The sequence below is a fragment of the Zootoca vivipara genome, chromosome 8 (assembly GCF_963506605.1).
Source record: "Zootoca vivipara chromosome 8, rZooViv1.1, whole genome shotgun sequence".
Taxonomy (NCBI): domain Eukaryota; kingdom Metazoa; phylum Chordata; class Lepidosauria; order Squamata; family Lacertidae; genus Zootoca; species Zootoca vivipara.
Window position 1 is genome coordinate 16,645,408 of NC_083283.1, and position 144,179 is coordinate 16,789,586.

Here is a 144,179-nt window from a genome sequence, read left to right on the forward strand (position 1 = left end):
CACGGCGCTCTGGCTGTGTTGAGAAACACGGCCTTGAAAGGAAACTAAATGGTAGCTACTGTTGCCATTCTTAATTTAAAAGGAATAAGGTGTGAAGGTTATGCATTATATAGCAGATTAAACACAGTTTGGTAGCACATTTACCTTGCATATTAGTCTGCTTTGCCATGAATTAGTATGTGCATTCTGAGAGAATTAAAATTAAATTTCTAATTCGGCTGATGAAGCTAAGCAGGCGACCAGCAGATGTCTTCCAGCTTCGGAAGGGAGGGGGAATTAGAACCATTAGAGGCCATTTAACTTTGATGCTACAAGAGCCACCGAGGTGCAGTGATTAGAGCATTGGACCAGAGCTGCAGAAGAGAGTGCAAGTTCAAATCCTCGTTCTGTCACAAAGCCCACTGCGTCACCTTTGCAGCCTGGCCTACCTCACAAGGTGGTTGTGAGAATAAAAGGCAGCTGGGAGAATGGATGTGTGCCATCCTGAGCTCCTTAGAGAAAAGGTGGAATAATAATAATAATAATAATAATAATAATAATAATAAATTAAAAAGTAATAAGATGAGTATTAGTGAGGCCAAACAGCAGGGGTCCCCAAACTAAGGCCCGGGGGCCTGATGCGACCCAATTGCCTTCTAAATCCGGCCCATGGACGGTCCAGGAATCAGCATGTTTTTACATGAGTAGATGTGTCCTTTTATTTAAAATGCATCTCTGGGTTATTTGTGGGGCATAGGAATTCATATTTTTTTTCCAAAATATAGTCCGGCCCCCCACAAGGTCTGAGGGACAGTGGACCGGCCCCCTGCTGAAAAAGTTTGCTGACTCCTGCCCAAACCAAATGGTATGTTAGTTATGTATTTGTAGAACAGGATTCAACTAATTTGTTGCATGCATGGAATGAAGTCCACCTGTGCAACTGGACTTATCTTGCTCTCCCCTTTCCCCCATAAATCTGTTCTGGAATGTTGGAGGAACCCCCAAAACAGGTTTAGGAGACATATGGGGGTTTGTGGGAAGTTCCATTGTGCAAGCAGACCTCGTTTTGTGAATGCATACCCCACTAAACACTGCGCTGAAGCCTACGCTTTGCTTTTATTTATTTTTTTTTAAATACATTTTATTCCAATTTTCCGAATTCAACAAATTAACAAAACCAATCTTTTATACAAAATCTTATATTCACATCTTTTACCTTGCTCCGCCGAGCTATGACTTCCCCCCCTCCCTTCATGCGGGTTTCTTGTTAATTCCTTTTTTTGCAGTACCTTTTTTAACATATTGGTCAATTCGTAAGGTTTATTTTAATCCTGCGAGAGTTTTTAATGATCTACAGTTTTTCTCCATATAGTCCACATATTTACTCCAGTCCTTTTGAAACCTTGTCTCCCCCTGGTCACGAATCTTGCATGTCAATCTAGCAAGTTCAGCACAGTCCATCATTTTTATCTGCCACTCCACAATTGTAGGTAATTCCTGTAATTTCCATTTTTGGGCTAACAAAGTCCTAGCCGCGGTTGTTGCATACATAAACAGTGTTTGATCTTCTTTTCTAATCTCTCCTCCTATTATTCCTAACAAAAATGCTTCTGGTTTTTTTGGAAAGGTATATCTAAACATCTTTTTCAATTCATTATATAAACTTTCCCAAAATCTTTTAACTTTTTCGCATGTCCACCACATATGATAAAATTCACCATCTTTCTCTTTACATTTCCAGCAACTTTTATCACTCATTCTATACATTTTAGCTAACTTAACTGGAGTTAAATACCATCTGTACATCATCTTATATACATTTTCTTTCAAGGCAGTACATGCTGTAAATCTTAAAGTTTGATTCCATAGTTTCAACCACGCATCATATTCAATATTATGGCCAAATCTTTTGCCCATTTAATCATCACTTCTTTTGTCAACTCATCTTTTGTATACCACTCCAACAACAGATCATACATCTTTGCCAAAAGCTTTGTTTTGCCTTCTAGCACTTCTATTTGAAATTTGGATCTTTTATCCTCAAAACCTATTTTTCTATCTTCTTTAAGCACATCATTTATTTGATGGTATTCTATCCATCCTGTTAACACTCCTTTAATGTCCTCAAAAGGTTTTAAACTCCATCCTTTTTCAGTTTTCGTCAAGATTTCCTCATACGTGGCCCGCCTCTTTTCCATATTTACTTTCTTAACTGTTAATACCTCTGCTGGTGAAACCCACCAGGGTGTTTTAGTCTCTAACAGCCTTTTATTTCTTTCCCACACCTCGTACAGAGATCTTCTTATCACATGATTCGTAAACCCGGTATGTGATTTCTTTTTGTCATAACATAAATATGCATGCCATCCAAATCTATTGTTAAAACCTTCCAAATCTAACAAGTCCGTATTCTCTAGAGTTATCCATTCTTTTATCCAACAGATACAGGACGCTTCATAATAAAGTCTCAAGTCTGGCAGGGCGAATCCACCTCTTTCTTTCTTATCTACCAAAATCTTATGTTTTATTCTAGGTTTTCTCCCCTGCCAGACAAATCTTGATAAAATCTTTTGCCACTCTTGGAATTGCCTCGTACCTTTAACCACAGGTATAGTTTGAAATAGGAATAACATCTTAGGTAATACATTCATCTTTATTGTTGCAATTCTTCCTAAGAATGACATTTTCATATTAGTCCATCTTTCCAGGTCTTTCTTTATTTCCTTCCATACTTGTTCGTAATTATCACTGTAAAGATTAATATTCTTTGCTGTCATCCATATTCCCAAATATTTTACCTTTTTAGCCACGTCGAGTCCATGTTTTAACTGTAATTCCTGTTTTTCTTCTTTCGTCATATTCATTGCCATAACCTTGGTTTTTTGTCTATTTAATTTGAATCCTGCCAATTGACCAAATTTCTCCATTACTTCTATAGCTTCTGCAACACTTTCCTTTGGATTTTCCAATGTTAAAACTAAATCATCTGCGAAGGCTTTCACTTTAAATTGCTTTGCACCTACCTTAATACCTCTAATTGTAGATAGGTCTCTTAATCTGATCAATAATATTTCCAGGACCATGATGAACAATAACGGTGATAAAGGGCAACCCTGTCTAGTTCCTTTTGTGATTTCAAAATATTCTGTTAGGGTGTTATTAATTATCAATCTTGCCTTTTGCTCTGAATAGATCGCCTCGATCCCATTCACGAATGTATTCTTCCCAACCATTGATTCCAAATTCCTCTTCATGAATTGCCAAGATATATTGTCAAAAGCTTTCTCAGCATCTACAAACATCAAGACAGCTGGTTTATCTATCTTGGTCTCCAGATATTCTATTACATCTATTATGTGTCTTACATTATCCTTTAGCTGTCTACCAGGAAGAAAACCAGCCTGATCCTTATGTATTATTTGATTTAAAACTTCTTTCAATCTCTTGGACATTATATCTGCAAAGAGTTTGTAATCATTATTCAATAATGAGATTGGTCTATAATTTTTGACTTCTAAGCCATCCGTATCCGGCTTTGGGATCAATGTTATGTATGCCTCTTTCCATGTATTTGGGATCTTTCCCCCCAACAGAATATCATTCATCATTTCCTCTAAAACTGGAACCAACAGTTCATTCAGTACTTTATAATATTTCACCGTTAAACCATCTGGTCCTGGGGCTTTACCTTGTTTCATTCTCCCTATTGCTTGTTGTAATTCTTGTGTCGTTATCCTGTTATTTAGCTTTTTCCTCTCTTCTTCTGGAATTGGTTTCAATCCATATTTTCCTAGATACTCACTGATCTTCTTCTCATCTTCTTTCTTTTTGCAATACAAATCCTTATAGAATTTTTGAAAGGTTTTCTTAATCTCCTTTGAATCTTCCGTCATTCCTCCCTCTGTTTTAATCTTAGTTATTATGTTCTGATTTTGACGTTTCCTTAACTGCCAAGCCAACAGTTTTCCTGTTTTATTCGCCGATTCGAAATTTCTTTGTCTCATTTGTTTTATTTTCCACTCAATCTCCTGATTGATCAACATGGAGAATTGTGTCTGTAACATCTTTATATTATTCTTTATTTGCTGATTCTCGGGTTTATCAATCAGGTTCTTCTCATTTTCCATGAGACATTTCAAAATTTCTTCTTTCTTCCTTTCTTTCTTTCGTTTCAGAAAACTGTTTTGCTGTATTAGAAAGCCTCTCATCACTGCTTTACTTGCATCCCATACCATATCCAGTCCGGTATCCTTGTATAAATTCCAATGAAAATAGTCTTTCAGGGTCTTTTTAGCTTTCGAGACCACCTCTTTATCATCAAATAAATCTTCGTTCATTCTCCACCTGAAGGACTTTTGGTCTTTGTTTTTCAATTCCATGAATATAGAGTTATGGTCTGACAGTGTACGTGGTATTATCTCTGTTTTACTCACCCTGGGCACTAGTTCCTTGGAGATCCACATGTTATCTATCCTTCCCGAACTCTGATTTGGTTCTGAGAAGAATGTAAATTGTTTAGTTGTAGGGTGCCTCAGTCTCCAAATATCCACTAGACCCAGGTTTTCTACTAGTTCAAAGAAGGATTTTGGTAATTTACCTTCATTCTTCCTTTTCTTGGTCCTATCCAATTCTGGCACTGTCACTCCATTAAAATCGCCCATAAGCATTATCTTTTGATCCATATATTCAGTCAGCCTTTCCTCCAGATTCTTGTAGAATTCAGCTTTATTTTCATTCGGTGCATAGATTCCCACCACTAACATTTTTTCTCCCTCAATCGATATTTGAGCCGCGATTATTCTTCCTTCTTCATCTTTAAAAATCAATTTCGGATCTAATTTCTCCTTTATATACAAGACCACTCCTCTCTTTTTCTTTTCCATAGAACTTATAAACTCTTTACCCAACCTTTTATTTTTAAGAATATAACTATGTTTTTTTGCCACATGTGTTTCCTGAAGACAAATTATATCCAAATTCTTCTTCTTCAAAACATGATCAATTTTATTCCTTTTAATCTTATTATTCAAGCCATTCACGTTCCAGGAATGTATCTTCAATGCCATTTTACTTCCTACTATCAGGAAGAGCAGAAAATTATTTTGCTAAACTTGGTCGGGTTCTTTATTTAAATCCTTATCTTCTTCTTCTTCTTCCTCTCTCTCTGACTCTTGATCTTGGTCTTCTTCCTCTGCCTTTTCTTCTTCTTCCTCTCTTCTCTTTCTCCTCCTTCTTTGTGGTCTTGGGTCTTCTTCCTCTTCCGCTGTTACTTCTGCTAGAACAGCCAGTTCTGGGTCCAACTCTCCCAAAAATTTTTCGTACTTCCTCAAGAATTTTCCGATATCCTGTATACTTGTCAGCACATGTCTCTTCTCCTTATAATGAAACATCATTCCTTCGGGGTATTCCCATCTATGTTGAATTCCATTTCTCTTAAGCAAGGCCACCATTGCTTTATAATTGTCGCGTTTTTTCAAAAATCTTCCTGGTATCTCTTTAAACACAATTATAGGCTTACCACTGATGATTAGCTTGTTGGTGAAACTCAGTCTTAAAATCTCATTTTTCATCTCCATTGTATTGAATATCACCACACAATCACCAGGTGCTTTCCTTGCTTTGGCCTTTGCTGATTTCACCTTAATTCTAAATACATTTACAATTGTCTGACTCACTTCTTCATCTGTTTTTCCCATCCATTTTGCCAATTCAGCAATTATTCTCGATTTGATATCTTCTCCCGTTTCTTCAGGAATACCCCTCAATTTCAGATTCAACTGTCTTTGTTTCATTTCTATCAATGCCAAATTGTCAAGCATTTGTTCATGTGCCTTATCCAGTTTTTTCACTTTGTCTTTCACTTTATCCGTTTCCTTTTTAACCTCTTTTACTTCTTTTTGTGTCTTCTTAATTGAATCTTCCATTGTTTTGGATCTCACTGACAGATCTTTTATCTGAGTCGAAAGCTCTCCCACCGCTCCTTCAATCTTCTTGTCAATCTCTCCCAATTTCTTATCCATTCGCTGTTCACTATGTTTAAATTCATCTTTAATTTTTTGCCATAAAGCTTCTAGATCTTTAACTTCTTCTTGTTTAGAGCCTCTTCTGTCTTTCGGTGTGCTTGCCGGCTTCTTTTCCTCTTTACCTGCCATTTTTATTCAGGAGGGAAACAAAAACAAACAAACAAAAAAAAAAAGCAAAGAAAACGCCCCTTCTCACCACTAGAGGGTACTGCTCAAAATCCCAAGTTCCTGCAATACCCAATTTACCCCCAGATGGCGCTATACTTTGTCCCAACTCCTGAGTATGTATATTCCCTTCTCCACCACTGGGTGGTATACTCTAATTCTCAGTCCTCTTTCAGTACTTTTCCACTCTCAGTACATAGAAGGATTACAGATTGCAATTCCCCTTAACTCAGTCCCTCCTTAATAAGCTCCTTTCCGCTTCTTACTCAATTGAGTTCACCTTTAATTTCAAAGACCTAAAACAAAGAAGCCAAGTCCCGCAACTCTTCAGCCACTTGCAGGCTTAATCCACATATAGAATCCAATGCGACCCAAAAACAAGTTAAAAGCTTCAGCCACTTGCAGGCTTAATCCAATTAGGGATAGTAAGGACCCCAGATCTGCATTTCTAAAGCTGTAAATCCCCCTCTTCAGCCTCTTGATGGCTCAATCCAAGATCGGCCCCCCCTTCAGAGCTCAAAGTTAGTGTAGGAATGCTCTACTCATAATTGTTTTAGAAGTCAGCCTTCTCCTCCCCCTTCTTCAATGCTGCAGCGATATTTAAACAGCTTTCAAACAACTCAAAGCCGATCGTATTTTCTGGGCTAGAGCACAGATAATACACAGTATCTAATTAGGGAGAGTAGAGACCCCAGGTCAACATTTCTAAAGTTGTAAATCCCCCTCTTCAGCCTCTTGATGGCTCAATCCAAGATTGGCCCCCCCTTCAGAGCTCAAAGTTAGGTGTAGGAACAACAACAACAACAACAACAACAACAACAACAACTTTATACCCTGCCCATCTGGCTGGGTTTTCCTAGCCACTCTGGGCGGCTTCCAACAGAATATTAAAATACAATAATCTATTAAACATTAAAAGCTTCCCTAAACAGGGCTGCCTTCAGATGTCTTCTAAAAGTCTGGTAGTTGTTTTTCTCTTTGACATCAGATGGGAGGGCGTTCCACAGGGCGGGTGCCACTACCGAGAATGCCCTCTGCCTGGTTCCCTGTAACTTGGCTTCTCACAATGAGGGAAACACCAGAAGGCCCTCGGCGCTGGACCTCAGTGTCTGGGCAGAACAATGGGGGTGGAGACGCTCCTTCAGGTATACTGGACTGAGGCCGTTTAGGGCTTTAAAGGTCAGCACCAACACTTTGAATTGTGCTCGGAAACATACTGGGAGCCAATGTAGGTCTTTCAAGACCGGTGTTATGTGGTCTCAGCAGCCGCTCCCAGTCACCAGTCTAGCTGCCGCATTCTGGATTAATTGTAGTTTCCGGGTCACCTTCAAAGGTAGCTCCACGTAGGGCGCATTACAGTAGTCCAAGTGAGAGATAACTAGAGCAGGCACCCCCAAACTGCGGCCCTCCAGATGTTTTGGCCTACAACTCCTATGATCCCTAGCTAAGAGGACCAGTGGTCAGGGATGATGGGAATTGTAGTCCAAAACATCTGGAGGGCCGAAGTTTGGGGATGCCTGAACTAGAGCATGCACCACTCTGGTGAGACAGTCTGTGGCCAGGTAGGGTTTTAGCCTGCGTACCAGATGGAGCTGATAAACAGCTGCCCTGGACACAGAATTGACCTGCGCCTCCATGGCCAGCTGTGAGTCCAAAATGACTCCCAGGCTGCGCACCTGGTCCTTCAGGGGCACAGTTACGCCATTCAGTATCCTCTGAATGCCAGTTGTTGGGAACCACAGGAGGGGAGAGAGCAGTTGTGCTCAGGTTCATAGGCATCTGGCTGGCCACTGTGAGCCTTTGGCCTGATCCAGCCGGGCTCTTCTTCGGTTCTTCCGTTATCCACATAAAGTAGGTGTACCTAAGACAGCATATAACTTTTCTGAGATGGTGGCAGGAAGAGATGATGCCTTGCAATGCCCAGGGTATGGTTTGTGCTTTGGGGTATGAAGCGTGCTGGGTTCAGTTCCCAAACAACCTCACACCGCCGGGAGAAAGAACAAGTAGGCTCATAGCTCAGTAGCTCTGCATGTAAAAGGCCCCAGGGTTAATCTCTGGCATCGCCAGGCAGGTAAGATGCATGTCCGAAATTCTGCCTGTCAGCATAGACAACATTGAGCCAGTTGGACTAATGCAGAGGTGTAGTGTATGGGGGGGGGGACAACCCTCCATAACAGGCTCAGCCATTGAGGCCAGAGCTGTGGGACAGCAAACCAAGCTGTGCCCAGGCCCAAAGGGGGGGGGGAAGAGTGCCACCGCCACCACCCACCACAGAGAGGTGAGAGGCTTCATTTGGATGGGGAGGGAGAGAGGCAGGCAGAAGGGCAGCCACATTTTCTGGTGCTGGGGCTCCAGCACACAGCAGCAGTGGGAGGGTTGGTCTAGTAGGCAGGTGGACAGAAGTAATGGACAAGGAGTCTGCTGGAGGCGGGCTCCTTTCTCCCACTGAGTGGGCTCCGCATGCACACCCCAGTGTGTGCCTCCACCCCAGCTGCCCAGTCCAGCAGAGGGGCACAACATTTGCTCCATTCTGGGCCCTGGGAACCCATGCTACACTACTGGACTAATGCCCTGACCCAATATAAGGCAGCGCCCTGTCTTGCTAAAGGAAGAAAACTCAGGACATGCTTCAAATGATGATATGGATGAGGAAGAGGTCTGTACAACAGATATTTTGACCAGGTGATAAGTAGACGTTAATTAGTCAGCTTAAATAATTTGGCACCCCAAAGGCTGGCAACCCCCCCCCTAAATACTAAAAAGAGCCAAGTATATATTTTGCATTGCACAGTTTGAAACACTACCAGCCAGCGTGGCTGTTGTGCAGCAGTTCCAAGAAAGAACTATTAATCATTATCCTTCCAGAAAAAAAAATGCATTTAAAGCCCATCACCAGCAGCCACGCAATATATAAGGCAATGATAGGAAATTGCCTACAGTATAAATCCCAAGGTCTGTTGGTATCATTAAGCTTGTTGAAAATATATACATCTGTTGATGCAACTCTGAAAATGCTTGAGTTAAGCAGATCGGTAGCTGCCTGGTTCCTCAAACTTTTCACAGGTGGTGGGCGGGGGGCTGGGGGCGAGGAGAGACACATTCATTCTCTTTCAACTTTCTTCACTATCTCTTTCAAGTAGGAAAAAATGTAGCTCATCAAAACTTTGTTAGAGTAACTTGTGATTATCAAGTGTAGGGGACACACACACACACACACCTCAGAACTCCACCTGGGTTTGTGGCAGTTTCAAGATTGCTTCAGGTACTGCCAGAAATATCTCTTTAAAGTCCAAGGAGCTGCACAATGGTTATCATGTGTGGTCCGTGGAGAGGGTTGAAATTTGGAAAATGTATGAGAGCCTGGCCAGTTTTGATAATAATAGTAGTGCAACAGAGAGAGATGAATGGATGTTGTAAATAAGAACAAAGGCATCCCATAGGCATTTGGTTGGCCACTGTGAGAACAGGATACAGGACTATTTGGACCACTGGACAGATCCAGAAGGGCCTTCTTATGCTCTTTACGGTATTGCCGTTTTTCACATATATCCGCTTAGATATTGAGCAATGTATAAATATATGAGATTCATTTGCTTTTGCCTGTCCCTCTTCACCCATGACAAGCATATCTTCCCATCATCACCCATGCAACACAAGTTGTTTGTCCAATCACAATTCTTCCTTCTCTGCCCTGCATCACGTGTTATTCATGTAGGTGGTAGTACATGCCTTTTGCCCTATCACATATTTTACATTTACATTTTTTCCTGATTGTGTAAATCATCCTAGTTTGGCGTTCAATATCATCACCACAACCACCAGTGCTATTTTTCCAGAAAAAGAGGTGCCGGAACTGAGTTCTAGTGAGTTCTGGATGAAATAAAGCCTTGACCACCACCACCACCACCCCAACTTTGATATGGAATTATAGAGCTTCCCCGCTCCTCTTCTCTTTATTTCAGTAAAATAGCTCAAGTAGGCAGGCATTCAATGTTTCTGCTGATTTATAAACCTACAGAGTTGCAAGTAAATTAAACCAAAGATAGACACATTTTGGAAGCAGCCATGCGACAATTTATGAAGATACACTGTTATCATTTCAAATGAGACCCCTGCTTTCATTGCAACAGTATCATTAGCACTAACAGTTATTATTGAGGAAATAGAACCAGATGTCTCCCTAATTAGTAATTAGAATTACCTGCACAACGACTCTGAAATTATGTCGTGAAAAGGGGAGAGGAGGTAGGAGATGTGAAATCTACTCCTTATGTTTTCAAATGCATAGCTTTGATTTTATTGATAGCAGGATTATAGGAAGCTGATGAGAAAATCAGAAGAGGTGAGGTGGCAATTGAGGCCAATACTGAGTTCTAGAACAGGATTATTTAGTTGTGTCACATGTCATTTCTTACAGGCATTCCAATCAAGCAATGTGTCTTGAAGATGTTTCTATCATCTTATAGCCAGAACAAGCTCTCTCTCCACATAATCCACGATTAGCTTGGAATTAGCTTCCAGCAGAAGTGGTGGTTGCCCCTTGCTTAGGTGGGCAGATGACATACTGGACAAAAAAAGGAGGGGTAGCTCAGTGGCAGAGCATCTGCTTTGCATGCAGAATGTCCCAGCTTTGACCCCCAGAATCTACAGGTAAGTCTGGGAGAGACCCGAGTCTGAAATTCTGGAGAACTTAGTACAGTGGTACCTCGGTTTATGAACACAATTGGTCCCGGAAGTCTGTTCATAAACTGAAGCATTCATAAACTGAAGCAAACTTTCCCATTGGAAGTAATGGAAAGTGGATTAATCTGTTCCAGACGGTCCGTGGAGTACTTAAACTGAAGCATTCATAAACTGAAGCGAACTTTCCCATTGAAAGTAATGGAAAGTGGATTAATCTGTTCCAGACGGGTCCGCGGAGTACTCAACCTGAAGCGTACTTAACCCGAAGCATGGGTGTAATTGGTTCCGGAAGTCTGTTCATAAACTGAAGCATTCATAAACTGAAGCAAACTTTCCCATTGAAAGTAATGGAAAGTGAATTAATCTGTTCCAGATGGGTCCACGGCGTTCATAAACTGAAAATTCGTAAACCGAGGTGTTCATAAACCGAGGTTCCACTGTATCTAGACAATACTAAGGTAGATGGACCAATAGTCCAATAGTCCAATAGACCAGTTATTTCCCCAACACACTTTGCCAGTCAAGGACTAGATTGGACTTTTGTCCTGTACATACAGGTCAACTATGACAATGCTTATGTTATTGGAGATTGCTTCTTCTCTCCTGTTCTGCTTCTGGGTTTACCATAGACATCTCATTGACTCTTGATCCAGCAAGGCTCTTTTGATGTTTCTGTATTCTTAAAGACTAAAGTGGCAAATCATATGTGGTGACATGGGAGCCATGTCCTTGGGGCTGAGGTTTCTTTGGCTCCCCCCCAAAATATTTAGGCCAGTTCCCCCCAAAGTTGATGGAAATTGCCATTCAAACAGTGTCTGCATGCTGTGTCTTGTGATCGATTATGCAGGGCAGGGCTTACACACCACCCCTCAATATTTTATTGAAGTTGGCACCCCTGCATGGAGATATCTATGATTGCTGGCATTAGATAGATAGATAGATAGATAGATAGATATAGATGATATAGATATAGATATAGATATAGATATAGATATAGATATAGATATAGATATAGATATGGAAAAGGACCTATGGATGGCTGTCCATTCAAAGGCGCATATCTCACTTTTCAGGCCAAGGGAGCCGGCGTTTGGCCACAGACAGCATTTCTGGGTCATGTGGTCAGCATGACCAAACCGCTTCTGGTGCAACACAACACCGTGACAAGGACCAGATCGCACAGAAATGTGTATACCTTCCTGCTGCAGCAGTACCTATTTACCTACTTGCACTGGTGTGCTTTCAAACTGCTAGGTTGGCAGGAGCTGGGACAGAGCAATAGGAGCTCACCCCGTCATGTGGATTTGAACCACCAACCTTCTGATTGGCAAGCCCAAGAAGTCCAGTGGTTTAGACCACTGCGCCACCCACATCCCATGTGTGTGTGTGTGTGTGTGTGTGTGTGTACCATAGATAGACAGGCAGACAGATAGATAGATGATAGATAAATAGATATAGATAGCTGGGGAGGTGGATTGTTTTTAGGAGATGGCAAATCCAGTGTGCCTTCAGTTTACAAGTGTATACTTACGTTTTTGTTTCTCTTCATAGCATGATTTGTTTGTAGTAAGGGATTATGAAAGAAGAAGAGGTGAAGACATGGCTAATTCTGAGATCAAATTATTTAGTTGGGTCGCGTGCCATGTTGTAGTTATTTCATGTTGCAGTTATTGCTGGAGGAGGGGGTGCTTAATCCTTGCCTCCCCCAACTTTCCCAATTTAATGTGCCCACCCGCCTGTTCCTCATACTAATCATAGTTCTCCCATGTTTGTCAATCTATGAGAAAATGCTAGCACGTGCAGCTTACTACAGTCTATCTTTGGGCTCAAGGTTACGTGGGGCATTGGCTTCACTCCTGGCTCAGAGAAAACCATGACAACTTGAGCAAGTCTCACTTCCTCAGTTGTTGTTGTTGTTTAGTCGTTTAGTCGTGTCCGACTCTTCGTGACCCCATGGACCATAGCACGCCAGGCACTCCTGTCTTGCACTGCCTCCCGCAGTTTGGTCAAACTCATGTTCGTAGCTTCGAGAACACTGTCCAACCATCTTGTCCTCTGTCGTCCCCTTCTCCTTGTGCCCTCCATCTTTCCCAGCATCAAGGTCTTTTCCAAGGATTCTTCTCTTCTCATGAGGTGGCCAAAGTATTGGAGCCTCAGCTTCACGATCTGTCCTTCCAGGGAGCACTCAGGGCTGATTTCCTTAAGAATGGATAGGTTTGATCTTCTTGCAGTCCATGGGACTCTCAAGAGTCTCCTCCAGCACCACAATTCAAAAGCATCAATTCTTCGGCGATCAGCCTTCTTTATGGTCCAGCTCTCACTTCCATACATCACTACTGGGAAAACCATAGCTTTAACTATACGGACCTTTGTCGGCAAGGTGATGTCTCTGCTTTTTAAGATGCTGTCTAGGTTTGTCATTGCTTTTCTCCCAAGAAGCAGACGTCTTTTAATTTCGTGACTGCTGTCACCATCTGCAGTGATCAAGGAGCCCAAGAAAGTAAAATCTCTCACTGCCTCCATTTCTTCCCCTTCTATTTGCCAGGAGGTGATGGGACCAGTGGCCATGATCTTGGTTTTTTTGATGTTGAGCTTCAGACCATATTTTGCGCTCTCCTCTTTCACCCTCATTAAAAGGTTCTTTAATTCCTCCTCGCTTTCTGCCATCAAGGTTGTGTCATCTGCATATCTGAGGTTGTTGATATTTCTTCCGGCAATCTTAATTCCGGCTTGGGATTCATCTAGAACTTCCTCAGTTAGGAAGGCATATTCTCTCACAGTATGTCTCTGCACTCAATGATTAGCTTGCCTGTGGGATGTCAAAAAACAGACTCTCTCTTGTGTGTGTTTGAGTTTGAAGCTTATTGTATCCCCTACACTTAAGCTGATTGTCTGTAAGGCTGCATACACACAATACTTTTAAAACACATTCAAAGCACAACCTTTTCCTCAAAGAATTCTGGGCACCACAGTCTACCCCTCATAGAGTTACAGTTCCCAGCAACCCTGAACAAACTACAGTGCCCAGAATTCTGTGAGAGGGAAACAGGTTTTGAATGTACTTTAAAGTGTGTACACAACTTTAAAACCTCTCCATGCCTGCACCCGTCTTAGGACCGGTCAGTTTGTTTGTTTCAGTAATCTTTCAGGGTTAATGCTCCCAAGGTTGGGAAACAAGAATTCATTTGCTCGATTATGCATGGGAGATGTTGGTGCTGGTGGAATTTCTCAGGTGCAAGCAGATCTGTAATGTGAATGGGGAAACGGGTTCTCCAATTATGGAGAGCACACATTGCGGGAGAGGAAATCAGGATGACCTTGTTGTTGCTAGGTAGATTAGAGAAAATGGCCACTGGCATGACTGGGCAATTTGGTGCTGTTGCTGGGGAGAAAAGAGTGTTGCAGTTTGAAATAAGGGACGGCCCCTAGCCTTTAAACCCCCCTGCGGGGCCATATTGGTTTCACTTTTGCCAAGCGCTTTGGATTTCCCGCCCGCCCACCTCTTTTTTGAGGATGCTTTGCATATTGACATTGCTGTGCCTGTCATGGGGTCGCCTGCTTTGGGGCAGGGGCCCGGTAGGAATTTTGCCATCTGGCTGATTGGCTGATTGCCATTTGGTTTTTGTCTACTGCAAAGCAAATAATCACAACTTGTGAGGTTGGCGGTTAGGCATTGGTTAAAATCTGCTGGTAAGAAATTGGCTGGAAGGAGGAGTATGGAAAGAGGAGTTTGGAAAGCCTGAAATTACGCTAAATTGCGGCTGCTTATAGAGGTATTCTGTTAAAGGAATCCTGGGGCTCGAACGGGCCTAACACAGAGCAAATTGAGCCTCGAGGAACATTCGAGGGAGGACAAGAAGGGCCTGGTACCTGGCTCCATCCTCCCGCTGAGAATGTTTACCTACTGACTTCCACAATTGACTAGAGGAAGTCAGTGCAGGATCTGTCCCAGGGCGGGGGACAGATGGGTTAACCAATGCCTAAGCAACCACTCACATTTGATTGTATTTTAATAAAGTTGTGGCCAAAATAATGCCAAAAACCTTAAACTTAAAACATGTGTGTGTGTGTGTGAATTTATTGGGGGGAATCCGGTGACCTCGACACGCAAGTGGTAGAAAAGTGGGGAATGCTAATGGGAAAACCAAGCAGTCCTCTTACCTGTTTGCCTATTCGTAGAGAATGCAGTGTTGGTCCATCATGAATTTTTTAGGCAAGATGGTAGTACTGTATTGCTGCCAATACGTATTCCGGCAGCCCAGCATCCCTGCCACTTGGGCATTAGATAGTTTATCGAGTATGTCACTAGCAACAGCTTTCTGAGTTCTCTATGAAGTTGCCTCAAGAGTTGTTTAAATAAGAAGGGTGGAAAGTGTAATCTGCTAGTGCTAATCCTTTCCCTTTCTGTTCTCCTTTCAGAGCATATTGATGCTGCGTTTCCAAAGGGATACAAGGGTAAACGATGCACCAAATTTTTGTGCTTTAATTTTTAAATAAGCCTGTTAAATCCAGGTGAGATGCCATTAAAAGCTTCATGGGCCAGGATCAGAATTGCTAGTCACACTTCTCTGATCATTTTGTCTCTTCGGGGGTTCTGAATTCATCACTTAAAAATAAATTCTCTAACTAGAAAAGTGCATTTGATTAAAGGATACCAATGTGCATAAATTGACTTAATTAGCTTATTTATCCTTTGAAATTGCTTAAGTGCTTGAAAGGAAGCGTGACTGTGGCTCCAAACTGAAGTAGTAACTGGATTACAAGGGAGGAAAGTTCAGAACACTTCAAAGTTATTTCATATGTATTTATTTATTCAGGGCCGTCGATATGCATGGCACAATGCAGAACAGCATTACACACAAAAAAAATGTAGTTCCTTGCCCCAAGGAGCTAACAGTCTGATATATGCAACAGAGAGAGGTGAGGGAAGATAACAAAGACATGAAAGGAAGTGTCAAAGAATAATAAGAGAAGAATGTGAAAGAAATGCTGATATAGAGCTGTATCGAATGCAGTGCTAGGTTAAAGTCACTTATGTGGCGAGATGTTTTGTGCCAAAATAATAATAATAAAATGTTGTTGACAAGAGAATGCATGAGCAACTTGCTGGCAACTTTGTTGGCCAAAAAATTGCACAAGTTTCTGCTAGTGCAGGGCATAGCTGCCAAGTTATCCCTTTTTTACAGGGTTTTTCCCTTATGCTGAATAGGCTTCCTCGCGAGAAAAGGGAAAACTTGGCAGCTATGGTGCAGGGTCTCAGACACGGCTCTCTCTCTGTCCTAGCTGGAGATGCTGTGGGTTGAGACTGGGGTCTTCTGCAAGCAGACTGTGGTCTCCCGTCTTTGGTTTCCAAACATGTAACAGAACCATCGTGCAGTAAATAAAACAATAATCTTAAGCATGAACAGAAGATGGAGATCTCACCTTTTAGACTGCATTAGTCTGAATCACCTTTTACTTGAAGGCTGATAAATGCTGCTGCGTTACCGGTAAAACTTCAGATTTATAGTCTAGTTCAGAATTGTTGGTTTTAAGGAATGTGGTGGTTCTTACAAGAAGCGTGTTTTGCTTGGCTCAGCTGAAAGAGTAGGGGTTTAAACTACCTCCTGGCATTGTGAGCAAGTGAGATGAATATATTAAGGAGCAGAAGGGAAACCTGAATGAAGAGCTACAATTTCAGTATTTGAACCATCAATCCCTCTTCACAGGGAACTTTGGGAGGAAAATAGAGTTATCCTAACAACCCTCAGTACCATTAACAAACTAAAGCCTCCAGAATTCTTTGGGAGAAGCCATGACTGCAACATTTCTCTGATGAAAATAGGGTCGTCCCATTCCATAATTTTAATTTTACTATTTATACCTCACACATATTACTGGGTTGCCCCAGTCACTCTGAGCAACTTCCAACATATAAAAAAAATGTAATGAAACATTAAACATTTTTATTAAAAAACCTTCCCTATTCAGGATTGTCTTCAGACAGTTCGGTGTGTGTGTGTGTGTGTTGATAATGCCACACCCTGCAACATTTCTTCAATGAAAATAGGGACATCCTAAAGGAAAACTGGGATATTCTGGGATCAAATCAGAAACCGGGACAGGTTCTCTAAATCAGGGACGTCCCTGAAAAATTGGGACATTTGGAGGGTCTGTGACTGTTTAAAGTGGTATCATAGTGCTTTAATGCATGGTTTGAATGTGGCCTTGGTTGGATACAGCCAATAGTCTTCACCATTGTTTAGTCTGTTTCATAATAGCTTTTTAAATATTTATTATTTATTGGACTTGTTTCTATGGCTTCTTTAATTATGGTATATTATCCCCCCCTATTTTTATTGTTGATATGTTTAATGATTTCCCACTCTGTGCTTGAATGTTCATAATAAGCAAACAATTTTAGTAAACCTTCCACCTTTTATGTATGTTTCCATGGAGGTATTAATGCATGCAAACATTTAAATTAATTTTAGTCTCTGGAATGGGTTAGGTTAAAAAGAAGAAGTAAAAAACCAGCAAGATTCCTTTGTTGTTGTTTATTTCAACGAAGCAAACACTGACAGAATGGTTTTAAGTGCACTGTTTGTTTGGTATAGCTAATTCCAAATTATTTTGGGACCCAAGGTCCAGAAATTATCAACATGCCATTTACATAAAAGACAGCTAATAAGCCTTCTGCTCTATTGAGTAAACAAATCTTGTAAATGCTCTATCACTACTTCTCTGAACTCATTTCTCTAAATTTGAAGGCATTGATACAGCAGTTCCTAGCACCCCAGCTGCATTGGACAGAACTATTGAACATCCCAGAATCACTGTCACCATGCTGACTCAACAGTGACTGGAACATCCATGTGAAATGAAGATTCTTTATGGGTTTGGGAACTCGTTCATTATTCATCTCCTCTTGGGCTCTGGGTTCACTTCATCTTAACATGCCATGTCATTTCTACCGGTACATGGTGATAAATTATTGTCTGCAGGAGACAAATCCATTTCTTCTGGGTCATCAACAGTACTTGAACTTTGATCCCCTAGGATGGAAGACAAGCATCTTTATTGATATTGGCGTTCCCCTTTAGAATGGCATGTTGTGGTGAGTTAATCTAAGAGATATAAAAGTAAGAAGGCATTGATAGATACATAATAATGCTAGGGTCAAACTAAATGTGACGCTAATTCTGGGGTATTTTGGACCACAACTCCCATCAGCCCCAGCCAGCATGACCAATGGTGAGGGTTGGTGGGAGTTGCAGTACAGAGTGGAAGAGCTGTTTAATCATTCCCTCCTCTGCCATGGTTCTGAAAAAGACTGGCCCCTTTGCACCTGGGAAGGAAGGTCTCCCAGGGTCATTGATGGTGTCTGCTTCCCCAATATTACTGCACATCTGGAGAGGCACTCATAGTGCAACAAAAGCAGGATGCTTGGCAGGGGGTTGGACTGGATGGCCCTTGTGGTCTCTTCCAACTCTATGACTCTATGAAAGCAAAACAAGACACGCCACCGTGTAACATTTGTTACGTGGAAAGGTACAGCAATCTGTCCACCCAGCCCCAGAACCTTTGCAGGTGCAAGCAGTATTAACAGAGGAATCAAGAATAATTGCTCCCATACCATCAAGGCCACAAATCATCATGGAGGCATCATAAGAAGGGGGTCCTCTATACTACTAGGTTTTAGAGACAAGGAGCTGCACAAATGGAACTCCTCATGTTACGAAAATATTGTCTGAAGTCCCAGATCAAATGGGGGCAAGTTCACATATGGGAATTGTGTTGTTTTGTGTATTGGTTGATTGGTTAAGTCATACTAAAATCATGCTGTTAATTAACTGACTCATATTTGCTCCATATAGAATGGACCTTCCAAATATTTCCCCAGCCAACAGTAGCACTTTTTGTTTTGCTTTCTCTACTGCATGACTTCTGTGCAATAGTAATGTTAGTATTTTATAGAGGTGCATATGATGACACAAAATTCAGTGCACTGGAGAACTGTTCTTTTTGAATTGTGTTTTATTCTCTTTTTCAGTAGCTGTCCATCTCAAATACCAAGTTGGGGGGGGGGAATCTATTCTCATTTGAGGGATCTTTCCTCCCCCTCCCCATGACATTTATCACTTTATAAAAATAGTCACCACTTTCTAATGTGAGTGCTCAGTGATATTTGCTTCATTTATTTCTGTAGCAGGTGGGTTAATATTCAGGACTATTTCTGGTATCTGCCGAGCTGCTGGAGGAGGCTAAGGTGTCAATAAGTATTTCAAAACAGTCAGAAATATAACACGGTGTTTTTGCCAGATAACTGGCTTAAATATTCCTGCACAATGGATAACACAGGCTTTTGACTGGGGGAAAAGAGATGTGTTTCATGTATTTTCTTGCATTTGAATTTTCTAGAGGATTTCCACCCACCCACCTACTGCCCCCCACCCCAGCACCCACACAGACATGCTGCAAGGCATCTAAATCCTTGCTGTGATCCCAGGTAAATAGCTTTCTATCCATTCTGCTCATTGTAGTAACCCTCTCCCTTGACAGATTCAGTCTGGTGGAGGCTTTCAAAAATGGAAATGGAAAATATGTCCTCATTGAGAATGAAAGGGGGGCATTAAGGGAGCTCTCTGCAAGCCATGTTAAATGCATGCCTTCCAATGATTGGTAACACATAATTATACCGAGAGTCCCCTCTTTTCTGAAAACAGGTACTGGTATGTGTCAAACCATTTGTCTACAAACAGCATGCTCTGTGCCCGCTTCGCTGGGTGGATATCTCTGTTTTGATCTCGGTTATGTTCCTTGGCTCCGGATAAAAGAACACATTTCTCATACAAAGAAAGAACAGGTGTCCCTACTTGCCTAGTTATGTGCTTAGCTTAGAAGAAGCCTGTGGTCTTGGAGCCAGAGGTCATCAATTCTATTTTCACCACTGTAGGTGTAAACTGGCCTGACAATCTCTCTTCACAGGCGGACTGAGATCATCGCAAAGGCAGAAGGAGCAGAAGCCTGTTCAAGATATGTAATTTGTTACTATTATTATTTAACCTAAGAACTGCACTGCGTATCTCAAGGGAAAGCGATGCAGGGATTAGCACCTTGGGCCCGGGTCTGTTTTTTCACTCACATTGCCTATGCAGTGGTTTCCCAAGCATCCCTACCCAGGACCACTTGAAAACTGCAGACAGTCTTGGTTTTCCTGCCTGTTGTTGTTTAACAACTGTAATGCACTGTGCTAGATGCTAAAGGATTTAGTTTTCAATTTATGTGTGTGTGTGGATTTCAAATTTTAATTCAACAAGGAGCAATAAAAGTACAATTAAGCATCTATAAATTAAACATCTATTTAAATGTGATGGATGTGCCTGTATTAAACTAAGTTCTCTGATGTTGGGTGTAACATTTGTCAGCCAACAACTCCCTCTCGGAAGCACTCTCTCTTAGCTTTGACTCTCCACTTCTTTCAAGTGCCTCCTCAGACCGTTTTCCTTGCCCAGGCCCTCCCACATCTTGTTGCCAGCTGTGGCTTTATTCCTCTGAGGAAGGCAGATTCTTCTCTCCATGCTCACCTTCTGGATTCCACACACAAGTAGCTGTCATTCCCATCATCCTTCACAGACCTGTAGCTATGCTGTTCTGCAGATTCACTGCCATGGGCCACCTAAAAGAAGCTTGTAGACCACTGCTGCATTTGAGAACCCCTGCTCTAAAGGCTGTGGAATATCCATCACCTTACCTTCCAAGTCCCGGACTGCAGAATCCGGGACCAGCAGCTGTGTGACACCGGAAGTTGCGTCAATGTAACTTCCGGTGTCACTTTGCCCTTCTATGGGCACCAAAAATGGCCACTGCCGGCTTCAAAAGTAGGTTCTACGCATGACCAGAAGTGCGTCGACGCAACTTCCGGTGTCGGCCTGCCCATCTATGGGCACCAAAATGGCCGCTGCCGACACAGGAAGTCGCATCTACGCACTTCTGGTCATGCGTAGATGCGACTTTTGAAGCCGGTGGCGGCCATTTTTTGCGCCCATAGAAGGGCAAATCAGGAAAAAAGGCCGTCGGCAGGAGAAAATAAGGCCGCCAGCAGGAGACGAAGTGATACGGGGGACCACCGGGAAAAGGTAAGTAAAAACGGGGGTTTCCTGGGGAAAATGGGAGACTTGGCAGCTATGTCCATCACTGACATATTGTTCCTAGTGATTTCATCCAAATGTAAGTCCCATTGCTCATACACTACCATAAAACAGGGATGTGGGACCTTTTGCTCTTCAGATGTTGCTAGACTACACATCCCATCACCTGTGACCATTGCCTATGTGGCTCTGGCTGATGGATTTGGAGTAATGGTCTAACAACAAATGTTGGCATCTGTCTGTCTCGGGAGACAATGGAGGTGTGCGTCTTCGGGGGTAAAGTCAAATTGTTGCCATGACTGTAGAGACCGTTATGAGACAGACATGTTTTACGGGGCAGATTTAGTTCTGCTGCAGTGGGTGCCAAGCCTAGGGCGTACAACTATGACATAAAGAATTGAGCAGAACGGAAGGCAAGAGGCAGCAGGCGGGCGCCAAATTTTGCTGAAATTTAAAAGACCAAAGTCTGCCTGTATTTTATTGCAGGTGGGGGCAGATGAAAGTGTTTGGTTTTGCTGCTACAGTTGCACCATGGAGTTTCTTCTCACTCTTCTCCTCCCAGCTGTCATTCCTTCTCTGGTCACAACAAAGGGCACTGATTGTGTCAATCTCAGTTATGTTGGGAGGAAGTCAATGCAGAGCTATGGCAAACATTCTGTTAGCGCAAGCATTTCATCTTGCCCGATGAAACAACCCCCCATCTCCTTCCCTCGTTCACTGTTCTGGGAGTTTCCCTGACCCTCTTTCGAGTCCCTGCAGTGGGGGGCAGGGAATGCACAGGGAGAGGAGAGGATGGGAAGTTATGTTGCACTAACAAGAGCCCTTGTGCTGGCGTCTACTTGTGGGACTCATTAGTTGTGGGTTTTCCCCACTATTTAATTATGGACACAGAGTGCTTTTAATTGGGAATGAAGTGTTGCTGTTGTTGCCCTCCATGCCCAAATCTACGATTGTCAACAAACAAACAAATAATTAAAAACCCCAACTTTGCTAAAATTTGGTTGTGGGGGGAAGGAATTTTTCTACTGGCACCAGTGGGAGATATTCCCCAGCTCTAAGCCTAAGTGCAATGTGTGCATGGGAGAGTTGTGTGTGGGGAGGGAGGATTCAACCTCCCCTTTCCATGCTCTGCATTCCCAATTAAAAGTGCCCTCCCCCCTGCAATTAAAAAGAAGAAAAGCCCCATGAAGGAAATGGGAGCAATGCAATTTGTGCCATGTGTTGTTGGACCCTTAGATTCTTCTGCTTCTGGAACTTGAGCATTTCCTTTAAATAATAGTAATAACAGGTGCTTTAAGCCTTATCCTCCAAACTTAAATTATTAAGTCAGCATTTGAAAACGTTGCAGTTCAACAATCAGTATTGAAAGTTGGCTCATTTGATGGCACTGTTTAATTCTGTGTCCTAAGAGCCAGTGTGGTGTAGTGGTTAAGAACGCTAGACTCATAATCTGGTGAACCGGGTTCACATCTCCGCTCCTTCACATTCAGCGGCTGGGTGACCTTGGGCTGGGTGACCTTGAAGTTTCTCAGCCCCACTCACCTCACAGAGTGTTCGTTGTGGGGGAGGAAGGGAAAGGAGAATGTTAGCGCTTTGAGACTCCTTCGGGTAGTGATAACGTGGGATATCAAATCCAAACTACTCTTCTTCTTCTTCTTCTTCTTCTTCTTCTTCTTCTTCTTCTTCTTCTTCTTCTTCTTCTTCTTCTTCTTCTTCTTCTTCTTCTTCTTCTTCTTCTTCTTCCCAGCTTAACTCTGCAGCTCAAATGTCTGTAATGTAATTGAACTTCTCGTGGCCTTTTCCTTACTTGTGGTCCAATATATTTTCATTTTTGAAGACTACGTTATTCTTCTTTTTTTAAAAAAAATCTTATTAAAGATTTTGATTTGAAAAATGGGACCTAACCTGGTACATAAATACAGCAGGATATATTCAATCCAGTGATCTGTTGTGCACTTGGATTTCATAAATCCAAGTGAATGGTTTATCAGTTCTTCAGCAAATGTAAAACATATATTATTGCTTCTCACCTCATATGCTGAGTCTAAGTCTGATATTTTGAATGTTAAAGCAGCTGGGTATAGCTGTATATAAATTATCTCTGCTTCGGGTGGAATTATTTCAGGGTGGGTTTTTTAAAAATAAATTGGTATGAGGCTTACTTTGAGTTTTTGACTGATCTGTCAAATCAAGAGCTACTGGTCATCTTTAATATCCTGCTTTATAACATCATCATCACCGCCAATATCTTTCTCTTCAGCGCATTCATTCTATATTGTTTCTGAGGCTTCTTTTCCAGATAAAACATCAATCCATGTTCCACAGCCAATATTAGATTGAGGGATGAAAAAAACAACAACCAAAGAAAACCTTCTGTTGACTCTTCTGACCCAACAGTACAATATCTGTGTTTTATTACATCATGATTTTTTGCTGCAGCTCAGAGTCAGGTCTGACAATATTCCAGCAACAGCTGATAGGTGTGTCTCCTACCAAGATTATCTCATTGTAGAAGGTTCAGAATGGGTTGCCCCAATCACTCTGGGTGGCTTCCAACATATATAAAAACATAATAAAACATTATCGTGTCGTTCTGCCCGGACACTGAGGTCCAGCTCCGAGGGCCTTCTGGTGGTTCCCTCGCTACGAGAAGCCAAGTTACAGGGAACCAGGCAGAGGGCCTTCTCGGTAGTGGCACCCACCCTGTGGAATGCCCTCCCACTAGAGGTCAAAGAGAACAACAATTACCAGACCTTTAGAAGGCATCTCAAGGCAGCCCTGTTTAGGGAAGCTTTTAATGTTTGGTGGATTTCTGTATTTTAGTGTTTTGTTGGAAGCAGCCCAGAGTGGCTGGGGGAACCCGGCCAGATGGGCGGGGTATAAATAATAAATTATTATTATTATTATTATTATTATTATTATTATTATTATTATTATTAAAAAAATTTTTTAAAAAAACTTCCCTTTTCAGAGCTGCCTTCAGATGGCTCAGGGGGGCGTATCCTCCATAGAGCTTCAGTATGGTGATGACACCATAGTGTGCGCACGCTCAGAGGATGACCTCCAAACCATCCTAAATATCTTTGCAGAAGCTTACGAAAAGCTTGGCCTATCACTCAACATCCAAAAAACCAAAGTGCTGCACCAACAAGTACAAAATAACCCCTCTGCAGTGCCACAAACCCAACTCAATGGTGTAACGTTGGAAAATGTTGATCACTTCTCCTACCTAGGCAGTTATCTTTCCACAAGGGCCAACATTGATGCCGAAATCCAGCATTGCCTGAGCTCTGCGAGTGTGGTTTCTCCCGATGGAAGTGCAGAGTGTTTGAGGACCGAGACATTCGCAGGGAAACCAAACTGCTTGTTTACAAAGCTATTGTACTGCCAACCTTACTGTATGCTTGTGAAACATGGACCACTTATAAACGCCATCTCCAACTCCTCGAAAGATTCCATCAACGGTGTCTCCAAAAAATTTTACACATCACTTGGGAAGACAAGCAAACTAATATCAGTGTACTGGAAGAAGCATGGTCATGTTGTGCGGATGCCTGATGATCCTCTTCCAAAGCAACTACTCTATTCCGAACTTAAAAATGGAAAGTGTAATGCTGGTGGTTAACAAAAGAGGTTTAAAGACTGTCTCAAGGCAAATCTTTAAAAATGTAGTATAAACACTGACAACTGGGAAACACTGGCCTGCGAGCGCTCCAGTTGGAGAACAGCCTTTACCAAAAGTGTCATGGGCTTTGAAGACACTTGAACTCAGGACACAAGGGGGAAACGTGCTAAGAGGAAGGCACGTTTGGCAAATCCACACTGTGATCAACTCCCAAACAGAAACCAATGTCCCCAATGTGGAAGGACGTGTGGATCCAGAATTGGCCTCCACAGTCACTTACGGACTCACTGTTGAAACTGTGTTTTTATAGAATCATAGAATCATAGAGTTGGAAGAGACCACAAGGGCCATCCAGTCCAACCCCCTGTCAAGCAGGAAACACCATCAAAGCATTCCTGACAGATGGCTGTCAAGCCTCCGCTTAAAGACCTTCAAAGAGGGAAACTCCACCATACTCCTTGGCAGCAAGTCCCACTGTCGAACCTTTTATGGAAGACAATCTTATTCTGCTACGAGTGATCGCCAAAACAGAAAGAAGAAGACTCTCCAATATTTTTCCAATGAAAACAGGACATCCTAAGGAAACGTGGGATATTCCAGGATCAATAAGAAACTGTGACAGCTTCTCTGAATCCAGGACTGTCCCTGGAAAATAGGGACAGTTGGAGCATTCACAACATCAACCCCCCCGGGGGGGAGCAGATTAAAGGGGGCCCCAAGGCCCTGCTAGGGTATTGGGATTTCTCCATGTTGATGCTGGCCTTGGGGTTGAAGAAAAGAAGCAATCAGTGGCAGGAAGTAAGAAGGTAAAAAAGAAGCTGCATCATGGAAGAGAAAGGATATCTTGCATAAGGGGAAGGGCTGTCGCTCCCTTAAAGGCAGAAGGTCCCAGGTTCAATCCTTGTCACCTCCAGGTAGGGTTGGCAATGTTCCCAGACTGACACACTGGAGAGGCGCTGCCAGTCAGCGTAGGGTCAATTCTGAGCTAAACGGTCCAGTGGTCTGTCTTGTTATGAGGCCTATTTTCCTAAGGGCCTCTTAAAACATGCTAGCAATGGATCAATGTCATAGCAGATAGTTGGCATGAGAAACAGACAATGAAGATTTTACAGGAGGCACATGAAAGCAGATGGAAAGAAGAATGAAAGAAGGTGGTGGGCTTCGTGGTGGACAAATCTAAGTACCCACAGTAACATTTTCTTTCCTAGTTACAGGTAGGTAGCCGTGTTGGTCTGCCGTAGTTGAAACAAAATTTAAAAAATCCTTCCGGTAGCACATTAGAGACCAATTATGTTTATCATTGGTATGAGCTTTCATGTGCATGCACACTTCTTCAGATACACTGAAACATAAGTCACCAGACCCTTATATACAGTATAGTGAGAGGGTGTGTGTGTGTGGGGGGGTATTACTCAGAAGGGTGGTGGGAATGGGTGAGTAGCAAAATACTATTTTGATTTCACCCTTTCCATGCAATTGATGTTTTTGCCTGAGGCCATTTTTGCTCTTTGCTTCTTGTAATGATTTTGGGTCAATGGAAATAAATCACTGCATGAGGAGGGGCATAAAAGACAACTTGTAGTATTAGTCAACCATTTGCGCAGCAATCTCAGGTCTAACATCCCCATGTGACCTTCGGTCATGCCAACAAATTATCAATTGCCAAGGAAAGGTTAACCAATGTCCCAAATAAGGGAATGACTCAAAATTGTAAACCCAAGGAAGACCCAGAGCACAATCCTTAACTTTTTTTTTTTTTGGCTTAAGGTCCTCATGTCGTAGTAAGCAGCAGTTCACAGCATCAGACAGCCTATGTTCTCAGAGCCTTGTTTTGAACTCCTCTCTTCCCAGCTGCTTCTGTGGTTTTCAAAGTCATGGTCTGGGAAAGGCTCTCATAACTGAAGGGCATGGCATGGCATGTGGAAAAGCCATTGCCTGATGACCATCAGAAGGTCTCTCTCCCCTCCCTTACCACTGCTCCCTCTTTCCCCCCTGGTAAGCAATAGCCACAGACCTTCCAGAAAACTAGTGTAGTGGCTCTGCCCCACCCAACAAGATGCCCTCTTCTGAACAAGTGTGTGATTGGCTGCTTGACCCTCATTCAGAATCTGTTTTTCTACGTAAATTGCCCCCGTTCCAAAATGTTGCAGCGGTACAGCCAGAAATAAACATGCCGCACAGAGTCTTCCTCATCTATAACCCCCTTTGGATTCCAGAATAATTTCATCACTGACTTTCCTATAAGATTCTAGCCAGAGGATGCATAATGTAGCCCATTGTCAAGAAAATAAGTAGGGTGTTTTTTTTTCTCCCCCAAAGCAAAATGCTTCAGAACTCCTGTTTAGGTGCAGCTGGAATTAGCAACAGATTAGTAGGGGGAAGAAATCTGTAATGGGCACTTGAGGCATTTTTGAGTCCTAGTATTTGCAAAATAATTGCTATGTGTAGATGTAACTGAAGAGGTACGAATCAATAGGAGTATGCAATGCACAGTTCTTTTCCATTTGGTATAGTATGCACTGGCTAAGTAATCATATTTGAAATTAGTATTTTATATTTCCAGTGGGGGAGAAATTAAGCAGCAAACAGAATTCAACTGCATCCGACAAGAGATTTCTCCTTAAGACCGCTCTCCCAAAGTTTATTATCCATTTATTTGCTATAGATTGCCTCACATCCAGAATGGTTCCCAAGGCGGTTTACAGTAAAAACAAATTAAAAACCATTTGTGCAGTTTTGTAAACAGAACCTTATGTAGTCAAGGATGCAAAATAGTTTTATAGTCTTGCAAGGAATGCTAATAAACGCTATTTTATTTTTGATTACTATGCATGCTTATTTAATATGGAATCTTTAAACTGGAGGGTGCTAGGCCTGCCTCTCATGCTTTGTGGATTCTGCTCTGTGAAACACATTTGGTTAGTTAGTTACAGAGAAACCCAATGCAGAAGAAGCAAACTGGTGTAGATTAAGCAGGCATAAAGTTATAGCAGACTCAAACACATTCAGCAACAGGAATTCTGCTGCTGCTGTGCCTAAGCCTGGCAGATGTAAAACAAACCTTTAAAACAGTGTTTTACACCAGGTTGCCAGGTGTAAACAGGATCCAGCCTATGTCCCCCTTTCTGGTCCTAACCCCACTGCACCCCCCAAAAAACACCCCTTTTGGGGACCTACAATGGCCTTGGCTCAGCCAGTTTCGGCTCAGCCAGTTGAGCCCTGGCTGTTACACCAGAGTATACCTTAGGCTGAGCCAGGATTGAAGTTTTTCTAGGTGAACCCATAGCTGCCAAGTATCCCGTATCCGCCGGGAAAACCCCTTTTTTCTTACTGTTTCCCGGCGGTATCCCATTTGGCGATAAATCCCGGCATTCTCCCTTAAATTCGCTTCTTCCCGGCGGCCATTTTTCTGGTGCCGCTTTGCCCTTCTATGGGCACCAGAAAATGGCGACGCCGGCGCCGGAAGTCGCTTCCGCGCATGACCGGAAGTTGCATGACGTGACTTCCGGTGGCGCTTCACCCTTCTATGGGCATCAGAAAATGGCGGCGCCGGCGCCAGAAGTCGCTTTTACGTGTTTCCGGTCATGCGCGGAAGCGACTTCCGGCGCTGGCGCCGCCATTTTCTGATGCCCATAGAAGGGCGAAGCGCCACCGGAAGTTGCGTCACGCAACTTCCGGTCATGCGCGCGCTGCCGATCCCGGATCTTTACGACCCGGACTTGGCAGCTATGGGTGAACCTGGCTGAGCCTCAGACCAGCTGGTTGAGTCAGAGATCTGCTGCATCCTCAGCTGCTTGTCCTGACCAGTCTTTTTTTGAATAATTTTTTTTTACTACTTTTACATAAAGATTATACATACAAAAAAAGAAACAGAAAGAAAAAAGGTTCTCTCGAACCTTCAGACCTCCCTCCCTCCCTGGGTTCCATTTCTAAATTTTTATTCCTGCATCGTTTACTGTAATCTATCTATTATATATCCATCATATCCAAAGTTCATGTTACTTTACAAGTGTCATTGTATTCCTGTCAATGATTTCAGCTGATTGCAGTGGTCTCTCAGATATGTTTAAAAGTTATTCTAGTCTTTCACAAACAAACCAGTCTTTCCTGGTTTCTGATCTTTCCCGTCAGTCTTGCCATTTCAGCATATTCCATCAGCTTGGTCTGCCACTCTTCTCTGGTCGGTCCGTTTTCTTCTTCTTTCCATCTCTGGGCATGTCCTGACCAGTCTTGCCATAGTATTACCCCCTTAGTTAGTTACGATATTTCTGTAGTGCTTTTCAGGTGAGTCTGACAAAGTCGCTTACACAATACCATTAAAAACAACAGGCATAAGATTAAAACTGTATAATGAAACAGCAAAGGCAATTGATTGGGATTTTGAAGGCTAGATCTCCCCTCCCTTTAGGGTCAGGTGCTTCTCAAGTCGCCCTGTGGCAGCATTTTTTTTTTTTTTTGTATTTAAAATACCTTTATTTCGAATAAGGATTTAAAAGTTATTTACATAAGATCTTTCCAAATGTAAACAAACAAATAAAATATATAACAAAATACATCAAACCAAACCAAATTCTCAAAACTGAAATTATACATACCAAAATCATATCTCAAGATGTATTCCACTTCCACGAATAAACAAAACTTCCAACCCTTCACCATCATATCTGGTTTTTGTTGTTGTTGTTGTTGTTGTTGTTGTTGTTGTTGTTGTTGTTGTTGTTGTTATTACCCACAGGTTGGTTTATATCGACTTTATCCTAGAATTCTTCCTCTCTTTTCTTGATTTCACTTTTTTATATTTTACAGATATCGCTCAAGTTCTGCCAATAGAATGTTGTTGTTGCTGTATGTTTTTAAATACTCTCTAAAAATTTTCCATTCTTTGGATATCTTTTGATATTCTATATCCCGCACCCAGCCTGTTAATTTTGCTAGCTGTAAATATTCAATCAACAGGGTTTGCCATTCTGTTATGGTAGGGGGCAGTTTGTCTTTCCATTTCCTTGCAATCAGGATTCTAGCGGCGGTCAAGCTGTACATCATAAGCTTTCTATCTTCCCTTTTAAAGTTATCGGGTAAGATGCCTAGGAGGAATATTACGGGTTGTTTCTTAACGGTTATTTTGAATAGTTTTTTGATTTCATTATAGATCTTATCCCAATAGTCTTTAATTATGTCGCACGTCCACCACATGTGGAAGTACGATCCAGGTTCTTTCCCGCATCTCCAACATTCAGGACTTCTCCCTTTATACATCTTTGCTAACTTCTGTGGGGAGAGGTGCCACCTATATAACATTTTCATGCTATGTTCTCTCAGTGAATAGCACGCTGTAAATTTCAGATCTTTGGTCCACAAGCATTGCCATTGCTCCGTTGTTATGTTATGCCCACAGTCCTGCGCCCATTTAATCATGACCGTTTTGGTCAATTCTTCTTTAGTCTCCCACTCTAGTAGGAGGTCATATATCCCTGAGATATTTTTCTTTCTCTTTATTAATAGTTCTTTTTCAAATCTTGATGTTTCCTTGGCCAATCCATTACTGATATCTACAGCTAATTTTTGGCGCAGCTGAAAGTATTGGAGCCAGTCCGTCATCCTTCCTTTAATGTCCTCGTACTTTTTTAGAATTATCTCTCCATTCTCTATATCTGTAACCTCTCTATATGACGACCAGCTCCAATCCATATTTCTTCGTTTAACAGCAATGGCTTCCGTTGGGCAGGCCCATAATGGAATTTTAGGCTCTAGAATTCCTCTGAACTTAGTCCAGATGTTATACAGGGATTTCCTTATGGTGTGATCTAGAAATCCTCTGTGTGATTTTATTTTCCCGTATAACAAGTATGCGTGCCATCCAAATCTTGTATTATGGCCTTCTAAATCCAATAACTCTCTTTCTTTCAAAACTATCCATTCTCTTATCCATACCAGCCCAGCAGCCGCATGATAGAGTTCCAGATCGGGAAGTGCAAAGCCTCCCCTTTCTCTCTTGTCTATCAACAATTGATGTTTTATCCTTGGTTTTTTCCCGTTCCAGACAAACCTCGCTAGATCTTTCCTCCATTCCTTAAAGCAAATTTTCCCTCCTAATATGGGTATTGTCTGGAACAGGAACATCAACTTCGGTAAGATGTTCATTTTTACCGCGGAGATTCGACCCCATAGAGATAGGTGGAATTTATTCCACATTTCCATATTTTTCTTTATTTCTCTCCAGGTTTTACTATAATTATCTTCCATCAAATTTAAATTATTGTTTGAGATCCAAATTCCTAAGTACTTTACTTTCTTTTTTATTTCCAATTTGGTTATGTCCTCTAATTTCTCTTTTTCCTCCTTATTTAAATTTTTTGTCAACATTTTTGTTTTTTGATAATTTATTCTTAAACCCATCGAGTCTCCGAATTCTCTGATTGCATCTAGGGCTGCTGGTATTCCTACCTCGGGATCCTGTGTTGTAACAATTAGGTCATCGGCAAATGCCCTGACCTTGTAGGAGTTTCTCCCAAGCCTGATTCCTTTTATGTTTTCCTCAGTCCTTGTGAGGAAGAGGCAGGGGCAAAGGAAGGCTAACCGGCACCCGGTGCAGGGTGTCGGGGGGGGCAAACTGCCCGCGGTGCATGTGCGGTGCTGCTACATTCCATGCATGTGCAGTGACGCTACATGCCGCGTATGTGTGGCGCATGCGCCGATGGGCTGTTTGCCGACGGTGCCGCTCAAGTGCCGTACGGATGGCGGCTGGATCCTCTGCTTGCGGCTGCAGCAGTGGTGGGATCCTCTGCTCGCGGCAGTGGCGGGGATCCTCCACTTGCGGCTGCAGTGGGGATTCTCTACACATGGCTGCGGCAGCGCGATGGTGGCGGTTGCCTTCTTGTCACCCTCCTCAGAGATTGCACCCAGGGTGGATCACCCTCCCTGTCCCCTTCCTCCACCACTGGGGAGAGGTAACCTCAGTTGCAACACCAGGAGCAAGAGAGTGGGCAGCGCTCCAGGCTCTTTGGCCTTCTCCCTTTCTGCCATCATTGTTTTGAAGAACAGACAAGGGTGGGGCTCATTTGGGTGCTAGAGTAAAAAGTTCCTTTAAGGCCCAGGGGTGGGGTAGTTAAGGGCGATGGGAATAGTAGCCCTGTGAATTGGGGAAAACTTCAATTCCCATGTATGCTGCGGACCTTGCCCTTTGATTCTCTGTCCTTTCATATTGTCTTTCTGTGAATCAGGGAAGAGGGAGGACAGAATAGTTCTCCAGATGTTGTTAGACTACTCCTCCCATCATGGCTGTGCTGGCTGAAGCTGATAGAATAATAGAATTGTAGAGTTGGAAGGGACCCCAAGGGTCATCTACTCCAACCCCCTGCTAAAGCATCCATGATGGTGCCCAAGAACCTCTGATGGGCACCTGGTTAGGGAATACTGGCATGGAACTATGGAAACCAGCACTGATCAAACACGCTGCTTTTTTTGGCCTCTGAGAAGCCTTCTTCCTGCTTTGCTTTTGGGGGGATATTGACCAAGGAAAGGATGGCCAAAGTTAGCAAAAAGATCATTCTGTGCGGGTGCTGGCTGGGAAAGAGGAAATGCGGACACACAAGTGTGAGCATCTGTGCCATTTGACTTTGTGCTAAACAGCTCCTGACAAAGCCAGAGAAAGAGGAATGTAGAAAGAAAGAGGAAAGCTTTGTTTCTCTCCGGAGAAGTCCTCTCCCCTGGGGCCTATCTGATTGGAGAGGCTGTCTAATTACAATGATTTTTAGTTTGCGCAGCACTTGCGAAAACACAAGCAGTGGATTTAAGTCCCGGGGACTCAATTCATTTTCCTCGAGAGCTAGTAAAGCCACAAATAGGTTTCTTCTGCTATTTACAAAGAAGTCCGACACGTAGGGTCTTTATTGCCCCTTAAGTCATGCAACGGTAATAATCTTTACTGATAATCTAATATGGAAGCATTGCAGCATCTTGTTAAGGTACAATGCATGCAGCGCTTTTCAAAGTTGCCTGGGAATGCCACGGTAAGGTAGCAAACGGTTGACGAGGGAATTGGCTTTAGGTTTTCCAATCACAGTCTAGTTCATTTGGATGGCAGAGAAACTGTAGAACTGCCTTTCACTCTGCTCAGGAATCAGACAGCAGGAATGAAGCCACATTCCATCTAGATATATAAAAATGTAAACCAACCATGTTTGCGTGTCTCCACTTTTCACCGAAACTGCTTGACTGATTGCGTTCAAATTTTGACACAACATCACATGCGAATACGCAAAGGGTCTTATACAGTTTGCTTAGACAGATGTCACACCTGAGGCAGGTAAAAGCCAATTTTAAGGAACTCAACACAGCGCCATCTACTGGCCAATGACTATAATACATGACTCAGACAGTTCCTTTTCCAAGGGTGGAGGCCAAGTTATGGAGATACGGGGGGAGGGGCAACACTCCACAGGGACAACAGAGGGAGGGGTATCCTATCATCCTCCATGGGGAGGTAGTACGGGGGCCCTGACTGGGCCACAGCAATGCGTGGCTGGGTCCCACTAGTATTAGATAAATTCGTGGACTATTAAAACCTCTGAGCGTCTATGTTCTGCTTCCACTGTGAGAGGCAGCATTCCTCAGAATACTGAATTTTGAAAAGAGCAATATAGTGCTTTTGCACTCAAGTCCTGCTTGCAGACTTCTGGCTGGCCACTGTGAGAAACAGGATGCTAGATGAGATGGGTTATTGGGCTGATATAGCAGAAACAGAGCCTTTCGTGTAATTGGCCCAGCCCTGTGAAATGCTCTGCCAATAGAGATTCAGCTTCTGTTTCAACCTTTAAACGCCTGGTGAAAACTTTTCCACCCAGGCTTATTGTTAGCCACGTTTACGATATACTGTAGCAGTTTATACACATAAAAATAGCAAACAAAGAAATAAGCAGCCACCTATCAATTCAAGGATGAAGCATGATGTCACCCTTGTTTTACAAAGCCAGATGGTTAACTTCATAAGCAACAGCAAATGAAGGGAATTGTGTTATTTTCTTTTTTCACAATATGTCTTGATAAATGTGGGTTTGGTTTTTTTTTTTTTTGTATTCCATCTCCTAAACGTGTCCAGTTGGGTGCTGGCAAATTTGCCAGTGTCTCAAATGGTGTTAGCCTCTTCTTTGCTGGCCAAATATGTCAGGCTACATCCCTGCCACACTCTTGTCTTATTACCTGGATCAGGAATGTAGTCCAGCCAAGGTAAATGAGAATTTGTTTTAAGAAGGTCAAAATGTTGATTCCCCCGTACCAATTGCCATCTTTTTTTATTTTTTAAAAGAAAAAAAAATATGGGAAACCAAAGAAGGGGAAAGAACATCAATGAATCCAAGAACAAAGGAGCTTGCTGCTTTAGAGGACTCGCATCAGCCAGCACAGATGAACCGAAATCATTTTGTCACCTTTCCATCATCACCCTTCCATGAGCAGATTGTCTGCCTTAATGAGATACAAATGGGACAGAAGCCAATTTACCTTGGAGTCACCTTCAACAAGCCTTGAACCCACCACGGCCATCTGACAAAAACAAGGTGCCAAAAACTAGAGCTGGGCAAGTTGGTCGGAAAAGAACAAGATCTTTATATGTAGCCAACAAAGTAGGTCGTCACTTTGTACGGAGCCAGCAAGAAGTACGTTGCCATTGTTCAATGGCAAACTGGTGTCTTCCCATATGGCAGGAACGGGGGAACTAGTAGCTTTCCAGATTTTGTTGGACTCCAACTCCCATTAGTCTCAGCCAATGTGGTTGATGATTAGAGATTATAGCTATATTCAAACAGCATCAGAAGGGGCACAGCTTCCCCATCCCTGGCATATGGGGTAGGTCATAACATACTCAGATAACCTGGAGTCTCAAGAGTTTGATCCTATGTGTGTCTGCTTAGAAATAAGTCCCAATGAGCCCATCCACACTTCTCCTTGTGCCATGCCTAGAAATCACAGGTTTGAGAGGTTTCCCACAAGGTGGCTGTGACTACAATTCCCATAATCTCTAATCATTAGCCATGCTGATGCGACTTGGAGTCCACAACATCTGGTAGGCACTGCGTTGCCTCTCGCTAGATTAGTAGGCCATTCTTGCTGCCCCCAAACCACCACCCCCAGCTTGGGTATTGAATGCAACAGACCTACTGGCCTACTCACGGGCAAGAGACACAAACTGGATTAAAACAATTCCATCCATCCTAAATTCAGAAACAGTAGTTCAACAGAGTGAATTTCTTTCTGAAAATCCTATCAGTAATTTTCTGGTTACTGTAACCCGCTGTGCCTCATAATGAAGGTGAAATAATAAGCAGCAAAAGTACAAAGTCCTTGGATGCTGAATAGCGTGCAGGAAGGAACAGAATTTAATGGATGTTCTGAGGCCCGCGAATTCAAACCAAGTGTTCACTGAAGCAGGTACAAGTTGCCTATTTGAAATAGCCCATTTGTTTCAGCTCCACACCTGCACTTACAGGGCCTCAAAGGTCAGACTTTTGAATGCTCATAATATTTGGTTCTGAAGTCTCTGTGTTAGCACCTAACTAAAACTGTGTATTTTCAGTCTTTCTCAGAAATCAAGTCTCTTTTTATTTAAGCGCTCAGTTTGAATATTTTGGCCTGGCAACCTAAAGAGATATTTGGTATTAGCAACACATTGCTTTGTGTTCTTTTGAGAACCAAGAGCTTATTGAACTGTATTTTTAGTTTAAGTCTAGAAATAAATAAATAAGGCCAAATTACTCGCAATTCTATACCATCACCGAAAACAAGAAACCATCTGAGAGAATAATTTGCTTCGTGACACTGCTTCAAGAGGTAGCTAATACTTTGTGATCATATTGAAGTGCTTCACAGAGAAGCTATGACTCACCTAAGTAGTGGGGTGTTTTTTAACAGAATATCTCAATTCTCTCCCCCCCCCCAAACAGACATGAGGATGTGGGAAGAAAGGAAAATGGAAATGTTGTCAGGGTGTTTAACCATTTCAACCGTGAGCAACAATCAACAGCAGCAAATGTGACAGGGATAAATGGAGACCAGTTATAACATTCACTTTCGTGTACTGAAAATGACTGCTCCTGTTAACTGTTGGAGTGTGGCCATTTAGATTTCTAGGAGGAAGGGGTGGGACAGACCGTGCAGTGCAATGATGGACTAGGCCAGGTTCAAATCCCTGCTCAGCCATGAAGCTGACTGGGTAACCTTTAGCCAGTCTCTCAGCCTAACCAATCTCAGGGTTGTTGCAAGGATAAAGCAGGGAAGTGTGTATGCCACCATGAGCTCCTTCAAGGAAAGGTGGGATATAAATGTATTAAATAAAACATACAGTGGTGCCTCGCAAGACGAAATTAATTCATTCCGCAAGTTGCTTCGTCTAGCGATAATTTCGTCTTGCGAAGCGCGGGTTGCCGCGGCAAAAAAAAGCCAAAAAACTTCGTCTTGCGAAGCGCGGCCATAGAAAACTTTGTCTTGCGAGTCACCAAAAACATCGCAAGACGCTTTCGTCTAGCGAGTTTTTCGTTGCGCAAGGCATTCGTCTTGTGAGGTACCACTGTATTTCTGATTTTACGTGTGGTGCTTACCAGGTTTTAGTAGTTTTGTCTATTACCTATTTATTATTGTTGCAGACACACAGGTCAGCTCCATGGCATCTGTTCTTCAGAAGATGCAGTCTACATACTGTAGATGGGTAGGCAAACTAAGGCCCAGGGGCTGGATCTGGCCCAATTAAATCCAGCCCGCGGACAGTCCGGGAATCAGCGTGTTTTTACATGAGTAGAATGTGTCCTTTTGTTTAAAATGCATCTCTGGGTTATTTGTGGGGCATAGGAATTCGTTCTCTCCCCCCCCCCCCTGCAAAGTATAGTCCAGCCTCCCACAAGGTCTGAGGGAGAGTGAACTGGACCCCTGCTGTACTACTTTCCTCCCCATTGAAGTAAATGACAGCCATTATTTTGAACTGGCTGCCAAAATGATACTCCTAGTTGGAAGTCCCACTGCACTATTGGTATTCCTTGTGCTAATGGGATGGGTTAGCAGACCAGGATATCTGAGAGATCATTTTACTCCTTATATACTCCCTATATACCTGCCCCTTCCCTGTCGTATTCTATGGAGGCTCTCCTTGCGATACAACATGCATCAGGTGCTTGCTCCATGGTGTCAGGCTTGAGGAATCCTCTCCCCGCCCCCCCCCCGGCCCATGGCACCAAGAGACAGGGAAGAAACAAGGAAGTTCTTACCAGGGCCGGCTCTAGGGGGTAGGCTGGGTGGTGCGGGGTGTCAGGGCGCCGGGCCAGCAGGGGGCGCCGTGCTGTGCACGGTGCCTACACACCAGGGTGGGGGCGCCGGAGCGATCTCCGCACCACGGCGCCAGGGCGCCTGTCATGCTTGAGACAGCCCTGGTTCTTACCTATAATTTATTCAGTCATCACGACCAAAGACAAAGAATTCTGGTCATAGTGGTTTGCTGCCACTATGGGATCCCTTCGTCACTAAACAGAGGATCCTCCATTCGTGGCTGCAGTCGCAAACAGAATATCCTGGCACCATCCGTACGGCACTGGAGTGCCGTCGCCTGCAAACCGCTATTTACGGCGCATGTGTGGCGTTGTTACATACAGCACATGCGCTGTACGTAGCGACACTGCACATGCGCCATACATAGCAGTTTGCTGCACCGGGTGTCACAACGCCGTCGCTCGCCCCTGCTCTGGACTCTTTGTTCTAGCACCCTTAACAAACGCTGCGTTTGGGGAGAAGGGGGGTCAGTTGTGCTGTCCAGTGACATGTCAGCTAGCTGCTCTGCCTCCCTCCCTCCTCCTCCTAACACAGCATAATTCTGCTGTTCGCCTGTCTCTGAGCTGTTATTTTCCTCAAAGCCCTCCTGTAATTCAAGACTGCCTTCCTCCTCTCTGGAAGCTACAGGATGGTGGGGGGAGAGAGACCTCCACCATTCCTCCTCTTCAGTCTGGTCCCTGACACATGGTGGCTCAGACCAGGTTGTTCAGCTCAGAGGCCTTATGGGACACACCACCCGTTGAAGTTAATAAATTTAATACTAATATAGTCATACCTCGGTTTAAGTACGCCTCAGTTTGAGTATTTTCAGTTTAAGTACTCCACGGACCCATCTGGAACGGATTAACCCACTTTCCATTACTTTCAATGGGAAAGTTCGCTTCAGGTTAAGTGCGCTTCAGGTTAAGTACAGACTTCCGGAACCAATTGTGTTTGTAAACCGAGGTACCACTGTAGACATACGTTGTGCACATTTCATGGGAAGCTAAACGCTTTTTAATTTTTATAGGCTTTCCTGGAAGGATGAATTGACTCATGGGCAGTTTTTCATTTCTTTTCTTTTTTTGAAAAATGTTTCATCTGCTCTTACTTGTTTTTTTTTGTTTTTTTCATTGTTTTTTATACCAATATGGTGGGACTCAGGTGGCACTGTGTGTTAAACCACAGAGCCTAGGGCTTGCTGATCAGAAGGTCGGCGGTTCGAATCCCTGTGACGGGGTGAGCTCCCGTTGCTTGGTCCCAGCTCCTGCCAACCTAGCAGTTCGAAAGCACGTCAAAGTGCAAGTAGGTAAATAGGAACCGCTACAGCGGGAAGGTAAACGGCGTTTCCATGTGCTGCTCTGGTTTGCCAGAAGCAGCTTTGTCATGCTGGCCACATGACCTGGAAGCTATACGCCGGCTCCCTCGGCCAATAATGCGAGATGAGCGCGCAACCCCAGAGTCGGTCACGACTGGACCTAATGGTCAGGGGTCCCTTTACCTTTACCAATATGGTATTTTGTAATGCTGAGTTGTTTGTATATGTTCCAGATTAAAAAATAAATAAATAAATAAATAAATAAATAAATAAATAAATAAATAGAGATATTGAATAACATAAGAACATAGGAACATCCGGTCCAGCTGGATCAAGCCATAGGCCCACCTAGTCCAGAAATCCTGTTTTCACAACATCCAAATCAGATGCTGTATTGTTTTAATATTCAATTGGGAGCTGCACAGAGTGGTTGGGGAGACTCGGCCAGATGGGCGGGGTATAAATAAGAAATGATGATGATGATGCTGCTGATGATGATGATGCAAGTGCTCTCTCCCTTTGGGATTGTCAGCAAGTGATATTCAGATGCCTACTGCCTTTGACAATGGAAGCAGAATGTAGCCAGCATGGATGTGCTAATGAAATAAATAGCTGCACTCAAGGATGCTGAGAGGGTGAGAGATCAAAACCTCCTCCCACACCTCTGATACTCACAGTGCTGGCAAGAATGCATTTCTGTGTCCCCCCTGCAATAGTCCACAACCCCTCCTCCCATTGTGCAGTCATTAATGACTGGTCCTTTTGCTAAGAGATTGCACAACATCCATATCCGAAGCAGCTCAGCTTGAAAGTTGTAGATTCTGTACAAACCTTGAAATTAGTATTTATAACAAATTACATAATTGCCCTAATGCATCATCATCCTAAGAGAATGTGTTCAAGTAAAAGCGTTGCATTTTCAAAATGTAGCTTGCTTCAGCTCAAATTCCGGAGCTGCTTATTTTGCAGTGAAAATGATAGCATGTCCTTGAACATGTGGAAGTGTCTTTGTTGAGAATGTTGTCTCCTGGGATACAACAGAGACTACTTAACATTTTTTTTTTTACTACGAAGCTGGATGCTCTCCTGACCCACGAATGCAGGAAAATGCTGTGGTACTAGTGATCTGGAAGTTCATTTGAATGGGGAACTGCCTGTGATTTATGCATTAGACACTTTATGCATAACAGAATACATACCAGTAAGTACTGCAAAGCCTAAAGTGGCATTTTATCCTCACTGTGGCACCTAACCTGTTGCACCTTTCGAGTAGATCTGCCCCTGAAAGTCTTTTTTTAAAAAATGTTGCACACCTCAATAAACTTGCATATGATTTTAGGGTCATGCAAAACACACGCCTCACAATAAATTTATTGAAACATGGAAGTTATCTATACATTTCCGGACTGACAAAATAACAAGACAATAACAGCTTCTTTCCTCTACATAACATCCCCTGTATTTTGTGGTTATTTAAATACTTAATGGTAATTATCTGGTTATTTCTGTATGATGAAACTAGGATTGTCCTTTGAACCAAGTCTATGTTAACATTCATTGTCGTTTTGCTATCTTTATACCTGACACATTTCATTGACATCCCCATTGTGGTTAAGTTTTTTCAAATTTGCTAATAAAAACATTACGAAACAAAGCGTTTCTATTTTTTTCATGTGGATTGAATTTGTTTAAAGTTTTAATTGTGATATGTTAACTGCCCCAGGATCCTGTTGATGGTCAGTGCGATCCAACGATGTCTACTTAGAAGTAAGTCCTATTGAATTCAGTGGGGTTTACTGCCAGGTAAGTGAGGTTAGAACTGCAGCTTTTATAAACAAATAAGCACGGCTTCCACTTGCCCATCCTGGGCTCGCTGCTGTGCTATTCAATCTCCATTCCATTCATAGCATGAGGAATGAATGCATAAAATGGGGTCCTTGCAGGTGGCAAATAAAACCTGCACTTCTTTTAAGAACGACCTATTTTGCTAATTCTTCTGGAATTTCTGCTAATAGGAAGCAATAGTGGTCTAAATTCTTTGAACAGTTAAGGACTCCTATAGAGCTGTCAGCAGTTAATGATACGGCAATTAGAGCAACAGCAAGGGGAAAATCACCTTTCTTTTCTACTGATTTGGAGTATTGTCACCAAGGGGAATTTAAAAACAGCCTTGCACAAGCACTTTAGGCTCAGACTCCACATTAGCAGAGTCCCACAATTCTTTCCCGTCTTTTTCAAAACCCCATGTTTCATTTTCACTTGCAGTGAAAGCACAGTAAGAGAGGATAGGGTTAAGCCCAGGGGGTCAGCAAACTTTTTCAGCAGAGAGCCGGTCCACTGTCCCTCAGACCTTGTGGGGGGCTGGACTATATTTTGAAAAAATATAATAATGAATGAATTCCTATGCCCCACAAAAAACCCAGAGATGCATTTTAAATAAAAGGACATATTCTACTCATGTAAAAACATGCTGATTCCCAGACCATCCTTTTCCTATCTACTCTACATGTATCTAGTGCAGGGGTGTGACGAAAAGTGTTCCTTCCTTCCTTCCTTCCTTCCTTCCTTCCTTCCTTCCTTCCTTCCTTCCTTCCTTCTTTCCCTGCCGTGAATGCGAGGAAAAGAAGAAACTCCCAAACCCAGTGAAGAGAAGGGGTGTGGAGAGCCCTTGGGTCTATTGCTTAAGGTACCTCAGGAGCAGGAGTGTTAAAGGGGTGGATAACTGAAAGAAAGTATCACCGTATAAAGGAACCAAACCTATAACACAAAAACAACTGAGGATGAATTACAGTGTATGCCTGAAGTAACCTAAGTTTAATTCATTTGTGTTAAATACTATCTTGCCTTAACTAAATCTTTACTGTTTATTTAAAGAAAACCTGTCTGAGACTCCAACTTACTAAATACCCCCTCACAAAGGTCCCCCGCAGGATACTCTGGGCTAGAATTTTAAGAGGAAAGGAAACCTTCAGGTTAAGGGTTGTTCAAAGGTGACGTCTGAGGCCTCGTGAGACTGTGGCAAGCGCACCCAGGAAAAGGATCTGGAAAGTCTTATTAATCTGATTTTGCCTTATTGATACCATTGTGCTTATTGGAAAACTGTTATGTACTGAGCTGAATCCTAGAACAATAGGATTCAGAAACAGCGGGAGCTACCCAATCCAACTCCAGGTGGAAGTGAATCCGCAACCTGATTGGCCTGCTGGAGCAGCCAATCAGGCGGCTGGCAGAAGTGAATCTGCTACCTGATTGGCCTGTAGGAGCAGCCAATCAGGCTGCAGGCAGAAGTCAATCCACAATATAATTGGCCCACAGGTGTAGCCCTGAAGTAGCCAATCACGCAAGGCCCATTGTGTAAATAATGTATATAAGCAGATGGTTTTGGGAAAAGAGCCATTCTTCTTCTCCTCTTCTCCTTGATGACTATGAGCTGAATAAAGAGCATGAAATTCACTCTCGACTCCGAGTACATTTCACTGGCGACGAGGATGGGATCCTGCTGAGCTGACCGCCACCACGCACTGCACCGCAGCACCGCCACCTGCTGCACCGCTGCATCGCACCGTGCATCCAGGCTTCAGCTCCAGGACCCAAGGAACCCAGAATGGCAACCGACAGCAGCTTCTCGCCATTCAAACCAGCATCAGGAGACTGGGAAGGGTACGCCGCCCGTTTCAACTTCCTCCTGCAAGCGAAAGAAGTCACCAACGATGCCATGAAGAGGGCGACATTCTTCAGCGTCTGTGGAGAGGAGACGTTTGAAATCGCCCGGGCTCTCCTTGCACCTAGAGATGTCGCTACCGTCTCTTACAAAACAATAATGGAACGGCTGAAGGAGCACTTCTCACCACAGCCCTCGGTGGTAGCTTGCCGAAATGCCTTCTACGCAAAGCGGCAAGCCCCGGGGGAAACCATAACTGGGTTTGTGACCTCCCTCCGCCAAGCCGCCCGGCTATGCAACTTCTCAGAGTTGGAGAACATGCTTCGTGACCGCCTCGTCGGTGGCCTGAGGGACGAGATGTTGCAACGACGCCTCTACGCCAAAAAAGACCTCACGTTCCAGATTGCTCTGGAGGAAGCCCTGGCAACCGAAGCCGCCGAGAGGTCAACGCAAGAGGCACGACCGGCCCCGCCATCCCAACCGAGGGTCTACCACGAAGACCTCACCGACGAATCCGAATCTGACAGGGAGGAAGTACACCGAGTACAGCGGCGCACTCAAGCAGCACACACACCACAGCAGCCTCGACGAGAAGGAGGGAACTGTGCAAGCTGCGGGGAGAACCACGAGAGGAGGACCTGTCGTTTCCGCAACGCAGAGTGCAGGCAGTGCAGAAAATTGGGACACATCGCCCGGGTGTGTCGGGCTCGACTCACCCGTCGACAAGCATCAGATGACCGACCCAGGAGCCCCAGGTCACACGGCACCATGCACCAAGGCAACTCGACGGAGATCACGGACTACCAGGTATTCCAGTTGCCCCATCCCAGCACAGAGAAAATTTATATAGAGGTACAGATAGAGGGAGCCCCATGCCGCATGGAGCTGGACACGGGTTCAACTCTATCCATAATCTCGGCCCGAACATTAAGGGAACTGTGCCCTAATGGGGGTCCCAAACTAAGGCCGGCCCCATTCACCCTCCGGGACTTCCAGAAACGTAAGGTCCCTACAATGGGGGTGGGGACCTTCAGGGTGCAATATCGAGGGCGAAAGCAACAATTGGACTTGCTGGTAGTTAAGGGCCCCTACGTTAGCTTACTGGGACTGGCATGGTTTGGACCTCTGGGGCTAGCCGTTACCGGGGTGAACCGCACTAGCTTACAAGTGGACGTGGACGCCATATGCAAAGAGTTTCCAGGGGTTTTCGATGGGGCATTGGGACGATATACAGGACCCCCCATTGCCCTACAGCTAGACCCCGCTGTACGACCCATCAGGCACAAGGCCCGCCGGGTCCCGTTCGCCCTGAAACCCCGCATAGACGAGGAATTGGACCGACTCGTGGAGCAAGGAGTGCTGGAGCCGGTGCCCAACGCCCCCTGGGAAACTCCAATTGTCACACCCGTCAAGCCTAACGGTTCGGTCCGCATCTGTGCAGACTACAAATGCACCATAAACAAGGCTCTCACGGCCCATGCATACCCAGTGCCAGTGGTCAGCCATGTCCTCGCCACCCTGGCTGGGTCAAAAATCTTTGGCAAACTGGACTTGGCCCAAGCGTATCAACAGTTGCCTGTGGACGAAGCCACAGCAGAGGCTCAGACGATTGTGACGCACAGAGGGGCATTCAGAGTAAAGCGGCTGCAATTTGGCGTTAGCGTGGCACCAGGCATATTCCAGAATCTAATGGACTCTCTCCTTAAAGGGATTCCTGGCGTCACCCCCTTCTTCGATGATGTACTGATCGCCGGGCCCACACCAGAGGAATTTGAGGACCGCCTCCGCTCCGTCCTGCACCGTTTCCAGACGGCGGGCCTCAAGGTGAAGCGGGAAAAGTGTTTACTGGGAGTGCCGCAGGTGGACTTTCTGGGATTTAAGGTGGACGCAGAAGGGGTCCATCCAACCGGTGACAAGGTACGGGCCATTTGTGAGGCCCCAGCGCCCAAGAGCAAGCCCGAACTTCAGTCATTCTTGGGACTATTGAACTTTTACCATGCCTTTCTTCCGCATAAGGCAGCGGTAGCGGAGCCCCTACACAGACTCCTAGATAAAAGGGCCCCTTGGGTGTGGGGCCAGCGACAAAGGGCCGCATTCCAGGCAGTCAAGGACTTGCTCGTCTCGAACTCGGTCTTGGCACACTTCGACGAGAGGCTGCCAGTGGTGCTGGCATGCGACGCCTCTCCCTATGGCATCGGCGCTGTCCTGGGACACCAACTCCCGGATGGAAGAGAGGTGCCGGTGGCATACTTCTCCCAGACGCTTGCTGCAGCCGAACGAAACTACTCCCAGATTGACAAGGAGGGTCTGGCAATCGTGAAGGGCGTAAAAAAATTCCATGATTTCTTGTACGGGCGGCCCTTTACCATAGTGACTGACCACAAGCCGTTGCTTGGCCTGTTTGCCCCTGAGAAGCAGACCCCCCAAGTGTTGTCTCCACGTGTCCTCAGGTGGTCAATTTTCCTTGCCGGCTACCAGTATGCACTAATCCACCGCCCTGGGAAGGCGATGGGCCACGCAGACGCCCTCAGCAGGCTACCACTACCAGAAACAGGCCCCGACCCAGCGCCTGCGCAAGAGGTTATGACCCTGGAGCTGCTTCCCGACCGACCCATTCAGGCACAAGAAGTTGCGCACCATTCCACAAAAGATAGGGTCATCTCCCGGGTCCTGGACTGGGTGTGGCGAGGATGGCCCAGCAGCAGCCCCGGGCCAGAATTCGCTGGCTACACAAACCGCAAACATGAACTGTCGGCCCACAAGGGGTGCCTGTTATGGGGAAGCAGGGTTGTTGTTCCCCAGCCCCTCCGCAAAAGGGTCCTCACAGCCCTACACGAGACACACCCAGGGGTAGTGAGGATGAAGGCCCTTGCCAGGAGTTATGTGTGGTGGCCGGGGATTGACAGAGAGATAGAGGCCTGGGTCCAACACTGCCAGACCTGCCAAGAATCCCGCCCGGATCCCCCAAGGGCCCCAGTCCAGCCCTGGGAGTCCGCCCGACATCCATGGTCACGCTTGCACGTGGACTTCGCTGGCCCCTTCCAGGGAAAAACATTCTTCATAGTGGTGGATTCCTACACCAAATGGCTGGAGGTCGCACTGGTACCGTCCACTTCTACGGCGGCAGCCATCCGGGTACTACGTAAGCTTTTTGCAACCCACGGGCTCCCTGACACCCTCGTCTCGGACAATGGAACCGCATTCACGTCAGAGGAGTTCCAGACCTTCACAGCGCAGAACGCCATCCGCCACATCCGCTCAGCACCATTCCACCCTGCCACCAATGGCCAAGCGGAGCGCATGGTGCGGACCACCAAGGACAGCCTCCGCCGCATGACACAAGGGGACTGGGAATACCGCCTTGCCGCATTTCTTCTAGCACAGCACAGCACCCCAAGCACAACGACGGGCCGGAGCCCAGCTGAACTACTAATGGGCCGGCGCCTTGCAACTAGACTGGACCGACTTCACCCCGACAGAGCTCAGGATGAGGTAGTGGTGGGGAAAGGCAGGAACCCCCGGACATTTGTGGCCCAGGACGCAGTGTACGCAAAGAATTTTGGGGCAGGCCCAGCATGGGTACCCGCCACAGTCACCAAGGTGACCGGTCCCGTGTCGTACGAGGTACTAACGGAAGGGGGGCAATGTTGGCGCCGCCACTGCGACCAGCTACGGCGACGATTCCCAGGAGGAACCCGGGAGGAGAGCGGGACAGAGGGGTCCCAAGGGGACAGCAGGGCAGTGAGGCCTGTAGAGCGAGAGGGGTGGGCAGGGGAAGCAGAAGCAGTAGGCACAGAGGGGCGCCCCGAGGCTGGAAGGACACCGGAACCAGAGCCACAACCTAGTGGTTCAGTGGCGCCAGACCAGACAGCCCCGGCACAGCCAGCAGCCTCGGAACACGAGCCAGAACCAGAACCCCTGACCAAGGAACACCCCAGGCCACAACGCACACGGAGGCGGCCAGCAGACCTTGGGGACTACGAATGCAACTTCCCGGGCAGGACTGGAACTTAGAGGGGAGGGGTGTTATGTACTGAGCTGAATCCTAGAACAATAGGATTCAGAAACAGCAGGAGCTACCCAATCCAACTCCAGGTGGAAGTGAATCCGCAACCTGATTGGCCTGCTGGAGCAGCCAATCAGGCGGCTGGCAGAAGTGAATCTGCTACCTGATTGGCCTGTAGGAGCAGCCAATCAGGCTGCAGGCAGAAGTCAATCCACAATATAATTGGCCCACAGGTGTAGCCCTGAAGTAGCCAATCACGCAAGGCCCATTGTGTAAATAATGTATATAAGCAGATGGTTTTGGGAAAAGAGCCATTCTTCTTCTCCTCTTCTCCTTGATGACTATGAGCTGAATAAAGAGCATGAAATTCACTCTCGACTCCGAGTACATTTCAAAAACCATACCCTGTGTGTCTCTTGTTTGCTCTGCTGATATTTGCAAGAATATATTTAGCTGTATTTGCGGTCTGCAGCTTAGAGAGGAAGTCACCCATCATAGGCATGCCTGTACCGGTCATGCTTTCCTCACAGGATGTCTGGGAACAAGGGTGTTTTTGCTTGGCCTGCCAAAAGGGGTTTTTTTTGGGTTTGCTTGCTAATGTCATATAAATGCCTAATAGGGTAACTGGGTGAAAGTTTACAGGGAGACCGAGTCGTTACAAAAAAAGCAGAAGGGACGCAGGTGGCGCTGTGGGTTAAACCACAGAGCCTAGGGCTTGCTGATCAGAAGGTCGGCAGTTCAAATCCCTGCGACGGGGTGAGCTCCCGTTGCTCGGTCCCAGCTCCTGCCAACCTAGCAGTTCGAAAGCACGTCAAAGTGCAAGTAGATAAATAGGTATCGCTCTGGTGGGAAGGTAAACGGTGTTTCCGTGCACTGCTCTGGTTTGCCAGAAGCGGTTTAGTCATGCTGGTCATATGACCTGGAAGCTGTATGCCGGCTCCCTCAGCCAATAACGCGAGATGAGAGCTGCAACCCCAAAGTCGGTCACGACTGGACCTAATGGTCAGGGGTCCCTTTACCTTTACCTTATTCTTGCCCATGAGCTTATTGGCTGTTTTTTTTGATGTAATACATGATGTAACACATGAATATGTAATATCTAAAACTACCTATATAAACTCACAGTGGCTCGGGGCTCAGCTTTTGGAAATATCCTCTGAGCCATTGCTTGCTGTTAGCAAACAATAAATTTACTTTCCTTTTCTCTATTGCTGCATTTTGAAGTTTTCATTCAGTCCGAAGAGTCTTGCAACAAGACCTCCAATGCGACTTCTGATTTTTAATGGAAGTCATGTTCGGAGGCCTGACCTCTGAATGTTATCTGGGAGGTCGTGTTGGGGCTCCAGCATGACTTCCGGTTGAAACCGGAAGTCGCGTCAAAGCCCCGTGTTGCGGGTGCTTGGCTTTTTGTGGATGCCCTGGCACCCAGGGCCCCCCTGGATTTTGTGCCTATGATCCAGTCCAACATGTAAGCCAGTGTTTCTCAACCAGTGTGCCTCCAGATGTTTTGGGACTACAACTCCCATCATCCCTAGCTAGCAAGACCAGTGGTCAGGAATGATGGGAGTTGTAGTCCCAAAACATCTGGAGGCACACTGGTTGAGAAACACTGATGTAAGCAGTATGCATGAAAGAGGCAAGTTGAGAAAGATTTCCCCTTGCACTGCTCTGTTCCATTCAGTTAAATATACATTGGTACCCTATGGAGTGTGTTGTTTATTGCAGCACTAATTAAGTGCGCGCCATTCCAAGAAAGTGTTAACTAATGCAAGTAACATCTGCTCACAACTCGCAAATCTGTCCCATCCCATTTTTTATCTTCTCCCTTGTGGGAGATTGCATGTAGGCTATGGTGATTCTATTTGGTAGAGCTGTTTGCTTCAAGTTTTTAAGTGTGTGTGTTTTCCTCTTCTTACTCCTCCTCCTTGGTGCCTTTGTTTTCAGACTCTTTCTCACCTGTCTTCAAGTAGCTAATATGCATGCTCAATGATACTACTGCACCATCCTTTCTTCCTGGGTGCTCAGAAAACAGTGGAACCTCGGTTGTCAAACGTAATCCATTCTGGAAGACCGTTCAACTTCCAAAACGTTCAACAACCAAGGCGCAAAGGGAGAATGTCAGTTTCAATGGTGAAAATAGAAAAACACACTGTGGAAGCCGACTTCCAAGGTGCGTTCGAAAACGGAAGCAATTACTTCTGGGTTTTCAGCGTTCCAAAACAAAACGTCCAGCTTCCGAGACACTCGAAAACTGAGGTTCCACTGTATTAATAAATGTATTCCTGGAACCACCTGACATCGTCAAGCATGAAGGCTTAAAACTCAAGTGTCACATTGTAGATCTAACACAATACATAGATAACATCTCACTAAATTGGTCTCCTTAAGGGAGGATTGGAAGTTAACTAACACAACATTTTAAGTTACAGGTAGGTAGCCGTGTTGGTCTGGATCGAAGTAAAATAAAAAAAATTCCTTCAGTAGCACCTTAAAGACCAACTAAGTTTTTATTTTGGTATGAGCTTTCGTGTGCATGCACACTTCTTCAGATACATTTTAAAAGAGAGAGAAACATTTTAAAAGAGAGAGAAAGAGAAAGAGAAAGAGACTGTTGCAGATCCATCAGCACATAGCTTCAGCCCAACTATCTCTTTGGGAAGCTAAAAATCAGGACCAAAGGAGCCAAGCAGGTATTTATGGGAAGGAGGCTTTCTTTAATTGAGGTTCCTCAACTGAAAAGTCATGTTCCTACCCAAACTCCTTCAAATGCTGAGAGGACCAGCATCAGTGCATGGAGGTTGCTGTGGTGAGGTGGTCAACACAGTGCCTGTAGGGGGGCTGAGGGGCACCCCTGCTCGCCCCACCCTAAAGTTCCCTTTCCTTGCTTTATTCCACACCTGAGCTTCTTGCATTGAGAGGGGTGGTCTGAAGGGGGCTTCTAAACGTATTCAGCTGAATGCTCTTAGACATCACCATGCAATGGAGAACATTGTGTTATCAGGGGTGATTGTTTCTGGGAAGTTTTGAAGCATGGAAATCTGCACACATTTTGAAGCCCCCCCCCAGGTTTTGCCACTCAATGTGGGAAGACTGGGGGTGGAGAGGGTGGGACCAGCATGTTCAGGGATGTTGGGGACATGAGTCACTGTTCTTTCTGATAAATAGAAGACCAGCATTTGATAACTCTCATTCACATTGGGGTTTTTTTTATTTAAAAAAATTAACAATTCTTTGTACTGCTTACTGAGACAACCCCCTTACATATATTTCAGAAATAAGAAAGTCAAGGTGTGAATCTCGTAAAACAATTTTCTAACCCAAGAAACAAAAGCTAGATCCAAAGCAATTTTCACTGAACATACCCTTTTCACCTTCAGGAACGGAGAGGAAATTGTCTTCCTTGGGTTACTTCCAAGACTATTAATTTAATGTAATGTGCAAGAGTGAATATCTCCATTCTTTTGAGTGGCAATTTATATTTCATATAGCTTTGGCATTGTTCAAAAGTGTTTGTAATATCCTGGCAGCCATTGTCTGACTACAGTACCATTATTAAGTCTATTGCCTAACTAATAATCTATTTTTCAGACAGCTTTTAGAGTCATCTATATATTTATTCTCATGGGTCTACGCAGATAAATCTCTGCATCCGGTTTCTCACTTCAGGTAATGGGTTGGCACCTATCACTTCATTGTCCTCATACAAATACTGAAACATGCAAGGCAGGTAAGGTGAAACTGTGGCCCTCCAGATGTTGCTGGACTACAACTCCCATTATCCCTGAACATTGGTCATGATGGCCAGGGCTGATGGGAGCAACATTTGGAGGGCCACAATCTCCCCAATCCTGCTTTGGATGCTGGTGAAATTCTCCTGAGCCAGAAGTAGAAATGAACATTTTTTTTTTTAAAGTGTTTAAAACAAACTTTATTTCTCATCTTTTTAAAAAAATTACAACAAATCCATAAACAAAAAAGAGAATTCAAACTCATAAACAAATTAACAAAACACAACAAAAACAAACAAACAAACAAACAAACAAACAACAATTAATATAATTTACAATCCATCAATAAAATCACTCCAATTAAAATTCCTTCCCAACCCTTTATATATCGCTTTACTTGTAATCTTCCTGGTACTTGCATTACCCTTTTCTTAACCGTTAATTCTCTCTAACTTCCTTAAATTTTACTATTATTTATGTGAATGTAATTTTAACTATAACTATATCCCCATGCAGCTCTAATCCCAACAAATCGCAAGCTCAGTTTTAATTCCTTTATTCCTAAAATACACTTCTACACATTCCCATTCCATTAAAGATTTTTCTTTAGATATATTTCTAATTATTGCTGTCATCCTTGCTAAATTAATGAATTCTATTAACTTCAACTGCCACTCTTGAACCGTGGGTACCTCCTCTTTCTTCCATTTTTGGCCAATTAGAAGTCTTGCCGCTGCACTTGCATAGAGGAAAACATTTTTTTTGTTTTCTGGAATATTCTCGGGTAGCAGACTTAATAAAAAGTACTCTGGTTTCCTTCTGAAGGTGATTCTTATCAATTTTTTCATCTCCTCATATATATCTCTCCAAAATTTATTGATTTTATGACATCCCCACCAGCAGTGAAAATAATCCCCTACCTCCTTACTGCACTTCCAACACATCTTGGATTCATTTTTATAAAATTTCGCTAATTTATTCGGGGTCAAATGCCACCTGTACATTAATTTCATTATATTTTCTTTAATACCCGCACTGGCCGTGAATTTCATTGTTTTTTTCCATAATGTATCCCATTGTGATTTGAGAATTGGCCTTCCCAAATCCTGGGCCCACCTAATCATTACGCATTTCGTATCTTCGTCTTTTAATTCCCATTCTAACAAATATTGGTACATTTTAGATAGAGGTTTTATATTATTGTCAATTATAATTTCTTGCAATTTTGATTTCTCTTTTTTAAATCCTAATTCTTTATGCTCCTTAAATAAACTCTTAATTTGACAGTATTGAAGCCAGCTGGCGCAGGATGTTTTGATTTCTTCATATGATTTTAAAGTTAGTTCCCCATCTTCTTTTTTAATTAAATCTTGGTAAGTCAGCCACCTCTCATTTTTGCCCCTTCCTCCCATCGCGGTCATCTCTAATGGGGAGGCCCACCACGGTGTTTGAGGTTCAATTAGATTCTTGAATTCCTTCCAAATTCCAAAAATTGATTTCTTTATCACATGATCAGAGAAATGTTTAGAATTCCCTTTATTCTCTAATAAGAGGTAGGCATGCCACCCCATTGTATTCCTGAATCCCTCTATTTCTAGGAGCTCTTTATCCTCCAGAGAGATCCACTCTTTGAGCCAACATAGACAAGCCGACGCGTAATAAATTCTTAAATCGGGGACTCCCCATCCACCTCTCTCCTTAACATCTGTCAATAATTTGTATTGGATTCTTGCTTTTTTCCCCAGCCAGATAAAATTGCTCAGATCTTTCCTCCAATTGTCAAAAATTTCTTTCCTCCCAATCACCGGTAGCATTTGAAATAGAAATAAGATTCTCGGCAGTATTGCCATTTTAATAGCGGCTATCCTACCTGAAAATGTCAAATTTAACCCCTTCCATCTTTCTATATCTTTCTTAACTTCTTTCCATAATTTTATATAATTATTTTCGAACAATTCTATATTATTTGCTGTTATTACCACTCCCAAATATTTGATTTTTTTTACTATTTCCCATTCCATTAATCCCTCCAATTCAAGCAATTCATTTTCTCTTATGTTTTTAATTATTACTTTGGTTTTCCGTTCATTAATTTTGAGTCCTGATATCTCTGTAAAGAGATTTAATGTTCTTTTTAATTTTATTATCGAATCCGCCGGATCCTCTAACATTATTATCATATCATCTGCGAAAGCCTTTATTTTGGAAATGGTCCCTTTCACCTTTATACCTTGTATTCCCTTATCCTGTTTTATATCCTCTATTAACCAATCTATTGATAAAATAAATAATAACGGGGATAGGGGGCAGCCCTGTCGGGTCCCTTTTTTGATCTCAAATCTTTCCAATACCTCCCCGTTTAGAATCAATCTGGCATATTGTTTTTTGTAGATTGCCCTAACTCCTTCCATGAATTTCCCATTAAATCCTTTAATTTCTAATACTTTTTCCATATATTCCCATGATAAATTATCAAATGCTTTCTCTAAGTCTAGAAAGATAAAGGCTGCCTTCTTACCTGGAGCCCAATCTAAATATTCTATTAGGTCCAAAAGGGTTCTTACATTTTTAACCATTTTTCTACCTGGCAGGAAGCCTTGTTGGTCTTGTCCGATAAGTCTGTTTAGAATCTTTTTCAATCTATTAGCTAATATATTCGTAAAAATTTTGTAATCTACATTGAGCAAAGATATTGGTCTGAAGTTTCCTACTTGTTTGACCTGTTCCTCCCCCTTCGGGATTAAAGTTATATATGCGTCCCGCCATGATTCAGGGAATATTCCTCTCTCCATAATACCATTTAATAATTTTTGAAGGGTTTTTCCCAGTTCTTCCCGAAAAATTTTATAATGTCGGCTTGACAACCCGTCCGTTCCTGGAGCTTTCCCTATTTTTAATTTTTGGATGGATTCGTATATCTCTTGCATGGTCACCGGCTGTTCCAGCCATTCTTTTTCTTCTTTCGTAATTTGTTTTCCCCCTCTCTTTGTAATAAACTCCTCCAATTTTCTTTTATTGATGTCACCTTTTTCGTATAATTTCTTATAATATCTAACAAAACTTTTTTGTATCTCCTCTGGTTTGCCCAATTTTCTTCCCCCATCCATAACTTCTGTAATTAATCTTTCCTTCTGTTTTTTCCTAAGTTGCCATGCCAATAATTTGCTCACTTTCCCTCCCCACTCAAATGTTTTTTGTTTGGCCCATCTTATTTTGTTTTCAACTTCATATCCCACTTTTACTGATAATTCTTTTTGTAAAATTTTGATTCTCATTATTAGCTCTTCATTCTGAGGATTAACTGCTAATTCTTTCTCCTTTTCTTCTATCTTTCCCATGAGTTCTCTCATGGTCTTTTCTCTCTCTTTTTTAACTATGCTCTTCTGTTGGATGTAGATACCCCTCACAAAGGCCTTTCCCGCGTCCCATATCGTTGTTAGCTCCATCCCCTGTTGTACATTATTTTCAAAGTATTCTTTCAGTAATTTTTTAACTTTATTCACAAAGGCTTCATCATTTAAAATTCTCTCATCTAATCTCCATCTCGTATTCTTATTCCTCTTATGTTCTTTAATTTTGACCGTCACTGAGTTATGGTCAGTTATTGATTTAGGTAGAATCTCACTTTTAACTCCATTTACTAACAATCCTGATGAAACCCAAATCATATCGATTCTGGATGCAGATTTCTTTGCTCCCGAAAAATATGTAAATTTTTTATCCTCTGGATTTTCTTTTCTCCAAACATCCTCTAAACCATAATTATCTATTATATTGAAAAAAGTTTCTGGTAACTTCCCTCTATCCCTCCTCCCCCCATTTGATCGATCTAATTCAGATTTTATAACTCCGTTAAGATCCCCCAACAAAATAATTTCTTCATCTGATATATGTTCCCCCATTTTCATTCCTAATTTCTTAAAGAATTCTTTTTTACATCCATTTGGTGCATATACATTTATGATAATTATGTTTCTATTCAATAATTTCAACCTTATCCCCACCATCCTCCCCTCATCATCGTGGAATATTTTTTCCGCTTTGATGTTTGATTTAACATAAATAATTACTCCTCTTTTCTTTTTCTTATTCAGGGATAGGAATTCTTCCCCCAATCTTTTATTAATCAATACTTTTTCGTGTTCTTTAGACACATGTGTCTCTTGTAAACACATGATATCCCAACCTCCTTTTCTCAATATATGTTCGATCTTATTCCTTTTAAATTTATTATTTAACCCGTTAACATTCCACGAGATGATACTCAAATTAAGATTCATTCTTTATTGTTATTTAAAAAGGATGGATAGGTGAGAAAGGGAAAAAATAATAATAATTTTGATCTAAAATTAAGCTGAGGTGCCCAAAGGAGGTTAAGAAGCGGAAGGGGGGATGAAAGAGGGGGAGGGAACGAAAATAAAGGGGGAAGGAAGAGGAAAAGGGGGAAGAAGAGAAGAGCAATAATAAATTTTGATCTGAAATCTAATAAATTTTGATCCGAAATTAAACTGGAGTGCTTGAAGGAGGTTAAGAGGCGGAGGGGGAAAATGAGGAAAAAAAAAAGGGGGAAGGGAATGAAAATAAAAGGGGAAGGAAAAGGAGAGGGAAAAGAAAAAGAGGGGGAAAGGGGGAAAAGGAGGGTGGGGGGTAAAAAAAAGAAAGGGAGACAAAGAAGGGGAAACAATCAACACAACCTCCTATATCTCCATTCTTGCTATGAGGAATATAAGCCAATTAATTAATTAACAAAATTAGAATAACTGCTTTAAATTTCAATTTTGGAAAATTTGGGAATTTGGAATTAGGATTTATTCAGTCACTTGGTTCTCGTCGTCACGTGCTTCTTCACCCTCTTTGAACAGTTCTTTCTTATGTCTGTTGCAAAATTTCTCTGCGTCTTCCCACGATTTAAATGTTTTTTTCCTCCCTTTGAACACGAAGGTGATTCCATCGGGATACTCCCAAGTATACCACACTCCTTGCTTATTTAGGGCATCTGTTAGCTCTTTATACGCCTGTCTCTTAAGCCGGAATCTTTTGGGTATTTCTTTAAAAATGGCCACTGTCCTTCCTTCGATGGTTAGGTTTTCATGTTTCTTCTTTTGAAGAATTTTGTCTTTAAGAAGCATGGAATTTAAAAAAACCATGCAATCTCCTGGTCCTTTGATGTTTCGTGCTCTGTCTATTCTCACTCTATAAATCTTGTCCACATCCATCAATAGTTCTTCTTCTTTAACTTGCAACCATTCTGCCAGACCCTGGATTATTTTCTCCTCAATTTTCTCATTCGCTGTTTCCGGGACGCCCCTCATCCTGAGAACCAGCTCCTTCTGCTTCATCTCAATCAGCGCCATTTGATCAGCCAAATCTTCTTGCATCTTCCTCAATTTCCGTGTCTCCTCGCCTTCTTTTTCTCTGGATGTCTTTATTTCTTTGAATTCTGTGGTCATTTTCTTAATTGTTTCGTCCTGTTTTGTAACTTTCCCATGTAGATCTTTAACTGTTTTGTCCAGCTCTTTGTGCTTTCCATGTAACTCTTTCATTTGTCCAGTTAGTTCTGCGATCATTTTTGTATTACCTTCAACTTTAGATTCCACAGAGTCCATCTTATCATTTAAATGGACCAATTTTTCATTTAGAGTTCTGCTCATTTCCATAATCAACTCTTTGATGTCTGCCATTGTTTCGTTCTCGTTTGGCGTTGGGTTGGATTGCCTTCTTGCAGGGTTCCCTGCCGTTGTCACCAAGATTCCTTGCTGTTCTTTGGTTTTTCTTATTGGCATATTATTGATTTCTATGTACCTAATCTCTTTATTAGGTTTCTTCTTTAGCTGTAGAGTGTTCTTTCTAGATTTCACCTATTCCCACTGTTCTTACTTATCAATTTTATTTACAGAGTCCCTTATTTGCTCCTTCCCTTGGGAGTCCCTTTTTCACCTTTAGCAACTCATTTCAATCTTTGCAGTTTGTCTTAAGGGCAAGAGTTACTTTATAACTATTATTTCACTCTCAAAGCATCAAAGTAACCATACCATGCACTGCTCTTATTTTGTGGTCTTAGACAGAGAGTTCGTTTGTCTCCTTGTCAGAGTGTTAAGCAGCCCTGGCAGTTTGTAAATAAGTTCGTGATTGAACTCACGGAGCTCTCAGGGTTCGTCTTTTTCTTTCTGCACCGCTAGTTGTCGTTGTAAAGTTTTGTCTCAGGTTTCTTTCTTTCATTCACCTCCTCCTCCTCCACCCCTCCTTATCTTCTCCTTGCGCTGAGACCGGAAAAGAACCCTTTAGAATGACTTGCTTAATTTAAGTCTCCATTTTGGAATGGTTTCACTAATTATTTCATAAGTTGCTTTGGTCTTTCCTTGCTATCGCGCCTCCCTTCCTCACCCCTTCTTAAATTCTTAAGTTCCGCTCCTGGCGCTTCTGCGATTTGACAATTAGATTAGCTCCTATTTTCACGGGGCTTTCTTTTGCAAGTTCCCAGCGATATATTAATGGTTCCTTCGACTTGCTCCTCCGCCCGTGATCACACACTTCAAGTCACAAATAACCTTGTATACACTCACGGTTCGGTGTCCCTGTAGTTTCTTGAGCCGAAGAGCTCTGGTGCTTTCTAGGCGAGCGATTTGAGCGCCTCGACAGCAGATACTTTGTAACCCGACGCTGGCTCCTCTCCGCAGCTCTCACCTCTCTGGGTGCCGCTGCCGAGTTCTGCCGTTCCTGCGTCGTTTTTCTGTCCTTCGACGAGTGACCCGTACCCTCGTCTTTATTCGGGAGGGGTCCTTGGCGCTGACCCCCCTCCTATATTGGTGTTATCCGCTGTTTTATGCTCCGATGTCCACGGAGCTCTCCCCTGATCGCCCGTTCGCTAGCGCACCGTCACCGGAAGTCAGAAATGAACATAATGAACTTATAAAAGCCCATATCAAAATGAGAAGTCAGCTGTTAAAGTCCTTGAGCTCTTCTTTGGCTCAATTCAAGTTTGCTTCCTTGCAGTCTGTGACCTTAGGTATTCCCCCCCTCCTCGAGTTTCCATACAGGAAGTGATGTTAGCTGGGAGGAATACACACAGGACAGCAGGAAGTGAGCATGGTGCCAGTTCAGCTCTCCTCACCTGTGTATCCCCTTTGCTCTTAAAAAGATTAACCTTGCACTCCCTACTTTATTGGTGACTGGGAAAGACGCCAGTTTAAAGAGACAGTTCTGTCCCTGTCACATCAAGTTTGGCCCTTAGCATTAGACAGCAAGCAAAGGAGAAAAACACTAGAGATTCTAATCACAAAAAGGAATTAGGCTACATGAAATTTCAGCCTGTGGTGTTCCCTCTCTCCAAGATGGTAATCCAGGATGACTTATCTCTGATTAGTCACAGCTTCTTGAATGGTTTATTCTTTTTTCCACTTTGTATATTAATGATCTCCATTATCTGAGACATATCTGTTTAGAATTGCCAAATGCTGCAGGCAAATGGGCTTGGACCTTCTGCCCGGAATGCTGTGCTTCTTTCCTTCCTTCCATCTATTAATTATTTTAGTTCTCAGCATCTAAAAGAAAGAATAAATGAGTAAAGTGTTGAACCTGGATTTATCTAAACCAATGGTGCATTATATGCTTATAGTAGGGTCATAAAAAGAGGGGTTCTCAGCTTATGCTCTATGGCTATGCCATGTGTTGTGAAAGCAGAAGCGTTCCCATCATTTTGGCATAATGGCTGTGCTAGCTTTTTGGGGCTGAAGTTGAAACTGCTTGTGTGACTAAGCTTGGGGACATGCCATAGCTCAGTGGAAGGAATGCTTTTTGACTGGTGGAATCCAAGAGGAAGATTACTCCCACATATAGGGTGCCTCTACAGAAAGATAATTTTGGATTTCTAGGCATCCTGATAATCATATATAGGACAGGGAGAAAGCTTTTTCTTCTTCCGGTGCCAAGTGTATGATTATTATTCACCATTTGCATGCTCTAGTTATCTCTCGCTTGGACTACTGTAATGCGCTCTGCGTGGGGCTACCTTTGAAGGTGACCCAGAAACTACAACTAATCCAGAATGCGGCAGCTAGACTGGTGACTGGGAGCGACCGCCGAGACCACATAACACCGGTCCTGAAAGACCTACATTGGCTCCCAGTACGTTTCCGAGCACAATTCAAAGTGTTGGTGCTGACCTTTAAAGCCCTAAATGGCCTCGGTCCAGTATACCTGAAGAAGCGTCTCCACCCCCATCGTTCTGCCCAGACACTGAGGTCCAGTGCCGAGGGCCTTCTGGTGGTTCCCTCGCTACGAGAAGCCAAGTTACAGGGAACCAGGCAGAGGGCCTTCTCGGTAGTGGCACCCGCCCTGTGGAATGCCCTCCCACCAGTGGTCAAAGAGAATAACAATTACCAGACCTTTAGAAGGCATCTTAGGGCAACCCTGTTTAGGGAAGCTTTTAATGTTTGATGGATTTCTGTATTTTAATATTTTGTTGGAAGCCGCCCAGAGTGGCTGGGGGAACCCGACCACATGGGTGGGGTATAAATAATAAATTTTTATTATTATTATTATATTTCTGAATAGATGGGAAAGGGCTGCGGTAGCTGTTTGCTAATCCTTTTGGAGAAAGGTTGTAGGACAGACAGGAAGGTCCCCCTGTTGCAATTAGTCATAAGTTATTGCTCCAGCTTCACCTGCAATGTTCAGTGCTTACAGCTAAATATCTTTACTAACATGTCACAGTATGAATGACTGAAGAATTACTTAGGGATAAATCATCACACCAACTAGAAGAATGGAAAGCGACAATGATTAAATCTAAATTCATCATCTAATGTGTCAGTGGTGTAACTCTGAAGGCAGCTGAATTAGAATAATTCAATATCTCAGTGTAACTTTCCTGCAGCTTTAGCAAATGAGCAGCAACTTTAATGATTTGTAGCTTTCAACTGCATCGTAAATATTTTAACTTTGACATCGTTGTAGGGGAGGTATGTGGTCTATCTATTCCTACCTTACCTGTAAAAATGATTGCACTTAAGTGCATGTCCTCATCAAACCTTTCAACGACCAAGGTTTATTAGCTGATATGAATAAGAGTTTGAGAGGTACTACCCAGCATGGAAGATCCTATTCAAGTGGAGGTTTCAAGTAAGGGCATTCCGAGCAGTGTCATTTCCATGTTTGGGGGGACTTTTGTTAAGATACCTTTTCTCCTTGATTTGGTCCACCTCCTTCTTGTTGCTTCATGGGTTCAAATCCCCATGAAGCTCACTGGGTGACCTTGGGCTAGTCACTGCCACTCAGCCTAAAGCACCTCACAGGGTTTTGGAAGCGATTAAATGAGGAGTAGAACCATGTATACCACCTTGTGCTTCTTGGAGAAAAAGGTGGAATATAAATATTTCCCCTTCTTGGGCAGGGTCCTGGAGTGTATGGTTGCAGGCCAGGATTTTATCTATAAGATAAAATTATTATTATCATTGCATATTTATTTTTACCTCACCTTTTCCCCTGACTCATGGTGGCATACAGATAAAAATGAGAACTGCTAAAAACAAAGAATAATAATAATAATTTAAACAAAACAATTAAATATTGATAGAATTCCATCTCTCTCTCCCCCCTCTCCCTCCCTCCCCCTCTCCCCCTCTCTCCCTCCACACACACATATATCCCACACAAATAATTACAATAAAAACAGCATGGCACTAGCCCTGCTGGTCAATTGTAGTCAATTCCCAAAACCATTGGAACAAAAAAGTCTTCACCTGTTGGCAGAAGGACAACAAGGAGGGAGCCAGTCCAACTTCTCCTGTGAGGTACTTCTGGAGCCTGGGAGCTGATTTTCTGGATCTGAGGGGGGATTTGAACCCTAGCCCCCTGGCAGATGCCAGTAATTTATACATGGACATAAATCTGACATCAGGAATCACAAGACAGAGAAACCAGTAGGAGAACACTTCAGTCTCCCAGGACATTCTATACAAGATCTCAAAGTAGCTGTCTTATTACAAAAGAATTTCAGAAATAGACTGGAAAGAGAAGTTGCTGAATTGCAACTTATTACCAAACTTAAAACCATGGAGCCAGCCATCTCACCCCTTGCTTCTTCCTGTAAGACCAATTGCAGTCGTTAACAGTCCTCCACAGATTTACCACTCCTATCAGCCAATCACCCATTCCCACCACCCTTCTGAGTAATACCCCTCCCCACCCTCTCACTTCATAAGGGTCTGGTGACTTCTGTTTCAGTGTATCTGAAGAAGTGTGCATGCACATGAAAGCTCATACCAATGACAAACTTAGTTGGTCTCTAAGGTGCTACTGGAAGGATTTTTTTTTATTTTACAGCAAGCCACTGCCAGGTTGACCACTCTTTCGGGTCACATAGTAAAATAGCTCCTACTACACCCCCAACCCCCCCACCTCTCTACCAGACTGCTGATTGAGGGCACAATGCAAGGTACGCCACCTTCAATGCCTTCACTGCAACAGAGTAGGCATGATAGTGAGCACTCCACTAGTGTCCTGCTGCATTTGTCTAGACTTTTCCTCCACTTGCCTTCAAACTGTGTCCCCAGCTTGTTTCATTGCCCTGAGCTGTGGTGTAAACCAAAGAGTCTGCCAGACTCTATGAAGTGGAAGAGAGTGCTCAGGGGTGATTATGTCAAGAGCATGGGCATTCTGCAGATTCTACAGATGAGCCGAAGCTTCCGCAGGAGCTCCAGTCATATCAGTCAGAAAATCTGGCAAGTGTGTTGGGTTATTAACATGTTGCTGAAGCTTTCTGCTGCTGGAGAACTGAGGAGAAACCCCAGAAAGTCTCAGGGGTTCGCAGTGGGCCCTCTGCACAGGCCTCGGCCACAACAGATCCCCAGTGTTGCTGACCCCTGATATTGATTCTGGGTCAAAGCTCATGCGTTTAACATCTTTGCCACAACAGCTGATTTCTTCCCCCTTCTTCTATGAAATGCAATCTTTCAACTTCCAGTTGTTCCCACAGCAGCAGCAACAAAAATGAATGCAGTTATAAAATCCTGTGATGTGATTTAATGAGAATTTCAGGGTCCATCTGGAGCTTGCAGAGATCTCTGTGGGTGAAATCTGCAAGTCCCATTTCACACATAAGAAGAGAAGTAGGGAAAGAATAATCAAAACTTTCTCAGTTATCTCCCAGACTCTTGCTAATATATGAAAAACTCTGCCAGAAAAATAGTGAACACTTTTTTGGACCATGAGATCTGGAAAGGGAAATAATATCCCGAAAGGTATCATCTGAGTTGCATGATTTAAAAACAACAGCAAAACATGTTGCTTTTTTAAAACACACACGTACAAAACCCCGAGGGCTGGAATGTTTAATTAGTTAATCAACTAAATATTTAGTTGACTCATCTACAGTGACAAATGTAACCCAAGAGGCCTATTTTGGCTCATGATTTTAGAGCTGAACTACCGGTAGACATGATGCAGTAGATCTATGAATGTATATTGACACATAATTTTCTTTTGGTAAATGCAACTTTGTGTTGCGTGTTCAGACCCAGAGACCTCCCTGCTAATTAAATTCACACTTGACTCAAATTTTGGTTTGGTTTTTGACAGAATTTAGGCCCCAAATTTATTGATTATAGAAAGTGAGTGGTTGCATAGGCTCTGGTTCATTTAGCTCCCTGCACCCTTGCAGGTAGTACTGACCCAGGGCACGAGCATAGGTCAGCCAAGGATAAACACCTGGATAGGCGGAAAGCCGGGAACAGGCTATGTCCACCACCCAAATGTCCCCCTGGACTCAGGCACGGGCACAACCCCCTCTCAAGGGTTGACCAAACCATTTGAGTCCCTGGATTCCTTTAACGGAATACCCTTCACATAGGGATGGCGAGAACATTCTCCCATCCCTATCACCTGAACGAGTCCCTATCCACAACCTTACAAGTTGTGACAATTTGTTACGCAACAGGCAAAACCCAAATGGCAACAGTCAATCAGCCAAGTGGGAAAGATTCCTGCCATGCTCCTGTCCCAACGACAGACGACACACAACGGCATAGCAAGGTCAAGCTCATCAAAGCCCTAAAAGTAGGGAGAGGTTTGCGGGTGTTCCAAATGCACGCACCAAAAGAGGAAGCTCTGGGTCACGTGCATGGGTATATATAGGTCCCTTGATCTGTTTGAGCCCAACATCGAGGGACCTACCAATCGGGTGTTGTGGCTGACCAATCTTACTCACCCACAACACAGGAGGTCGGGCTCCAGGTCTCACCGAAACATGTGCCCTCTTTGAGGGAGGACACGATTGACTATGTTTTCTGCAGGACCCATTATTTTATGCTTGTCTGAAACTAGGGTTGCTCAACAACTTTTCTGCCAATATTTTCATTATTTGAAATATGGCAACCCTACTGAAACTTGCCCATATTTAGAGAATGGTAGTTTGTGTTTATTAAATTTCAAATACTCTCACCCTTCCTTCACTATCTGCACCTCAACATATAATATGGTCATGTTATGAGACTAAAAAATATTTAGTTGACTACATGAAGCTGCTGGGCCCAAACTAGAAAGTAAGTGAAACAGTTGTTGATAATGATGATGATGAAAACCAGCTGTTCTGAGTCAGCAGGGATTGGTTCCTGGGGTCAGCTGACTGAATGCTCAGACAAGCTGGCACTGCAGCCTAGGTGGGAGGCCTTGAAGTACAGAGATCAATTTGCCAGGCTTCCAATGGAAAACAAGCACTTCCTCAAAACGTGTAGGGCTCAGAGGTCTGTGAGGGTTTCATGTGGCTGGCAGACGAAAAAGGAAAATAAAACCTTTCTTTTTAATAAAGGATTATGCCTTTAACATTTTATATGGTATTCCTCCCCCTCATGAAATATTGGAAAGATGAGATGCATCATTGTTTAATATATTGCAAAGGCAGTGGCCATTATGGATCATCACACCCATCAAACACAGAACACAAATATGTTAACATCATAGCTGCCAAGTTATCCCTTTTTTAAAGGGAAACTAGGGGACCGCCTCTCCTGGTATGCCCCGCGGAGGACCTTAAGGTCCACAAATAATAATATTCTGGAGATCCCGAGTCATAAGATGGCTAGATTGGCCTCTACTAGAGCCAGGGCCTTTTCAGTACTGGCCCCAACCTGGTGGAACGCTCTTTCCCAGGAGACCAGGGCCCTGCGGGATTTGTCATCTTTCCGCAGGGCCTGCAAGACAGAGCTGTTCTGCCTGGCCTTTGGGTTAGACTCAGCCTGACCCCTGTGTTTTTCTCCCTCATGGCTTGGATTTATGGCCTACTTGAAATGAGGCTGCACTTTAAATTTTAATACTGTATTTTAATCTGTATTTTAACTAATTGTTTTTATGTTTTATTGTGGTTCTGTTGGTGTCAGCCGCCCTGAGCCCGGTTTTTGACTGGGGAGGGTGGGGTATAAATAAAAATTTATTATTATTATTATTATTATTATTATTATTATTATTATTATGCTGAATAGGCTTCCTCGTGAGAAAAGGGAAAACTTGGCAGCTATGGTTAACATCTTGCAGATAGATCATTGTTTGGCTAAAAAAGATGCACAGAGCAAATGCGTTGATAGCAGCTGAACATGGAGGCCCCCCCCCATGCTTTTAGTCTCAGTAGATGCTACATTTCAGTGTCATGGGGAGGATGCAATATCAATGAATGAAAAATTAACCATGAGGCGGTCAGGCATGCTAAGCTGCACTTAAGGCATATTAAGTAGTTTTTCAGTAAGCAAATCATTGCTGCTTCTGGATTGCAAAGGCAAGTGTGGCGGCAACAAGTGTGGAGGCAGTGTTTCAGATGCTTATTAAAGAATCGGCTGTAATGAAATTTTGTTCGGGACGCTTAAGGCTAGTTGAACTTTTTCTTTAATATAAAGGAATGTTCTTGGAGAACTCACAAGGGAGTGAATTTGTTGGGAATTATTAAAAAGAAGAAGAAGAAGAGATAACAGGAACAAGTATTTATATTTTCTGGATCTAGGATCTTTTAAAGATAAAAAGGTATATGGAGAGATAAAAGGAAGCAATTCTGAAATAAACAATGGGTTAGTTTTGCTAAGGTGGTGCCAGAGATTCATACAAATCCTGAATGAGGTGAGGTAGGATGGCTTGGAAGAATTTTGAACAGAAGAAACCCCTGTACTGCTTCACGGTGCCACAGTGATCTAGCCTTTTTAAAATAATAAAATAAAATAAAAGTTGCAGTAAATGTGAAGGGGTGGAGAGAGAAGCACCTTTATAAAACAAGGACTTATGCCCCCAGCTTAAGGAAAACTCCATTTCCAATCATCTTTCAGGACCAAAAACGTTTCACCTCCATATATGCAGGTAATTGCCCTCATTCCCCACCCCAGCCCCCATTCTCAGTTGCAGGGCCGGTGCTAGGGTTTTTTGCGCCCTAGGCGAGATCACCTTCTGGTGCCCCCCCCCATTTCCCAGAGTTGTTGACTTTTTCAAGAAAAAATAAAAGTGGAATACAAAAATAAAATATAAAAATAAATAAAAATTAAAATAGGAAAAAATTAAAATATAGAAAAAATAAAAAATATAAAAATAAAAAACAGCTGAGAGGCGTGGCAAGGCTCAACAGCTGACAGGCGCAGTGGAGGCAGCCCCAGGCAGCACCGGGGGGCGGGGGGCAGGCTGGCCAGCGCCCCTCCATTTTGGCGCCCTAGGCAGCTGCCTAGTTCGCCTTAATGGACACGCCGGCCCTGCTCAGTTGCCCTATGCTTACCCACAGTGATTTCATCATATTGTGTCCTCTGAGATTACTTAACACTGTTTTCCTTTGCTTATGCAAATATCCATTTTGGGTTAAGAAAATGGTTTAAAAAAATATTTCAGGAATTATTCACATTTTACACAGGGGGAAAAAACATCATGACTTGTCAAATTATATACTTCTCTGTAATTGGGAAGTCACAATTTGTCACAGCTCCTTAGTAGATGTTAATCATAAGTTTGCAGCAGGATTGCAATATTTAATAGATGCTGGGTTCAACCTTTACTCTTCTTACCAACCCTATGGCTGGTATACCCCAAAGGGAGAGTAATTTAGAAACTCTTTGAATAAATACATTTTATCAGTAACCCAGACTGATCAATAAAGTTACACTGAATTACTTTAGCACATGTTTGGATTAAATTGGTAGGAACTAGAAGGCATCTTTACATTTAAATTGTGCTGATTAGCTGGTTTTACCTTAATAACTCTATGACAGTGACTGCCTTATCTTGCCCTTAATTTTAAAATTAATGAAGTAATCATTTATCCTGGTCTCTTTCTGTGTTCTGCCCAATTACTTTAGTGCTGAATGGTACTTTGCATTTTTGCTGGTCCATTAGTCCTCATATCATGCTCTTTCTGGACTTCTCTGCTCCACTAAGGAATAATTACATAGAGACTTTTAGCGTCTTTATAACCTTGGAACATAAATTTCCCCTTTTCAAATAGTTTAACCTGATATATAAATGTCACTTGGCTCACTGACCTGCTTTTCTTTCATCTTGTTTGTTATTTCTCCTTTTCTATTCTAGTTGTCTCAATTTGTCAATGAACCAAATTTTACATAAGGGAATAATCCTGTCATCTCCTTAGCAAAATACTTTAGCTCATCAGACCAGGCCGTTTGGAATAGTGAATAGTCTTCCTTATTCTGGTTGGCTCAAAAGTTTTAATTTTACAGAGTACATCCATTTTGCAATAATGCAAAAGCTTCACTATTCACCCTTTAATTAATAAAAAAATTCCATTGTCTATATCAGTGGTCCTCAACCTTGGGCCTCCAGATGTTTTTGGCCTACAACTCCCATGATCCCTAGCTAGCAGGACCAGTGGTCAGGGATGATGGGAACTGTAGTCTCAAAACATCTGGAGGCCCAAGGTTGAGGACCACTGGTCTATATAAATAAATACATGTTAATGTGTTCATGTTATTCCAGTCCTTCTCTTATATCCTCCCTCTCACCCTGCTATCACAATGGGTGAAATATATTGATTATCACATAGGCCTACCCTCCAACATTTCTCTGATGAAAATAGGGACATCCTATTCCATAACAACAACAATAATGATGATAATTTGCCATAGCCACTCTGGCAGCTTCCAACGTATAAGAAAACATTAAACATTTAAAAACTTTCTTATACAGGGCTGACTTCAGATGTCTTCTAAAGGTTGTGTATTTACTTATCTCTTTGGCTCACAGGTTGCCTAACTTCATAGCTGCCAACATTTCTCCAATGGGACATCCTACCATACCTTCCAACAATTCTCTGATGAAAATAGGGATATCCTAAGGAAAACCGGTACGGCTTCCATAAAACCAAGGACTGTACCTGGAAAATAGGGACACTTAGAGGGTCTGTTACCAGAGCTTTATGTTCTCCATTACTTTTGGGTTGTTGCAGATCCATAAGAAGACTATGTTAATTATCTGAGGTTGTTATTTATCCCAAAATTTAGGGACCCACTTTATGAACTTTGGCACCATCCCTACCAATTGCATTTATTGGATTGATTTCTGTTCCAGAAATGGGACAAATAAGCAAAATTTGGCAATTTTACTCCCGTTTTCTTTCTTTCTTTCTTTCTTTCTTTCTTTCTTTCTTTCTTTCTTTCTTTCTTTCTTTCTTTCTTTCCTTCTTTCTTTCTAATTCTCTGATATACCTACTCAAGGGCTTTAGTGCTTTTGAAAAGCAAATGGTAGCCAAATAGTTAAACGTGGAAGTCAATTTTCTGTGTTTCACCTGTGGGGGCTTTGTGAAATAAATAAGGAAGTAGTAAGTTGTTTGTTAGATGTTTCCTTTAAAGACCAACCTGTTGGACTTATTTAGGTGCTCACAGAAACTCACTGTTTGCTTTTTTAGAGTCTGAATGAAAAACACATTTTAAAGCTAGGAGGCATATGGCCTGAGCATTTTAGTCTGAGCTCTGGCAGGCTGCAGCAGGAGGACACCACTTAAGGGGGCAGGGAAATTAATTCAATTTTATAGGCTCTCCTCTTCTGCCACCAATAAGCTCTCATTTGCTTTACTTTGTCTGAATTCCTTCTAGGCTCATTAGTGTCAATACTTGATGGGAAGATTGAACTTCTGTAGATCAAGGCAAGGCAGCTTCCCTGATCTGCAGAGGCAAAAGGTTAAGTAGATCAAAGGTGACAAGTGGACAAGGATTCTTATTAACATAATCATTAAGTTCCTATATACATGCCATGGCTGTCTCAGTCACAATTGGCTTGCCTTTACACATTTCAAAAGTAGTTATGTGGAAAGCTGGTAGTTGGGAATAAGCAAGTTGCTATGGATACCGATCTACAATGTCTGGCTGCTATTGTTTGGCCATCATAACATCCCACATGAACTTGCCCAGTCACTAGATTACAGCGCCCAACTCTGGACTGCCCGCTCTGAATCCCTGAGGTAAATGGCTACCAAAGCTAGGGCCTGCTGGGTGGTGGCACCTCAGATATTAGAACTCCTTCCCTGTATCAGTCTGCCTGGCAACAGATATGGGGACCATTAGGCACCAGCTGCAAAAAAAGTTCATTTAAATTGATGTTTAGTGGTTCTCAGTGAACCCATGACTTTTTATGTTCTGTTGGAAGCCACCCAGAGTGGCTGGGGCAACCCAGTCAAATCGGTGGAGTATTATTACTATTATTATTATTATTAGGTGTGAAGCTGAGGCTCCAATACTTTGGCCACCTCATGAGAAGAGAAGAATCCTTGGAAAAGACCCTGATGTTGGGAAAGATTGAGGGCACTAGGAGAAGGGGAAGACAGAGGACAAGATGGTTGGACAGTGTTCTCGAAGCTACGAACATGAGTTTGACCAAACTACGGGAGGCAGTGCAAGACAGGAGTGCCTGGCGTGCTATGGTCCATGGGGTCACGAAGAGTCGGACACGACTAAACGACTAAACAACAACAAAAAGGTGTGAATGATTCTGTTGCCACTTAAAAAAATATTTTACTGCTTCCTTTTGCTTCCTTTATTCTTGGTTGACTTTAAACACGTGCCGCAAAGCACATTGGGAGTTCTGTACTAAAATCAAACATTGTAAAGAAACAAAAAGAGGCTTTTATCATTTGTCTGCTTTACAATTTTACCCTTATAGTGGCTTGACATATACCATATATGCAAATTCCCAAATTCATTTTTTTTACTTTTACATATGGATTGCAAACAGGAAAATATGAAATAGGAACAGTTAATTCAGGAGACTAATGGGGAGACACATCAATTTATCACTGAGAGGAAGTCTAACAATAACTAGGGGCTGTGTGTCACACTTCACAGTGGCAAGATCTGGGGTTGTATTCAAAGGAGCATGAAGGAGATTGTTCCTTCAGTGTAGTGGATTATTCCAGATGGGATACACTCACTTTTCTGTCTGCATGCTATTCTAGGCTTCCAAAGCAGATTTGGAGATGCCATGTGGGAATCATTCACAAGGGAGAGATGACTTCTCAGTAGCTTTAAATGTCTCCTTTCATGCAGATGGGGCAACTGGAGACAGAGATGGTGATTGTACCCCGCTGCAGAAAATATTAATGGGTCTTCAACCCTCCGCAACCCAGGACTACTACATATCAGCTTTTATATTCCAGTTTTGAACCAGCAGCCACCCTCAGCAGTCCCTAATATTCCTGCAGCGAACCTGAAGCAGGGTTCTGTCTTCATGAAGACAATTCTCAAAATCTTCCAGTCACTGTTCCAACTGGAAGCTGGGAGGTGATGATGAAATGCCTTTTAAATGATCTGTCATCCTGCTCATGGCTGCTTTCCTTTTAACATCGATTTTTCCTTCCTCAAGCCCAAGCCCCTGATACTTTATGCCTGCTGCCAGTAAGAATAAACTACCACCCACTTTGTTCATGACAGCCGAAATCAACATTAAGTGCAAAGGGGCTGAATATAGGATAACAGATCCCTTTCAAAGCTCCTTTACTTTATTTCCAGGCTGCTGCTGCTGGAGCAATTGGAACTAATTGACATCCTTGTTGGCAGCCTATGGGCCGAACACAGAAGGGAAGGATGAAATAGGCATGAAATCTAAACAAAGTGCCCATTGGAAACAGCCTTTCCAGCCAGAGTTAAATCTCACTGATGGAGCAATGGGGAGAAGCCACTTACTCTTCCTCCTAATCCCCATAATTCTCATTTATACAGTAAGTTAGTTCCTACACACACACTAATCCCTATAACCATTTGTACAGTAAGTTAGTTCCTACACACACCCAAACCTTCTATAACCTCTATTGAGACAAGTAAGAGGTATTATCACAGTTCAAGGACACATTCTATCCAGGCAAAAACATGAAAGGAGGGGGTGGGCGTGGCATGTGAAAGGGGTGTGGCCTGCAGAGAGCACTGAGAGTCAGATTGAGAAGTTTGGAGGGCTGCATTTGCCCCTCATTGGGAGCTTAGGCTCTCCATTCCTGGTCTACAGAGATGTGAGAAAAGAGGCGGCTATGGTACAAAGCTGTAGATGTGAGGAAAGAAGTTGCTACAGCACAGAGCTGTAGTACTCCCATGCTTTCCTTTCTCCTTAGAACAGGAGTGTGATTCCTTTTGAATCACTGTCAAATGTGCACCTAACCCAACCTATTGGTCATTCCAGCAGAAAGCAAGTTGTGGTTTATAAAATAACTAGTCATGAAGCCCGTTAAATTAACGGGTGCTAGAACAGACCTGTCGCTCTAGCAACCTCGGGGACATGCACAGAGCTGACATTGCTCGCCCGCCACCACTTGTAACGTCCGCTGCCGCTTAGAAGTAAGACCACGCGAGAAGTAAACGGCCTCGCGAGTGCGCCTGCGTGGAGACAGAGCTCGCGCGCGAGTCCGGGGCTATCTCGCGCGTCCTCTGGATTCTCTCACGAGAGCTGCTCCAAACGCCAAGAGGCTGAGCTCCCTTACGCGCCAGCCAACGCGCTCCGTCTCTGCGCTCCAAGTCCCAACGGCTGTCCGTGGGGCACATGCGCAGTAGCGCAATCCCACGGACACAGGGACTGGACACAGAGACACTTGGACTTTATTATAGAGGATGATGCAGTTATCATGAGATGGGTTGAGATTTTATAAAGAAAAAATGTAGTTTGTTGTCATGGTGACTTTATATCATCTTGATGCCCTCAATAATTTTCACACCAAAGTATTTTGTAAGAACTAGTTTACCATTGAATGTTATTATGGAACCAATAATGATTTATTGGTACTCAACTAATAGTCTTACTGCTTTTGTAAAATCCGAGAATATCACTTCTGCCACATAACAAATAACTTCATGTTCTGCCTACCTGTAGTGACTAATGAGATTTCTTAGAAATGTTGACAAATGCTCTTTGATCTCCATACAAAGCCTCTGCGGTTTATCCACATTATTTATTAGTCAGAAGCAAAGAAGTTAACAGATTCAGGTATTGTGGCCAGAGGCCGCGGTGAAACGAATCCTTTGTAGAACATCTATGCTGGTAGCCCTCACAACATTCTTTAGTATTGATGCTGACAAAATTCTCCTGATTCAGGCTTGGAAACAAACTCTGAGACTCTTGAAAAGCTAGCCTCAAGTGAGAGGCGAGTTTGTAAAGCTTTGAAGTTTTCTAGCCCAATAAAAAATCATGGCTCCTCCTCCAGCCAATTCCCCAGTTTCAAAACTCACCCCCACTTCTCTTTCAAGTAGGGGAGGCAGCGGAAGTAGCTGCAATAGTGCGGAAAGAGAAGAAACAGAATGCCCCCCCCATCCCTCTCTTTTTCATCACCATGCTACTCAGAGCATCAAAGCACAAAAGCTTAAGGGATCATGAGTATAGAGCTCCTGGGAGAACTACATCTCCCTTGATTCCTTAGGCTTTGGCGCCCTAAGAACATAAGTACATAAGAGAGCATTGCTGGATTTGGTCAAAGGCCATCAGGTCAAAGCATCCTGTTCCTACAGTGACCAACCAGTTGCCCATGGGAAGCCCACAAACAGGATATGAGCACAATAATCCTCTCCCTACAACTGGTATATGTCCTCTGACATTGGAGGCAGAGTTTAGCCACTGCTCATTAAGGCCCTGGGAGTGGTCATCAGAAAATACGGGTCATCAGTAGGGTGATGGTACCCAGCTTTATTTTCTCTGTAATGTCTGAGTCCACAGAGGCTATGCAAGGCCTAGTAATGGACTCGGTGGTCCATTCAGGCTGGATGAGGGCCAATAAACCAGAACATATGCATGAGGAGGAGGAGAGGGAGAGAAAGTCCTGTTGCACAAGTGGAAGTTGTTCTGCTTGAGCAGATGTTTAGTGCCTTTTTCATTTTATTACATTTATATCCCACTTTTCTTCCACCATGTAAGGTGGTCCAGGGTGATCTTCCATCCAGTCATTGATGAGACATAGATCTGCTTAATTTTAGCAGTTGATGGCCTCAGGTGCCTTCAGACCATTCTTTTGAAAGATCTCTGACCATTCTTTGAGCTATTATGAGCTGAGCCTAGTTCAGTTTGCCCATCTCTGTTGTTTGACTGTGGTTTATTATATGCAAAGAAATGCTTCCTTAGAATAATGACCATTGTGGTACAGAAGGTAGGTGTTCTTTCATCTGTGTTGGCATGGCGCTGTAGACAGAAGGGTCAGGACAGCCAACGACAACAATATACAAGGGAAGCAGGCATTCTTCTGCATATAATCACACACAAGACACAAACACACAAGCATGTTGAGGCAGCATAGCTTTGTAAAGAAAATGGTGTTGTTGAGGCCCATTTCTATAAATATTGATTCAGAAGCAATTGTCCCTCAATTTACTAGGAGTAAATCCCAAGGTAAGCATGTATGAGATTGCAGTAGTCTGTTAAAAGCTTGTTTTGTATTGTTAAATAATCCTTTTCATTGCCAATCAAAATAGTTTCCAGCTTTAGAAAGCCTCAGTGCCTCTGTTATTCAACTGTAATTGGCTAGAACATCCCATGTGTTTTTTATTGTCTGAAATCTAGCACTGAATACAATGTTGTTCTGAATACCCATTAAATGTAATTGTTTAACTGTAATGATCTTGGTGTCAGCTACTTGGATTAATGAAGTCTTTCAGACTGCATTAACGCGGGACAATTTAACAACTAATTTCATATTCACTATATAAAACCATTTCTATCTTTAAAAAGCAGATGTGTGCGCGCGTGCGAGTGTGCAGGCTTTCTGTGACATTCAAAAGAAAGCAAGTTCAATCTGAAAAGCACCAAGAACCAGAACTCTAATTCAATAATAAAATGAATGTTATTCTTCCCTTGGTAGTTCACCAGCTGGTTCCTCCCACCATTCCTGTGTGCCCATCCAGCCCATGACAATGGGTAAATGCCACTGCTTTCTCCACTAAAATAGTGAATGTATGTGTAAGGCATTTGGGAAATGGAGAGAGTTATCTTGGCATTCCTATTTAGCATGGGTGTTGTGAAAAGCAAAATAAATGGTGTTCATCCCATGTGAATATCCAAAGAGCATATCAGAGCATGTGAAGAGCATGCTAGTTTGGGACTTACATGGAGGTGCCATTTGTGTGAATTATTAGAGTGGGATATATGCAGCAGTCATCCTGGTTTTTGTGACCTGGTGGTGCTTGAAGAAATGTAACCAGGATGTCACAGAACCAGTCATTTGTCCCCACTGCTGCCTCCATAGAAGTTTAGGCCAGCCATGAATCCAGAAGCAGCCTTGCGTTGTCCCCAGGTAATTGTTTCAGGGCAACCGCATGTTTGAACTTGCTCTGTGACTCTTGGTTGATCCGTGTTTGTGGCCGAAACCATACAATTGTCTTCAATGACTTCTACCGCGATGCTATTAAAGAAGCACTTTAAGCACATAATCAACAGAACTGGCAATACTATCTGATAACCAGGTTGAGTATTGGATTTACTCGTGTAAAGCACCATGACTTGCATGATTTCTCTCTCTCTGTAAATTGTCCTGTCATCTCCCTGCATGATCTACTTTTCAGTTTATAGCTGCCAACGAGACCTTCCATTTTTGAATCTAAGATACTGCCTTATACTGAGTCAGAACATTGGTCCATTTAGCTCAGCACTGCCAACACAGACTGGCAGCAGCATTCTAGGGTTTCAGGCAGCAGCTTCTCCCATTCCTACCTGGAGATGCCAGGGATTGGACATCCTACATGCAAAGCAGATTCTCTATCCCTTAGCTATGGCATCTCGGTAACCTATTTGCCCCTAATTTTCTATCTATATCTTATGGGGTTGTGTTGTTTTTTAAAACTCAGTTCCTGGTAGAGTGAGATGAAGGAAATCTAGTGTTTTCAGCAGGGGGAGCAGACAGCAGCTTATCCTTAAGCACTTTCTGTAAATGTTCTGTGATGGCTGCCTGAAGCATGACATGCTGATTGGGGGGTGTCTACAATTTAGAACTTGTTTTACATTTCTAGGGCACAGAGTTACCTTCTGTTATCTATATTATATGAGATTTTGGTGGTACTTTCTGCAAAGGAACAGTAGCCTGTAAGTAGCAATAAGTCTCCCTCCCTCCCTCCCTCCCTCCCTCTCTCTTGTATTTTGTCATCCAGTCCTGCGTAGCACACAGGAGAAAGATTGTGAAAGGGGTTATTAATTCCCACCTACCACCCACACAACCACCCACCTGCCATATTGATAAAACATTTATTGAGCCTTGCTTTGAAATTCAAGCCAAGTTTTGCACCATTCCATTCCAAGGCCTTTGGGGGGGGGGTTGCCCCCCATGCATAGAGGAAAAAAATGTCCTTTGCTTTGTGATAACTGATCTGTGACAAAATCTACAGAATAATCTACAGGGAAGCCTATTTGTATAAGCCTCATTGAAAAGAATGAGATTTCTATGAGGACAGCTTTCCTTCATTTCAATGGGCTTGCAGAGAAATATCCTTAGATTGACTCTATCCATCGTTCCTCATGAGATTTCTTTAGGGAATGGGGTCTGTATCACATTAGGCAAGATTCTTATACCAGTATTCACCATGCGACACATGCACAGGCACCTATTGGTTATAAATATACTTGGTAGAAGAGACACAGGTGGTGTTGTGGTCTAAAACCATTGAGCCTCTTGTGCTTGGTGATCAGAAGGTCGGCGGTTCAAATTCCCGCAACGGGATGAGCTCCCATTGCTCTGTCCCAGCTCCTGCCAATCTATCAGTTTGAAAGCACACAAAAAAGTGCAAGTAGATAAATAGCTCTGGCGGGAAGGTAAACGGCGTTTCCGTGCGCTGCTCTGGTTTCGGTCCCAGAAGCTGCTTAGTCATGCTGGCCACATGACCCGGGAAAACTGTCTGTGGACAAACGCCGGCTCCCTCGGCCTGTAAAGCGAGATGAGCGCCGCAACCCCAGAGTTGTTCATGACTGGACTTAACTGTCAGGGGTCCTTTATCTTTACCTTGGTAGAAATCTGTGGTGGTTTCCCACTCCATGTAAACATGGTGAAGTAAATGCATGCATACCCATATACATTATACACGAGTGTGGCTTTGATAGAATCGTAGAGTTGCAGAACTCTCAACTAAAGCATCCATGGCCAGTGGCCATCCAATCTCTGCTTAAAAGCCTCCAAGGAAGGAAAGTCCGCCACCTCCATTCTATTGCTGAACAACCCTTACTGTTGGAAAATTCTTCCCAATGTTTAGCCAGAATCTTTCTTGTAACTTGAAGCCATTGGTTCAAGTCCTACCCTCTGGAGCAGGAGAAAGCAAGCTTGCATATTTTAGGAAATGCATTTGTGTGAGAGGTAGCCTTTTATTTTGAGCTACTGTTTTTCAGTGGAAAGTGGTTCCTCTAAAATGTTAGTATTTTCAAGAAATCATGAAGGTCTGTATGTGAGGGGGAGAGGGTGTTCATTTTATTGAAATGAGTATTTAATGAATTCTTTGACAGATACACTATACATAGTGTTATTTGCCTAAGGAAAATTTCATAACAACTTAGTAGTTCTTTCCCCTTGGTACTTCACTGATGTCTTAGGGAAGCTAGACCTGATATAGAAGCAGATATCATTTTTTACATCTTGCAGCTGAGCTAGGATACATAGGGGAACTGCCTTGTAGCAATTAAGACCATTGATCCATCTAATTCAGTACTATCTACACTGACTGGCAGCAGCTTTCCAGGGTTTCAGGAAAGGGTTTCTCCCAGCTCAAACCTGAAATACCAGGTAGATGTGTATTGGGTTGCAGTGTACATTGTTTGAAGAATTGCGAGTTTCAACTATTTTGCCTCATTCTGCAGGCTTTATCAATGCAGAAAAGAAAACATTAGCCATATTTCACAATGGAGAAAGATCTGAATTTTGAAGAAGGGAAGCAGAAGACTGCAAGGCATCTTTAAAGGCCACACAAACAAAATTATTTGCAGCCAGTCTCTGTTGTGCTGTTCAGCAGGTATAATTTAAGCTCCATTTCAGTTAAAAGACCCCCTGAAGAAACTATGCTTTTGTAAATATAGGTAGGTGAAGAGATTATTAACCTAGTGGCTGCTGTCTCCTCGTTTCCTCCAATAAAGGAAATAAGCTACTTCTTGGGTCCAAGGCTGGTTGCAGTTCAGCACTGCAACAGTTTGAACAGAGGAAAATATTAGTCATTTGAAGAAAGCACCTGAGGAGAGGGCAACAACTGGCCAATGGGGCAATTTCATTGCATGTCGGTGTGTGTTTTCAAAAGAAAAACACATTAGCTGCTGAAAGGAACCCCAGGAGAGAGTAATGGTGGAGAAACAAAGTCATTTATCCTTTGTTAGTCTTTCAAAAGAAAAGAAGAGATATTTGTCATTTAGAAAGTCCAAGAAAAGAGCAACTTTAAGCAGCAGAGCAATTATTTCTTTGTTGTGTGCATGAAGGAGAGAAGAAGAGCCAGCCAGTCAGAAAAATATCAGCAGGCTTTGAATGCATGACCTTCGCTTTATTAATGAGGCCTACATAGATAGTTATAGAGACCAGCCGCAAATAAAATTGAGCATATCCTTTGGGTAGGTCCTGCACTCTACGTCTGACAACAAAATTTCACTCCGAAACAGAGCCATCCTGAGGGATCTTGGAACCAAATGAAAGGGGCAGAAACATGCCCCATAAGTTGTCCTGGAAAACCCACACACACAACAGGACAGCCCATTTTCTCATGAGAGCACAGCAGCCATTTTGGGTGTCCTGATATCAAATTGCATGACATCTTACCCTGGGGTAAAAAATTCTTTTGGGGGTGTCTGCAATCTTGCACAGTGCCACAAAGCATGCATTTTCAGACACCATGTGAGCATGGCCCCTAAAAAAGGGCTTTGGGGCTTCATAATCTCCTGTGGGTCACGTAACTCATGCAGGAGCATGGGCGGGAAAACAAACACCATGGTTTTGGGAGTCAAGATGTTGGAGGCCATGTAGATATTTTGCACCAGAACTGCTGGTTCAGACCAGAGTCCTATCTGGTCCAGCACCCTGCTTTCCATAGTGGCCAATAAGATGCCTATGGGAAGCACAGCAGCAGCTCAGCAGAACTTTCCCACTTACGTTCCCTAGTAACTTGGATTCAAGGGCATAGTGCCTTTGATACTTTAGGTAATATATAGCTAACATGTATTTCCTTCATAGCTGCCAAGTTATCCCTTTTTTACAGGGATTTTCCCTTATGCTGAATAGGCTTCCTCACGAGAAAAGGGAAAACTTGGCAGCTATGATTTCCTTACAGTTAGAATATGGTTCAACTGTACTTGTAATGTGGAATGGTAACTTCAGTTGCATAGGCTCTATGTGTCTGTTCCAGGAAACAGACAAATCTGGAAGACAGGCCCCCTCATAACAGCTATCTAGTTCCATGATGCTGCTGAAGATGGGTCTAACTGCAGGATAGGAGACCACCCAATGTCAATGATAGGGCTGTTAATTTTCCTGGCATTTTGGAGCTTGTGAGCATGGAAAACCTTCAATGCAATATGTTAAACCACTTTTCTTTTTTGGTCAATTGCAGTTGGATCACTGCAATGTGCTCTGTGATAGGGCTACCATTGGGCCTGAGGCTTCAACTGCTTCAGAACATAGCAGCTAGGTGGCTTGCGGGGGTAATGATTCTATGATTCTAACAGTTGCTTGTGAGATTTGCACTAGCTGCCAGTTGGCCCAGTATATATTGGTACTAATAAATAAGGACCAATATAGCTTAGGACCAGACCACCTTACCATAGCTGCCAAGTTTTCCCTTTTCTCGCGAGGAAGCCTATTCAGCATAAGGGGAAATCCCTTTTAAAAAGGGATAACTTGGCAGCTATGCACCTTACCCCTTATGCACTCAGTAGATCACTACTTTAGGGACGTTTTTAATGTCTGATGTTTTATCATGTTTTTAATATTCTGTTGGAAGCCACCCAGCATGGCTGGTGAAACCCAGCCAGATGGGCGGGGTATAAATACTATATTATATTATTATCATTATTATTGCCTCTGCAAGAGCCAACCATCTCTGATGCCTCCATAACATGGAGCAGGACTTTTAGCGTGTTCTGTGGAGTACTATTTCCTCTGCACTTTTTGGAAACAGCTGAAGACATTTTTGTTACCATGGGCTTTCCCAGCTGGATAAATGGGTCTTTTACCACAAGCATCTACTTGTTAGGGTTTTAGTTTTTTTAAATGTATTTGAGGGTTTTTTTAAAAAAATTGAAGTGCAAATACCTCTAGTTACGAACTTAATTCGTTCCAGAGGCCTGTTCTTAACCTGAAACTGTTCTTAACTAGAGGCGTGCTTTCGCTAATGGGGCCTCTTGCTTCCGCTGCGCCGCCAGCACACAATTTCTGTTCTCATCCTGGAGCAGAGTTCTCAACTCGAGGTAACTCTTCCAGGTTAGAGGAGTTTGTAACCTGAAGTGTTTGTAACCTGAGGCGTTTGTAAATCAGGTCCGCCCTCAAAGAGGGCACTTGTTGTGGTGAAACCTGGAGACTGACCACCTGTGTTGTGGGTGGGTAAGATTGGTCAGCCACAACACCCGATTGGTAGGTCCCTCGATGTTGGGTTCAATCTGGCCAGTGGGTCGCAGTCTAAACGGATCAAGGGACTTACATATACCCATGCACGTGACCCAGAGCTTTTTATTTTGGTGTGTGCATTCAGAACACCCGCCCACCTCTCCCTACTTTTAGGGCTTTGTTGCGCTTGACCTTGCTATGCCGTCGTGTGTTGTCTGTCATTGGGACAGGGGCACGGCAGGAATTTTCCCCACTTGGCTGATTCAGTGTTGCCATTTGGGTTTCGCCTGCCATGTAGCAAATCATCACAACTTGTAAGGTTGCGGATAGGGACTGGTTCAGGTGATAGGGATGGGGGAACGCTCTCGCCATCCCTATGTGAAGGGTATTCCGTTAAAGGAATCCAGGGACTCAATGGTTGGGTCAACCCTGAGAGGGGGTTGTGCCCGTGCCTGAGTCCAGGGGGACATCTAGGTGGTGGACATAGCATGTCCCTGGTTTTCCACTATTCCAGGTGTTCACCCTTGGCTGTCCTATGCTGGTGCCCTGGGTCAGCGCTACCTGCAAGGGTGCAGGGAGCTAGTTGAACCAGAGCCTATGCAATCACTCACTTTCTGTAATCAATAAAGTTGTGACCTAAATTCTGCCAAAAACCAAACCAAAATTTGAGTCAAGTGTGAATTTATTTAGGTGGGATGTCTCTGGGTCTGAAATGGGTCTGAACACGCAACTCGAGGTACCACTGTAGCTTTAAGACAGCGGGTTAGAAGGTGATTAATAAACTAAGTGTCATAATGATAACAATGATATATTGATCAGCTTGTGCTTTCCACAATATCCTTTCCGTGTCAGGTGAAGACTTTTTTCATTTTCTCAGACCTTTTAACCAACTTCATGGCTCAGGTTAAATAGGTTTTATCTCTGCTATGGGGTTTCAGGCAGCTGTAGCATTTTATAGATTTGTATTCTAGTTTGTGCTTTATGCATTTTTAATTTATGCATTTGCTTCTGTTTGCTACCCTGGGAACTTCATTGAAGGGTGGGCCATAAATGACCCGAATGAACGAATAAACAAATAAATAACACACGGCTGCTGAACAACATTTGGCTGGCAATAGCTTTCAAAGCCAGCAACAGAATGTGCAAGGCCTATAAAATCAAATCACATAAAAAAGAAAAGAGCTCTGGTGCAGACAGTTTCCAGACACAAAAGCAGCAGTCTCTGCTATAGTGATGCAGAAGGTGCCAAATACCAACTTGCTGTGTGGTGTAGTGGTTAAGAGCGGTAGACTCGTAATCTGGTGAACCGGGTTCGCGTCTCCGCTCCTCCACATGCAGCTGCTGGGTGACCTTGGGCTAGTCACACTTCTCTGAAGTCTCTCAGCCCCACCCACCTCACAGGGTGTTTGTTGTGGGGGAGGAGGGGAAAGGAGATTGTTAGCCGTTTTGAGACTCCTTCGGGTAGTGATAAAGCGGGATATCAAATCCAAACTACTCTTCTTCTTCTTTCTTCTTCTTCTTCTTCTTCTTCTTCTTCTTCTTCTTCTTCTTCTTCTTCTTCTTCTTCTTCTTCTTCTTCTTCTTCTTCTTCTTCTCCTGTGTGTCTTCAAGACCTGCTTCATGCTCTCTGTCTGGCCTATTTCCACCTGTTTTAGGAAGGGAGGTCCCTGACTTGCTCCTGCTGCTCCTGCTGCCCAAGACAGTGGCATTCAAAAATTTATAAAGACAATGTAAAATAACATAAATAGCACAACCACGTGTTGCAAAGTATCAGAAAAGGACTTAGTCCAACATAAATGCAATGTCCACACTCATAAGTCGTGGTTCCTATATCATAGTTCATATAGGGTATCCCTATGGAGACAAATGAAAATGTAAATACTTGAGTTCCACAGAATGAGGTGCTCACCAACGTTCAGGTAGGTGGCAACAATGCGTCTGAACGGTTGCAGGCTGCCACAGCTGATTCTATGAACTGGGTCTCAGGGAAAGAATGTTGCCCTCACAACACCACCTGCTTCTGGTCATAACACCAACAGCCAAGGTCATTCATGCATTGGCTAACAGAACCTTTGCAATAAGTGTAAACACCAGCGTTCCTGTATTATTTGTTGGTTCAAACAGAGCAGGGCAGTTGCTGCATTTGCTGAGCTGGCAGCTTTCTGAGCCATTCTCACACACGGGAGGGAATCAGTCCATAGTAGCTGACAAAAGAGCTACAATGGCTGGTATTTAAATGCTGGGCATGTCACCGTTCGCAGAGAAACAAATGACCGGGCACCTCTGGTGTTGCCTGGAACTGAGGATGTGTGGGGTTCTCTTTGGCTTCTTTTGATTCTTAGCAGAATCTTTTGGCTTATCTTAATTGGTAGCATTTGAAAATGTGTAGTGACCTTTTCCAACAGCCTCTTGTTCATTGGAATCAGCCTGCTTATATCCTCAAAGGATGAAGCTCATACATCTCACTAACTGCTGGATGGCCCAAAGGAGCAGCATGGACAAGCAACTGCAGAAATGCAGGCATCTGCTTTAGGGGTGCTAAGCAGCCGACTCAACAAAAGCTATGTGCACTCCAGAAGAATAGCAATGACAAAGCCTGCTAAGGGAAATCTTTGCATCTCACTTTAATTCCTTCATGAAGACTCTAAGTGGTGTGTTTATGAATAAGGTATGATACTTGGCCTGCAAATTGGTATGTATGCTTGGCTTTCAGGAACGATAGAGAATAATTGTACGTCTTTTGGAAAGGAGCCACCCATAGCCTTTTACATAACTGTTTTGTAGAGCAAAGCTTTTCATGCGATTGAGAAGCGAGTACGCAGGGATCACCTCTGCCTCCCCCCCCGTCTTATTCATTAAAGTGCATATTGTGAATTGATCAAGGTCAAGGATTTTCTTCTGAAAGGATGCCTCCTATATAGCAAGAGTCAAGCCTACCGCCTACAATTCCTTTGTCAAACACACATCAGAATAAATTATTAAACATGTAGTTTGAATACAAATAGCTATAATAATTCCAGAAATACAACCAGATTTCCATTCTGAAAATGGAAGAAATGAGCATGACAACCAGTATTGTGTGATTTTTGATTGATTGACTGCATAATGTTGTAGGTGGTAAAAGATTCATTTAACAGAACCAGATATATATATATACACATCCAATTAATGTTAATTGGCCACCAAGTTGATTATAGTTAGGGGCAGACTTAGCTAGTAGCTTGCAAAGTGAAGTTCTTTGACCATAATTAGGAGGGACTGGCAATACTGCAGGCCTGCAGAAAATGTGATCTACCAAGACGAATGCAGACCATTAGCCACACATAGCAAAAACTACTGCCAGAGTGCATATTACTTTTTCTAAGTTCCCAAAGCATCTCACATGCATTATCTCAGTAACCCTTACGGCAGTCCTGTAAAATAGGTCAGGGTTGTATCATCCATGACTTAAAGATGGGAACTGGGAAAGAGGCTGAAAGATGGTTGCTTGTCTAAGGCTTCTAACGAGGTTGTGGCAAATGTGACATTGGAAGGGGCAGCTATGGTATAAGACTTTTATAAAAATAAAACATACTTTTGCTACACTGTAGAGGATGTTTGCACCTTTGCTGCAACATGTTGCTGATGCTAACAGACCAAAATGTGCAAGTAGCAATGTTGGCCACTCATGGTATACACAGCTTCTGCAAACATTGTCACCTAATGTCCTTTGTGTGCACTTGAGTATACATGGTATACTCCAAAACACATGTGTTGGGGGGTCTTTAACCCCTCCTAGAAGGGACCCAAAAATGAGCATATAGGGGACTCAAATATGTGATTTATTACAAAGGTAGATGGTGGTGGTGATGGTGGGGGGGGGGGTTAAGCATATAGAACTTTTAAAAAATCAAACCAGCAATGATTATGTTAAAACAGAAGAGAAGGCACTGGAGAGTGGATGTGATGAAAGAGAAAGACACGTGGAAGACTGGGGGTTCATCCAGACTTTCTTTTGTGTTGCATTTCTCAGCATAAGTCTACACTTTAAAGCTCTGTGTCCAAGTGGACAACCCCCCCCCTTTCCACTGAATCAGAGCGAACAGCAGTCTGTGGAAATCCCCAGTCACCATTTGTTCCAATTCAGCATTAAAGAGCAGGTTTTCCTGGGGAAAGCGACAGGGTGAAAAAAGAGAAAAGTGCTTGGACAGAGCTTTAAAGCACAGACCAGTGTCTAGAAAGCATGGGGCAAAAGGTAAGTGTAGAGGAGCCCTGAGAAAGAACCAGTAAGGTATGTCAACTAGGCCAAATAAGTGAGAGACTGAGACAGATGAAGGAAAGGCCCTGAATTGTAAATGAGCCAAAGTTAGAGGTGGCACATGAGTGGCATCATCCTCAGAAAACCTACCAGTGGCTACTAGCCACAAAGACAGTGGTCTGCTTCCACTGTCAGAAGCAGAATGCCTCTGGATACCAGTTGTTGGGAATCACAAGTGGAGAGAACACTGATTATGGGCTTCTCATAGACATCTGGTTGGGCACCTTGAGAAAAGGATGCTGGACTGGATGAGCTCTGGGTTACGAGCCTCTAAGTCGGTGTTAGGTCAGTGTTAGGTGCTGGTAATGCCAAGGTTGCAGGTTCGATGCCTGTGTGGGGCAGCTGCATATTCCTGCATTGCGGGTGTGTGTAGACTAGATGATTCCCCAGGGTCCCCTTCCAACTCTATGATTCTATGATTCTGTGATTTTACACCAGGTTGTGTTACCAAACTGAATGGACTTAGTCTTAAGTCTCCCCTTTCTTATTCCAGCCCTACCACTTGCCTGCAATTTTGGGGACTTAGACCAGCATCTGCTCAGCCAACTGAGCTGGGATGAGCAAGCTACACCAATCTATCTTTTGCTGAGACCGGGTTGATAATGTAATGCCAGCTGAGATGGATCTTCCAAATACTTATTTGGCTTCAACACTAAATTATACGATCAAACAAGTTTCAGCATGAATATTGCACATCTCCAGAATGCTATACTTTACAAGGGGACCTTTCTTACCAGTGAAAGTGTGACATTTGTGGGTGAACAGTCAATTCTTTGAGAAGGCCCGAGGCCTCAAACAAATGATATCTGTCACTAAAATGCACATTTGCATCATTTTTGGGTTACTTACTTTATGGTTTGAAACAAGGACTTCAAAGACGCTTCAAGTGGGCAAAAGAAGGCTTTGAAGTTGTCTGGAGGTAATGACTCAAAATTAGCATTTCAAAGGAATTTCATCATTGCAGATAAAATTGAACAATTCCTTCAAACAAGATGATCCAGTCCTTAATTGAATAAGCAGAGAAAGCTCCATGGGATTAGCAGAATCAAGTGGTATAATTTTATTGTTTTCCCAAAGGAGGAATTATGTCATATGGACCAAATATTATTGAGTAATGCTTAGGCGCCGCATAATGTAAGCAGCATCTAATTGTCAGTAGAAACGTGGTCTTATCTCTGAGGATGATGAACACTTGGGCAGGGGGATTCGCAGGCAGAGATAAACATCTTCATAAGCATTTCAAAACTTGTTAAATAAAGCTTAATATGACTGTGCTTCACGATAATGAAGCAAAAAAGACACGTTGAATAAAATAATAAACTCAAGCTTGCAAAATTAACACCATCCAAAGTTAATTTCAAAGCTGGCTCTTCCAGGTAATGCATTATTACCTGAGGCATATGGGCAAGAGAAGATACTATAACCCTGTCTCCATGTACCTTTCCCTATTCCTGAAAAAAATAGTTTATGGAGAGTGTTTTGAGTTTAAAATTACCAGGAACGTTCTTGTTCAGCCAAAAAGAAGACTGTAACACACTCTCGGACTAATTAATAGCACTTCATAATAACTACCACCATTGCAGTCGTCTTGTTCCATAAATATATAGCATAGAAGTAATGGTAGGGGCCCCCCAGGTCCCCTCAATTGTGAGGGTGAGGCTGCACGTGTGCCCCTTTCAAGTTGGCCTCCTTGGTGTTTTTGTTTTATTTTGCCCGGTCCCATTCTTTTTACTATATGGTCCAATTGCAGTGAAAACTATCACACAAATCCGTTAGAAATAAATGTGACAACTTCATCATAACTACTTTGATTTTGATGGGGCTTCCTTTGGATCGGAGCTCACAGGTTTAAAAATGTAAATTAAATCAATCAATAAATCATCTTATGGTTGTACTCATTATTTCTTAAAAAAGGAATCTATCAATGAAAAGTAATCAAGAAAATATATGCATTTTGCCAAGAAGCCAAATCCTATCAGTTCTGTAGCTTGGGAAATGGAATCTACATATTAGCAGAGCTGTGCTCAAGATGGTAAGTGCCATAATGTTATTTTCTGCTTCATGTAGATATTTGTGATTGATAGCACATTTGCAGATGTACTGTTACATTTTTCTATTTTTAAAGACTCCTGTCTGCAAAGAAGTACATTTGGACAGCTAGGACGAACAGAGATGTTTCTTTAAGCAAGTCAGTGATTTGCATCTAATAAGAAAAGGAAAAGGAATTTGTCAAGTGGCATCTTTTAAATTCACTTTACAGGCAAAAAAGAAAATATCATGTGCTGAAAACTGCATAGCTAAGTATATAAGCTTTCCTTTGGAAGATAAGGGCACTCAAAATATCATATTTTTTCTGGTCTACATCATAGTTTCACAACTGATTTCTTTTTATGACAAGATAAATGGATATAAATTGTATATCTCTTTAATCTTTCTTATACTATATCTTTCTTACTTAAGTATCTTTCTTATACTATTTCATAAAAAATCATGTATTTAAATGGCAATATGGACACCTAGCTCATGCAGGGTCATGTTCTAAGGTCAATCCTCAGCATCTTTAATGAAAGGACTGAAATAGCAGAGCACTAAAAGTTATCTACACAAGACCCTATGTATTTAGTGTTTATTCACCCTTGCCTTTCTTCCAATAAGGAACTCAAAAGTATTGTACATGGAGTTCCCAGATGGTCACATTAACTCAACTCATACCTGCTTAGCATCAAGGTGGCTTCATGAAGGACCATTAGGATGGGGAGCCTGTGGGGCCCTTCAGCTATTGGTGCATTACAGCTCCTACCATCTCCAATCGTGGGTCTTGTTGGCTGGAGCTACACCTATGCAACTGTTCTGTGCTGAATAACAAGGCAAACTGGGACGATTCAGGGTGATTTTACCACTTCCTGAGTCAACAAAGAGCTCCAAGTCAGCTCAAGCTTCCCTCATGCAACTTGTTTTTTTGCCTGTATTTTTGTTTTCTCTCTGCTATAGTTCTGTGTTTTTCTGTGTTTCTGCCATGTACGCCAGCAGGTGCTGTGTTTTGGTGTAATGCTTTTTGGACCTCTCGAGCTCCTGTAGTTTGCATGCTGTTGCAGGGAAAGTCTCTTTTTCCATTCCTTATTATATTATATTATGCTTCTTGGGAGAAAAGCAATGACAAACCTAGACAGCATCTTAAAAAGCAGAGACATCACCTTGCCAACAAAGGTCTGTATAGTTAAAGCTATGGTTTTCCCAGTAGTGATGTATGGAAGTGAGAGCTGGACCATAAAGAAGGCTGATCGCCGAAGAATTGATGCTTTTGAATTATGGTGCTGGAGGAGACTCTTGAGAGTCCCATGGACTGCAAGAAGATCAAACCTATCCATTCTGAAGGAAATCAGCCCTGAGTGCTCACTGGAAGGACAGATCCTGAAGCTGAGGCTCCAATACTTTGGCCACCTCATGAGAAGAGAAGAATCCTTGGAAAAGACCCTGATGTTGGGAAAGATTGAGGGCACAAGGAGAAGGGGGCGACAGAGGATGAGATGGTTGGACAGTGTTCTCGAAGCTACCAACATGAGTTTGACCAAACTGCGGGAGGCAGTGGAAGACAGGAGTGCCTGGCGTGCTATCGTCCATGCGGTCATGAAGAGTCGGATTCGACTAAACGACTAAACAACAACAACAATTATACAGTGATAAAGGCCAGTTGTGTTTGAGAGGTCTGCTTCAACACAACCATTTCCCAACTCAGAGTCCATGGGCTTTGAAAGCAGTGAGGCTGACTGAACACTGTCCACATCCCCCCCCCAAAAAAAATATGAAACTAATATGGATCATGGAGTTTTAGTTGGCCTAATAAAGATATTGGCCAAATATGGATTATGTAGGAAAGGGAAGTACATCTAACAAATTATACTGCTGTCATCAAGCACAACTCCAGATATCTCACATAAGGCAGATTTCAGGATCAGTTTCCATGTCCCTTGCAAGTGAGCTTCCAAGTATTGCTGCCTCACAAGTTCCATTGGTTATCTGTGGCATCTGCTTGGCAGCAAAGCTTGGTCAATTGTTTCTGTTTGCTGAATCCTCTTTGCCCCTCTTTGCCCTGTGGCCTCATATTGACGTAACCTTACACAGATAGCATTATGCACCCATGTTTTGATTATTTTAATGCATACTCCAGATAAACGAAACAGCTCGGTGGCTCAGCTGGCTTTAATGGAGTTGCTACAGTTTCAGAGGGTAGTGTTAGCATTTTAGCCGGTCTCAATGTTATCCAGGAATTAGGCTAATTGAAAAAGCCAAATAAAGTTAACAATCAACAATTATCCAATTAAAGCGGGACAAGATCAAATGACTAAATAAGATTAAAGCTCCACTGGCTATTATTAGAGCGACGGCATAATTGAATTGCAATATTCATCCACATCAGAGACTAAAAGTTTCTGGCAGGCAAGCAGGCAGGCTCAGAGCAAGCAGTTGTTCTGCTTCATCACCACCCTTCGTAGAAAGAAGTGTCTGGCCCATTTAAATATGTACTTTGCTTGAAAAAGACAGATTCACCAATATTAATTAGTGAGATTACTCTCTTTCCATTCTCCTGCACCTGAAGCCATATTCTCTCTGTAGCCCACATAAAAATGTTTCTGTTGTCCTTAAGTAGGGATGCAAGAAGATATTGTTTTCCTTTCCACCCTATGCTTGTAATACACAGCACTGGTTCCGTTTCACTGCGTTTCATCTTCTGCCGAAAAGTACCTCATTTTTTGTGCCGTCTGCTGTGGTTAAATTGCGCAACTTGACTCATGCAATTAATGGTGTAAGTTACTTAAATTACATTATCCTTGTGTTATTCAACCCCATTCATTTCAATGGAAAGGAAGTACAGTGTGCAAATGTGAAAAAGTAATGGATTACGATGATGTATTTTTGGTTGCCTGAAAGCAACAGCACTGGATTCCGATCATATTCTCTGAATTGTTTTTTTTATTACGGACTGGGGATGAATAGCCAAACACCAGCAATTTCTGTTCCCATTTCATGTTGTCGTCATCCCTGCATTCTCCAACATTCTCTGTCTTTAGAAAACTTTCTGATGTCTCTAGTCCTAAGCGAACATATCCCAACTGAGTTCAATTGGACTTTCTTCTGAATAGAAGAAATGCATAGGATTGCCACGTACATAAGTGAAGGAACATTTCAGCAACAGAACAAACTGCAAAAATTGGGGAAGCTTCAGGGAAAGATTAGTTGTTGTTTAGTCGTCTTAGTTGTGTTTGACTCTCCATGAGTCCATGAACCAGAGCATGCCTTGGAAACACTCACTTTCTTCTCAAAGCTTCTCCATTTTTATGTTCATGGAGTTTTCTTGGCAAAATACTGGAGTGGTTTGCCAGTTCCTTCTCCAGGTGGATCACATTTAGTCTAAACTCTTGGCTATGACCTGTCCATCTTGGGTGGCCCTGCACGGCATAGCTCATAGCTTCTTCCCCACGACAAGGCAGTGAGCCATGAAGAGGAGGGAAAGATTAGGGTGGCAGAATTGGCTCAAGGCATTGAAGAAAATGATGTCCCCTCCCATTCCATGGCTAGACTTGCAGTTAAATCTAACTTCAACACTGGTGATGGGTTATCATCCTCCATTGCACCTGTGGGGGGGATAGGGGCAACTGGGCAGCTTAGACAGGCTTGTAGGCACCTGTAGCTCTGTTCTCCAAAAACCTGCCATCACTTCCTGTTCCCCCATGTTGCCTTAGGTGGCTGGATTACTTTGCCAACCCACAGAGCTGTTCCAGAGGAGTAAAATGTCTTGACTGGTGAAGGGCATTGGTGCATTTGAAAGCACAGTACAGTCATACCTTGGTTTAAGTACGCCTCAGTTTGAGTATTTTCAGTTTAAGTACTCCGCGGACCTGTCTGGAACGGATTAATCCACTTTCCATTACTTTCAATGGGAAAGTTTGCTTCAAGTTAAGTACGCTTCAGGTTAAGTACGGACTTCCGGAACCAATTACACTCATACCTTGGGTTAAGTACGCTTCAGGTTGAGTACTCCACGGACCCGTCTGGAACAGATTAATCCACTTTCCATTACTTTCAATGGGAAAGTTCGCTTCAGGTTAAGTATGCTTCAGTTTAAGTACTCCACGGACCGTCTGGAATGGATTAATCCACTTTCCATTACTTTCAATGGGAAAGTTCGCTTCAGGTTAAGTACACTTCAGGTTAAGTACAGACTTCTGGAATCAATTGTGTTTGTAAACCGAGGTACCACTGTCGTGTATATGGAAGTTTCTTAACTTAATTCCTGGCCTCTTCTGATTGGATTTAGGACTGCTGTGTGGGACCCTGGAGAGCCAGTCAGTAGATTAAAAGAATCACTTGACTTGGTAAAAGTTAGCTTCCCATGCACCTAAGTAGTAGGTTAATGTGACCCGCAAAGTTTCTGTCTGAGTCATACACACTACAATTGTCATATCTTTATCACAAATGGCACAATCCTCGATATAATTGAAACAACAGAAATAGTTGCCATGGGTACACCCAGACAGTCTCCCCAGAGACCATGACAGGACCAGGTCTGTCAAGATGGTTCTCATATCAGTGAGTGCTTGACTTCAGACTGATCCCAATTGGTAAGATAACCACTTGTTCCTGGTGAGTTGATCATATGAGGCATCTGCTACTTAAGAAGATCAGAATGAGCGAGGATTAACTGCACTCTCAATCAGTTTGTTAACAGTACTGTCTGGGAGTGAAATGAAAGAGACCAAATTAAAGGTGGGATAAATTAAGATAGTTGTGGATTCATTGTAGTATGCTTTTATTGTTATGTATTTATTCTTCCCGAGTTTCTAGAATGCCTATGTACACAAACATCCATATCTCCATCATACTATGTTTGAATATTAGTCCATCTAACTCTGTGCTGTTTACACTGATTGGCAATCACTCTCTAGGGTTCCAGACAGTAGGATTTCTCACCCCTACCTGAGGATGTCAGGAATTGAACCTGGGACCATTTGCACACTGAATATGTACTCAACAACTGAGTCACGGCCCTTTCCCAAATTTGATGAGGTGCCTCATCAATGCAATAAATCAATAAGATCTTAATAAGGTTCCTAAAAGTTGCAAGATCCAGGTTACAGTCCTGAACCGTTGACTTGGAAGCAAGCTTCATTGAAATAATTAGAGGAAAATGATAAGTACAGGAAGTGCATTCAGTATCTGGCACCAAAGACTTATCCTCATTCGCCAGAGGATGTTTTTTTCGGTGTGTGTGCGCACATGTGTGAGTTTGCTCCCTGTTCTGTGTCAAATTTTTAATCTTCCTGATTTACTGAAGCAGACCTAAGATGACAGTCAGATATATTTTCTTTTAAAATAATAGTTTACCTCAGACAAGCAGCACCCAAAAGGACACTTCCTGCTGGCAACCATTCCCTCTTGGTAGACGTACATTGCAGTCACAAACACTCAACTCTATTCTAAGCATATTTGCGTGACAGGAGCCAGGAGAAATCAGTTTTACATAAGGAAGAGAGAAAATAGTATGTTCCCTTACAGGCAAAAGGCATTGAGACAGATCTGCCTGGAAGCAGGGTGGGTGGGAGAGAGAGCCCTTAAAATAATAATGATGGAGGGGGGATTCTTTCCACCTCCTGAACATCTTGCCCTGCATTGGCAATGTCACTAGTCAGCAGGCTAAAGTACTTTAAAGATTTTTTTTAAAGAGGAGGCTGCAGTGAGAAAGGTTTTCACTGAACAACATAGAGGTTAAAGACAAGCGAGTCAACACAGTCCTCCGTTTCTACAGATCCTAATGCAATGGATATATAATTTGTTTCCCCTACATGGTAACCCTGAACGGGGCCAGATGCAAGATTTAGGGGGGAGGGGGGCTGGGCAAAGCGCATTCTTGCAGCAGTCTCTTCTATTGGTGAGCCCTGGTGGCTGGCAGCAGTAATGCCGGGTGGCTGAAACCGAGGCCCCGTCTGACTTCCCCCAAGGAATTGTAGTTTGTTAAGGGTGCTGAGAGTTGTTAGGAGACCCCTATTCCCCTCACAGAGTTCCCAGAGCGGCTTAGCAATCAATCCCTCTTCCCAGGGAACTATGGTAATTGTAGCTCTCTGAGTGAAGCAGAGGACTCCCAAGAACTCTCAGCTCTCTTAAACTACAATCCAGGGGCATAGCAAGGAGGGGGGGGCGATAGGGGTGGTCCGCCCCGGGTTCCACTCTGAGGGTGTGTGACAGTTGGCGCCCCACCCAGCGACTCCCAAGGCGAGCCTCCAGCCTCCCAGTAAAAAGCTGCTTGGCACGGTGTGGCGTGCTGCGCCGAGCAAGCTTTTTACTGGGAGGCTGGAGGCTCGGGAGTTGGGGGCGCCGACTCCAGGGTGGGACCCGCCCACTCCCGCCCACTCCCACCCACTCCCGCCCACTCCCGCCTGCTGTGCCGAGCGAGGCTTTTTAGGCTGGAGGCTCCGTTTCGGCTCCATTTTGAAGTCGTGGGGGCGCACGCGATCCCCCTCTACGTGGCACACATGTGCAGCGGGTTGCTGCGCCTGCATACAACGTAGAGGGGATTGCACCCCCCCCGCGACTTCAAAACAGAGCCTAAACAGAGCATCCAGGCTCCAGGCAGATAGCCCACTGGTGCGGTGGGTACATAAGAAATGCTTCAGTTTAGGCAAGTTGAATCTACAGGTGTTTATGTATGACTTCACATGCGATTTCTGAAGGCAATTTGTAGAGCCATTTGTAGAGCCATCCATAATGTGAAAGCATATCATCAGCTTTTCAGAGCTCCAGGAGAATGTTTATGGCAATTATTTGTCATAATAAGATCCATTATCCCTACATCTTACTAGAATATTGATTAATCACCAAAGGAGAATCCAGTAGCATCAGTGTTGCCCTTGAAATGCAAAGTTGCTGCTTTCAGATTTGGGAAGAACATGCTATGGATATCGAACATTATGAATAGGATTGCTAAAGCACATGAAATTTCTCTTTTATGAAAAGCAATGCAATTTCAGTGGTTTTAACACCATTCCCCATGCCCAGATAAGAGTGTTCAAAAATGCTTTCTAAAATCTAGGTAGGTTGCTTTTTATATTGGATTTAATGATTCACTCTTTTTATTAGAATTCCCATGACCTACTGCTGTGTTGTCAAATTTCAAAGCAAGAATGCATATTATTTAAAGGACAAAAAGCAAAGCATGAAATGATGCTGACTATGTACTGGTTGATACATAGTCAGCAACTGCCCTACTTGCATAACATACTTGCACAACTTGTGCAAATAGGACCATATTCCCCTGCCCACAGCAGCTCTTTATACATACCCAACATTTGCTCTAATCTAGAGTGTAGGTGGACCCTCTGGAGCAGATTGGGGGTGTTGGGGGACTGCAGAGAAGGGAGAAGGATGGGGAAATTCCATTGCATCTGCTAATATGACTTTGGATCTCATCCAATATATCATCATGTTAGAAGCATACCTGCCAAGCCTCCCACAGAAAAATACGGGATCAGCAGCAGCAGTGGCACTGGAAGTTGCACCGGAAGATGGCCGCCGGGCATGCGTAGAAGCTATTTCCGGCACCAGTGGCAACCATTTTCTGGTGCCCATAGATGGGCAAACCAGCACCAGAAAAATGGCTGCCAGCAGGAGTGGATTTAAGGGAGATTTACGTGAGAGGAGCTCAAACGGGAGACCGCCGGGAAATGGTAAGGAAAAACGGGGGTTTCCCGGGGAATACAGGGTACTTGGCAGCTATGGTTAGAAGAGTTTCATCAACTTCCATTTAGCTTCTGGACCCAGTTTTCACAAAGAAAACCACGTTGCCTGGGATATCTCAAAGATTGTTTTCTAGCGCAGGTATCTTACCATTAGCCGAGATAATATTCAGAGGCCCTTCCCAAGGAGACCTTGGAGTAGACAGGTATTTTTTATCCCTGTAGTCGCACCCAAACTCTGGAATGCTCTCCCTAAACATGTTCATCTGATAACTTGATTGCTACATTTTAGATGCCAGGCAAAATCTGTTCAGTTCTCATGGGCTTTTAGTGGTATCTAGGTTTTTGTTTTAACAAGTTTTAGATGCTGTTTATTTTCTGATTTGTGTGTTTTCATTTTTTCTCAGTGTTTTCATTATGTTTTTATGTGGATTTGTAGGCAGTCATGTTTACTAACCTTTTTTGGTTAGTGTCTCCCATAAGGCTTTGTTGTTGTTTTGTTGTTGTTGTTGTTGTTGTTGTTGCTGCTGCTGCTGCTAAAAACCATATGTGTTGATTTGACCCAACTCTTGATTTCTTATGCGTTATGGAAAGAAAATCTGAGAATCAGATCCCTTCTTTCCAATTTGGTGGAAGGTCTTCTTTAAATGGAGCAAAAGTTTCCACAATTCGGTGTCCTGAAAAAAATGTAATTGCTACACTGATGACTCTGAAGAAGTCCTTTACACGATAGCTTTAGAACAATCTGATTAAAGACTGGGCATTGAGCTAAGACTTTATCTATTACTTTAGGTAGCTACTGCATCTTCCTAAATCACCTATAGATTTGAATGATGACTGCACATATCGCTGATGGGGAAGGGGGAAAAAATACCCCTCTATAATTTGGCAGCCATTCCTAATGATGAATTTTTATAATTTTCACACTCTACCTAAAAGATAAATTAATCATTTAAATAGCACCCTTCATGTGAACATCTTAGAGTGCTTTCCCAAAGTTAAAACCATATAAACGTGAAGTCAAAAGAAGCAAAAAGAAAAGCAAGTGTTCAGTGCTCATAAAAGTCAAAGGAAACAGGATTGAATTAGAACAAATGTAGGATGTGATGACTGGCAAGAAACATTGGCTCATACGAAATAATCTGGAGAAGTGAATTTTGCTGGGAAGATGGAGAAAGCCTTTGAAATCCCCATGAAACTTTACTGAAACAAGAGACTTTTCACAATCAGTATAAGCTTCTATAGCCTTGGAGAGGGTTCTACAACCATCACCACAGCATCCTCTCCCAGGTGATTCTTGTTTATTTATTTTATTTAGAAAAAGAAAAGCATAAGCAGGTAGAACTAAGGCTAATCTAGCTCTGTAACTGTGTCAACATTTATATAATAGAAACAGGTCATTCCGTGTGTTATTTTATTGGTGTTGTTGGTATTGGTTTTTGTACTTGTCCAAAATACATTAATAATATAATATATTAATCTCTTAGGAATATAAATCTATTATTAATATTTATTTTAAGTATAGATAACTAAATGACGTGTCTGAATAGGTTTTCTGAAATAAAAGGTTTTAGGTTGGGGACTAAGGGGACACAATCCTATGGCAAGATCTGTGATGGTGATTCTTGGCTCAACCATTGCTAAGCTCCCAACCCCAGCTCAGCTGTTGATACACTGGTGTAACTGCCTCATCCCAGCTCAGTGGAGGCTCAGTCATCTTTAAGTTCCCCAAAGGGGTGTGGCATGGGCAGGGCAGTGTGAGTGTGCATGTGCGTGTGTGCTATAGGCTGGATCCTAAGACCATTCAACTCAGTTATGTGATCTGGCAACCCAGCATAGAATATTAATGTTATGAGTTGCAAGGGGTGGTGGTGGTGGTGGTGTAGGCTGTATGCAGAGACCCTTCTAATCCCTGGACCCTGTGAACTGTAAAATATAAGCAAGGCCAGCTTCCTGAACTTAATTCAGCTTTGGTTCGCCCTGCAATTATGGGAACTACTTTAAGGTGTGGATCAGGTATTTCTGAACTAATTCAGGGAACTTTCTTGAACTGAACTAGTTCTTTCCAAGCAGTGGCATATATACAACCCCTGCTGGTATCGGAGCTGAAAGTGGTAGCAGCATATTGCTACTATATCTCTGGTTTATCTCGAATGGTGGTAGGTCTTCATCTATTAATGATGAAAATAAACTCCTCACTGAACTCTTTCTCTAAACCCATCTATCTCATTCGGTGACAACGCAATTGTAAATGAACCCTTTTTAATAGCTACCACTACCCAAAGAACATTGCTGCTCCCCAACAAGACTCAAGGTACTCAGTCTATTGGCTTTTCATGTGTGTGACAAATTGTCCCAGATAGTTTTATTCTTTTGTGTCTTGTTAATTCAGAACCACGCTTTTCTACAAAGAGAAATGTACTGAAGATGTTATCTTTGAACTGGGTTCTGGATGAATGGTTTCATTTGTATTATTACATTGTAGCTGGAAGGCTATATGTTAACTTGAAATGTTGATGATTTGATGAGATGAATTAAAAGTCGCTTCATACGCCATTGCAGCCTTGGACTCTTCCGTTAGCTACAATATATTCTGCTTTTAAATAAAGGCATACTTATATTTGAAAGAAAAATCACCAAACCTCATCATGTCCTGATTCCACAATGGTGAAACCTCCAGGTGTTGTCGGATACCAACACCTATCAGACTTCCAGCCAATCAAGTCCCAGCCAGAAATGCCCAAAGCTTCTCCATCTCTGCCATTAACTATGAAGCCACCCAATATGTATGCAAAACTAGGGCTGCATTACAGTACCACCAAGAGGAAAGTCAAAGCATCAAGGTGGAACAGAAGCATAATAAGTTATGCAGCAGGAATGGTGGCAAACATCACCTGCAAATTCAGAGCTAAACGAGTGCAATGACTCTACTGAAGAGCATCATGTTTGAGGGCAGTTCAGACAATATGGAAGCTTGAGAGAGTTACCACCAAATTTTGCAGAGAGCAAAATGATCATGGGGTGCAAAAGGTGCTTTGATAGGACAAGTCCCTAAAATTCACAAGAGTCTGTGAATGATGTCTCTTGATGGCTGCAAGAAAAGAAATCTTGCTTCTCCCCTGTTTTTCCAGTCCCCCCACCCCAATTTCCAGTGTTCCCTGGAAGGAGAGATTATTGTCAAACCACTCTGGGAATTGCTGTCCTGTGAGAGGAATAGGGGTCTCCTAACAACTCTCAGCACCCTTAGCAATCAAGATTTCCCTCCCTTTTTGGGGCAGGAAGCCATGACTATAGTACAGATTGGGGCCTTCATCATGTCCATTAATTTGAATATGTCTACTCTGAGTAAAGTTTAGTTGATTACCACTCATTTAGTTCCCCTGAGTTTTGCAGTGGCTTCAGTCTGACTGAACCTACAACGCACTGCCACTCTCCACATTTTCCTGGAGTTCAGCGGCATGTTCTTCAGATTACTTTCAGGTGTACAAATAGAGAGAAGCAAAACGCCCATGTACAAGCTGAACGCTATACACATCCTTAAGAATGAATTAAGTTGCACTGAAGCAAGACTGAGTGGCTTTCAATGTAGGAGGGAGATTTAGGGAATTGTCTACTACAAGGGATTTCAAAGATGTAGGGCAAGCGTTCTAAAAGAGATGAGGTACAAGCCATTAGCACACAGAGAGAGATAATCCCCTGGTGTCTTCCTCAAACAGACTATCAGTTTCAGAAAATCTTCAGGATTTGGAATACTGTGTTAGAGATGAAAGAAGCCAGTCTGAAACACACTAAAAATGAAATCTTACATCTCCTGACTTTTGTAGCACCACAGTATATCCCCCTGAGATGTGCAGATCTATGTTTAAATTATACACAAACATAAACCAGTTTCTACAATATAGGAGAGAAACACGATCTGTTTGATGTAGTCTGTGTATAGTTTTGTTCAGTTGGTTGTGTGACTCCCTGTTGAAGGTACACCAGTGGAAAATCTGGGCTTATTGCTTTGTGATGTGTGAAACAGCCCTGACGATCTGTGTTGTCGTCATCCTGCTATTACCCAACCTTCATCAGAAGGTTGCAGGGTAGGTGGCAACAATATATAATACAGCATTAAAACTGTTTAAAACAAGTTACAATCACAAATAGTGAGTACACACACACACACACACACACACACACACACACACACACCTCAAGTGTCAAAGGCCAGTGTAAAGAAGTATGTCTTCAGCATACAACAAAACCTGTACAATGACGGTGCCAGACAGACTTCTGTGGGGAGCTAATTCCACATTTTAGGAGCTATCACAAAGATTGCCCTCTGCCAGATCACATTTCTCCTCACCTCTGAGGGCAAAAGAACCACCATGAGGGACCTTCTGAGAGGGTCTGTAGGGAAGGAAGCAGTCTCTCTAATGTATGGGGCCTAAGTCATTTAGGGCTTTAAACACTAGCCTGAGCACCTTGAATTGGGACCAGAAATGAACTGGCAACCAGAATTGGCAAGTAGTTTCCCACACATTTGTGAATTCACATTGATGGGTTGTAGAAACATTGTGACAAACCCAACCCCTAATTTAGGGGCATCCACAAGACCTAGTTCCTATGCCCATGAAGTTTGTACCCATGTTGAGGCCATATTGAAGGTCTAGTTAGCAACATAGGATTTTCCATCATGAGCCTACTCCCTCCTTATCCACTGTTGGCTATGCACAATGAATTTCATTGTGAAAAGTGCTGCAGCCTAGAATGTTCATCTTGTAATAAACACGTATCAACTATTCTCACATTGTGGATTTTTGACGTAGAAGGACTTACGTGACAATCCTGTGACAGAAACTTATAACATGGGAAGAAGCCCTAAATGATTACTTTTTCAGTTAGGAGGCAGCTTTCCTTGGATTAATGACAGAAGGAAGGGAGTACACTCTGAAGCCATCCAGATATGTGGAAGGTTGCAAGATAATATCACTATGCTTTGGCCCAGGCCCGAAATATGAGGCAGGAAATTGAAGGAACGGAAAGGTGAGGGGGACGGAACAATCAGAGTGTTTGGGGTATTGTGAGGAGGAGGAAGGGAGGTGTTTTTTTGGGGAGGAAATAGCATCAAAATATCATTTAGAAACCTAATCAGTTACCAGAAAGATATCCACCATGGGGAAATCAAATTGCACTGTGTGTCTGGCAGAGAACTCCAAGTCTCACATCAATGACATCTTTGTGTAGCTGCACTTTCTCAAAAAACCTTTTCAGGAGATACATAAAAGCCTGTACTTTGAGTATGCTAAAAAGAAAGTCAGTGGGGATGCAAAAACCTGATGCTTGGGGGTAAGCAAAAGCACCATTGAGACAGCTGTCATCCAGCAGAATAGCAGCTGATCAGGAAACTCCAGTGGGGCTAGACTTGTCTTAAGCATTTCAGTGGTAGCATTGTAATACTTGCTCTGTCAACCAAAAAAAAGGATGTCTTAATTCTACAAAGTGAACTGGATGTAAGTGAGCTTCTGATTTTTGTTCTTTGCGGTGAGTGTTCACTCTTTTCTCAAACAGAAAAGCATTTATATCCCTTTGTACTTTCAGTACAGAATCAGTTGAAGCATTGCCTGCAGCCCTGATTAGCAACCAAGCCTAGCTTTCAAGTGAGCTACAGGACTGGCAAAATTAGCCTGAATCAGTTCTGCACTACCTGAAGCATGGACAAGGAGTTTGTGCATGCATGCAATACAAGGCATGTGCACGTGTGCATGTACAACACACATGAACATGCATTCATGCTTCTTGCCTTTGTGAATGGACAGCCATACTTTTTGGCAAAAGCTTCATTTCTGGCCTCAGTGTAATGATGGTGCCAGCTCCCAAGGGACACTCTTGTTGCGCAATGCCTTGACCAGTTTCAAACTCTTGCTGATTGGAGCTATTTTTCTAATCTGTGGATTGTTAAACACAATCTAGAGGGCCTTCTTGGTAATGTCACCTGCCCTGTGGACCACCCTCCCATCAGATGTCAATGAAATAAACAACTATCTGAGTTTTAGAAGACATTTGAAGGCAGTCCTGTTTAGGGAAGTTTATAATGTTTGATCTTTTATCACTGGTGGTGGTGGTGAGGATGATGATGATGATGATGGGAGCCACCCAGAGTCACTGGGGAAACCCAGCCAGATCTGTGGGGTATAAATAAATCACTACTACTACTACTACTTCATGTTTCATGTGGCCCCACCTTTAAGCCTGAGATGAGAAAATGTGGCGCAAATGCCTGGTGTCCAAACAACTCACTTATCAATCATTCTAACTTCATTCATTGTCTAAAATCACTGAGCAGCCAGGCTGGCTCATTCAACAGAAATTGCATAGATGAGTACCTGCACATTTTGTTTCATAACTTTCTAGAAGGGTTGGAAACTTACTTTTTCTTTTCAAATGGTAGCTCAGATCCCTGCCCTAATGGAATAGCCTCCACTGACTTTTATTGGCAATTCTCTGTTTGTGGTCACATTTCAAAGGAATCCTCCAAAATAGCAACGTAACCCCTGTGTAAATGAGGAATTGCCTGTACTTAAGTGTCCACAGTAGTTTTGCAAGGGAAGTGAACAGGGAGAAAACCAGAACAACTTGTCACACCCCTATGACTGTTTGATGGCTCTGCCCCGGTGACCTCCTTGAACCCCCATCCAGTCTAATGGGCACCAGCCACCACTGAGTGACAATGCTCAGATTTTCCATTTTAGAAGGTTTTATTCAAGTACTTGTTATTTTCCTCTTTGATAACCAAGCAATCATTGAAGACTGTTTGAATGGGGAGGAGGCAATAATGCAGAACTAAGGGAAGGTATACGCGAAGAATTTAAAACCATTATGCACAAGTTTACATTTAAACCGACAATTCATCATACCCTGAAATGTTATTCAAACTTCTAAGCACCCGAAATGTATGGCTTATTGATCTTCAAAACTGATAAATGTTTAATATGTTATTGCAGAAAGCTAATGTATCACAAATCACATTTGGACAGGCTGTCTGCCCCAATTTCATGACCCCATTAATGCTCATTCATGGTTTGCCTTTTGATCCAGCAGTTTCAGTGATAAAGTGCCCTACTAGCCTGGACTAGACCTGATTTCAGAATAGGTAGCAACCCATTACACGCAAGTCAATGCTCTGGAAAGGCTTAAATGGCCTGCATGCATTTGCTGTCTCTGGCACACAATGGAATGTTTATCATAGCTGCCGAGTTTTCCCTTTTCTCGCGAGGAAGCCTATTCAGCATAAGGGAAAATCCCTTAAAAAAAGGGATAACTTGGCAGCTATGGTTTATGGAGGAGGCGGGTTCAGTTATTTGTAAAGAGACTAAACACATATGGTCATGAATAAGCATGGGTGGCCAAAAAATAAAAATAAAATCTCTCCCGACCCTGAACAAAAAGTGATGCATGATAACCTTATATTTAAATGGCATATGAACCTTGTGCAAATCCACTTCACACTTTGATGTCTAATTATGTCTATCTAGGGGCAGTTTCAAACATTACTCTTTAACTGTAGTCCCATTTGGCTGTTTCCCCTTCACACAATTACAGTTACGCAAGAGGCAAGTCCGGGTCATGCCCCACTGTTGTGCCCTAGTTGCCCAATCCATGCATCTGGCAAATGCTGTAACGGCAACTTCTGCACCAGGGAGCCTGCTCTCAGAGGCGGAGCTAGCTGCTCCGGCACCTGGAGCGGCGCACATGCTGTGCACCTGGGAGCAGGGCCATGGGGGCGGGGCGAGCATCCCAGGGGGTGAGACACCCATGGGGATGGAGCAAGCCACCCATGGTTGGCTGCTTCCTGAGCGGGGGGCGGTGAGGGAGTCACACCACTTTGCCAGCAACCTTCCTTCCTTCCCTCCTCCTCTTGACAGCTCGGGGGAGGCTCCCCCCCCCGGAAGCAGCCTGGGAGTGGGGAGCAACAGCGTGCCACCTGCCCACAACTCCCAAGCCTCCTCCGAGCTGTCAAAACAGGGGGGGGGGGAGGCTGCCAGCAAGGCTGCGCAGCTCCGCCCCTTCCCCTGACGGCTCAGGGTAGGTTTGGAGTCGTGGGCGGGTGGCGCGCCGAATGTCACCCCCCTCAGTGATGACACCTGGGGCAGGCTGCCCCCCTTCCTCCACCCCTGCCTGCTCTAAGCATTTAGGCTCCCTGATTTAGAGTTTAAGGTTACATCTAAGAGCAGGCATCCCCAAACTTCGGCCCTCCAGATGTTTTGGACTACAATTCCCATCATCCCTGACCACTAGTCCTCTTAGCTAGGGATCATGGGAGTTGTAGGCCAAAACATCTGGAGGGCCGCAGTTTGGGGATCCCTGTCTAAGAGAATAACCTTCATGGGGGATGACATCGTTTAAAAGGACCATGGGAAACTGTCGATGTACAATAGTAGTGTGATGACATTTCTGTGTTAAAAAAAGAGCTAGGCTCAGTTGGCCTCTTGCAGTCTGATTACAAGGCAGTGTGATTGGTAAGTTCTTCGTGATTCTACCATTTTAAGTATCTTAGGGGAGAGATGGAAAGTGGAGCAGGGCTGTTCCTGCCTCGGCCATCACAAGCCTCACCGGCAGTGCAATGCTGTGGTTTCACAACACCATTCAGCTTGGTCACAGTAGTCCTTCAAAACTGGATTACTGCAGTGTGCTATATGTGGAATTTTACTTGGGCTTGATCTGGAAGCTGAAGCTAGTGCAGAATGCTGCAGCACAATTGCTGACAGAAGTGAGACCCTGTCAGCATATAGCACCCTTCCCCAAGGGACTTGCACTGGTCACTGCTTTGCTACCAGGTAAAGTTCACGGTGTGACTATTAGTATATAAAGCCCTTATAAAGATTGCCTTAGCCCATATATCCCCATGTTGACTTGCAGAACTGGTACTCTTACAGGTGCCACATAATACCCATTCTCCATTTGCAAGAAATCAATCTTTAGTGAGGTAGCACCCACAATTTGGAAGTCTGTGCCAATTGGCATCAGGCAAGCACTTTCACTGCACTCTTTATGGCACCTGATAAAAATAGCTTTGTTTATACAAGCCTATGTAGAATGCTTGCATGTTTTTTTAAAAAAGTGTTTTTAGGCCATTTCTGATTTTAATTATTATTGGAAGGTTTTTAATTTAAGGGTTTTTACTGATAATTTTACTGGTTTTTTTTGTTTTGCTTTTTGCAAACTGCTTTAAGGTTTTCCTTTTTAACAATCAAGCAGTATATACATTTTACGAAATAAATAAATGTGAAGGGAGGAAGTTCTGTACATACAGCTACATGCATGCACACAAAATCTTTGCACATGTTCATGTGAGAATATTTGTGTGCACGGCAGCAGTAGATTCACAGTCTCCCCTTTTCACGTTTCATGCCAAAAAGTGTAAACTTTGGAGCAAGGCATGTAGCTCCTGCTCTGAACATTTGGTCTATGCATGGAGACAGCTCCATGCAAAATGCTTATATCTGTATCTTTGGTATTTTAGTGACAGATTAACTTTTGTACTGTTGGAATGTGTTAGAATTACTATGCCCCACAGTTGGCCTTGACACCTGTACGCCATGTTTGATAATGCTAGAATAAGGACAAATAATTTCTCTCTGCTATCGCCTTGCCAATGTGATGACCCATTTTCTGTTTTTCATTTATTTTTCATTGACTGTTTGTGTGATCTGTGACCTTCTGCTTTAGCTGCTACATCCTTTTGTAATAACAGAATTGTGTTTTTTTACTTTAACAGAGTGTTTAATGTTTTCCAAAACGTTCACAATCTACTGTCTGAATTTTCTTCAAATGTGCTTTTCTTGATCTAACTGCTAAGGACAGTATAGTCTTCAGGGCAAAAGAAATGGAAAGCCATTTAGAACTGACATGCGAGGCATGAATTCTCACGAGGACACATGCAAAACAACCGCCTGTGCAGTGACTTTTGTACTCAACATGTAATGTAAATCTGGTAGAACTGGATTATTTGAAAGGGGTGTGTGGGCAATGGTCTCCTGCTATTACCATTTGAGGAGAAAGTGCAAATATCAGGCTTGCTAAAATTGGAATGGCCGTAGTTCACCAAGAGAAGAAAGAAAAAGAAATAAGACACAGCAGAACTGAAAGGAGCAAAAGTTTGTGTCCCATGGTTATCATACTTTAGCAGGAACATATTTTTTAAAAAACTATCAACATTAGAATCAGATATAAACCACAGTTTCTGTCAAGGTCTCTCTTTCTCTGCTGGTAGGGTTGCCAGACTCAATAGAGAACAGGACTTCTGTGCCTTTAATTGCCCTGCTCTCTTTTGAGTCTGGAAACCTTAGAGAGAAACCAGCAGACCCTTTGTATAATTTCCAAGCAAAGGGTCTGCTGGTTTCTCTCTAAGGTTTCCAGACTCAAAAGAGAGCAGGGCAATTAAAGGCACAGGAGTCCTGTCCTCTATTGAGTCTGGCAAGCCTATCTGTTGGGGTCATGGGCCCGAGGTAACTGGAATCTCTTTCTGAGTCACTCTGCTCTCACTCTGCTTCCATTTGTAATTTGGGTTCTGAGCTACTCTGCACTGCTCTGCAGGTTCTCCCAACATCTTGACCGCATGGGGAGGTACACAAGGGGAGGAGAGGGGAGTAGTTCTGTGCGTGGGAGCCCTTGCAATAGCTTCCCTAATCCGCATAATGAGGTGGAACAACTGTGTGCAACAGCTATACCAATGCAGCGTAATAACATTACCAGTTAATGGTTGAACCAGAAAATGCTTTCTGAAGCTCCTATTAAAACTATTCAGACAGTAGGGAGTACATTTGCTGGGATTTTAATTAAAATCTAGATTTATATGTCTTCCATTTATTCTGCTCTTGCAGTTTGCAACACAATCAATTTGTGGCCTTCAGAATGGAACTGGATAGAAATAAAAAATAAAGGACCCAAACAACAGGGGGGGGGGAATAAGATCACTTGAGATCTTATTGCAAATTCCTGCTAATGGCTACTAATGTTTAAAACAGATACTATGTTACCATTATGAGAAATGGCAGTAGAATTTCCATCGTTGGGAAGGGAAAATATTTAAGATTTCTCCTTTCGTTTCTGTTTTTTTCTTTGTTATACATTCATGCAGGACGAAGGAGGTACCGTAACTCTTATTTCCAACTGGAAAGCTAGTTTCTGCTAATAGTTTCAACTTTTAGATTCCTCCCTGCAGGTATTTAATCTAAAACATTTTTTTTCCAGTTTGCTAGCTACGCAGGAAAGGATGTCCTAGTATACCAATATGAAAAGAATATTACAAGTGGGAATGTCAATAAAATGTAGAAGTGAGGAGTGCTCCTGTTCACTGTTCTAATCAGTCAGCTATGCCCTCCAAGCACAGAATCTTAGAAACTTAGAGTTGGAAGGATTATGAGTCTCATTCTCTACCGAATTTGCTGATAAGATACTCCCATTCCATTCTCCCTCCCACCTGCTTTCCCTTTCCTTTCCCTTTCCTCTCCCAGTCAGTCAGCATTCCATGGCCACTAAGCATGCTCTGTTCCCACTGTCCTGTTTTGTGTGCATAAAAAACAAACACCCCCCCCCCAAGAACTTAAGAGCCATGCTGTAGGCCAATGAAATCCAGCCTCCTGTTCTCACAGTGGACAAGCAGGTGTTTGTGGGGAAACCCACAAGCAGGAATTGAATGTAATAGCACTCTCCCTGCTTGTGAATCCCAGCAGTTGGCATTCGGAAGCAATATTGCCTCCGGCAGTGGAGTTAGAGCAGGGGTCAGCAAACTTTTTCAGCAGGGGGCCGCTCCACTGTCCCTCAGACCTTGTGGTGGGCCGAACTATATTTTGAAGAAAAAATAAATGAATGAATTCCTATGCCCCACAAATAACCCAGAGATGCATTTTAAATAAAAGGACACATTTTACTCATGTAAAAACATGCTGATTCCTGGACTGTCCGCGGGCCGGATTTAGAAGGCGATTGGGCCGCATCCAGCCCCCGGGCTTTAGTTTGGGAACCCCTGAGTTAGATCATAGCCACTAGAGTTAGCAACCCATGAACACTCCATGAATTTGTTTAATCTTTTAAACCCATCCAAGTTGGTGGTCATCACTACGTCTTGTTTGCTATGCAAATACACACTTTATTTTGCCTGTCCTCAATCATCCAATGTTCAGCTTCCTTGAATGTCCCTGAGTGCTAGCGTTATGAGAAAGAGAGACGCCTTCCTATAGTGTGTAGTTGGTGCCATTTCGGCCAATGCTCACCTCTGAACTTCAGAAATGTGTTTAAGCACTGGACAGCACTCCACAGTGGCTACAAACCACCCAGATTATGACTTGCAGTATTCCACATGAGTAATGACCTGGAGTATTTAGTGTGAGCTGAAGCCATTCTGTTCTGGACACAGCCCCTTTCAGCCTGCAACGTGAAGATCAAACTGTATTTGCTTTAATTATTTTTACCTCAATTGTCCTTTGGCACTGTCCTGGAATAATGCAGGATAGGGGAAGATTTATAAGTGTAAAAAGCAAATACCTGTAAATAAATAAGTTATTAGGGCATTGCTTTGGAGTTTTTCTGCTTTTTTGTATTTAACCATACCTCATACCTCATATTTGTCTTCAGCCTTTTGATACATCCACCTTGCACATGAGTACTGTGGTTTGGGCTCCATAATTGTGGCCCAAACCTTGAAATTGAACTTAAGATGTTGGTAAGAAATGAGGACTTCATAGCTTGAAAGGGTTTGCCTGCCCACACACAGTACAATATGTTCAAAATTGCACTGCTGCTTAAGTAAGTATCTCTAAACAGTACCAATCTGATTATGCAGTAATTGGCTTATATCGGCTATCCAGATGTTAAGGGATATGTGTGTAAGAAAGAAGAAAAATTGTAAATCGGAAAGAAGACTTACTCAGAAAGAAAACATGAGGTTTTAGCCAACCTCGTTAGTTCAGAGTAGTTTGCAAGGCATGGAACACACGCACACAAAAAGTTATCTTGGTTTCCAACCCTAATTTTAATGCCAAGATGGATGATGTGCTTTGCTTGGGAGGCCACATTTGAAATAGTCCTGTGGCATTTTTGCAGATTTAATGGATGCAATCTACATAAACTGCATATCAATTTCATGGATGTGATGGATGTCTAAGTATGGTTGGTGGAAATGTTGCACTTAATGGCGTAATATTCTTAGCCCCAAACTGACATTCTGGGTGTCATATCAACTTCAGATACAGTAGAGTATACTGGCTTAAATCCAAATATTCAAGTTTTAAAGAGTACAGGCTGCTCTTTCTTAAGAATGCCTTGGTTAAATCCCCTGCTAGACTTACAGGATTTTTTGGTTTGTTTTGAGAATTGTGCATATAAATAGCTTTTGCTTTTCTAAACTGCATGCTTGATAAACAACCCAGTTCACAATGCAGTTACACTACAACACTTAAATGAAAGATGATTATTTAAAAGGGGGTCCACACATGTATGTACATTATTTTGTTCCTTGAAGAGGAAGGGTGGGGTATCCTTGAAGAGGAAGGGTGGGGTATGTTTGTTTCTATACAAAGGTCCACATAGTTAAAGCTATGGTTTTCCTAGGAGTGATGTATGGAAGTGAGAGCTGGACCATAAAGAAGGCTGATCGCCAAAGAATTGATGCTTTTGAATTATGGTGCTGGAGGAGACTCATGAGAGTCCCATGGACTGCAAGAAGATCAAACCTATCCATTCTGAAGGAAATCAGCCCTGAGTGCTCACTGGAAGGAAAGATCCTGAAGCTGAGGCTCCAATACTTTGGCCACCTCATGAGAAGAGAAAACTGTCTGGAAAAGACCCTGATGTTGGGTAAGATTGAGGGCACAAGGAAAAGGGGACGACAGAGGACGAGATGGTTGGACAGTGTTCTCGAAGCCACCAACATGAGTCTGACTGAACTGTGGGAGGTGGTGGAATACAGGAGTGCCTGGCGTGCTCTGGTCCATGGGGTCAAGAAGAGTCAGACACGACTAAATGACTAAACAACAACAACAAATATGACCATGACTAACATGAGTTTGACCAAACTGAGGGAGGCAGTGGAAGACAGGAGTGCCTGGCATGCTCTCGTCCATGGGGCCATGAAGAGTCGGACACAACTAAACAACTAAATGACGACAAATATATTGTAAACTGCCTTGTGATCTTCGGATGAATGGTGGTACAGAAATTCTACAAAGAAACAAATGAATAATAAAAATAAACAAAAATAAATTCAATAAATAATTAATTTGATATCTCTGCACTTGATTACTGGACACTCATGGCCAGCATCTAGATGTGTGAATGGTTCTATTGAAAAGGAACCAACAAGAATCTAGGGGACGGTCAGGAATCAGTTCCCAGGGCGGCAGCAAGAACAATTAATGAACTTCCTCCAGCCATGATTTCCCCCCCTTGCACACTCTCTTACTAAACAGTCTGAGAATTGTTAACCTAAATGAAAGAACAGCACATAGGAGCATATGAAGTTGCCTTTTATTGAGAAAGATCATTGGTCCATCTAGCTCAGTATTGCAGACTCAGGTGCAGGAAGTGTGCAGGCCAGCACAGGGCATGACTAAGGGAAGATATAAGACACAGGTCATTGTTATTAGGTTGAAATTGGCCACAACTTTATTGACTACAGATGTAAGTAGGTTTTGGAGAAGGCACTGGGTATGTATCCAGCATCAAGCAGCCCACCTGCTAGTTGATTGAAAAGACTGAGTCAAATCTGGATTGAGAGTCGCCGTACATCACATCAGAGTTATCCCATTGGGGCCACCATTTTGAAGGGTGCTATGGACCCCCTCCCTTCATATAGACTCTTGGATAGAGACACCCCCTCACAGACCCCTTTAGCAGGATGCCCTATAGGTTAATGACCCAACTCAATGCCTTATCTGCCAAAAGTTGTGATGGTTGCTATGAGATAGGTGAAAACTGCCAAACCGTGCAGCAGTGTGGGGAGGCACGAATGGCCCCTGGACTGGACCGTGGCCACAACATTGGGGACCATGTTTGATCGCCTCCAGTCTGCAGGGCCCTCACCTGTTCTCCAATAATTTCCTCAAAGATTATAGACAGTAGCTCTGAGATTACATCAACAAGCTCCTTTAGTGTCAGGCTGCCAGACAAGGCTTACCTTCCCCCTCTCCGTAGATAACAGCACAAAGCAACAAGAGAGGTTGATTGAACACAGCACATTCAGCATCCTTTCTCATTGTGCAGGTGCTCCCAATTGAGTTTCTCTCACTTCCCTCTAGTTACTTCCATCTTCCCATCTTCTCACCACATGATCCCTCCACCACTGGGCCTTCTGAGAGGCTACTCTATCCAGATGCCTGGCTCTCGGGCTCATGGGATGCATACTTTCTAGTGAGGGAGATTCAACCAGCTCTCTCTCTTCCTGTTCCTCTCCCCTTGGTTGCTATTCTTCCAGCTCAGCCCAACTGTCAGTTCCCGAACTGTGTCCTTCCGCGAACCATTGCTCTAGGTCGATACTATCCTCCTGCTCCAGAGGAGCTTCAGGATTAGGCCCTTGAGCAGAGAGAGGGGGGCTCCCATAATTCTTCCTCAGAGCAATACCCTTCAGTCTGGTTCCTGACATTTAGTACCCTTGGGAGCAGCTTATGAGCTGCAAGAATTTCAAAGGAGCTTGTGGATGTAATCCCAGAGCTTCTGTCTATAACCTTTGAGAATGCTATTAGTTCTCTTACCACATCTTTTCCTGTTTTTGGCTGCACTTCCCTCCTTGCATTTATCCAGTTCAATGACAATCTCCACCACCAAAACAGGGCAATGGCTCAAGCAAGATGGAGATTGGCAAGTCTGGATTCCAGATCCTAGGGAACAGATCCCAAGATCACTCCTCTATGAGGTTAGCTTGAGTGGAAGGCACGTTGTGACTCTAATTCAGGCCTGTATGAATGTCAGAGCAGAGTCCTCTAGGGAATCATGGACCAGAGCACGCCAGGCACTCCTGTCTTCCACTGCCTCCCGCAGTTTGGTCAGACTCATGTTGGTGGCTTCGAGACCACTGTCCAACCATCTCGTCCTCTGTTGTCCCCTTCTCCTAATGCCCTCAATCTTTCCCAACATCAGGGTCTTTTCCAGGGAGTCTTCTCTTCTCATGAGGTGGCCAAAGTATTGGAGCCTCAGCTTCAGGATCTGTCCTTCTAGTGAGCACTCAGGGCTGATTTCCTTCAGAATGGATAGGTTTGATCTTCTTGCAGTCCATGGGACTCTCAAGAGGATTAGATGAAATATATTTCTTGATCATAGGAAGTTGGCTGCAAAACTCATGGCTTAATTTGACTAATAGCAATGCATGAATGAACTCACTGTGTGCCACTAAAAGAAGATGCAATTTTCTTAGTGGCTAATATATCCATTTCAAGAGTGTTGGGGTCTGGCACCCTTCTGCCCTTAACCTATTAACACCTCCACTCCAAGTTCTTAGAGTAATGATGCCACTAAAATTATCTGTCTTTGCCTATAATTTAGCTAATAGTGTCATCCTTGCCAAACATCCCGTTTTACATCCACCTCAATCATCTAACCCAAAGGCTGAACCTCCCCTGTGCTCCTGAAAATGGCTGGGTCTCTGCCTGCACTTAGTTAAACAAAAGCATGTGATGTGTAATGTAGAGTTTTGCCCTCACATCATGGCCCCACCTGCTCTATGCATTTAAACAGTAATGGCTTTCTGCAAAGAATCCAAATGGTAGTTTTTTAAAGGTGCAGATTGTTGTCGGGAGACCCAGAGCTAGGATTCCCAGAGTTTCTTGAGAAGGCGGAATGATTGTTAAAGAACTTGTGACTTGTAGTTCTGTGTGGGGAACAGAGTCCCTTTAACAACAATCTTCACCTTTAACAAACTACAGTTCCCAGGATATCGTAGCTTGCAGCTGTAGTATTGTGATCACTCAATGGCTAGAATAGTTATGGGTATGAGAAATTTCCCTTTTATATAGCTCATATTGCAGATATTAATACTACACAGCTTGAAGAGGATGGATGCATAAAAACTGACTGCTTTTGGAATGAAGCATTGCCCAGACCCATGAGATTAGATTGCAGAACTTTCTTCAGAACAGAACAAAAACACCAAAGATACATCCAAATAATTCCATACAATATCTTGTGCAAGTCCAGCACAGGTTCATCTTCTTAGAAATAAAATAATCTTATAAACAGAGCTGAGAAACACAGCCCTTATTCCCAGGCTAATTTAACCTGCATTTCAACCCCTTAGGCTATGAAGTTCCTGGGAACAAAGAATAAGATAAATGGATATTTCAAAATGGATATTTGCAACCAAATACCTTTGTCACCTGATCTAAAGTTATACACTCACGTTAGCTAGCAGAAAACAACAATAGTTACCATAAATATCAACCCATTCAGGAGTTCAGAAACCACTTAGCATACTTCAGTGGAATTTTCCAATGTTAATCCTTTCAGCGATACACACAGGCATTTTACAACCCAATGCGAATTAAACAATTATACTTAAAAGCCCAGTGGTATTGATATAAAAGTATAAAACACACTTGCCTCCCGATGCCCCCCTTCCCAGTTTCCCTTTCTCTCTACAAGCAATATAAAATTATCCAGCATAGGAATACTTGTACTCATCCTTTATTTCTCCTGACACTACGTTTTAGTTCTCCAGTAGGTAACTCTCCCACCCCTTCTCTTTTACACAAAACTAATAGTCCCTCAGGAGATGCTGCCAGAAATGAAATAATTCAGACTTAAATTCAGGCTTAAGCCATTTGAGTTCAGTCATCTACTTTTGAGTTTGCACCTCATTTTCTCATCCTGTTCTCTCAACCAATACAACCTTGCAAGAAATAACAATAGGTACATTCTGGAGAGGAGAGGGGAGAAAATACCCCTTTCGAAACATTAGAAGAAGAGGAAAAAAACCAAACCATCACAAAATGTCTCTGTTCCAAAGCACACGAGAGGCTTATGAGCCACTCTGGGAAGGTAAGAGGAACAAGGTCATTTCGAAGGCAATAAAAGTTTGTTTTTTATTTCCTTTTTTCCTGACTCATTGGAAGCATTATGAAACTCTCACTGCAATCTGCTGGCAATAAAGATGGGAGAGGAAGCCTTTCTTACAAACTGTGCCTTTCTAGCACTGCTGTACTTACAAACTCAAGCCACCTGTTTTGCTTTGTTTTATAAGGAACTACTGTATCATGACTAGCTGCCTCCAGTCAAGTTTACTGTCACGTCAGCTACATGCAAATAAAACCCATAAGAACAATTGATTTCGCTCCCCCCCATTGCTGCCGTTATGCGCACTTAATCGTTAGCTCTAGGGCCTGTTCATTAGATTCCAACTCTGTGCAGAAAATCCCCTGAGAAATTTCACTAGTTTAATCTAGTGATGCCGGCAAATTTTCAGAATTTGGGGAAGGTGGTGGAGGAAATAAGCTCCCTGGTTTGAAAATCCTGGCCCTGTTATGAGCTGAGCAAAAAGTGTGGGTGTGGGGGCTACTTTTTTATTTATTTATTTTGCACTTTTTACTAAATAACCATAACACCAGTGCCTTGTGCAGATCAAAAACGAGACAGCAATACAGTAAATAGTAGAAAGCATGTGTGTGCTAGCCCTGTTATGAGTTGAGCAAAAAGTGTGGGTGGGTGGGAATACCTTTGACATTCTGGGCTGGCTTGTAATATGCCTGCTACCAGCCAATTTTTCCTGTTGCGGGGCTTCCCCCCCCCAGCCAGAACTCACCGGAACTCAGTTCCAGCAGCACCTCTCAGGTGGGCACCATTGCCATTCTATGAGAACAAGGGAGGTGTTCGTGGTGAGTTCTGCCACCTCTTTTTCTAGAAAAATAGCACTGCCTGCCAGTAACCTCCGATCGCAAACAAATCCAACCTTTTACAGGGAGAATGGACTGGCAGTGAACAGGGCTGGCTGATAATAGTAGAGGCCTTGCAGGTCTGCCTGGACTCCGCTGAGCATGCCAGGGATGCATGGGAACTCCATGAGGGGAGGGTATTGTCACTGGGACACATGAGAACTGTTGTTTCCATTGCCTCCTGATTGAAGGTACTGAGAAAAACATTGGCGACTCCCTTGCTTATTAAAGGGTAACTTCATGGCCCAACTTACTCAACCAAGATGCATTGGGAGCTATAGTTATCATGCACCCCAATGACAGAATACACTCCTGGCCATGCTTAGGTACATGCAGTTCTTAAAGATATGGCTCAAAAGCTTACCTTCCAAGTCCCGGACTGCAGAATCCGGGACTGGCAGCTGTGTGACACCGGAAGTTGCGTCGACGTAACTTCCGCTGTTGCTTTGCCCTTCTATGGGCACCAAAAATGGCCGCCGCCGGCTTCAAAATTTGCGTCTACACATGTCAGGAAGTGTGTCAACGCAACTTCCGGTGTCGCTCTGCCCATCTATGGGTACCAAAAATGGCTGACAACGACACCGGAAGTAGCGTCTATGCACTTCCGGACATGCGTAGATGCGACTTTTGAAGCTGGCAGCGGCCATTTTTGGTGCCCATAGAAGGGCAAATCAGAAAGAAAAAAAATGGCTGCTGGCAGGAGAAAATAACGGAGAAAAACGGGAGATGAAGTGTTACGGGGGGCCACCGGGAAAAGGTAAGTAAAAACGTGGGTTTCCCGGGGGAAACGGGGTACTTGGCAGCTATGCTCACAAGGTCTGCATTTCACCATTCAGCTTTTCCTTCCACCAGTCCCAACCACTTTTATAATATTTTTAATTGATGGGATGGTATTGGAAGAGAGGGAAATCTTCCTGGGCTCAGTCTTTCTGAAGTTTATCAGAGAACTCTAGGAAAGACTCTTGACCCCCCCCCCCCGTCCACCATCCGCCCCCGAACACAATGTATGTAATATTTTATGGAATTGGAGTCTTGGGCTTATAAGCTTTGACTGCTATCTGAAGATCTTCATCAGCCCTAGGATTCTTAATAGGGCATATAATGGCTTTCATAGAAACAGAATTGGAAGGGACCCATGAGAATCATTTAGTCCAACCCCCTGCAATGCAGGGATATGCTGCTGTCCATTATGGGGATTGAACCTGCAACATTGGTGATGGCACTCACAGTATATCAACGCTAACAGCATACAATATTAGGGATTCCCATCTCCTCCTGGATCCTGGTGGGGATATGCAGAAAATTTTGCTAGTCTTACTAAAGTACTTTTTTGCTTTCCTCAAGATTCCCCTGATGTTTTGCCCAAGCAGCACACCTTGTGATTTCACTTTAGGAGAATGTAATAGCATCTTTAATCCCAGCAAAATTCACTGTAACTCGGGAGTACTCTGCCGTGGTAGAAATGAAGACTTTTGTCTTTGGGCCAATTCACCCATGAATGAACATGCCTGATATGGCTGTAGAGTAGCTGAGGTCGCAGGGATTCAGTCTTTGACCCAGATACTCTATTCTTGACTTGTTCTGATTCTTGGAAATGCAACTTCAATCTCTGCTGCTTAGCTATGATTGAAAGCATGCGCTTTCCTTCTCTCTGATGATTCTCCTAAGTAGGCTAATTCTCAATGGAGCTTTTTTTTTTTAAAGGAAGAGAGTTGCATTACATGTGCAAGTATTAAATTAGAAAGTATTCCAGAAGGTTGAAAGCATATCTTAAAATGCCAGGGTGGTGTTCGCTTTCTAAATGCCGCAACACTGATGTAGAACCAAACTGCATGGTCCTATTTGTGACATTATTCCTTCTTCAGAAACAATATTCTTTATGCAAGCTCGAAGAACATTTAAACTTGCAAATTATATGGGGAAATGTGTGGGACATGTGTAGAGGAGGGTAACCATGATGAAGAATGGTCTCATGAGCCTTATGAGGAATGGTTGAGGGAGTTGGGTATGTTTAGCTAGGATGAGACTGAGAGGACACATTATAGCCAGCTTCAAATATCTAAAGGGTTGTCACATGGAGGAGGGAGCAAGCTTGTTTTCTCCTGCTCCAGAGGGTAGAACTTGAACCAATGCCTTCAAGTTACAGGAAAGGAGATTACGACTAAACATCAGGAAGTAGTAAGAGCTGTTTGACTCCCTTGAAAAGTGGTTGAGATGCATAGCAGGGAGTTGGACTAGCTGACCCTCGGGGTACCGTCCAATTCTAAAATTCTGTTTCTTTGATTCTGTGAAATCAGGATGAATTCAGGGTGAAGGCCCATTTGAAACAAATCAGAAAAAATGCTCAGCAAAGACCAGACATAATCTAACCACCATGTAAGCTTTGTGCAAGCAAATTGGGATGAAGGAGTGTCTCCACCCCCACCATTCAGCCCGGACACTGAGATCCAGCACCGAGGGCCTTCTGGAGGTTCCCTCATTGCAAGAAGTGAGGTTACAGGGAACCAGACAGAGGGCCTTCCCAGTGGTGGCACCCGCCCTGTGGAATGCCCTCCCAGCAGATGTCAAGGCAATAAGTATCTATTCTACTTTCAGAAGACAGCTGAAGGCAGCCCTGTTTAGGGAAGTTTTTAATGTTTGATGCTGTACTGTTTTTAATATTCGGTTGGAAGCTGCCCAGAGTGGCTGGGGAAACCCAGCCAGATGGGCGGGGTATAAATAATAAATTATTATTATTATTATTATTGTTGTTGTTGTTGTTGTTGTTGTTGTTGTTGTTTGTTGGACGAATACTGTGTGCCATTCATTTGCAAGGAATCTAGATACAGAATGGATTTTCTCTCCTGGTAGCATTCAGCAGTGACAAATTGTGGAGCAAGACTCTACAGAGTTAACTGGCACAGTGTCAGCACACTGAAGACGTCAGGAAATGGATAAGAATAACTTTCTTTCTTCAAGATGACACGGGGACATGATTTCAAATGTCAGGCATCAAGTGGGAGAACAGCAATCACACCATTAATCATCTATATGCGACTATAGGCTTTCCCCCCTATCAAGCAAAGAGATGTGCTTAGGTTTACCACCAGAGAATTACATGAAATGGAAAGGCTATAACTCTCAGGGGAAGGCTAATTCTCATCTATGAACAATCATAAAAAGCCTGCCACATATACTGTAGTCCAGTATAGTTTGTTCTCACTGACATGAACTCCATGGGATCTCAGACAGAGGTCTTATCATTCAGCAAAGTGAGGGAGCTGCCTGAGGCAGCAGATGCTGTGGAAATACAGTGAAATATTAAAGGACAGTACAATGTGTTGACATTATTATTATTTCAATATATTGCCCATCTTTCTCCATAAGGTCCTCTGGTAGGTTACAACAATTTAAAATAGAATTCTCTCTCTCTCTCTCTCTCTCTCTCACTCTCACTCTCACTCTCACTCTCTCTCTCTCTCACACACACACACTTAATATACCACGTTCCTCTCAGTGCAGGAACCAAGGATGCTCACAGTTTAAATTAAAATGGACACAACTATAACACACACAATAAAAATAAACATTAAGAAACAATTAAATACACACAGAGAAATACAGTGGAATTATGGGAGGACATCTTCAGAGTAGGCCCAGATGAGTTCCATTGTCAAATGGAACATGGTAACCCATCCCTCACAATGGACCTTGAAACTTTCCTTTTTCATGATGAGGGCACCCTTGAAGCCTGTCCAAAATCCCAAGCATGCCTACTGCCCTGTGACAATCAATCTCTCTTCTCAGGGAATTCTGGAAACTGAAGCTCAGCCTCTGGGAGAATAATAGGTGGTCTTGACAACTCTCGGCACCTTTAACAAGCTATAGTTTCCAGGATAATAGTAATAATAGTAATAATAGTAATAATATTAATAATAATAATAATAAGGTAAAAGGACCCCTGACCATTAGGTCCAGTCGTGACCGACTCTGGGGTTGCGCGCTCATCTCGCATTATTGGCCGAGGGAGCCGGCGTACAGCTTCCAGGTCATGTGGCCAGCATGACAAAGCTGCTTCTGGCAAACCATAGCAGCGCATGGAAACGCTGTTTACCTTCCCGCTATAGCGGTTCCTATTTATCTACTTGCATTTTGATGTGCTTTCGAACTGCTAGGTTGGCAGGAGCTGGGACCAAGCAACAGGAGCTCACCCCGTCACAGGGATTTGAACCGCCGACCTTCTGATCAGCAAGCCCTAGGCTCAGTGGTTTAACCATAGCGCCACCTGGTTCCCTAATAATAATAATAATAATTTATTACTTGTACCCCGCCCATCTGGCTGGGTTTCCCCAGCCACTCTGAGCAGCTTCCAACAAAAATTTAAAATACATTAAAATGTCACACATTACAAATTTCCCTGAACAGGGCTGCCTTCAGATGTCTTCTAAATGTCAGGATTCCTTTGGGAATGCAACGACTATTTAAAGTGCTAGAATCCTGCTTTGAATGTATAGTGCCCACCACTGAGGTTCCTTCCAACTCTGCAATTCAGGCTCCAAGTTTGAGAAAAGCAAAGTAGGAGTGTATAAAATTATTATGCATAGAGGTGCCCTCTGAGAACTCAAAGGCATCATTATGGGAATTGACCTTTCCATAAGATCTGGGCCCTGTGAGCTATTTCTGCAAAGCCTAGAAGATATGTTCTCTTGTGAAACTCAAAGATCTATTTGGCCACCAATAATGAAAGGCCACAGAGCAAATATCTGATTATAAGCTGGGAAGGCAGGTCAAAGTTCAACAGGAGAAGTGTTAGCTATCCAAGTGCAAGCAAACACAATGTATATTTTGTGTACATTGTTCACAGCATAAATTATCCTGGCATAACGATGGTTGTAGAAAACTGAACCCCATCCAAAATTACACAATGGAATTTATTTGGCTAAATTTTTTTTTGTCAGAATATACAAAGTCAGCAAAGCAACAAATGCATTTTATGTTTTCTTTTCCCATGTGCAGGAGGAATACATATATCTTTAAAGTAACATCAACTTAGTTTTGGGTTCACTTCTCAGGCTACGTGAAGGTCAGCAATTTTATTAGTGCAGCAAACCTCAAAGGATATAAAATAATTATGTACCATTTGTTTCCACAGTGGTACAGAAGCTCCACTGAAGGGCCACATGACACCTTGATCTTTCATGGTCTAGAGGGGAGTTCTGCTTTCAGTTTTACAGAAAAGGTATTTTGTAGAGTTGAACAAAAACCACTCATCAGTCCCTGTAAACATTTCTGGCAGTGTTTACATGCCTTTCTTACATTTCTTTTCATGCCTTGCAAATATATTCATTTTCATTGTGCTCAGTCTGACTTTTCCTAAGTAATGGCATATTTGATTGGCTACCTTGTGCTGTGATGTATGCATGGACATTCTCAGTTCGAATATCACACATGGCTAACCAAGGAAGAAACAGCAGATAGGAGGAACAGGAGAGGGTGAATAAGAACGTAGGACGCTGTCTTACATTGTCCCTTTCAGGCCTATAGCATCACAACTATGATGTGACTAACTCTCATATGTTCAGCGGGACTCAATTAAGCAAAGTGCAGAGAGCCTTTTTTTGGTTGTGGCCCCTGGCTTGTGGAATGCACATCTGAGTATGGCCTGCCAAATGCCAACATAGACATATTTTTCATGCCAGTTTGTGGACCACATGTTTAAAGCACTCTTATGACTTTAACAGTCATTGAGAATCCATGGACAATTATGGAGAAAGGTGTTGGGAATTGTAGTTTTATGAGGTCAGTACCCTTAAGAAACTACAGTTGCCAGGAGGCTGTTAAAGTGGTACACGAATGCTTTAAGTGTGTGGATATGAGTTAGGTCTTTCCTTTTCACCTGGATTTTTGATGGAATTTGGAACAGCTGATCCAAGCTGCTGATGAGTATCTCCCTCCCTTTGTAAGTTTTACGATTTGACTTGATTGCTTAAATTTTGATGGTAAGTGTTTTTAACCATTCTGTATGTTCTGAAACTTGGATTATATGTTGCCTGGAGACTGTTCTGTGTTGTGACTATTGAGACACAACTGCAACAACTACTGGAGCCAGTAGAGCATTAGACTCTACTGGATCGTGGGTTCGAGCCCTACTTTGGGCAAAAAGATTCCTGTTTTGCAGGGGGTTGGACTAGAAGACCATCAGGGTCCTTTCCAACTCTACAATTCCATGATCTTCTTGCAATTCCTGCATATACCGGTTCCCTAGTTCTAGCAAGCTGGCTATGTGCAACCATCTTATGGTATAGGATTAAAATTCCTACATACCATGCAGATTTATTTTTAATGATGTAGGGTGAGGTTTTTTGCATTCAGTGAGCTAATGGCACTGCTGTAATCATCACCCCTGAGGATCATATGGATTAACCCCCCCCCAAAAAAAACCCCACTTTCAGTTTTGTGGGTACAAAAAGATGTGTTACAGCAAAGAACACTGATTTCAAGTAATGCCTTGGGTGTTTCCATGTCTTCATTGCATTAAGATTTCAAAAGCCCCCCTTCCTTCCAGACAATATAGCTCTTGGGGCCAAGACTGAACAGTGTTTTCTTAACTTGCACTGCATATCTCCATCCCTTCCCCTCCCACTCTAGCATGGAACTGTTCCAGATGTTATCCTTGTTTGTTTCGAGGTATGGTGTCTTAGTAATATCCCAGTATTGACAGCACTCCCTGAAGAGCTGTATCTGTTATTTAAGCCCGGTCGTCATTCCTTTAAGTTTGCAGATTTTCTTGGCAAAGCTCGGGGGACCCTTCAATTTTTAATAGCTGTAAGGTGAAAGCGTCTTTCTTCGGCTTATCTGTGTGCCTGCCAATCGAGCCATGTGGGGTGCTCTCTTTCCCCCCAGCAGACTAGAGAGACAGGCTAATCAGTTTTCTGCTTGGGGCTAAGACCTATTTCTTTGTCTCTCTTGCTTGCCAGATTATGCCTCCACATGTCAGTGGCAGATCCAGACCTCCCATACAACAGAATATAGTTACACCTCTCTGCTGCTTTCTTAAACAACAATATCACAGGACTGAATTAATTAGATTCCTCAACTGACACCTTCTCAAGATGTTTCAAGTAATTAGGCAAGGTATTCTTCTTTCTTGTCCGAGGCAATTCATCAGTGTTCCTCTTTCATTTCAAAGGCTCTCCAAATGGCTGACAGAAGGATTATGGTGCAGTTTTCTGTTATATCCAGCCTGTACCTGCATACCACAGCTATTGTTGGACTCCAGCTCCCATCGACCCCAGCTAGCATGGCCAATGGAAATGGATGATGGGAACTGTAGTTTAGCAACATCCAGAGGGCCACAGTTTCCCCATCTCTGACTTACCTGGTACTGTGACTCAAGCAAACAATAAAAAGAGAAAGTTGGCCAAACACCTAGTGGGCTCCTAGGCATTCAGCTTGAGAAACGTGTGTTGGATGATGCCTCTTAAGATTCTCAAATCATTTACAAATTTCCTACGATGGTGAACATTTGTCCGATTTCAAATTCCAGAGAGGTAGCTGTTTTGCTGCAAAGAGAACAAGGGCACAGTTGGGACCTTAAAGATAAACAAGGTGATTGAGGTGATGGTGAGGTCTGGGCCAAGGTGTGGGGACTGCATGAGCTCCCGTTGCTTGGTCGCAGCTCCTGCCAACCTAGCAGTTCGAAAGCACGTCAAAGTGCAAGCAGATAAATAGGTAACGCTCCAAGCGGGAAGGTAAACGGTGTTTCCGTGCACTGCTCTGGTTCGCCAGAAGCGGCTTTGTCATGCTGGCCACATGACCTGGAAGCTATACGCCGGCTCCCTCGGCCAATAACGCGAGATGAGCGCCGCAACCCCAGAGTCGGTCACGACTGGACCTAATGGTCAGGGGTCCCTTTACCTTTACACTTAGGAAGTAATGTGTGAGCCAGGCATGCACACATAAATCGGTATGTGTGGACTTTCAGACCATTTGTATCAGCTTTCTGCCTCCCCAAAAGGGCGCAAGGAAAACAGAAGTTGGATGAATTGAATGTTCATCTATGCATATGTCCAGTTGGATCACACATGACATAATGGGTAAGGATCCACTTCTCCTCAGGCCACCTCCCCCACCAGTCCTGATTCCCACCCTTCTTGGGTGGTTTAACCTGGCAAGAATGTGTCCTTGAGCTCTGGTAATGCTACTTCCTTGCCGGAATTCAAGATAGAGAGGGGAGTGTTTGTAGAAAGTAACCTTGTGTACAAAAGTAAAATCGGCATTTGTTGCTGTCCGCACTTTTGTCCCTGGTTCCACCCATCGTTGGCTTGTGGCCCCTTTAAGGTTGCCCAGGGGGCAATGTGACCCTTGGCCTGAGGAAAGGTTCCTCATCCCTGCCCGACATGAAGTGGTGGCTGCATGAAACCTTGCCTTTTGTAGGACATTGTGATTGTTTGGTCATAAGCCTGCACACTGGTATCATTAAAGGGCATGATGGAGGGAATGGTCCCCTCAGCTGCAGAAGAGCAGGATCCTTTTTGATAGAAGTCACCACGAACCCATTATATGTATCAGGAAAAGCAGAGAAGGCAAGGGTATTGTTGCTGACCAAAGAAGTCTGCTTCTGCTGATTCAAACTGAGCAGGTGCCACATGGTTATATAAAAGTAAAGCTCTGTTCATCCTTAGATCCCTTTCCACCACCACCACCACTTAAGTTCAGTGTTTATGGGTGACCACTGTAGGCAAGTGGGCCCATCTTTCCGGAGGAGGACTTCACAGGTTATCAACATACCAGATATCCAGAGACGATATGGATATTTCAGTCTCCATACTGGATGCTTCTAAAACAGATGAACGAGCAGGACTACTCTGGAATTAGGGATGGGATTTGTTGAATAGCTCCATGTCAACCTCATCATTTTCTAATACCTGCCTCACTTCTTGAGTTTATTTTTAATCTATCTGCTAAAAATACAAACACTTCTCACATATATGCATCATCATATACATTATGTGTATAATATTATACACATATTACAAGCATGTATAAAAATACGTTGTATGTGTTAATACTTACATAATTAAAGGGCTTGACTCTTTTATACATTTTATATATAATATATACAATTTATGTTATTTTGCTTATAATTTGTTCGCCTCCCTCCTCCCCAAGTTTTATTAAGCGAGTGTTTGATGCAAAAGGTGGTCAGAACTGCCAAACTCCATATATAAATTAATTTAAAATGGATTTTTCTTCCACCCCTACTGGAATATAGATGGCACAGTCAGCAGAACTTAAAAAACCATGCCCCCAAATAGCTTCAAGACTACACACAAATTAATTCCTGCTTCCTGGAGGCATTTCCCCTCTCATTTTCTGGACTTATGCTACTGTTTCCACAAGCAGTGACATTCAGAAGACCATTTCGTGGAAGTATTTCTGGAAACCAACTTTTCCCAATCATCTGTTAAGATGTAAATGCAGAGATGGTCCAAGTCATTTTGGTGCCTGAGGCACAAAGCCTAAAACAGCAGCCCAAGTAGTAAAAATATAATAATAAACTGAATGACTGACAATTTGATGGCTTCAAGGTTACCAAAATATGCTGCCTGAGGCAGGTGTCATCATGCCTAATGGTAGGGTTGGTCCTTTCATGTGGCTCATTCATTCACCAGATAGCTGTAGAAAGCTGTGGGTTTTTGGTTTTGGTCATACCCAACTACTTATCCAAAAAGTGTATCATGTCTGTTTATAGAATAAGAAATACCAAGGCTATTTTGCCCTTTCTAGACTTGACACAATGAAAAAGAAATTAAGCCAAAGTTGGACTTCTGCTTATGACAGAACTTGTGCAAACATTACTATTGAAACAAGAAGAACAACATATCAAGGCACCCCAAATTCTCATCCATTCATGGTTCTTTGGACCCAGGCCAACATTTGTTTTGTTTGCTCGCCAATCAGTAAGGAATTAATAAATTTTCCAGTGTTTAAGAGTGCCACAGAATAATCCACAACCACTTATCTTCTATACATCACCACCTTCCTCCTCATCAGTAGTAGTAGTGATCATAGTAATAAATAACCCCTAGCCCAATGTGCTTGAGAGTACTGTAAAAGGCCAATGCCAATCTTTCATTCACAGATGGTAAGAGACCACACAGAGTAGGTAGGAGCTTGGAAGGGGTCCAGAAATGCAACACAATATAACTCAATTCCTACTAGACAAGCTCAGAGAATCCTAAAATATTAAAATGAATTCTAGGCAATTTAAGCTAGGAAGAAAGCCATCTGCTAACTCTGATACAGAGGGGTTATAGAATCTGTACCACAGAAAGAGAGGTTTGATTACACCTATTTTGTACTCTTCCAATTCCTCCAAAGTATTCTTTTGTTGCACCGTAAAAGGGCTTTTTCTGTAGATGTACCACGAGAAGAAAATTTGAATCAAATCCAGAATTGACATGTTTTCTTTTTAAAATATCGTCCCAGTGGGATTTTTTTTTAACAAGTCCTTGGTAGAAAGAAATGTTGCCTTATTTTTATTAGGACTGCTCTTTTCCAATCCAAGGAAAATTTCAAGCTCCAAATTTACTTGAAATATTCAGAACGAATAAATACAACAAGGTTGATTCTGGGCCGAGTTCAAGGTGCTGGTTTCACACTTTAAAACGCTATGAAGTCTAGGCTGTGAAGAGTTTTCATAGACTGATACCTTGGAGACCCACGGCAACAAATGTGACAAAGCAGCTTTCCATGCACAATGAAACACACAGAGACGTCCTCTGGTGCTTTTGAATCCTCTGAGCTCCCCTTACCCCAGAACTTCTGCCTTTATCATGAAGTAGTAAACACCCTTGGAATTAAAGTTCTTTAAGAGGAGGCCCACCTATTAGGATCCACAGTAAAGTTGGCTTGCCCAAAGAATCGTGGTGGTTTGGAGTGGCACCTGGCTTACACAATGCCTTCACCTTTGACATCTGCAGGGGCAGATCATGGATGGAAATTCAATTGTTTTGGGGGACGACATGGCATCAATGTGTTCAAGATTTCCACTCTTTCCAGCTGTGTTTTCTTATGCTTTTTCATGTTTCACAATGAACCTTGCAACAGCAAGCACGAAATTAAAACAATCCCTTCAGAATTCTCAGCATCTTCACGCTGACGTCTCCACCTTGACATAAAGGGGAGAAGTGAGCTATCATAAAGAACTGGCCTTCTGATTCTTCTGCCTCCTTCGCACCTGTGACCTGCGGAAATAATAATAATAATATATTTATACCCCGCCCATCTAGCTGGGTTTCCCCAGCCACTCTGGGCGGCTTCCAGCAGAACATTAAAATACAATGATCTATTAAACATTGAAAGCTTCCCTAAACAAGGCTGCCTTCAGATGTCTTCTAAAAGTCTGGTAGTTGTTTTTCTCATGTACAATGTCATAAAGCTTCTGGTTCCCATGGGACATCCTTCCTTCCTTCCTTCCTTCCTTCCTTCCTTCCTTCCTTCCTTCCTTCCTTCCTTCCTTCCTTCCTTCCTTCCTTCCTTTTTAATCAATGGGACAAAATGCCACCAGCAAATTTTCCAGTGCCAAAAGAAAAAGAAGAATAGAAACAAACAAACAAACTTGCAGGAACTACCATAACATCTGTCTGCTAGGAGGAGAAAGGGGGGAGACATTCTTCTGCAATCTTCGCCTTGTCAATCTTGCCTTTCCCACATGCTGTTGTGGGTAACATGTTTTGATGAAATTTTTGTTGCATAGGCGAATAGGCTCAAGTCCCAATGTCATTCACGAAACCCCCTGCATTTTGATATAAGGGTTCTGGTTGCTTTCCCAGTGCACATGCATTACCCGAGGACAAACATGAGTCGTTAGCTCAGGTCGCTTTCTCAGGAATCTGCCATTAAATAAAATGATTTTCTGCATGCCATACCTTTTGAATTTGCCTCCCACAGGATCCCTCTCAAGATTGCAAGCTTTGGGGTAGCCTGAGTTACAGTATAACTAATGCTATTGTACTTGTTAAAGGAGACCAGAGATATTTGATAAGGGAATGATGAATAAAACCCGGCTCTGAAATTCTATTTCTACTTCTTCTTTTTAAATCTTTTACAAAACATAGAATTGCCCCAGAGTACAAGGCTAAATATACGGAATTTTAATGATTTAGCAACTTATTCCACCTTTATAGCTTTGGGCACAGAAGATTACTGTTTGCCTTGATTTGAAAGAATGAAGAACACCAGAGTTCAGGCACAGTCTTATATTAGATCAATTTTTATTTTCAGCTTCTGAATTCCATAGCGGTGGACTGGTTTATAAATGAGAATCCCATGGTGGGCTGAGGGGTTTAGGGTTGTATTCAAGGCTTAGGTGGAGCTGAGGCTTCACGTGAAGAGAAGCAATGTCCCCATAAGTTGTCTTAAAGTTAAGAGTGGTCCTGCTTCATGTTTTGTGCAAGTGAATCTCATATAATAACAACAACAACAACAACAACAACAACAACAATAATAATAATAATAATAATAAATATTTTTTTTATTTATACCCCGCCCATCTGGCTGGGTTTCCCCAGCCACTCTGGGCAGCTTCCAACAGAAAAATGAAACACAGTAATCTATTAAACATTAAAAGCCTCCCTGAACAGGGCTGCCTTCAGATGTCTTCTAAAAGTCTGGTAGTTATTTTCCTATTTGACATCTGTTGGGAGGGCGTTCCACAGGGCAGGCGCCACCACCGAGAAGGCCTCTGCCTAGTTCCCTGCAACTTGGCTTCTCGCAACGAGAGAACCACCAGAAGGCCCTCGGTGCTGGGCCTCAGTGTCTGGGCAGAATGATGGAGGTGGAGACGTTCCTTCAGGTATACTGGACCGAGGCCATTTAGGGCTGCAGGCAGGTAGGGTCTCAGCCTGCGTACCAGATGGAGCTGATAGACAGCTGCCCTGGACACAGAATTGACCTGCGCCTCCATGGACAGCTGTGAGTCCAAAATGACTCCCAGGCTGCACACCTGGTCCTTCAGGGGCACAGTTACCCCATTCAGAACCAGGGAATCCTCCACACCTGCCCGCCTCCTGTCCCCCACGAACAGTACTTCTGTCTTGTCAGGATTCAACCTCAATCTGTTAGCCGCCATCCATCCTCCAACCGCAGTTTACTTAGAAATGTCAGAACTACATAATAAAACAGTGAAGGAAAACTACAAAAAAGGGGAAAAATTCTAGCGCTCTCCATCATTCAGGGCAAGACTGTTCTTGGATAGACATCTGGTGGTGGTTCAGGGCAGGAGATGCCACCTTGGTTGAAACACTGGAGGCTAGAAAGTGGGTGTTGTTACTCACCTTCATTTGAGGGGCAAATATGCATGGATGGTGCAGGTGATCACTCCAGAAGCTGTGGAGTGGAATGGGGGGGAAACGTTGATCAAGAAACTCTGGCTCATGACTGAATGATTGTCTTGAGGGCAGAGATGTTTTTCTCTATGGAATATGAGAGGCAGAAATGGTGACAAGCTTGGACAATACCCCAGTATGAAGAAGAGACAAGATTGCTACTCCATGTGCCCTTGGCCATCCTGGTGAACAATCTTCCCTGTGTGAAGAGTCTCCCTTTTCATTTTGTAGGACTTTTCAGCTACTTTCTCCACACCATAGGTTTGTTCACTCCAAAGCTCAATGTGGATTTGCACATGCCTCTCTCTGCATTAAAGCAGGGGCTTCCACACAATGTCCTCTCTACTCCAGTGTTGTCCAATACTCACCCCTCTTTAAAATGTGTATTTCCCCCCCCCCCTGGTCTTGGTCATTTTGGACTTTCCAAGGATCAGGAAACCCCACACTTAAAAGGGGTAAAGTTCCAGGAAAATTGGTGAGGACATTTTGCAGATGTCCCTACATTAATGAGACAACAGGCAGCTGGAAATCCACACTTTGGTCTGGTGTGGGCAACCTCTATGGTTTACTTCTGGAATATCTGGCCAGGGTAGGGCTTGTAGTCACTGTTCTACAGTGTGTCAGGTCCTTCTTGAAGGGGCAGTTTCATAAGTTTGTAGATTGGGAGTATATCTGGACAAAGCTTTGAGTGTTAGTGCCCAGGTGACAGGTGTAGCTGGAGATGCTTTTTTCAGATTAGGCTGTCACACCAACTCCACTTGTTCCAGAGAATGAAGATCTGGCCAGGGCAACACTTGCAAGAGTCGCACCACACATTTGTCACTGCAGTGTGCTCTACATGGGGACTTTGTTCTCATTGTTCAAAATATTGTGGCTATCTTATTAATTGGATCTGAATTTTGTAAGCATGTTACACCTATCCTGAAATAGTTGTATGGTCGCCTGATTGGTTTTCATATTCTGGCCATAATAATAATAATTTATTTATACCCCACCCATCTGGCTGGGTTTCCCCAGCCACTCTGGGCGGCTTCCAACAGAAAAATGAAATAAAATAATCTATTAAACATTAAAAGCCTCCCTAAACAGGGCTGCCTTCAGCCATATACTGACAGATCCAACTGAAATTCTTGGTTATAACTTCTAAAGTAATATACAGATTGGACCGGGATAGTTGAAGAACCACCTATAAGGTATTAAGACATTAAGATAATTAACAAAGTGCATTCCAAAATCATAACACTGATTCGGATCAGAAAGAGAGAGTTTTTTCAGTGGCTGAACCCCAGATTCCATGTTCAGAAAGATCTGCCCTACCTCTTCTTTGATTGTCTTCTGAAGCAAAGAAAAAACTTCATTTCAGAGAAAGACTTCAGTTGATAGTGATTTTAGTGAGCTTTGGTTGACAGGTTTTTATTGCTGCTTTACAGTTATCTTTTTTGGTTTTTGCTGCTCCGTTTCTCTTAAGTAATGGTGCTATAGTGTTTCATTGTAACTGGATTGTATTTTTATTGCATTTTTATCTATCAATTTGTATTTATTTTTCTTTCCTAGCCACCTTGAAACTTTTTGGAAAGGCAAGATATAAATTAGGGGTAGATAACCTTTCGTCAGGCCAGGGCAGGACAACCCAAGTGGAAACCTGCTAAGGGCAGCATTCCAAAGGTTTCCAAGCGAGACTCAGAAATGTGAGGAGCTAGGCACACTCACACAATCATGTACCCTACACACACACACACACACACACACACACACACCTACCTATTTCCCATGAAAACAAAGAGACTTGTTTAAATTCTCAGTAACACCACTCAGATTTCATCTTCCATTTTCTCCATAGACTTCTACAAAGTTTGAAGTGTGTGTGGGAAGCACATCTCCGATATGCTTTATTTTTCCTGGCAGAGGAAAAAGGCAAAAAGAACTCGGCAATCCCAGCAGAAGAATGCACAGCTAAACTACAACCCTTGCCTCACACCTATTCAAAGCATCAATTTTCAAGATGCAATTTCATCCCTTAAATGGTAAGCATGCTGTTGTGCTGTGCACAGATGCCTTTTTGCATATTTGCAAGGATTGCCTCTCTGCTGAGCCATGTACTCCTCCACGTTGAACCTCTTGCAGCAGATCTTCTTGCAGAAAGAACTGCAGTTGTACATTTTTTTTCACAAAACCAAAGCTCTTGAACTTGCAACTGCAGCTCCCAGCTTAACAGCTGATGGGCTGAATGGGCCCCATAGGGACAGATGTAATTGGACTGCATGAGGGATCCAGATTATAGGCCAAGGCTTGCCTTCCCCTATAACTCTGAAATACAAATAAAAAAGAAGCAGGCTCTCATTTCAATCTGTAACGAACCCACCAGGCTTATATTACCACCAGTTATCATTCTAATCAATTATCTTTTTCTTTTTGCATTACTGCTGCAAGCTTAGAATTATCTTTTGAATTCAATGAATTCTAACTTTTTCATAATGTTCTGTAAAACTTTTCAAAATCTATTCTTGGAGTGTATTAATCACCGGGGACAGCGGGTGAGGCTGAAAGGGATGATAGAAAAGGCCTCCGACCCAGAAGTCCCCAGGGAAAATGCTTTCCAAAAGCAGGTTTACAAAGATCCCAGCAATTCTAAGAATTCTTTTCTCTGTAGCTACCTTTCTGCTCTCAAAGCACTGTGCTCTGATTTAAGTGATGATGCTGTGTTTGTGTACCATGCTGTGAAAGGTGTAAATGTGGGTGGTAAAAGCGGTGACATCTGCTTCTTGTTCTCAGGCTGGGTTGAGGCTCACCTATAACATCAAGTGAAGAGGAGGCAAGAAGGCTACATATAACTGTACAATTATTCAGATTCTGGCTGCAAATTTACCATGGTAAAACTTAAATAAAGTTGTGTCCCTTAGCTATCGCACCTCTGCGTCTTGCCTCTTTATGCTGGGTTTGTGGCTGCAAGGCAATCTTTCTCAGTTTGCCTTGGAAAGCCATTTCCAGAAAGAGTTTGGAAGAATTCTGGATCCGCTTTGCTGCCTATCATGTCCCTGATTTTGCCACCAAAAGTGCAGAAGTCCAGCCCCAGTCAGAAGAATGACCAGCACCCCATACGAAACAGTGCTGTCTTGCCATATTTTAAACATAAGAATGTTAAGAGGAGCCCCGCTGGATCAGGCCAGTGGCCCATCTAGTCCAGCATCCTGTTCTCACAGTGGCCAACCAGATGCCTATGAGAAGCATGCAAAGCAGGATCTCAGCACAACTCCACACACCTGTGATTTCCAGCAACTGGGATTCAGAGACTTACTGCCTCCAGCAGTGGGGGTAAAACATAGCCATCAGGTTTAGTAGCCACTGATAGCTTTATCCTTCATGAATTTGTCTAATCCTCTTTTAAAGCTGTTCAAGTAAGTGAAAACAAGCAGCTGCAAAGAAGGCCATCTCTCATGTCCTCAGCAAATGTGCCTCAAAGCTGGGGCAAAACCCTATAGCATGGGTGTCAAACACAAGGCCCGGGGGCCAAATCCGGCCCGCCAAACCTCGTCATGTGGCCCGCCGAGCGCCCCAGCCAGCGGGACCCAGCAGCGGGACCTTGCTGCTGAAGTGCAGCGCCAACAAACAGCTGGAGCCGGGGGGGGGGGGTAGAAAGGCAGCCGGAGCAGCGCTGCATGGAGCGCCCCGAGCCACAGCAGGAGAAGGAGGAGGCAGCTTGCCGGGTCAGTGCCCGGCAGCGCTGCACGGAGAGTCCCAAGCTCTGTAGCACTTTGAATCCTCCTCCTCCTGCCATGGCTCGGCGCCTGGAAACGGCTGCTGCTGCTGCTACTGAAGCACAGACAAAGCACCCAGCAGCGCCGCGTGGAGGAGGAGGAGGAGGATTCAAAGTGCTACAGAGCACTGCTGCGTCCCAGAGGCTCGGGACTCTCCGCACGGCGCTGCTGGGCACCGACCTGGCAAGCCTCCGCCTCCGCCTCCTCTTGCCTCACCCCCTCCTCCTCCTGCCGCGGCTCAGCCTCATGAACGTGAGCTCAGCAGCGGCTCAGCCTCACGAACGTGCAACTCTGAGGCTTTACGCACTTCTCCTAAAACGGACACCTGCTGCCTCATGCTGCACGGGAAATGCTTTTTGCCCCTGGGTCCTTTCGCGCTCTTTTCTGGCGCTGAATCAAGGCGGCGACCCCCCCTCCCTTTCTTTCTTCCTCTTGTTCTTATTCTTTCTTTCCCTCTCCTTCCTTCCTTCTTCATCTCTGTCTTCTCTCCCTCTTTCTTTTTCTTTCCTTCTTTATTCCTTCTTTCCTACTCTTCTTTCTCTCTCCCTCCTGCTCCCTCTTTTCTTCCTTCCTTCCTTCCTTCCTTCCTTCCTTCCTTCCTTCCTTCCTTCCATCTTTCTTCCTCTCCCTCATTCTTATTCTTTCTTTCCCTCTACTTCCTTCCTTCTTTCTCCCTTTCCGTCTTCTCTCCCTCTTTCTTTTTCTTTTCTTCTTTATTCCCTTCCTTATTTCCTACTCTTCTTTCTCTCCCCTCTTTCCTTCCTCCCTCTCTCCCTCCCACTCCCTCTTTTCTTCCTTCCTTCCTCCCTCCCTCCCTCCCTCCCCTCCCTCTCCCTCTCCTCAGAAACATAGGATGCTGCTTTATACTTCTGGCCCTTAAACCCTGGAACCAGGAGAGCAGCTCCAGTGAGTCAACCTCAGCCAGTCCCTTTGGTGAAGGGTGGTGGCTCACTGGCAGAACATCTGTCCTGCATGCAGAAGGACCCCAGCATCTCCAGGTACTAGTAGCTCTGCAAAGGTCCTGCATGAAACCCTAGCGAGCCTCCACCACCCAGTGCAGTTACCAATAAATTGTTCAATAAATTGTACAATAATTGTACATTTGAATATCTACTTGCCATTATTCTGACTATGTTTCTGCTTTCAGAGCTAGTTATTACTTACATTATTACAAAAAACAGTAATAATTGAATGCAGTGACAATAATTTATGATAATAAAGAGTGGACACATAGTCCTACAGATACAACCGGCCCTTTGAGGGTGAACAAACTGCTGGTGCGGCCCCCGATGAATTTGAGTTTGACACCCCTGCCCTATAGGGAGATGCAGTCCTTCAGGGAACCTGGTCGGTCCCAAGTTGTATCGGGCTTTGTAGGTCATAACCAGCACTTTGACTTGTGCTCAGGAACAGATCCATAGCCAGAGGTGCTGATGTAACATTGAGTTTCTGTTCTCCATGTAACCAGGTGGCAGCCACCAATCTGGCCACAGCATCTTGGACCCATTTGAGTTTCTGAACACTTTCCCAAGGCAGCCCCATGCAGAGCACATTACAGTAATCCAAATAGGAATAACAAAGGCATGAACCATGATGGTTAGATCGGACACCTCCGAGCATGGGTGTAGCTGGAGCACTAGTTTTAAATGTGCAAATGCACTCCTGGCCACTGCTGAAACCTGGGTATCTAGACTCAGGGTTGAATCCAGAGGTATAGGGTGAATTTCATTGTTACCTTTGCAGCTCACAAGCAGAACAATAATAAAACACAGTACAGTGGAACCTCGGTTTATGAACACCTCGGTTTATGAATTTTCGGTTTATGAACGCCGCGGACCACCTGGAACGGATTAATTCACTTTCCATTACTTTCAATGGGAAAGTTCGCTTCAGTTTATGAACGCTTCAGTTTATGAACAGACTTCCGGAACCAATTACACCTATGCTTCAGGTTAAGTACGCTTCAGGTTGAGTACTCCGCGGACCCGTCTGGAATGGATTAATCCACTTTCCATTACTTTCAATGGGAAAGTTCGCTTCAGTTTATGAACGCTTCAGTTTAAGTACTCCGTGGACCATCTGGAACGGATTAATTCACTTTCCATTACTTTCAATGGGAAAGTTCGCTTCAGTTTATGAACGCTTCAGTTTATGAACAGACTTCTGGAACCAATTGTGTTCATAAACCGAGGTACCACTGTATTTACAATATTGAAGACAGGAGTGCCTGGCGTGCTCTGGTCCATGGGGTCATGAAGAGTCGGACACGACTAAAGGACTAAACAACAACAGCAGCAGCAACAACAACAACAATTTACAATATCATAAATAACAAACTATAGCATATTTTGTCCAACCAGCATGTTAATGTCTTTTGAATATGCTTGGTTTTGGATAGTTTCCACAGATTTTTTTTTTTTTTTAAATCATTAGCTTCCATTTGAAAGATACATACAATTTTTCAGGGTGATCCTAACCATGTCTACTCAGAATTAAGATCTGTTGAGTTCAGTGAGGTTTACTCCCAGGTTTGTGGGGTTGGGTTTGCAGCCTTAAAGCCTTGCATAAGATGGCCCAGTGCCCAGATGCTATCATTGCTTTCTTTTAAATTAAAGATCTCAGATTTGTGAGGCTACCTGGAAACTTTCAAACAAAGACGGCAAAAACACACTAGAGATTCTATGTGAAAATGGTGCTTAATGAACAAAACGTTTGGAATGCAGATCAAAGTCTTTTGTATGCTTTGTATTTTCCCTGAAGTAAGAGTACTTAAGTTAGCAAAGAGAAGCTCAAATGCATTAAGCAAATGACAGCCTGACACAGGAATGAGCACCTTGCTTGATTTTTCAAAACATCCACTGCAGCAGATGAAGCAACAACAGCAAACTGCAAACCAGAAAGGGCAATGCTTCTGCATACAGAATAGCAGCCATTGCTCTCAGTATAAAGCAGTTTCGTCTGTCCATTCTCTCAATTCACCACATACACTGAAAACCCAGAAATAAACCTCTAGAAGATGTCCACTCATTACAGGTAATCACCTAGCAGTCATCACAATTTCATATAATACCCCACAAATCTCTGCTACAGCCGTGCAATATTCAATTGCCTAGACAATCCAATGAATGCAATAAAAAATACACAGAGCAACAACATTCATCATCTGTTGGGAAATGATTGGCATCAACCACCTCTGGCTGAAATTCTAATGAAGTAGACCACCCAAATTCTCAAACTTGAACTTATTTTCTTCTGAAAGTAGGCAGTGGTGCATTGCAACAGCACATTAAATCAGTTACAGAGGACAGATTCCCAGCATTAGTTTGTGTGAGGCTGCATATCAAAAGACTCCAAATGCTGGTTGGCATCCACAGAGGCAATCAGGGTGTGTGTGGGGGTGCGGTGGGGGCTTTTTGCCCCATGTGTCACCACTAAGGGGGGTGACAAACTGCTGGGTGTCACTCACTGCAGGGCCAGCAGTGCGCCCGAGCCACGCGTCTCTTCTGGGAGTGATGCGGTCCGTGCTGCCCCAAATGGTCTGCCTGCCACCTCCCCCTCAGCTGTAGGGCGGCTGAGTGGGAGGAGGCAGGCAGACTCTTTGAAGGCCCCATGGAGAGTCCTGTCCCAGCTCACCCTGCCCCATGCACAGGGCACGCGCGTCGCCCCAGGCGTCCGATCGGCTTGCTCCGCCGCTAGGCATCCACTGGAAACCAGGAATCTGGGAGCAGTACAAAGTATTCTCAGAACTACATCATCGTATAGACAAGCATCCCGCAGTCTTGCAACTCACTTTTCAGCACTAGATCTCAAGAATCATGGCTTTTATATAAGCACGAAGTGGAAAGTGGTGTCTACTATCTAGGTAAAACTAATGATACAGTGGTACCTCGGGTTACTAACGCTTCAGGTTACAAACACCAGTAACCCAGAAATAGTACCTCGGGTTAAGAACTTTGCTTCAGGATGAGAACAGAAATCGTGCTCTGGTAGCGCAGCGCCAGCAGGAGGCCCCATTAGCTAAAGTGGTGCTTCAGGTTAAAAACAGTTTCAGGTTAAGAACGGACCTCCGGAACCAGAGGTACCACTGTATTTCTTTCTCTTTTTGGCACTTTCTAGTTGTCATTCAGTTTTCCATAAAATAGAATTCAACACAAAAATAGAAGGGCCTTACATCTGCTGATATTTCATGGGATCCTCAGAAGCCCATGGAGTTCATGTTGCACCTTTGCGCTATCATCTTGGGCCCAGCCATCTGCAGCAGGGGTTGGCAAGCCAGAGAGCGAAGTTGAAAACTCAGGCCAAGTCTCATAACGGCTCGATAGAAAACTTTGCACAGCTGGCAAAGAAAGATTTAACCAACTCTTCTGCTGACTCTGACAGCTGCACACAAGAGGCTGATGGAAGCTGGCAGCGCAAAATATTCAGAGTGCCAATTTTTATTATTTTTTTATTTTAAAAAAATCCCGACATGTTCTCTAAATTAAGAACTGAGATTTAGAGCAGCATTTTCTCTTTGCATGTTGCTCTCTCCATGTGAAAAGCTATCAGCTTGATAAACCTGATGTCGCACTCTGGTCCCTATCTGGCATTGTTTTCAAAACGAAGATCAGGCATAAATCATATCATTGTCTTTTATGTGAGAGATATTCTAATGAGGGGAAGGCTGTTCTAAATTCATGAACTGTCATGCATGCAGAAAGACCATACTTTGCGATTCTCATTAAAAGAATATTGGGTAATAATGTAGAGAAGAAACCTTCTGTTGAGACCCTAGAGAACAACTGCCAATCAGAAAGTGGTAGTCAACAAGTTTTACTCAAGAGTAGACCCATTGAAATCAATGGACCTAACATAGCCATGCCCATTAATATCAGCATGTCTACTCTGAGTAACCCCTTCTTGGATCACTGCCTTGTTGTGGCGAAGGGGCTTGAATAACTCCAAGAAGATATGAGCTATGCCGTGCAGGGCCACCCAAGACGGACAGGTCATAGCTGAGAGTTTAGACTAAATGTGATCCACCTGGAGAAGGAACTGGCAAACCACTCCAGCATTTTGCCAAGAAAATTCCATGGGCATAAAAAAGGAGAAGCTTTGAGAAGAAAGTGAGAGTTTCCAAAGCATGCTCTGGTTCATGGGGTCACGAAGAGTTGAACGCGACCAAGTTGACTAAACAACAACAACAACTCTGAGTAAATCCCAGCTGACTACCACCCAGAGCTGGCAGTACCTTGAGCCATTGCAGTAGTTTCAAATACTTTTCATACTTGTCATGTCAGCTGCGTCATGACCTGAGGGTTAACACAGCTCAGTAATTTTAGGCTTTTAAAGACTCAGCAGAGGTTTAAATTTTACTACACCAAGGGTGGCTAACCTGTGGCCATTCAGATGTGGCTGCATTCCATCCCTCTCAGCCAGCGTAGCTAATATGCTGGATGATGGGAGTTGTAGTCCAACAACATATGGTAGGTCACAGGGCCGCCTGGCCTGCACCTCCAAATTCACACAATTCTGCTGGATGAGGCAACCCTGCTACAAATTTGGAAACTCCTTCCAGCTATGAAACTTGAGGCCCTGTATCATTGGCAAAGGTGGTGGGCTTACATGCTGTTGTGCATAATTCTCACAAAGTTGTTCATAGTATTTTGGCCCTTCTGGCTTGCCATACAGGCACTTTCAGGCACTATGCTTTCAGTTTCTAGTCTGTGTTCTATTCTTCAGGAACTGTTTTGTGTTGAATTTTTTTTGTTTATTCATCCTCTGTGTGTACTTCTCCTCATGATACATTTTAGTTTTCTCACTTGGTTTCTGAGGTGCCACAAACTTCCATAAGCAACTATAAGTCTTTTTGCACATTGACCATCAAAAATAGAAGTGGCTGCTGAGCATCCTTCTTGTTTAAAAATAGTATTTAAGTCACTTCACAGAATCAGACCACTAATGTACTTGCTCCAATGCAAGCACTGTGTGATAAAATGGTCAATTTATTTATGCCACCAGGTGCGCAGCCTGGGAGTCATTTTGGACTCACAGCTGTCCATGGAGGCACAGGTTAATTCTGTGTCCAGGGCGGCTGTCTACCAGCTCCATCTGGTACGCAGGCTGAAACCCTACCTGCCTGCAGACTGTTGCGCCAGAGTGGTGCATGCTCTGGTTATCTCCCGCTTGGACTACTGCAATGCGCTCTGCGTGGGGCTACCTTTGAAGGTGACCCGGAAACTGCAATTAATCCAGAATGCGGCAGCTAGACTAGTGACTGGGAGTGGCCGCCGGGACCACATAACACCGGTCCTGAGGGACCTACACTGGCTCCCAGTACGTTTCCGAGCACAATTCAAAGTGTTGGTACTGACCTTTAAAGCCCTAAACGGCCTCGGTCCTGTACACCTGAAGGAGCATCTCCACCCCCACCATTCAGCCCGGACACTGAGATCCAGCACCGAGGGCCTTCTGGCGGTTCCCTCATTGTGAGAACCCAAGTTGCAGGGAACCAGACAGAGGGCCTTCTCGGTAGTGGCACCCGCCCTGTGGAACGCCCTCCCAGCAGATGTCAAGGCAGTAAGTAACTATTTTACTTTTAGAAGACAACTGAAGGTGGCCCTGTTTAGGGAAGTTTTTAATGTTTGAGGCTGTACTGTTTTTAATATTCGGTTGGAAGCCGCCCAGAGTGGCTGGGGAAACCCAGCCAGATGGGCGGGGTATAAATAATAAATTATTATTATATTATATATAACAACTCCACAACCAGAAGTTGAACAGGGTTGAAAATTCTATTAGAACCAAGCCTAGGAGATTTTTCTTTGGAAACATCTAGATAAGTCCTAAACAACTTGTGGCCTGCCAATCTGAATGTAATTCACAGGCTGCATATAGTGGTCTCCTGGGGCTTGATAAAACTTCTGCCTTCATGAGGCCTACTTGTGAATACAAAAGCAACGATGCTCGTAAGCTTCTGGAAAGGCACGGTACGTGACTGGTAAGCTGCAGTCAGCTTTGCGTGAGTTATATGCATCCTATCTGTTCCATATTATAGTGCTGGAAAAGGTCATCAATGAAGACCATGAGCGCAGAAAGCTGGTCTTCTGTTATAATATTCTGGGCACAATCAAAATTCACCATTGCAAATTCTATATTCATACCTGGTGGAATATGAGAAGCGCTTGGATTCTTAGAAACTGCATGCCTTAGTGGGGTGCCTCTGATTTTAGGTTCTAAACAGCAACACCCAAATTAAATGTTTCAAATGTCATAATTTCAAATGTCATAACCTTCATGTTGTTGTTTAGTCGTTTAGTCGTGTCCAACTCTTCGCAACCCCATGGACCATAGCTTCACGATCTGTCCTTCCAGTGAGCATTCAGGGCTGATTTCCTGAAGAATGGATAGGTTTGATCTTCTTGCAGTCCATGGGACTCTCATGAGAAAGCTTTATGGAATAATGCAAAACATCAAAACTATCAAACTGAACTCTCGAAATGTCGAATTCTGATGTCCAACTCTGAGTGACTACATAATGGCATGAGCACTGTTCCAGTGTATTTTTCATTCGCATGTATATTATGTCTATTAAAAAAAAAAGATTGGTTGATGAAGATATTACACATCTTTCTACTTACGAGTGTTTGTTGAACGAATTGGCTGATGAAGAACGGAACAAAACAGTAGCTGCTATCCGGAAACATTGTTCAGTAGAGTTCAGAGTTGGACATCAGAATTGGACATTTGCCGTTTATACAAAGCTTTACAAGCTTGATCTCCGCCGGGTAAAGTCCGCACCATGACTTATTCAAGGACTTTCAGAGACCTTCAGTTTGATAGTGTTGATGTTTTGCATTATTCCATAAAGTTTTCTAAACCTGGGGGGGGGGGGACACACACACAATTGACGTCCACCTTTTCCTTTCCTTTCAATTTTCAGTTTAACTTTCCTCCATTTGAACAAGAGAGACAATTTGATAGAAGACTGTTTTAATGAGAGCTGAGAGGGTTGGGGAAATTCTGCCTGGTTAGTTGGCTAACATTTTGGAAAATAAATATATAAAAATCTGCAAGCATCGTAAGGGGAAAACTTGATTAAAGTGAGTGGGGAAATTGAATCAAAGGGAAAATTCACCAAGAGGTAGATAAAGCCCCAAATGACAGGGATGATAAGAAAAATGAAGTTAAAAACAAAAATGGAAGAACATTTTTTCCATACCTGGGAAGCAGCTGTTCCGACAGCTGCCTTGTGTTAAGATGATCATATAAACAGTGCTCCCCCCAAAAAATGTTTAGGGGTACTCTCCTTTTCCTACTCATATTGAAATACTGCCCTTCAATGAGGCCAAACTTAGATTCACAAAATGTTTAGGGGTATGCACCCCCTGTGTCCCCCCAGAGAAAAGCACTGCATATGAATATAAAAAAACCCCAAGAAGGTAATAGTTCTGTTGTATGTCACCCCAATCTCCAAGCAGTATGAGATTCTAGGGGTTCCAAGCACACATTCCCAGCATCCATGTTTACTTTTGGAAATTAGGCTCAGTGGAGACTGTGCTGTCTTTATGATATACGGTGTATTTACACACACACACACACAACCTGAGCCTACGATGGAGGAATTCACAGCATAATCACCCCAATAGGGTCTTGCTTCTCCCATAGACGCAGCCTTTGATTCAAACAGGCATCAGTCATTGCCCTCTGCCTGCTTCTTTTCTTCTCTGTCACATAACTCCTAACTCTAGTTCACATCGCAGCTACCTCTAATCTCTCTGCTCTAAACTCTGGCTTAATCTGTTGAGGGAAAGAGGCCTCAACCATTTGACGTCTCTCACCGAGTCTCTTTGATGCTTTGTTCTCCTAATGGCCCATCGCCCAGGCTATCACCTCAACACAGGAAGCTTAGCCTAGCTTAATCATCTTTTAATACTTGTTGATTCCAGGGGATTAGAAGTGTCTAGCGCACAACTTAATACACCTGTTAAAAAGTCCCCACTTTTAACACCCCCAAGTCTTATTTAAATTCTAACACTAGCTGGATCCAGAGATTGTGGTGGTTTGGCACCTACAAGCTCATAACAGTGCTTTTCTATTTATGATCCCCAGAAACTGGCAATCAAAGTCACACTGCTTCCGATACTGGAGGTCTCTGGTAGCCATTGATAGCCTAATTCTCAATAAGCCTCTCTAACATAAGCAGAGAGTGTTGGATCAGGCCAAAGCCAGTCAATTCAGCATCCCATTCTCACAGCGTCTAACCAGCTGCCCATGGACAGTCCTCAAGCAAGTTGGGCCACCCCCACCCCACAATTCCCAGCAGCTAGCATACAGAAAAATACTTCCTTTTTTAATGTCTTGAATCCCCAACCCTTCAACTTCATTGAACAATAATATGAGAGAAGGAGGGAAAGTTCTATTTCTGATGTTAGCGGAGATGAAAATGTTCCAGAGGAACAAGAAGAAACAGTGTATGTATTTGAGAGTGCAAGTACAATAAGCTAGAAGAGTCTGAATTCAGCTTTATAGTAGGAGCTTTTTGGGGGGGCAGTATGTGCATTTTTTCTTTTGAAGGTACAAAATTGTAACTTGTGTGGAGAAATAGCAAGTGTTCTCTATAAACGCCAATGCTAGAAAATTGCAGAGAAATACAGCATCCCATAGTGATCACAAGAACTGTATCAGAAATTCAGTGAAGGGAACACCAGCATGAGAAGTATCATTCTTGTCCATTTCATATAATGACTTCTTCTTCTTTTTGCCATGAGAGTGAAAAATTGACTTACACTTAACTGTATTTCAGCAGCGATAAGGGGACAGACTTTCATTTAGATCTCTGTCCAAAAGAAACTCTTCTGTGTGATAAAGGATGAACTCTGGGAACAGATGAACAAATATACACTGATTCAAATACACACCAACACAGAAAGACCCTAAGAGAAGCGTGGCATCTGCCACCAACCTGGCTTGAAGTGCAATGGCAAGAACGTTATCAGAGTTAGGTCTGGGTCCCAACAAAACCCTGTGCCATCCTGCCAGACCTCCAGGCAGCAGAATAACTGCTGCGTACTGGGAGGGAGAAGGTGGCAGGGAGGTCAGGAGCACTAGATTGGCTTTGTCCCTCCCATTCTCCTCTCGGTAAGGAGCTGTGTCCCACTTGTTGGGTGGTTGGTGTTAGGATCTCTTACTCTCGAGAAGGACCCTGGTAGAGACACATGCCCGGCTGGCATGTTCTCTCCCTCCTAGTCGATCGTTCAGGAGCTTCAAAAGCTTTCTCCAGCCCGAACATCACAGCAACTGATGCCAACTGATATCAGCACACTTACAGATCCACAGAGTTTGCGCAATTGCGTAACAGACCTCAGCAGCACAGCATTTGGCTAATCTATTTTATTCACATATAAACACACACGGAGCGCTGCAACATGGCTCCCTCTCTCTCTAGCATCAGACAGAAAAGAAAAGTAAAGGACAAAGGACAATAGTCCCACTTCACGGAACACAGTAACACAAACATCCTGTCTTCGTCACATCCCACTCTGTGGAATGAAAAACGTACACCATCATGTGATAGACAACAATCCCATGAATGCAAACACAGGGAATGAATCAACAGTTGGGGGGGGTCAGAATAGTGCCACCCCATCATAGATATTGGTCAATACCTTAGGAATATGATCTCAAAGGCTGTGACTTCAAAGCTGACCCTGACCCTTGTGGGTAACAGGAGAGGATATAAAATATAAAATAAACAAATATATAATATATATAAATAAAATATATTAAATAACCTGAAGCTGAGGCTCCAATACTTTGGCCACCTCATGAGAAGAGAAGACTCCCTGGAAAAGACCCTGATGTTGGGAAAGATTGTGGGCACAAAGAGAAGGGGACGACAGAGGATTAGATGGTTGGACAGTGTTCTCGAAGCTACGAACATGAGTTTGACCAAACTGCGGGAAGACAGGAGTGCTCTGGTCCATGGGGTCACGAAGAGTCGGACACGACTAAACGACTAAACAACAACAACAACAATTAAATAATATATACAGTATTATATATATATATCGGTCCCAGCTCCTGTCAACCTAGCAGTTCGAAAGCACGTCAAAGTGCAAGTAGATAAATACTGGTAGGTACCACTACAGCGGGAAGGTAAACGGCGTTTCCGTGCACTGCTCTGGTTTGCCAGAAGCGGCTTGGTCATGCTGGCCACATGACCTGGAAGCTGTATGCCGGCTCCAATAACACGAGATGAGTGCCGCAACCCCAGAGTTGGTCACGACTGGACCTAATGGTCAGGGGCCCCTTTACCTTTACCTAAGGTGCTACTGGAAGGATTTTTAAAATTTTGTTTCGACTATGGGAGACCAACACGGCTACCTACCTGTAACTAGGAGAGGATATATTGATTCATACCGTATTATCCTTCCTAGCTTGCGCTAACAAGTTTCTTTATACAGCAGAGTGCACCCCCCTTTACACAGCAGAAAGCTGGTTGCAGACTTGTGTGAGTCTCTTAAGATAATAAGCAATTCAATCTGGCTTGCCCAGATTGAGATATGTTCTATTATTCCTGGTGAGACCCCTTTGATCCCTACTAAAAGAATAAAGACACAACAGTCTTATTCATAAGTAACAAAAAGTAGTTTTACTCATGATCAGGCAGGGTACAGTGTGATCCCTGAAAGCAGGCTTTAGTTACAAATATGTAGAAACAGGTTTACCCCATATGGGACATAACCTAGTGCAATCCAGGTGAAGCAGGAAGCCGGCAGGATGAAAAAGAAGGGAGATGGTTACATGACTTGGCCTTCTACCAGGTCTGGAAAGGTCACGCCCACCTACTAGACACATGCAAAAGGAAGGATGCTCCTGCCAGGTGTAACAGGAAGTTCAAATGGCTGGACCAACATTTCCCATGCATGTTCACTCTAAGTAAACAGGAAATTTTGTACTTGACTGCGGCAGAGAATTACATCCCACAACCCCAATACAGCTTCCGGATTAGTCCAATAATTAAAAAAAAGCATTTGTAAGCACATTTTCGCCATATATTTCTACCGATCAAGATCACTTCTGCATTAAGCACATTGCAAAATGGTAGGGAGGGAGAAAGCATAAGGGCTGTTTCTCCCTCAATGGGACAAATAGGAGACATTGGATTGAGGGATACACAGCTAACAAGCACCACGTGAAATCTCAAGTCAAACAAAACGAGGGCAAGAAGATGCTTGCTGGAAGGACTGCAGATCTTCCAGATGAGCATATAACATACACAGGTGGGGAGATTAAATGATGAAAAAGCCAGCCACTGTGACAAGAGATACTCTAGAGAGAAAAGGAGTCTGAAGGGAGGAAGTTTCAACATTTTCCCCTCAGCAGGGAAGTGGCAAAATCTGACAATGATAAGGAGGATAATGGAGCTAATTTAGATTAATGTAACCAGTTGATAAAGGTGAATGATCTTTCTTACACTGACTGTGAAACGAGAGCTATGAATTTTGAGAAGCACTTTAATGGGGGTGAGCATCCGATAATGCATTTCTTGATTTGTCATGCAGCTGCTGAGGAAGCACGGCTGTTTTCTGATTAATTTTGAAGAAGGAGGAAAAGAAAGAAAAATTATATATCTGTCAATACTGCACAGTCCTCATTTGTTCTAAATATACAGCAGAGCCATAACAATAATTAGACCGAGGTAAATTTGATTTACCAGAGTCATATTTTATTGCAGAACTCGTCAAGTGACAAATGTAACAAAACTGCAGAGGTTGTAGGATGTTTCAGCACAGCTGTGTATGGGAAATTATTGGAGGGGAAAAATGATTATACAGACCCTGGGGTAACCGGCTGCATTTGAAGACTGATTAGGTTGGCAAAAGTTTGTAAGGCTTTAAATCAGTTTCCCCCCTGAATTCTGCAGTGAGGAGAACTATGATCTTGTATTTATATACATGATGTAATGTGTGCAGTCTTGGTCCTAACCTCTGGTTTTTAGTTTGCGGGCCAGGAAATTATGCAGGAAATCCATTACAGCCTACAGAAATGATACAGAGATCCAAGAATTGGCTCTCTTAACTTAAAAGTTATCATTTGAAAAGGAAGAAGCCGACATCATCACCCAGTGCCTGGGATTAGGGTTGCCACTAGAATTATAAACGTATTAGACATGCAGCAAATCTGATTCAATTTGACAAGCAAAATAGATAGTGTAGTAGACTGTTGGGAACCTCAGGTGAAATACACACACAGTGGAAGTTACCCCCAGTTCTAGTTAGAGAAAGTTTACTGCTGCAGAAGACAAGGCTCAGTAAAACCATTCTGGACATAACCATGTACAGCTTGTAGACGTTTGCAGATACAGATGTACAGTATACGGCAGGCATCCCCAAACTTCGGCCCTCCAGATGTTTTGAACTACAATTCCCATCTTCCCCAACCACTGGTCCTGTTAGCTAGGGGTCATGGGAGTTGTAGGCCAAAACATCTAGAGGGCCGCAGTTTGGGGGTGCCTGGTATACGGATACACACAAGTACTGTACAAAGTATCTCTGTTGCTCTAAACAAGTCCAGCAGTTCAAGATGTAACACTGGACAAGTAACACCAACAGATTGACAACTCATAGACTAAGTGAGCTGACATAAATTAATAATAGATATAGTTGGGGCACTTGGCTGTTGCCATAGCAACTGGCTTGGCTGACCTGATACCTGCAGGTAGGTAGCCGTGTTGGTCTGACGTAGTCAAAACAAAATAATATAATCCTTCCAGTAGCACCTAATATCCTTCCAGTAGCACCTGATACCTGCAGTTAGCTCATCCATAGGGTGATTTACACCCATGAAGTAATTTAACTCCTTCTCATGTCCAGTTACTCCAACATAAAAGTGGTCACCTCAATGTTCTTTTTTTTAAAAAATAAAGCCTACTTCCGATTGCACAAATTATTACTATGCTACTTTATTTCTGAGACTGTGTGAAAATATGTGTGTGGATAGTAATGCTCTGGAAAATGTTCCCTATCCAACAGGAATTCTTCTAACTTCCCTTGAAATTCTGCTGGAATATAGGTTATCTGCTGGATATAGGTTATCAAAAGTTATCAAAAGAATGGATAATTTTCAGAGAGTATCTAAAAACATACAGCAACAACAACATTCTACTGGCAGAACTTGAACGATATCTGTAAAATATAAAAAATAAAATAAAATAAAACCAGAGGAAAAATTCTTTTTTCTAAGTCAAAATAAACAAACCTGTGAAAAACAACAACAAAGAAAACCAGATATGATGGAAAAGGGTTGGAAGTATCATTTATTTGTGAATACACCTTGAACTTTGATTTTGGCATGTATAATTTCGGTTTCAAGAATTTAGTATGATATATTTTGTTGTACATCTTATTTGTTTATACTTGTGAAGACTTGTTGTAAACAATTTTTAATTTTTTTAAAAATAAAGGTTCTTTAAAAAAAGAAAAAAGAAAGAAATTATGCTGGAATCAACAGAGCTATACAGTAACAATAACAAGGGAGAGCCATAAAACCAAGATGAACTCTTCTGGATCAGTCCAGTGGCCCATTTAATCCAACATCCTGTTCTCACAGTGGCCAACCAGATGTCTATGGGCAGCACTCTCCCCAAGTGTGATTCCAAGCTATCGGCATTCAGAGGCAATATTGTCTCTGGCAGTAGAGGCAGAATAAAAGCCATAGTGCCTAGCAGCCATTAATAGCTTTATCCTCCATGAGTTTGTCGAAACCCTCTTTTAAAGCCATCCAAGTTGGTGGCTATCTCTACTTCTACCAGTCTGGTGCTTATAAGTCATGATTTATTGACCACAGTTTTAGAAGCCAAATGTAAACTAATCACTGGCCCGCATTCCCACCATCTGTCAAACAGTAGATTTCAGTGTTCCAGGAAAGGTTGAAATCCTTCAGAATCTGGGGATCCTCAATGAGAAAAGTCAAGGCCCTTGAAATACAACTTGCCCACCATTAGTAACCCTCCTCAGCATTGTGGTGTCCTGATTCATGGTGATGCCCACCACCACAGACAGGCTATGGCCCACATAAGCAGGAGATCAGCAGCTTCAACAGTGTTCCAGGCAGACAAGAAGGTGAGGCAAAGCAGGATCAGCACCTTGGAAAGAGACCTAGGGGTTGCTTTCTGGACCATGGTTAGTGATCCTGCAACTGAGGCAGAACACATAAGTTGTCTCAGCACTGTTTCATAACCTGGCCTAGGTATTCATTGAATCCTGCATCTGGCCATTTAAAGGACTGCCTCCCTTGGCAGCCACTGGGTTATTTTAGGCCAGGATTTTTAAGCTTTGGGGATATCTCCTCAGGACTCTGATTCTCTCATCAGTGTCTGGCAGAAGAGGTATCTTCCCAGGGTTCAGGGGCAGAGATGCAAGCTGTTGTGAATTTGGCTCTACATAGGAGGGACCCAGGTGGCGCTGTGGGTTAAACCACAGAGTCTAGGGCTTGCTGATCAGAAGGGCGGCGGTTTGAATCCCTGCAACGGAGTGAGCTCCCGTTGCTCGGTCCCAGCTCCTGCCCAACTAGCAGTTCGAAAGCACATCAAAGTGCAAGTAGATAAATAGGGACCGCTCCGGCGGGAAGGTAAATGGCGTTTCCGTGCGCTGCTCTGGTTCGCCAGAAGCAGCTTTGTCATGCTGGCCACATGACCCGGAAGCTGTCTGCGGACAAACGCTGGCTCCCTTGGCCTATAGAGCGAGATGAGCGCCGCAACCCCAGAGTCTGGACCTGATGGTCAGGGGCCCCTTTACCTTTAGGATGGACCAGGGAATGGATTGATCCCATTCTCAGGACCGTTGTTGGCAGATAACTCTGCCTCCAAATATTCTTGTTCTGGAGTCACAAGAAACATAGGGAAATGTTAATAATATTTTAAGCTATACCCTCCATTTGATCATCACAGTTCCGTGTCTTTCACACTAGAACATCATTTTTATTATTAAAGATTTTCTTGATTTTAGATTTTAGAAAATCATTTTTGTATATTTATGTATCAACCTTATAACTTCTTCTCTGGATGGTGAGGCTTAAAGTTATAGAAATTAGTGTGCAACATTATATATATTTATGGTTTGTGTTTTTGAGACAGCCATAAGCATTCTGCTGAATAATGGAAAGCAAATACTAACAAAATTGCTGAAAAGTAATTCCTGAGCCTTCCTTTTGTGGACGATCTCTTAGAAAATTCTTCCAACAATCTCATTTTCTGGGGTGTCAGCTCTTGAAAGTAAAATGCATAGACTAAATCGTTATTCTCAAGAATGCTTAGTGATTTTTTTCCCTGAACAGTGAACAAGCACACGTATCAACTTCTGATTAATATCTCCAAATATTTGCACCTTGTGAGCAAAATCTACCTCTTCTCTAAATAGTAAAATGTGCTTTGTAAGGCTTGAATAACATTTTAGCTAGCATATATCAGTTCCTCAAGAAGTTAGGAAACAACTTCAGTTTCAAACAGATGTTTTCGAGTATTGACTGCTTTGGACACGAGATCCAGTGCAACCCTAGGCATGTCTA